This window comes from Lycorma delicatula, chromosome 8 (assembly GCF_047948215.1).
Source record: "Lycorma delicatula isolate Av1 chromosome 8, ASM4794821v1, whole genome shotgun sequence".
NCBI lineage: Eukaryota > Metazoa > Arthropoda > Insecta > Hemiptera > Fulgoridae > Lycorma > Lycorma delicatula.
Window position 1 is genome coordinate 51,999,045 of NC_134462.1, and position 138,149 is coordinate 52,137,193.

The following is a 138,149-nucleotide window of genomic DNA, read 5'->3' on the forward strand; positions in this document are numbered from 1 at the left end:
ATATCATAATTTAAATATGAATGAAATTTTCAAAATATTCCTAATAATTTTTGTACTGATAATATTTGACTAAAAATTACATGTTCATAAGCGGGCACCATAATGAAATTATTTCTGGTCAAGTACTGGATAAAAAGCTGCAAGAAAATGTAATTGTAAAAAAATATGTACAAGCTATCCAGCCAGACTCTTGAACATGGTACAAGATACAAATCCATCTAGACTATAACAGAACCATGAAAAATAAAGTCAAGTGCAACAACAGATAAATAATCACATTAACCAGCAAGTACATAACTTAATTATTTATTTGAACTAGATATCCTGAATAAAAGTAATATATAAGTAAATTATAGCCATCTTATGTAATTGAATATAAAAAAATATCATCTCCAATTCAATATAATTAATCAAAATATAGGACTAAAAATGTTTCACCTGAAATGACTACATAATATTAGTTAGGATGGTAATATTTAAATAATGGTACTCTGTTTGATAACAGGAAAATTACTATGACAGTGATGATGATAATAATAATAAAAATAATAATAATAATAATAACGGTTACGATATCAAATATGGAATAATAACAACAAAACATAATAAGGTACATTGGAAGTAGTTAGCTACCGATATCTTCAATTGAGAGCAAAAAAAGTCAGGAGACTCCCTAGTCTATTTATATTAGGATTCAGATTAACATCCAGAAAGATAACTTGGAAGTGATCAACAGAAACCAATGAAATCAACAATTACTAACATGAGACAATTGCAAAGAAAAAGCCCAAAAATAAATTTCCTTTTGCAGTAGAGTTATAAATAAAATAACGATGACTTAACGACTAATGGTCATCAAATCATGATTGTGATTTCATAGTAAAATTTAGATTAAAATTAAAAAAAATTAGCATATCAGAACACTTTTTAGGATGAGACAGAAGGCAATGAATATTAATCTCCAAGAAAACTGTAAGTATAACAACATTATTTTAATTTAACAGTGAACTAGAATTGCATTGAAACTGATAACTCTATAAATTAATAAAAAAAATAAATAAATAAAAATCTCAAATCATGTAAACATTCTAACAATAAAAGTACAAAATAAATAATGTTTTTTTTGTAGCTTTACTTTTAGAGATAACAATTTCAAAAATGAAGGTTTACCAAATTAAAAATTAAAAAATACCTAATTATTAATATAAATCTGAGCTATTAAGAAAGTAACAGTCTGCTTCACATTCAATTATAAAAAAATTACATAATACAAATTACTTTTATAATTTAAACATGTTGTCCCAAAATTGATTGCTTTTATGGTTAACCAGTGTAAATTGCAATTACTATATTCTACCCATACTAAGATAGCCTTCTTCTAATTACTGTAAACATTTGAAGTTTCCATTTACAGTTTTTTTAATTTTTTTTATTAACTTTATCATTAATGAATAAATTTATTAATTAATTAAATTAAATTATTTAATTAATTTAATTTGGATCCCTATTAAATATAAAAAAATAAACTACTTAATTACAAAATAAAGTAATTAATTGGGAAAAAGTTGAATCTTTTTAAATTTTTTCTTGAAGAATTAAACTTAGAAAATTACTTAAAAAATATATATATATATATTATATACATACATTCGCAATATACTTTCACATTACTATGTAAAATTACTTTTTTTTAATATACTAATATTATTTTATATATTATTTTTATATTACTTTATATTTTATTTTATATATACTATTATTAATACTATAATTTTTATTACTGACAGATAAATAGGTGGAATGAAGTATAAATAAATTTAAAAAAAACATTCATTATTTGATTTCAATTTTAAAAAAATGAATCAAATGTACAACATTTAAGAATTTCTCTCATATAGGAATAATTAATATTTATATTTTTACTTATTCATAAAAAAGTATAAGCATGTATACAAACATGCTTATTTACTCATGCACACATGCATCCATTCATTTTGTATTTATATTCTCCCACTTAAGTGCAGTAAAATCTACGCCTATTCATTTCTAAATGGATTAGTTTAATTCTGTGACCAAAAGAACTTTTACTAGGCCTTGTATTCCATTAAAACTATGCAAATTTACTAGGATTTATTTAAAATATGAATGTAGAATAAAAAATATAAAATCAGTGATGTTAACTGTGTTGCTTGTGAAAGAGCAGCTTTAGTTCTTAAGTAACTAAATCTTATTTTCTTAACACATTTTTACAATATGCAAAAAACTGATAAATCTTGACAAAAATATAATTTACACTTTTTTTTGGCAAGTTTTATATATTTTGATACCTACTGCAGTAATGCTTATGATAGTACTGTATTTTATGTTCATAATACTGTATTGTGAGATTTTGGTTGCTTATTACATAACTCTTTTTTGCTGTTCTGTACTAATCTCACGTAGAATTAATACAGTAATGTTTTATTATATCAGAATAATGTTCTGATACATGAAATAATTAAAAAAAATAGTAACAGAGTTATGCACTAATAAAGTTTTCAGTGAGATTAAGCATAATCAAATTTAAAGCAATTCACAAAAGTAAATTTCTTTTAGAATCTGACTCCTCACTGATAAAAAATTATTAACATTGTTTTTCCTACATATTTTTCCACAATTTATTGGAAATCGATCAGTTGCAAAAATGTGAACACACACACGCAAAACAGTTGCGGTTACTATAAGTTATTTCTAGCAGTCAACTGATGATTTAGGAGATCTAAAAGTAAGCAATACACTTTCAAGAAATAATAATTGTCAATTTTTAAGAATTTTCAGTTTTGAAAAATAAATTTTTCAGACATTTCTACAACTGGCAGGTTTTAATGCACCAACGTATTCATGTTACATTTACATATATCTTATATAATTAAACCGACAAAAGAACACAATCATCAACAAAGATATATGCGATCAAATAGTCAAAATATTTGCACAAAAATAAAAAATGAATAAATCCCTTTCAAATAAATAACAATATATTAATAATTTTATGTACAATACATATTATAAACAACAATATTACATTTTCAAATAATTGTACGTTATAATTCATCTGGATATTTAAGCCCGATACGACTTCTTGAAGTCATTCCGACTTGTACTAAATCATCTTTTTCCCTATTATTGCTATTATTATTATTACTATTATTACTATCATCATCTTCATCATCGTTATCACTTTCACTATAACTGTTATCTTTATTATTATCTTTTGCAATATCTTTCAACCATTTTTCTGATTGAGGTTTAGCAAGCATTTCTAATAATAATTTACGTAAATGTTCACGGTAAAACTGTGGTATGACAGCAGTGCCCTCACTACTGAAATAAGCATCACGTCTTGATATGCGTATCATGCCCTGTCCACCTGATGAATCTCCAACATCTCCTCCACCTCCTGTGACGGCTGCTACATCCACTAGAGGTAGATCTGAAGATCTTGATGACTGTGACTTACCGGAATGCTTCTTACCATTCTAGTAAAATAAAACATATTAAATCAAACAAAAATGATTTTTATATATATATATATATATTAGTGGTTCTGTAAACAACAAAAATATTGCAAATTTCATAAAACAACATTGCATATACAATTGGGAATAATTGTTAAATCGCTTAATACTTTATAAAAAGTGGAAAGATCATTTATGTAAAAAAATGTATTATTTCAAATACGTTTTATCACAAAATTTATACCAAAGAAAATATCTGAACCAAAAGAAGTAAATTATACTTTCCTCATAACTTAATAAGACTTAATAAATATAACATAACTTAATAAATAAAAAATCATTCTCCAAATCCACTAATTAAAATTAAAATTAACGTTTACTTCTTAAATGCTAGTCTTTGTGAATAAATATCCAAGAGTAAAGTCAATCACATTTTATTAAAAAGAGATAGTTAAATGAAACAAATATGGCACAGAAATATATTTTATTTGCTTTAAAAATTTAAACCTATTTTTTTACTACAGCTACACATTTCTCCCAGCAGCGAAAACTAACTTTCTCATCACACTAATGAAGAATGCTAGTGGTCTTTCCTTGATCCACCACCTCCTCACTGCATCTTTCAATTCATCTTACGGGAAAATGAAAATCCTCTTAAATCTGTCTTTAATTACAGGAAGAAGTGAAAATTGCAGGAAATGAGTATGAAGGGTGTAGAATAGGTTTAAATTTCAACTTCACAAGAGCCTTTGGTGGTTGCATGTGATTTGGGTGGCTGAATATTATCATGTTGCAGAATTATCGGCTCCATGGATTGTCAAACTTGACACACAGTTCTCCTAATATCTCTATGTATCTCATAGAATTTACAATCGACCCAGCTTTCAGGTAGTTAATAACATACTCATTTTTAGAATCCCAGAATACTGTCAAGAGAATCTTTTTTGTAGAGTGTTGTGTTCTGAAGTTTTTTGATTGTGGCAAATCATTGCTGACCATTGCCAAGACAGAGCATGGAATACTAAGCTCTTGTCATTTTTCTTCTGGGTTGTAATTATGTACCCAAGTTTTGTCTCCCTCAGAATACTGAAAAAAGGAATTCCCTCCTCATGATATTTTCCAGAAGGTCTTCACAACATTCCTTTCATTGTTGCTTGTTCTTTGTGCGAGTTTGTATGAGAGCCACCACGAATAGATTTTATGGTAGCCCAATTGTGGAATAATGTGTCCTATTTGTTCTTTTGATATGCTTATCTTTGTGGCAATGTGTTGTTGTGTGATAGGACAGTCATCTTGCATCAATTCACTCACTTAATTTTGGTACTTCTTATTAGCAACAGATTGGTCAACCACTGGAAGATTCATTCTCAATATTCACTTTACCAGTTCTAATGTACATAATTCTATTGCCTATCTATTAATAGTTTTTTGATCAAAGATTTCAACATCATGAAAGGCTTTTAGAAGACAATGAATTTCTCTAGCAATCATTTTTTCCATTGTTAAAAATTCAAACATTGTGTGTTCTTTTAGACAAGTTGACAAAGCAGGCATACAAAACTCTATAACAATAGCAACTGACAAAAGATGAGAGGATCGGTCAATCAGTTTTGGAATGCTACTAGTACGGAATGAAATTACAAGATGGCGAACTTGTCGCTTGTGTGACATTTTGTTCTCTCATTACTTTCCAGTATGCATTACATTTCAGCCACCTCTGTAATAACTACCTTCTAAGCGCCTCAGTTGTACCTTTTACATATTCCAATCTTTGTCTTTCTTTGCAGTTTTGGTTTTTATATATTGTGCCACTACCATTTGCTAAACCTAGGTGTCAGTAATTGACCAATTAACCTACAAAAATCTCTTCATATATTCTGCTTCAAATTTCTCTTTCCTATTTTTCTTAAGAATTCTTTACTTTGAATTTTATCAATCCAGCTTATTTTTAACATCCTACTAAACTACTTCAACGATCTGTGTATTTTCCTTTCTGTTTTTCTGACTGTCCATGTACGTTTACTACTAAAAAATGCCATATTCCACACAATATTCTCTTTCTAATTCTTAAATCTGTATCTTCTAGTAATAAATTTATGCCATTCAGAATTTTGTGTAACTTACTCTTTGCTTTCTGTCAAAAGAATTGGAATAAGCATTGGTTAAGCATTAACATTTTTATTTTTCATTCTTGTTCAAATTTTATGGAAGTTTTTTTCCCTTATATTTCAGTACCATTTGGCTTAAAACTTAAAAAATGTTATTCCTATAAACATTATAAAATACCTTCTTTAGATCTACAAATGCCATAGAGGTAATTATTTTTATGCCAGTGTATACGAAAATTAATGTGGGGCAGAATCACCTTTGTAGTACCCATGTTCTTCCTGAAACTGAACTGGCCTACATCTAGTACACCTTTTACCACAATCATTTTACTCACCTTTATCTAATTATACTAAAATCTTTGATGCATGAAGTATTGGACCAATACTGTGGTAGTTCCTACACTTATCTGCTTCTACTTTTTTCATGTTACCAATTAAACTTTTTGTAAAATCTACTTCTAATCTATGTACTTTATCAATTCTGATTTTTCTTAAACAAGACAATCATTTTTATCATATATTATTTCTCCATCTGATTTCTGTGTAAGTCTTTTAGGATTCTATCAAAACTCTGATCTCGTCTAATATCATCATCAATTTTTCCTTCCTTCATAAAAATCCAATCTTATAATATTTCCTCTTGGTATACTCCCTACATATATATTCCTGTTACCTAGCAGCTCTTCTTCTCTTCTTAACAATGTTTTTCCCACCCCTACTTCTAATGCTTACCCATTTGGCTTCATTATCCCAAAGTTTCCTGTTATTTTTCTATATGCTACCCATAGCAAATTAATAATGATATTTACTCCACCACACCTCTGCATTAACCAGTTTTTGTTTTTACTTTGCACCTTTTATTTATTATTATTTCTTAAGAGAGTGTACAGATAAACTTTTTCATCATTCTTAGAATTTTTTCTATACTCATCCGTAATTCCAACTATCTTTTTCATCTATGTTTTCTGCTGAACGTAACTTTTGAACAAAAGTTTCTAATCCCACCATTGTTATGCTCTATTTTAAATTGATTCATCCAATTTCAATAGAAACATACATAATAGAAGCATTGGATAAGATTAAAAGTTATAAATTTCAGCCCTATCCAATGATCTGTTCAAATTTTAACTTTACATTATTCTACATTAGTTATCTGTATTCTAAATCTTTGAAGAAATTTTATTCTTTTATACTATAAACTGAATAAAGTTCCTTTTTTACACTATTTAGACTCAAAATATAGGCTCAATTACATTCTGATAATACATCTTGTCTAGTCTCATATGGGCAATTACCAAAACAGTACCATTAATTAAATTTCATTATTTTTATAAATAGATAATCAATTCCAGTTTTATTGGAATTACTACTTCTCAAAGTTTAGAAAGCATGGTTGATATAACGGACAGGAATAGACGGCTGAACTGGCAATTGATTTCTTGTTACTTACTATGTTCTACCACAATATACTGTCTCTACATTGATAGGCCAACACTATTAATAGACTAACTATTAATAGGCCAACACTACTTCAGATACACCAGATAGAATTACTGCTCTTCTACATGTTTATTTGTTCTAATCTTTGACGAATAATACTTTTATAATTACTTTTAAACCATATAATTACTTTTTAGCCATACTTTTAAATGAATTTAAAATGAACTTCTTCTAGAAAAGCAAAGAATTATTACTGATGCTTGATGATTCATCCAGCCAAGGATTGATGATTTTATACAAACGAGGAAGCACTGATATGCATAAACCTACTTAAAAATAATTATTTAACGTTCATAAATGAGGTTGCTTTGATAAGCCTTCTTGATAGTTTAAATTCATTCATTGCTTTGCAAATTGTCAGTAGCTAAAGAGATGAAATTATGAATATTGAAAAAATTACAATACCCAGGTAGGAACTACACCAGAGACTTAGGTAAAAAAATGCTATTAATATATCTCGATCACCTTTTTCTGTTATAAAATAAATTATTGAACACTAATTTCTTACAAAAACATAAAATTTTTGTATAATAAAGATTACACATACCCACTAAGTCAATAAGTTTCTTCTATTACTCTCAAAAAACAGTGAACAATATACTTAAAAAGCAAAATAAAAAAGAGATTAATAACAAAAAATGAACAATTTTTACCAGTCTCAAAAAATTATTTTTATCAAATTACATTTTTAGTAATATTTGCTGATCAGAAATTATAGAAAATCTGAAGGTATTCTAATTAATCATTACAGAAATAAACTAACAAAATATATTATAAATCATTTCTTTCAAAATACAAAAAAACAAACAAAAAACAAGTAAAAGTGAATAGCAGATTAGAGTAGATAGCAAGTTAAATTGTAATAAATTATCAATTTATCAAATTCAGAATAAATATAGTGTCAGTATAACTTTTTATTATTTTTACAAAAAAAACAAAAAAAAAAACAAAAAAAACAACAGAACCAGTGAAATCATTGTCATAAGTCAGCATGAGATCATTTTTTAATTACAGATGGCATATGACCATCACCATACAAGATTAATAAAGAAGTCATGTTATAAATCATAATTATGTAATTTATCATTAACAGTAATTTCAGTTAACAGTTAATTATATTCATTTAAAATAATAAAATAAGCCAGACAGTCAAAGAAAAAAAATTCCTTTTAGCACACAGGAAAGCGGAGGTAGATCACCAGTGCTAAGTAGGAGATAAAAAAGATTTCCACCTTAAAGTTAAGAAAAATTTCAAATTTACTCAATATAATGTTGCATGTGAAAAACAGTTTCACATGTTTAGCATAAGACAATTTAAAAGCAAACGGAACTTTAAACAGAATTTGATATTTTACTTATCAAGAAAGTTATAGCGATATTTTGGTTTTTCAAAAAAGCTCCCCATTTCTACCCCATGGTTCGATTTTGCCCATTAACAAACTTGACCGAGATTTTGGGTCGTTATATCTTATGTATCAATTTGAAAGTGATTGGCACAAAATTACGGCAGTTACGTGTCCACAAGAAAGTGAAATATATAAATGTAAATATAAACGTTTGAACTGAGGTGGTTTTGGGGTCTGGGGGATGTGAAACACGAAGATATGTCAAAATTTTGCAGAAGTTGAATCATGGTACCCATTACAATAAGTAGCTTTCTTATGAAATCTACTAAAAACAGAATATACTTATCAATACTTAGCACCTCTTAAACTATTTTCTATGCCAACTGAACAAAGCTGATTTCTTATTCAATATAAAACCTTTTGCCTATAGTACAAGATTTATGTATGTATTTTATAAATTATACATAAATTAACTAAAATATCAAATCTGTTCAAAGTGTCATATTAAATTCATTTCAGATATACTTTCTGAAGAAGTTGGTTAAAAAATATAATTATTGATTACTAACAATTTTAATAAATTATTGCAACATTTAGTAATTACAAAATTTATTTTTGCTAACTGAGCACTTGAGCTGAGATATGTGCTGTTGTAGAGGCATCGATTCAACGATCATTGATGAAATCAACGTGCAAATGTTGATTATGTTGGGCTGGGATGACAGCTGAGCATCTCCTTGGCTTTTATTTTTTGAATAGACGACTCAATGAGATTTTTTTGAATCACTGGATTAGATGTGGGTCAGAAGAGTTACTGGCTCCATCGCCTTGGCCAGCAAGAAACTCTGACCTTACCACATTTGACAAAGCATCCCAGGGTTTTGTAAAAGAAGAGATCTGAAAACACAATATGTTGAAACGAGCAGCTCCAAGATGCTGTTCGGTCATCATTTGAAATGATCACCCCTGATATGCTGTTGCAGATGAACCAGACATGGAGGTGCATACAGCTGTGCTTTGAACATGGTGTAACCCACACAGATGTTTTAGATCCATAGAAGGTAAGCTGCACCTATCTTAAAAATTTCATAACTAGCATAGAGGAACTTCCAAACTTCTACTCTGTAGAACTTTTGGAAAAATTTGGCAGGAAAAAGATTGGAAAACTGCAATTATCCGTCCTCTTCACAAAACAAATGATAAAAAAGATGTGAATAATTACAGAGGGATCTCCCTCTTACAAGTAACATATAAAATTTTCTTTAAACTACTAATAAACAGATTACAAATTCAAACTGATCCAAAATTAGGTGAGTTTCAAGGAGGCTTCAGAAGGGGTAAATCATTTTCATAACAGATTTAAGTTTGAAACTAATCATTAAAATCCAAATGTTATGATCAAAACCGATGTTCATAATATTTGTTGATTTTCAAGATGCCTATAATTCTGTAGACAGGGAATCTTATTGACATGATGTAAGAATATAAAGTCAATTAGAAGGCTATAAATTTCATAAAACTAACTCTAACAAACACATTCTCAAAAATAACATTTTTAGGCGAAATCAGCGATCTTTTCAAAATTAAAACAGGTCTGAGACAGAGTGATGGCCTTTCCGCTATACTGTTTAACCTAATATTAGATAAAATAATGAAATAATTTTGGAATATTAAAAAAACTGCTTTTAGAATTGGAGCAGGGAAAGGAAATAAGAGTAAATTGTTTAGCTTTTGCATATGATTTAGCTTTATTGGTGAATTCAGAAAAAGAGGTAATTTCTCAAGTTGAGGCTTTGAAAATAACTGCTGAAAAAGCTGGTTTACAAATCTCCTTTTCTAAAACAAAAGTAATGACAAATTCTAAGCAAAACAAGAAATTTATACACACCAAATTTGGAAAAATTAAATACAGAGATAAATTTAAATACCAAGGCAAAATAATAACCTCAAATGGTTTGGATAAGAAGGCATTTGAAAGTTAAAAATAGTTTCTGATAGACTGAAACTTTTAACCAAGAAAAATGTATCCATGAATGCAAAACTGAGACACTACAATACAGCAATCTACGGGACAGTAACCTTCAATACAACAAATCTAGAATCACTTCTAAAAACAGAAAGGAAGATTTTAAGAATTATCCATGGCCTAAGAAAAATTAGATGGATACAGAATGAAGTCAAATAAAGAAATTTTATAAAATAAGAGAGAAAAAAATTCTGAAAATTTATAAACTGCAATCCGAAAGAGAAGAGAAGATTAAATTTTGTGGGACATATGATTGATTCGAATGGATTCAGATAGAGTGAACAAAAAACTTTTAGATATATTTTGAAAATATAAAACTCTGCCCCCATACATAAAACAAGTAAACGAAGACCTAAATAAAGCAAATATAGAAATAAAAGATTTTTAGGATAGGAAAAAATTTAGAGAAAAAATCCGCAGAATAAAGGTTCTTCTGAGTTCAAAAAAGAAAAATTAGTGCATGTGCTGGACAGAAGAATGAAAAACACAGCACAGTGAAAAATGAAAGAATTCTGGAGGAGAAAAGAGGAAAATCAGAACAGAAGGAATTAAAATGATATTTGCGTGGATCTCTGCAGGCCTAATTTGATAATTAATTTTGATATTATGAATTAAATTAATTTTTATAATTAATTCAAGCTTATAACATTTTTTGATAATTGTACTAACTACCTCAGTCTCGGAAGCAGTATCAGTCTCGCTGCTGAATAGGAACTTATGTACGGAACCCTTTATCTGCTGTAATGTACTAGACTGAATATTGTCAGTCTTTGCCTTAACTTGTTCTTTATCTGTAAAAATAAATTCAATAAAATATAAGTTATGTGTAATTTATACAAATATACATACATATACAGTGGCTACTTTTTAGAATTTGAGGTGTTGGAATGTAGCTGTACCCTCTAATAAATATGAAGTATTTTTCTGCAGATGATACAATGCAATATTAGAAACATTTTTAAATACCTCCTTCTTAAATAACCGATAAAAAGTTTTTTTTACATTACAAAATGTCTGTTCAGAACATTATCAATTTTTTTTCTCTGGTGCTTATAGAAATTTTGAGATATGCAGATGGCATCACTTCATAGTGTGGAACTAACAAAAACTCTCCCAACACCAATGTGATAGTTTTTTCATAGTGTTTGTAGTAGTGTTTAGAGCTTTTGACAATTTTTCTGTGAGTGATTTACACTAACAAAGAGCTGAAGAGAAATTTTAAAATTTTATTTATTTATTTTTTTTATGAAAGAAGTCTTACCAAAATGCACAAGATAATTCAACAGGCTTTCAAGGGGGACAATCAATGCTTGTCCAGGAAGGCAACTGACTCAGGAGAAACATCTCATATTACCCTTGTGAAAAATTTGGTAAGGTCAAATCAACATTTAACAATTTCTAAGATAGCTGAAGAGACTGAATTTTCAATGACATTTTATGCTATGAAATCTTAACTGAAAAATTAGGAATGTATCAAGTCACTGACAAATTTGTTCCGAAATTCTTGGCACAAGATCAAAAAGACAATTGTGTAATTATTTGTCAGAAACTTTTGAATTATGTAAATGTAAATAATGGAATCATCTTGTCAATGATAATAACCAGCAATGAGACAAGGGTGTATGTGTATGATGTAGAAACAAAGTTTCAATCATCACAATGGATCACAAGATTTTTCATTGAGATTAAAAAACACAAGCAAAAATTGTTCAATACAGAGATGTTGTGTTGTGACACATTTTTTACTGAGTTTCAACATGTTGAGCAGAAAATCAAATGCCATACTCAAGAAAAGTTTTCATGAAGATGAGAGAAAGAACTGACCTGAACTTTGGTATCACAATTCATGATTTCTTCACTATTACAATACACCAGTATATGCATTGTTGGCAATTTGCTAGTTTTGTACAAAAAAATTAACTCAGTGTTATCCCTCATCCTACTCACCTGACCTAGCCCCTGCTGAAATTTTATTTATTTGATGAAATTTGTTTATCTATCTGTTAAAATTTATTTATCTGCTGAAATTTTATTTTACACATATTGATATAGTTTTTATACATATACAAATAATACAGTTTTTAAAACTGATGATGAATCTATGGATTTGGAAAATGTTTATAGTATTAATGGCAACTTTTTATTAAGCTTTATATTTAACATGTTCATAATAGTATTCATAATATACACAGCAGTTTTCATTACTGAGTACTTTTCACCCTGAGCTTAATTTGCTAAAATTACAAAAGTGTGTGGTAAACAGTAAGTGTATTATTGTTAATAAAACATTAGAAAAATTAACATAGAATTTAACAAATAATCAAATTAATATGATTTTACTTTGTATAACCAAAATTCAATGTTAAGTTAAATAGATTCAACGTCTTACATCAAAGGAAAATGTGTGACCAGACAATACATATGAATTTGTAACTGAATATAATAAAATAATTAGACAAAAGTACAAACTTTAATACCAACCAGATACGTGATCAGCTATAGTAATAATAGTGGATGGATCATAAGCAAGTGCTTGCAGCAGTTTCCAAGCATCCTGGGAAAACAGAAATACCACTGGAATAGGTACATCATCTTTGCCATCCCCGGACATTGCAAACATAGGTGATGCACCAGATGATGACTCCGGTGTATTATCAACAACAATACCACCAACAGCACCAGCTAACACCAATCTGCGAGCCTGTAAGTCATAAAACCAAAGCATGATGTTTACAAATAACAATTACATAATTACAATATATAATGATGTATCACCCATAATTTAAACTGATTATTTTGAAATAATTAAAAAATTTAATACTTCAAATTATTTATTAAAAAAAAATTTTCCTAAATAATAAAATATAAATAATGTAAATTATTTTATTCTAGCGTTACCAAACCAAGCAAAAAATGATAAGACACTTAAGATATATTTTAATGATATCTTTTAAAATCATCAATAACTACATTAAAAAAAAAAAAATTGTACATTCATTCAAAAGCGACAAAAAGCAATTACATTATATTGCTTCCATCATAAAAAAAAGAAACAAATGATAAATGTATAGTATTATAATATACCTTTTCAACAAACATACAATCTCCACGTTCAACTATAGCTATACGTCCACGTAACCATTCAGGATTTGTGAGCGTGTCACATGCACGTAAAGGATTGGCAACACCCACTCTAGCACTAACCTGCAAATAAAATAGAAAACTATAAATAATTAAGTACACTATCATAAAAAAATAATATTTTTTTCATTACATGTAGTAACATTTTATAGAAATTTTATACTGTATGAAAAATGCCGACTGGGATTTTAAATTAGGACCTTCAGGATGAAAAACTGACACACTACCACCTTGCCATGGAGGTAAGTAGATTCAGAGAAATACAATTAAGTGAAAAGAAGAAAAGTAAAAACAATAAAAGATTTACTAAGCTAGAAAATATGGTAATGTATGTATAGCACATAATGCAGTAACAGAAATGTTAGAAAATCAATATGCATTAATCACAAAGGTAGTGACAGATGACTACAGTTAGGGAGAGGAGAAAAACGTAATAAGTAGCAAAAATTCATAGAAGTTCTTAGGGTAAAAGTTGTCTAATAGTTCTTCTGGAGGAGAAAAAAGAAACTGATGATAGTTTTACAATAAATTAAATATTACCTGAATTTGATAGAAATTTAAAATATTTAAATAACAGTACAGTTGTGTGCGTGTATGTGTATAAACTACATACTAAATAAGGAAAATACCAAAATAAGGCTTGCATAAGCAAGCAGCGCATACAAAAAGAAATATATTAAATATTGAATTAATTAAAAATTTTTTAAAATCCTCTTAAATACATTAAAATACTTATGTAGAATAAAGTACTTTACAATAGTACACCAAAAATAAAAGGATAGATTAAAAAAATAATGAGATTTTAAAATGTTGAAAATTCATTGAATAAATAATATTTGATAAAAGAGAATTAAGAAAGATTAAGACAGACATTTAAAAAGTACTCTGTGAATCATATCATAAGGCAAACCATTTTAGTTAATGTGATATGTGAAAAGAGAGAGCACTATACATAAAAACTGCAAGGAAGGCAAAGATTAGACTAGTGGCTGGAAATAAATCTTCAGATGGATAGTTACAAATTTATATACTGGGTGGAATTAAAGTACAGAAATAGCTTCAAATTTCAAAACTAAGGGATATAGGAGGTAGAAAAAAGTGCAGATCTACATATTTACAAAATTACTACTTTATGTGTTTCAAATTTTTGTACATAATCCTCGATCAACATATTGAATCAAACATTTTTTTTTAAATAGTAAGGTGGACATATGACACATGATTTTAATGTAAGATTTTATGAGAAAAACGATGGTGAAAATAGTTTCCTGATAAATTCCTTTGTTATAAGCAATCAAAGTTGTAAAAATTAAATAATTACAGTAGTAACAAAACACGGTAAAATGACTCCTAGTAACCTTTTTTATTTAGTATTACCTTCAGAACTACATTCAATAAGAAACTTTAAGAGTAAATGTTGGAATTAATGGCCTAAACACTAATAATAACAACCTTCACACTAACAAATAACACTAAACAGTAATAATAATACAGAATAACTAATAATTTTCAATACTACTATAAAATAAATGACTAGGTCAACTAATATTATTTACTTTAATTATCGCATTATTTAATTTTATAATTTAGTTAAATATTCTTTTTTTAATTAAAAATCTTGACATGTTGGAGCATTTTGCGTTCCCACGACTTGAGCATAGGCAATTAAATATCCTCTTCCAGCAAGATAGGATCCCATGCACTGGCTCCCTGAGATAAGGGAAAGGCTGGATGGGACATTTCCTGGTAGGTGGATTGGAAGAGGTGGTTCAATTCCCTGGCCACCCAGATCGCCAGACATAAACCCCTGGGATTATGTCAAAGAAAAGGTGTACACAACAAAACTAGCAAAAATCCAGGAACTGCATGCAACCTACGGAATGTCATTTCAACATCACACCAGAAATGCTTCAACAAATGTGGCGAGAAATCACCTATCAGTTGGATATTCTGTGTGACTGGTGGGGCACATGTGGAAGTGATGTGATGTAGGTGATTTTTTATTATAACTTGACAAGACAAACTTTAAATTTTTGTTTCATGTCAATATGTGTAATATTTTGCGATACAGCTAAAAAAAAAAAATAATAAAATAAAATAGAGCATTTCAAATGTGATATTCTGTATCTCTTTTTGTGAAAATTAATAAAAGTTTCAAGAACTTCTTATTTTTGGTGATCCCAAGATTATAAAGTACTACTAGCTACAAATAATCACTATGTCTGTAAACAGTCAATTTTAATAATTATAAAAACAAAAGGAAAAAACTTTTATCATTAGACAATACATGATTAACAGTTAATGACATGACAACAATTTTTTAACGATTGTTAAAGAATGTCTAGCTTGTTCAATAATCTAATTACTGTTTTATTATTGAATTTCAGTAAAGATAAGTGCTATTTTATACCAATAATATCTGAAATAATGTTATTTTATAATTTATTGCTGACACACATGTGTCAATTTCAAAGTGATACTTCAATAAGTTTTCAGTTATAACCTAATAAATTCTTACAAAAAAAAATCTGATGTGGAACACCTATTCAATTACATTTACACGTTTTTTTTTTTTTTTAAATAAAAAGTACATAAAATTTTATTTTATTAAAAATTTCTGATATTTTTTTATTTTTGTTTTTTTTGTTACTGAATTATTATTCATCGTAAAAAAACTTTTTACAATGAGAGGTTAATAATTATTAATAAATCAATATATATAAATTAAAAAAAAAAAAGTTAAAAAAAGAGGAGATGAAGTTTGATTCGAACCAATGTGCCTCCCCTAAGATCCATATACCTCATTAATTAAAATTTTATTTGGCTATAACTCTGGAACCAATGAAAATAAGTACCACTTATTATATATCATTGAAAAGCTCTCAATGAGGGCTTATTACTGCAGTTAAGAAAAAGTCTTTGGATACTTGGTTTCAGTCAACTGCAATCAAAAGGGAGGGAAGATGCACAACTAGATGTTACAACAGTCCTAAATCCAAAATTTCAACATCCTACGGCTAATCATTTTTGAGTTATGCAAGTTTATACATAGATACATACAGACGTCATGCTGAAACTAGTCAAAATGGATTCAGGGATGGTCAAAATGGATATTTCTGTTGAAATCTGGAAACCGAAATTTTTTGCGATCACAATTCTTCCTTTACTTCGTAAAGGAAGTAAAAATAATAATATGGAGGAAACCAGATGTTTCAAATTTATTGTAGTCATAATTCAATAACTTTCCATTATGTATTATAATCCAAAAAGTATAAGTCTATTTTAGCATAATATTTTTGAAATTCATAGTGGGTTAATCAAAATTTTCAAAAGGGTATGCTAATCAACAATATGCAAATCACATTCATCAGAAAAAAATTGAATTTGTATATCTATGTGTGTGTGTGTTTGATTTTTATGGACATATTTAACTTAATCACTATTTCACAAACTAAAATTGGTGTGTCAGAACAACAAGAATTCAAATTATTTTCAAAGACAACCATCATATTGATACGTTCCTAGATATAGTGTGGATATATGATGCTATAGCTTAAACGGGAAAGTTACCGGAGGCTAAACAGGAAAAAGAAAGAAAAAGCTTAAACAGGAAGGTATATAGGTTGATCAAAAAATAAACACTGAACTTTTTTAAGTTTTATGCCTTATGGCAGTGTTTCTCAACCTGTGGGGCGTGCCTTCCTAGAGGGACATGAGCAAATCGAAAAGAAAATATTGTTAAAAAAATTTATCAGTTAAAGGAAAGCAAAACAAAATACATTCCAACATAATAAACAATAAAATCACATTTACACTGACATAATACACTTATAAGTAGGATTGTATCAGTACTGCACAATGCATTTAATAATTAATTTATCAATACTAAATTAAAAACAAGTTTAATAATTATTAGTGACTCCCTTGGGCCTCTATAATATTAGAAATAGTAAACACTACTATTTTTACATTTAGCTGAGATCTATATTTTGTCTTCAAAGCAGAAAATCTGGTTTCACAAAGGTAAGATGTTGAAAATTGTAATAGTATACGAAATGCTCTGTTTTCAGTTAAGAAAACTCATCATCTATCCCAGCCCAAAATTCAAAGAGTGATATATTACTAAATTGTCTTTTGATTTTGCCACTTGCCATGAAGTCTATGAAGATTTCTTCTTCGGCAGTTCTTCTTTGACCAGAGCCCTTCAGGAGTATTTTGAAATGGATCCCTAACCCACTCATAACTTGCTACCAAATTGTCATCAGCAAGAAAATACTTTGCCAGCATGGCTAAAAGATTTTAAGCTGTAAAAATACAGCTTTCTCATGTTGTTCTTCAGCCTTGTAAGTTTTAACACATTAATCCAAAATTGCAAACATTTCTAAGTTTGCTTGCTTTAAATTTCTGCTCCATAATTCCAGTTTTCTACAAAAAGCATTAACTTTACAACTCGTATCTAACATATGTGCATTTGTTCCTTGGAGTTGCAAATTCAAGGTATTAACTTCTCTAATAATTTGACCAAGTAGTTCAATTCCATCACAAATAAATCTCGAAACTTCTCGGCCTCCAGTCGGTTTTCCTCTTCTAGAAAAATGGCTATTTCATCTCTTAATTCATAAACATGTTGCAAAAATTTCCCAAATAACCATCTTGCCTCGCAATAAAATCGTAACACTGAATGTACAGCACCCATGTCTTTATTAAGGGCAGAAAAAATTCTTGATTTTTAGGAGTCTCATTTTTATATAATTTACTATGGTTACAACCGTTGTTAGCACAATATTCAGATGAGGACTCATTTCTTTGGAAGAGAGAGCTTCTCTGTGGATCATGCAACATGTCCAGACAGTGTGGAGATTTTTGTTTCACAAGAGCTTGTATACTTTGGAATCTTCCAGACATTGAACGAGCATCATCAACACATATACTGATGCAATTTTTCCTCTCTGTGTTTGCCTCATTTATAAAATTATTTTAGATAGCAAATAATGCGAGTGCTATTGATTTAATTATTGGATTGTAGAAAAGTAGTTTTTCTACTGCTGACATACCATCACAAAATTGAACACAGGTAATGAAATGAGCATCTTTATTGTTATCTGCTGCTATTGTTGTTATTGCTATAATAGAATATGATGTAATCATTAAAAATTATATAGGGAATGAAAAAGTGAAGGCTGCAGATGAAACTGTAAAGTTCATGAAAGATTCATTTGAACTGCTAAAAACAAAAATTATAAAGTATATAGATGATGAGTTAAATGGTCGCATTACAGAAGATTTCTTGAAAACTACCCCCTCAACGCATGTAGAAAATAAAATGCAAGAGATTAAATCTATTGTTGCAGAAATGATTCGCGAAAATGATGACAATGTTAATTTGCGGGTGATTATGTTAAGAGTTTTTATGTGAATAAATTATATGTTTGTTTAATTTTTTTCTCCTAAAGATGAAAATGTTAATAATTATGAGAATAAATACTGATGGGTAGTTATGAGATTGAAATATTGCTGAATATATAAAGGAAAAAATGAAAAAAGCATTTCCTTGAAGATGAACAGCAATACACTACAGACTGAAAGTATAAGCACTGTATGAATAGATTTTTCAGATGAAGATTATAGTATTGGTAGTCTATTGGATTATGGATCAAAAATTCTCAAACCAAATGTAACACATGTATCAGATTGAATGATAAATATAGCTCCTATAAATGTAGTAAGTGTAAAATGTAATATTTCGGGTAGTTATAAAACTGAAAAATAAGATCCTATTTTGTATGATTTTCCATTAAGTGTAGATCCAGATGATATGATTGAAGAATATCCATTTTATAATGAATTTGTATCCGTAGATGTGTGATAAATTTATGATTTAGTTATAGTGTTGACTGATGAAAATGATAATTTATTAAATCTATGCAGTGAATGAGTGAGCATGTCATTAGTATTGAAACATGCAAATATTCAACATTTATTTCAATGTTTAGTTATTCAACATTTATTTACCTTGTCATGTATTTACATTGCTTATTTACACTGGATGTAAATAAATTATTGTAACCGACATTTTTGTTTATCTTGCTATAGATAGATAATGTCTCTTATGTATGAAAATGATGATTAGTTTTTTATTAAAAAAACGTTACAAATTGACTGAAGAAGGCTTTAAAAGATTAAAAATCACTAGGATTTGAAATTGTTGTTGGGGAAATTAAAAGCAATACATTATTGAAATGAAAAATTAAATTTTTTTACATAGCTTCTATAATGAATTATTTAAACATTCACAAAGTTACATATTCTGATGAAATATTAATATATAAACAATACCATAAACATTATGCATTTATAAATAACTTTAATGAGAAGCAGTTGATTAAAATACCGATAAATCAGTCAGATGTGTGTACTGTTCCAGGCAATAGATTTTGCTTGTTTGTGGAAAGCTTGTAGGTGTAGATGGGAAAAAATCAACAATTTCAGAATTAGTTAATTTTGCAGGTGCATTTTTATTTGACAAGATACAATATCTTATTAACGCACAAGAAGTAACTAGGACAAGAAATGTAGGCATGAATATGAAAATTGCTCTTTCAGTGACAAATTCTTTAATTTCATCATCTGAAAAAGCTGGATGGGTTAATAGTAAAAAAAAAAAATAGATATGGATGATGATGGTAATTTAACTTTACGTATACCATTATCAATGTTGATGTGTTTTGCTGAAGACTATACAAGAATAATCATAAACAATAGACAACAACTGGTGTTGAAATGTAGTGACGATGTGAATGCGCTACATGCTACAGTTGCAGACCATAAATCTAAACTAGAATTAACAGAAATCATCTGTGTTGTATCATATTTAAAGATCACGCCTGAATATAAATTGGAATTAGTTAAATTGAGAGATAAAAATAAAGAGGTGCGTATAATGTTTAGAAATTGGGAACTTTATGAAAACGCAACAGTTTCTCAAACAAATTCTTTGATATGGAATGTGACAATATCGTCACAATTAGATAAACTGGGATATGTTATTGTAGATTTTCAAACTGATAAGATAGGTAATGCTATGAATTTGATTCACGTAACATGAAAAATATTAAAGTAATGATAAATTCAACTCAATATTCATATGGAGATTTTTTCAGGGGAATCATATAATGATGTATAATATGTTTGTTGAGTTTCAAAAATTATATTATAAAAAAATAAAGTCACTGTACACATTTTAAGGTTATAAAAATAAATATCCTTTAAATGTGATTGATTGTTTACGACAAGATGAATCTATAAAAATGGGTGTTATTGATTTGGGAATTAAAATTGAAACTGAAAAGAATTTCAAGCCTAATACAATTGCATCTTGTTTATTAATATATGATAATATAGTTGCTTACTCGCCATTAACTGGAAATATAATAAAAACAAGAGTCATAGGTCAAACATAATAATATTATCTTATTTAATTTGTAAGAATGACCTACATACAGTTATCAAGCCTGCTATTAGATAATTTTAACATTGAAAATATTTTTTTTTTTTAAGTGCATATAATAAAATACATTAAATAATGAACTACGGAAATTGATGCAGAACCTAGACATACATTTTCAATGTGTTTGTTGTTAAATTTACTAATAAAAGCCTTTGACAACATCAAATAAATCCAATATCAGACCATTATATAGATTTTGAAAATCTGTCTGTTTATTTAATGTATACCACGAGAGATACGTCCAGGTTCAGTTGCCAAAAAAACAAATAACCAACAATCAAAATGGCAACTGAACCTGGACATTATATACTACTCAGTATATTTAATACTGTGAATTGCAATTAACACGCAAATTACAACATACACATTCAAGATAGATTCGATAGCAACAGAAGGATCGACTCAACTGGCTAGAATTGAATGAAGTGCAGCATTTATACAAGTTTGTGCAGATGTTCCAGAATATGTTTGAGACAAATTGGAACATCTCAGGGGACGCCACAAGAATGTCTGATATGGTGGATGTAAGGCAGAGAGCAATAGAGAGGCATCAATTCTGGTTTTGTCAATGCAGCAGATTGGTGTTGCCAAATATCAATAAATTTACTTATTCTTGGTAATTTGAAAGGTTTTTTTAATGAAGGTCATAGTGTAGTTTTAGCATCAAAATACATTATTATTATATGAGAGGTAGGACGCAATATAAATTGATTGAAAATTGGGTCGCAAATACTAAAAGGTTTAGAAACGCTGCCTTATGGAGATATTTTTAAAAAAATTTTAATGAAAGAAAATAATTTAAATAATCTGTGACAATTTTTTTCTATTCCAATACTACAAAGTTCAAAAAATCCATTTTTGTCAAGTGGATGTTTGTGCGTATTTAAGTTGGGCTGTATTTAGTAACTCTGGATTCCATATTTTCTTCAAACATGGTAAACAGGTAATATCTTTGATGGGAAAGACTAAATAAGTTTTGCAAAAGTTGTGTTCGAATGGAGTGTTTTGGCCGAAATAAAATTTCAAATTTTTACTGGACCACTTTAGCAAAATATTTTTCTTACAAAAGTTTAAGTTTTTTTTTTAATCAACATCACAAATTACCAAAACATTTTTAATGAATCTTCTCCATTATGTATCACCACTTTGGTGAGGGATTGATTGGCAAAGAGGTCCAATTAACTATACCCTACTTTATAGTAATTGTAATTAATTTATTATTTATTTATACAGTAAATAATAAAGATTGCTTTTTTTTTAGATTTTGAGGTCACAATGGACCACTTTAGTCAACTCTGGTTTGTCTTTACTTTTTATTTTTTCCTTGACCGCTTCCCAATACTTCTTGATTCTGTCAGATCTTGCTTTTCTGAGTTCTTGTTGTTTTCTTTTTTTTAATTTTAAATCTGGAATTTGCTTCTTTTAGTATTTATATACTGTCAGTTTTGTTTCCTAAATCTTCTGTTGTGATTTCTAGTTCTTGCATATCTTGTTTAACTTCGGTTATCCAAGTTGGTGTTTTGGACATTTTCCTGTATTTCTCAACCAGTTTCCTGACGAGCCTGTTCACTTCTGTTCTTATTATCTGTCCAAAGAAGGAGATTCTTTTCTTTATAAAGTAGTCTAGAGCTGGTTCTACATCTCTTGGTTTGGCATGAGTCTCCATTCTCCCCCATCAGTAAGTCGTCTTTTATTTATGCATGTTCTAAGAATTCTTTTTTCTAAGAGTGTTTCGCTTCCGTAAGGTATTATAGGTTTGATTACAGTTTTGTAATGTCTGAGTTTGGTATTTATTGAGATGCATCTTTTATTATATGTTGTTTTGGTGGTATTTTGTGCATAATTGAGCTTATAAAGATTACCTTTATAATAGAGGTCAATAAGTGGCTATATAAAAGTATTTAGTTGAAAAGATCACAACTGCTATATGCTGTCACCACTAAACTCTGCCAAATAGCTTTCCAACAGTGCTCTGCCTGTCCCACATTCTACCTTATTTCTATGTTTTGCAAGTCTCCATGTGCTTTCAATCATGTGGGTACTTGTTTATAATCTGTTTGCTGATATATGGGGGTCTTTGTTGGTCTACAAAATTATCTGTGATTTATAACTTTATCATTAAAATTTTCCAGTAAATTTTTTTGAATATCCTTATAAGTGCAACATTCATCCAAAATTATGATTGTACATGATCATATTTTTCCCTTATTACTGGAATTAAACTTTCAGCGCTCTTATAATGTGAAACAGTAACAAGAAATGATGTTATAGGTAATATACAAATGGCTTATTGTTAATTGCTATGATTGTTAAAATGATGAGAAGACACTTTTTATCTAATATTCTCTCCCCCCCCCCCCGCCCAAGAATTACTTAAAATATTTTTATTTTTTTAGCTATATATTGCTTCAGAAAATGAATTAACGGGAGTATCTTTCATATATTTTCTACGTTAGTAGGCCTTCAAACCATTATAAAAGTTTTTGCCTATCCCATTCCAATGGTCTGTGGTAGCAAAAAATATACTTTTTTTTTTTTAATTTTAAAAATTTAAATCCATTTCATAAATTACCTACTGGACTTAAAATGTAAAAATCTTAATTTTTTGATAGTCCTTACTCTTAATATTTTTTGAAAAAAAGCCAAAAATTTTCACCCCTTCCTAGAAAATTACAAATTTGTTTTTACACGACTGCCCAAAAAGATGTGTAATGTATTTAGGGTGGGTGTATGTATGTATGTTTGATTGTTCCATTATACCAGCTCAACGGCTGAACCAATTTAGATGTATGACCCCATATAGGAATCCTTACACTACTGGGAGTGTCATAGGCTATGTGTGTGTGTATATATATATATATATTTAATAAACTTAAAAAATTAGAAAAAAATCATCAGATGAACGAGTCATTTTTGAATAACTTGCATCTCAACGCTTCATTCTGAATGATTCGGAAGTCTCATCTCAAACATGTGAAGTTGTTGTCTTATTAGTATTTTTACATGACTGCCCAAGAAGAAGTGTAATGAATTTAGGGTGTATGTTTGTATGTATGGCTGAACCAATTTAGATGTATTACCCTGCATTGGAATCCTGACATTACTGGGAGTGTCATAAGCTCTATATATATATATGTTTAAAATTTTTTTTAAATTTGAAAAGAAATTATACTATATATAAAATTGTCACCTGCATGCTCCTTAATTATCCTGTATAAGTAATTATCATATACTAAAGAGCAATCTATTTTTTTGGCAGTTTTATTCTTCAATTTTTAATATTTATCTCGTGTTTAGAATTATTACTGTATCTTTGTATTTTTTAAACAATTTAAAAGTTATTTTTTTAAGTTTATTATGACCACTTATGGATTATTTTCTTCAAAATTAATTTTACCCAAATGTTCCCCATTCAGTATGGAGCCACCCAAAATGAATTTTTTTTTGGAATTTCAAATTTTTAATGCTCAAAATGTGTTTTGTTAAACAATAAAATCACTAAAATAACTTAATACCTATCCTGTGATGGGAAAACTTCCAAATTAAAAAAATAATAATAATAACAATTTTTTTTAATTCTGATTTTAATTAATCGAAAAACCAATTTTAGTGAATATTTTAATCATTATTTCCCCTGTTGAATGAGCTCGGAGTTTTCAAAATGTCAAAAATGTTTTTTTTTTTTTGAAATTGTGACTGATAATACTAAATTAAAAATGTTAGTTGTTGCTTTATTTTGTTGAGCAGCTTGGCTACAAAAGGTAAACATAAAGATACAAATAGAACTTAAAATGATTGGATTAAAAAATAAGAGCTTAAAAATGAATTTATGCAATTCATTGCTGGCTTTTTTTAAAGTTGTTATTGCTCATCTGTCTCAAACATTAAATTTTTTGTAACCATCATGATTTTTTTTAATATCAATAACCTCATTATATATATTAAAAACATTAAAAATTATGAAATTAAAATAATCATAATTTGTATATATAAAAATTATGAGATAAATATATAAGGATAAACATAAAGCTAGCATATGAGCTAATTTAGATTAGACAGTTTTTATTATAAAGTTAATGAGTCACAAAGTCTTATCAAATTAAAGTTATCAAAATGAAAATAATGATCTATTCGGATAAAAAAACTGTAAAAAAATAAGATACAACATTACTAACATTATCACTGCCTCGCAACTGCCGGCCAAAATGAGCAGGACCAGCACTTAAAGTAATCAATTCATCCTGACTCATAAAATAAATAGATTGAGGCTGAGTCTCAGCCGCCTGCGACTTTGATAACTCAACCATTTCTTGCATAAATAACAATCCCTCTTCTGCATCGCTCACAGATTTTGCCTAAAAAAAAATATATATATAATTAAATAAAAGAGAAATTATCAACAAAAGGTATACCATCAATTAAACATACATTTAATTAATTCAAAAGTAAATAATTTCAACACCTAATAAGTCATAAAAATTAAAATAAAAACTATCTGGAATTTATATTATAAAAAGAAACAAAAAACAATAAGGTAGAAATTAAATAAATATTTCTGGCTTCATTTATCACTATGAAATTTTAGTAATATATTTACACTTAATGGGAAGACAGAACTAACGTGGTCTATTTAACAAATGCTATATAGTCTATGATCTGAGTAAATTATGGTTCATTTTTGACATATATGGTTTACTAGCAGAAATGATTAGCAGTCTACTTCCAACTGTGTGAACATCACAGTTAGTTGTTCATAGCCTACTTCCCATCCCCTCTACAAGTTATACTCAATTACTTTATTAATAATGTTAGAAGTGCACAGTCAGACCCTGACCTTGAGAGTGAACTAATACATTGAACATTAAGTGGGTATAACATTTTATTTTATTTATTTTTATTGCAAAATCTATTTTTCAAGTTTGATTATTTCATTTTTGGTATATTTTTATAATTACTGTTTGTATAATACTGTTTTTTTTTTAATCTGTGGTAAAATAAGTAATAATGTAATTTCTTTCATCTGAACTTATTAAATTTTTGTTTTAACCTAACAGAAGATTCTATTCTATCACTTTGAACAAAAACTGGACACAAGTGAATTTTTTTTTTTTGTAAACATTAATTTAATTAAAGCAAATATATAAAAATAAGTAAAAATTAAAGCAGTGCATTGGATCAGATTTACAAAAAGTGTAGCCAGGGAAGTGTTACATAATCAAACTGTAATATACCTTTTTCATATTTTGAGTACTTTACAATATATTAATAATTTCAAAATTCTGCATGAATGATCAAAGAAGAAAGAATCATTAACCACATGGAAAACAAACAACAACTGTTTTTGAACAGTAGAACTACAATATGACAAACGAAAATGAAATAAAACAAACATGATAGTTACATAACTTCAAATATCATTTCATACTACCATTTATTCAAGAATGAAATCCATGTTAAAAATATCCAGTTATCTATATTTCATAATAATAAAGTAAATTAATATTTAATAATTCATTTTTTTATTATAAACACACATACAATAAAGTACTATCATTCTAAGAAATTGATAAAGTCAAAATGATATACTTACATTAGAAAATGTGTGCAAGAGTTGCACTCTTCCATCTGCTAATGTTGCAACTGTTATCCCCATGTCATTGACTAGTTTCATATGCTCTTCATTCCCAGACTGTAAATGTAAAAATAATATGAAAAATTAACTAATGGCATTACAAATAACAACTTATTATGTAAAAAGTGTTATTTCTAAATAAAAAAGTACACATTAAATTAAAGAGTTGGAATTTCAAGAAAACCTGAAGGTGGTAGCAAAGAAATTCTCTCTCTCTAAAAACATGTGAACACACACATACACACACACACATACACACAGCATGTCCTGTAAGTTCCTCCTAATTTCAAATAAAATTTATCTTGTGGATTTTTAAAAATTTAATGTAAAAAATAATTATTTCATTTAAAACCTAATATTTTATTTTAACTATAAGTTGTTTTATTTTTTTGCAAAAAAGAAAAATGAAAATGCAAATTCATAAAAAATTATCTACATAGTCTCAGACTTTCTACATAAACATAACAATGCAAAATTTTTCTTTAAATAAACAAATTCATTTCTTTTACTATCAGAATAAAATAAATGTAAAATTTTTATGAAAGAAAATTTATCAAAAAATTTTTAAAAGTTTTTTAACAAATCTTAAAAAAATTCAAATCTCCCTAATTCAAATTTCACTATTTTTTATTCCAAAAATACTAAAATAAGATATTTAATGTTTTACAGTGTCATTAAACAAATAATGAAATATGATAGTACGTCAGTGAATGATGCTGTTTAATAAGTGATCAATTCCATTAACATTATCAGAGCTATGTTTTTTAATAAAAATATTTTTGTCACATCAAGGCAATTAAATGAATGTAAGGCAGTTAAGCAGAATGTAGTCTCCATTTAAAATATACAAGTTAACCGTAGAATGTAGTCTCCATATAAAATATACAAGTTAACCTCCTTTGATAAAAATATATTAAATAAGCCCAAGCCTCCAAGGATTTTAATTATTTTGCTATGTTGCATGTTGAAATTTTTAATCTGTAAATCTAAAATTAAAATTTTATTTAGAATTATGGGACATACTATAAATATACATGCATATGATGTATGTGTGTGCATGCGCACAAATAAATCTGTAAATGCATACATCACATTTTTTTTTAATAAGAAATTAAATATTTATTATGTTTAACAATCTTTTTTTTCTCAATAAAGCGTAACACAAAAATAATTACTAATTACAAATGAATATAATATTGAAAGCAATTAAGATAACAAAATAGGAACAAAAGTTTATTCATATAATTAACTAAATAAGTCAGAAATATGTTTTTAACATTTTAAACCACTTCAAATTTATAACCTAATATAAAAAAAAAAAAAATGCGATTACAAGAAGCTTTTAATAGCACTCCAAATTTTTAACAATACATTTTATTAAAATATTATTTATTTTCAATTTCTTGAACTGCATTAACATTCAAGCACATGCATCTATTAAATCCAAGCCTTTAGAAAATAACAATCAGTATAAACAGAATAATTTTAAAAAGTAGCTGAAATATTCCTATACCTACAGTTTTAAAAGTCAATTGTCAACAATCTTTTCTTTCCACTTCAAGCAATGTACATTTAACCCATCCTGCTCCCAAAGGCAAACGTTTTACCAAATGAAGTCCCAGTTAAAGAAAAAGGTAATGAAAATTTGTTAAACTATTTAATCGGCTCCCATGACGTATAATACAAACCAAAATTGAGATGCATGTGGATGAAAAGTGAAAAACAACAAAAGATTTTAATGAAATTATCATTAAGGTAATCAGTGTAAATATTGAATATTGTTGAAAACAGATTGTAAAGCTTGAAACATAGAAAAATATTCCACAAGAAACAAGATAGAAGCGTTCAGCTTTACTTCTCTCCATAGAAATGCAAGCAGAGACCACACTGACATAATTAGTAACATTAAAATGTTTCACAGAACAGAAATGTAAAAAAAAATAGAGAAAAAACATAAGAGCTTAAAAATATTTCTGAAACTAATTAAATACTTTTTCTATATATATATATATATATATCATTACAACAATCTTGATGGAGGAGATCTAGCTTCAGTCTTTCATTCAGAAGATTATGAATAAAATTGAAGCTTGAAATTTTTCACATAACTGTAAATTTGATGTATGCTTCATATATGTAAAGTTACTTCATAAATAATACAGAATTACAAGAATAGATATTAAATAGAATTTTAATTGACATTTAATAGTTATTTTTCTTCTATTCTATTTATATTTTCCTTTGCCATTCTGGATAGTCAATGTTTCAAAGTAGTCCTGTTCCCAATCACATAAAACTAAATTACTGAGCTTCTAGTACACTAAATCATTTTTTATTAAAATACTTGTCAATAGAGTAATTAACTCACTTTCTATACATTTACATACAAGCAAATTTTGTTCTATAAAGACAATAAGTAGATACAGTAAGATGTTACTGTAAGGTATGAAACTAAATTAAAAGAAGAGTAGGTTGTAACTATGGGAGGCCACCATTCCAGTAAAGGTTGGAAATCTATACACAATATAGCAGCATATATTATGTGACATATTTAGGTAATTGAAGAATTAGGAAAAGTTTATTTACTGGTGCTAGGCAATACAGTAGTAAATATATTTCATACAAATAAGGATTGTAATTAAATTATACAGTAATATAATAAGAATGGTACTCTATTAACAGCAGAAGCAACTGTTTCAACATTTAACTGGAAGGATCAAGAGCTTTCTTGACAGCACCATTACAATAAACCAAAGTAATAAACAAAAAAGAAAAAATATTGAAGTTCATATAAGTAGTTAAAAATAATTATTAACTGAGATAATAATGGCAGAAATAATCAAGACCATAAAAATAATATATACATTTTGAAAAATTAACTGAAAAATATCCAAGCTCACATTTTTCATACATGTAGATGTAAAAATTCAGATTTAATTAATATTATTTAAAAATTACAATATTATAAAGTAATACTATTTAAAAAAAAAAATTGATCAGGTTTTAAACAGATTCATAAAAAAATATCAGATGTGCATTCACTTTATAAATACTTCTAAAAATTGCAAAGGAGCCATTTCTAAAATAAAGAAAAGAAGAAAAGTCAACAAAAAAAGCTTTTTTTTGTGGCAAAGTACTTTCATGTAAAAATAGTTCTGTTGTTTAGTTAAAGCGACTTTATTTTTAAACAAAGACTATACCCACCCATAAATGCATACAGAAGTTTCAATTTTTAATTTGCAAAATAATGATCTACACAATTCATATATTTATGGTTCTCAAACCAATTTTTAAATCCTGAAAACCCATTTTAACTTTTTAGAAGAGGCTCAAAATACGACTATAATATTCCAGGCAGAAATACGAGGGCAGTTCGGAACATAACCTCCATTTCACTATAAATAAAAAACCTGCATAGAAATATTTTATTATATACAACTTAAAACTGCAGCTTTATACTATTTTTCAACATAGTTGCCATTTAAATTCAAGCATTTGTTATAGCATTTCTTTACAGATACTGTTTTCATAAGATTCAGTCGCCTGGGTACCTAGCCAATCTTTCATGGTTTTTTGAAGTTTGTTGTTGTCATCCAAGTGCTGTAACACAGCAACTACTTTAACAGTCTAATGTGAAACTTTGAAGAAACAAAGGTGATTATTCAGAACAAACATCACGGTATGCTGTCATCCGGTGTTTATTTGCATGACAATGCTCGTCCTCACAGTGCTTTAAGAATTCAACAACTTCTAAATCAATTCCAATAGGACATTTCTGATCATCCCCCTTACAGCCCAAACTTGGAGCCAAGTGATTTTCTTATCTTCACTCACATGAAGAAGTGGCTTGTGTCGTAGCACTTCAACAACAACGATGAACTTCAAAATGCTGTGAAAGGTTGGCTAGGTACCCACGTGATTGAATCTTATGAAAGCAGTGTATTTGTAAATTAGTGAAATCCTACAACAAATGCTTGAATTTAAATGGGGACTATGTTGAAAAATAGTTAAAATCTGTAGTTTTAAGATGTATGTAATAAAATATTTTTATCTATACAGAGTTTTTTATTTATAGCCAAACAGAAGTTACTTTCCAAATCGCCCTCGTATATCTAATATTTAATAATAATGAAAAAAATCTTGTTTTTTAATTAAGATGTTTCAAAGCAAAACAGTATGAGTTGATCTTGCTGCAAATGAAATCAATTTGATCATTCGTATAAAAATTTTCATGCTAATGTAGAGTCTTTAATCCTATTAGTAATTATTTTCAGATACAGTTACAGTGATATCATTAGCAAAGAATAGTCAGAAGCTTTAAAGATGATCATTAATTAATATTAAGAGAAGCAAAGGAGCAATGGGCCAAGAACACATACCTGAGTTACACCCTGTGTTCAAATTCTTAGAGTGAGGACTTACTTTTGTAATGTTTTCCCATGTAAAAATGAAATATGTTTGCAAACAATATCAGAAGGGTACAACACCTCTGGTAACACAGTAAACTAAGGTTTTTCGTTAATAGAAAATGATTAAAAACATTGAATGTTTTACTAAAATCATGAAAAATAGAAAAAAGATTTTTTTTTTATGTAATCTGCCTAATTTAAAATATTCTCTAAATATTAGTAAACTACCCTGAACAGAGATAATCCCTTTATAGTTTCTTTTTGTGATTAATTCACCATTTAAATTCAAAGCTTGTGAATGAAATGAAATGGATTTTTTTTGGCTGATGAAAAATGCCAAGCCTTTATTAGGGCTCAAGCTGGGACTCCAGAGGAAAGGCTGAGAAACAGCACCCCCCCCCCCCCAACAAAGAAGTTAGGAGGTTCCCCTTTCTTTCTTTCCCTTATTCTTCCATCCCTTTTATTTAGAAAATAATGTTTGGCATTAATGTACTCCATCTGACATGTTGGATCTTCCAATATCCAATCTCTCAGCTATTCATCTATTGGGATTTGTACATTTAATTTAGGGGTGACAACTCTAAGGGTCTATCCAGAAACTGTTTTTTACCTAAGGGTTAAAAAAAAATTACCTAATGGCTGAAGTGACTTTAGGATAAGATTAGGTCTCTTACTCTTCTAAAATCTTAATTGAAATTTAAAAGTGAATTTATAAATTCCATATTGTCTTCCAATTTTTTAATTTATATTTTTTTAATAAAAATTTATAAAAAGTTTTTATATAATTTTTATGTTTATAAATACATTATTATCTAATCTAATTAAATTGTCAACAAAACTGGATGGAATGTTAGGTACAGTTACTGTAATTAAATTAAATATTCACTATACTGCATACAAATGAACTGCTTATTTAGCTAAAGCAAAAAAATGAGAAAATTTTTAAATGCTATCAACAAAGAGTTGAAAGGTTTTTTATTTTCTTTATCTTGTTTAGAGGTATTATAACAAATAAAACCTTAATCATTGAAACATATACCATTAACAGGAAATGAATCGACACAAAGGAATTCTATTCAACATGATGGATGTTTACATTAATGAAAAAAACCATAATGTAATACAGATATAAATGATACCTTTTTTATTGAACTATTTAAAAAATTGTTTTATAATGTAAAAGAAATTTATTAAACATGTATAATATAATTTTTAAATAGTCAGTTTTCCATTGATTTTTTTTATATTTTTTGGTAAAATACAGAACATTAGTCTAAGCACAGCACATAAGAAGACAATAATATTTTACTAATATTTCAGATTTTTCTTATTTTTCTTTATTTAGCATTTATTTCAGTGTAGTCACCTTGAACTATCTGCGACATGGATTAAAGGATCATGGATTAAAAAAAAAATGTTAATTCAAAATCTGCACAGCAATAATAATGCTATTTGCATAGCATCATAATATTGTACAATACAATTCATAGACAACTTGAAATATGTAATATAATAGTAGAAAAACACAATGGAAAAAGTAAATTCAGTACTAGCTTTTAAATAAATAAAAAATTGCTTGAAATATGGCAGTTAAGCAATAATGTAAATAAACCAATTATAAGTAACTGGGAGTAGGCTGCGTTTATATGGGTACAGTGACCATGTAAATTCTTAATTTCTCCCCCCTCTTTACTTTTATTTTTGTTATTCCGATTTCACTTATTTAAAAAAAAAGTTTCTATTTCTTTCTCTTAAGTTAAACAAACAATAATCAGTGTAATATGATGAATTAAAAAGGTTTAGCAAAAATGTAAACTCAATAAACTTATAAAAATAAATTATAACTTTGGTTAAAATATACAATATAAACACTTTTTTCTGATAAAATCTAAAATTAACACATTAAGAAATATAAAACAAAAGGTGTATATACTGTAGTAATATTTCATATAATAAACAATTACTCCATGTATTTATTTGAACATGGTTCAAGATAAGAACAATGATAAAGTGATTATGAAAGAACCTTCAACTTCTACATTATCTTCTTTTTAATAAATATATATAGTCATCACATAATTTTAAGAATATAAATGCATACAAATAACTTAACAAAAAAAGATTATATAAGAGTAATGAAAAGTCATTCTTTCATTCAGTTATGTAAAGGTTTTTAAAGCTGTAACTATACTTAGTAATAACATTAGAGTTATTTGTTTACATTTAGTAACTGCAAGATTAGATTTATAATTATACTTTTATTTTTAAAAATAATTATTTAACTTTACAGTATAGTGAAGATGCCTATAATAAGTGAAGTGTTTATTATTGACGTAATATTTATAATGCTACTAATATTATTACTAATATACTATTATGCAACAAAAACATTTGATCACTTTGATAAAATTGGTATAAAATACATAAAACCAGTTCCATTTTTTGGTAACATGACAGACTTCGTTATTGGTAGAAAAAACTTACAAATATGTCATAAAGATATATATGATAAATTAAAAGGTGAAAAATGTGGTGGAATGTTTATGAACAGATCACCATTTTTAATGATATGCGATCCTGAACTTATACAAAAGGTATTAATTAAAGATTTCAGTTATTTTTATGATAGAGGTACAACAACAGATGAAAAACTCGATCCGTTGCAAGCAAATTTAATTAACTTAGAAGGTCAAAGGTGGAAATCATTACGACAAAAATTAACACCAGCATTTAGTTCAGGTAAATTAAAAATGATGTTTCAACAATTTAATGAATGTACAGATGAATTGCTTAATCATTTACAAGAAATAGAAAAAAATAATCAGCCGGCTGATGCTAGAGAAACAATGGCAAAATTTTCAACAGATGTGATTGGATCATGTGCATTTGGATTACAATTCAATTCGTTAAAAGATCCAGATTCAAAATTTAGAAAAGTTGGTCGTGAAATACTTTCACCGACTCTTCAAGGAAGAGTACGATTATTACTCAGGATCATTCATGATAAATTACCAACACTGTTAGGCCTTAAAGCATTTAAAAAAGAAGCAGAGGAATTTTTTATTAATTTGGTTAAAGACACAATTAATTACAGAGAAACAAATAAAATTGAAAGAAATGATTTTATTCAAATAATGATGACCTTAAGAAAACAAGATTCAACATCAGTGGACAACAACACACATAAAATTCAATCAGCAAGCTCCAATCAGCATAATGAAGAAGAAAAACAAGGTAATAACTTAATTATTTCTTTAACATTTTTCTATAAAATTTACTGCAATAGATATTAACTTAACCTAATGCATTATGCAATATCAATAACACTAAAATAGCCACATATAGACTAAAATATTCACACCAAGTTCGTGTAGAAAAAAATTTTTTTATTATTCAACCCTATTAAAATGAGGAATCGAAACAATTTTGAACCAGCTGTATCATTATAGATTAGCTCCCCGTTTTTCTACATTCACAGTTATCCATCCAAAAACTGTATATAAAAAATTTAATTAATTATTTTTTAAACCGTAAAATATAAAGATCATAATTTCAAACGTGTATATTAATTTTTAGATTTTCTTTAAAAAATGTTTAATTTTAATTGTTTGTGAACTTTAAAGTTTACAAAGTATTGACTTTTAAATCATGCATTTATCTTTAGAGAACGTTAAAAAATATATTGCATAACAATCATTTTACACTAAAATATTACTTTCTAAAAAGCATGTTTGACGATTTTATTTGACTAGTTCTGAAATTTATAATAAACATTTTAATTTTAATAATTGCTTTATATTTTCAGTAGAATTTAAAATATTTCAGGATTGCATTTGGGTCCTTGCTTTCTATGCACCAATGATTGTAAGTAATATTTAAAAATAAAATTGAAATAAGAAGTTAGTATTAAAACTAAATTATTACAGACACCACAGATTAATTATCAGTAGATTTGTTAACCAGTTAATATAATAAAGTCTACAATTAAAAATCATCCAATTATTGAGTTTATTCCCAGTAAGCAAAGAAAAATAACTACTATTAATTTAGAATTTTGATATCTGTATAAAATAATTTTTGGTAATAATTGGAGAAAAAGTGCAAGAAACAAAAAAAAATGATGAACAGAGTTGATATTTGTACTGAATGCAGGAAAGATATTTGATCTATACATACACTTCATCAAAGTCTAATTTAAGTTTTTCATTTAATTTTTTCATCTTACACAATTGAAAAAAACTATTTTGCCCACTTGTTAAAAAGTGTGTGTAATAATACTTAGTATTATTAGAAATACAACCAGCTGCACAGAAATTAATCCATTTTATGTTGTTCCTTGATATTTATATAATGTTTTAATAAAAATAAAATAATCTACTTTTACAGTGTTCTGCTGATAAACAATATAAATATTGTTTATATATGATATATATATAAATATATATCATATTTTCAAATAGACGTGGAAAGTCATGTATGAACCTGAGAAATAAATATCTGCATGCAGGTAGATTATTTCAAAGATCTGGAAGTGTTCATACCAAGATTACAAAAGCACGTTAATGAAGTGATGAAATACAAGAGGCACATAACTATTAAGAAAGAGCTTCCCAATCAGCAAATGTTAGTGATGTAGCCATTCTACTGTTAATATTAGAATATTTGAAAACAAACTGCATAACATGTACCTAAGACAACTGGTATTTGATGACAAAGACAAGGGTATCATCATTATCAAGCTCAGAATAATGAATTTTTTACTTGAACTGAACATATAATGAACCTAGGGGGTTCATCATTTCAACACTGAATCAAAAAGGCAAAGTAAAATATTTAAATTAAAGGAACCAGCTTGTATTGTTTATACAATGTTTCAAGTATAGAAAATTGTGATTTTTAACACTACCTATGGTCTTTTCAAATTTTTACAGATTCTTTTATAATTTACTCTTACTCTTAAGAAGTAATAATATTTTTAGGCATATATAGAGGATCTAACAATTGCACGTATGATAAAATAAATTTAATAAACCAATTATATTAAATATTAGAATTTAAATATAAAATATTAAATATTTGAATTCTGTTTTATTTAAATAAAAAAAACTTGCGTAAGTAATAATTCATTTTCATGATCAATTTTTTTTGTTACGTTTTTTAAACAGTATTACAAGTAAAACAGACAGATATTTCTTAAGATGCTAATTTCTAATATTTCTTCTGACAACAATATGATATTATTCAAGATACTGCAGAGTATGTTGTATTACCTTAACAGAAAGTTGAAAAATAAAATGTGAAAATAAATAATTTCAGTAATTAATTAAGAATAAGAAAGAAATTCTTCTGATTATACTTATCTGCATACACAAAAATTGATAAGTAAATATAAAAATACTTGATTGAGATAATATACATGTCTTAATTCTTTATTTGTTAAAATTAAAATTTAAACTTAGATAATTTAAATAGTTATATATTACAGTTTACAACAATAAAACAATCTAACATTACTTTTTATTAGCTTATTTTTCTTGTGTAGCATATTTTCTTGTATTTTCATGACCATTTTAAGCAGAATAAATGGAGATCCATTACAATACTAATAGAATTTGATGTTCTATTATTTGTTTTTCAACTTTATATTCATTCTGTAACTGGTTAGTAAATTTCTCGTTCTTTAATTATCTTGTGTTTGTTACTGAACTATTATAAATATAATCATATAACGGTGTATCACGAAGTTCTCCCAGGACTTTCATAATCTATTCTACTCATGAAAATAATGGAAAAAGTTCATATAAACATACGTGCTAAAATGCTTCGTTTGCAAGTTACAGCTAATGAAAGATTTTGTTAGGATTTTATTTACCCTGGTGAAATGAGGTTGTACTGAAGTTTTCAGGAATTTTTAACAAAAGATGTGGGGGAGGTACACCATCGTGCTGCACTTTGCATCTCCACATTACAGGAACATCTTCAAGCAGCTGCAGCAATTCTTCTTGAAGCAAGTTCAAGTAAACCTCAGCATTCAAGCAGCCAGGTAATATCAAAGATTCAAACAGCTGATTGTGAAGAAAGCCACACTACCATACACTGCACTAAATCGATGCTGAAAACTGCCTTATACAGTTTCATGAGGATTTACTTCTGCCCATGTATGATCATTGTATAAGTTGTTGATGCCATCTCGAGTAAAATTTGTGTCATCAATAAACAAAACATACTTGTAGAGTTGTCACGTTGTATTCAACCAGTTGCAAAACTCCAAACAAAGTACCATAATCCATTGCCCAACAAATTATAATCTGATTTCTCACAAATGAAGGTATCAAATCCTCTGCAATTCTGACTCAACTCCAGGCACAGTTTGGAGACGCTACCCTATCAAAAACTCAAGTGTCTGATTGGGCCAAAAAATTTCCAAGTGGCAGTGGAGAATGAAAGTCACGAATGCTGTCCACAGATCAGCGTCAATGATAACATTCAGACTGTTTATGACCTTGTGGAAGTGACCGCCGCATAACCATTCCCTGAAATTGCATCAGAGGTGGGCATGTTGGGAGTATGCATACAATATTGTCAGACACTCTTGGATACAGCAAAGTCTCTGTGAGGTGGGTTCCACATCACCTCACTACAGGACAGAGAAATGTTCAGAGAGACATTTGTCAGCGGTTTCTATATCACTTTGAGGAAGCAGGAGAGGCATTTTTGGATCATATTGTGATCTACAATGATATGTGGATCCACCATTACACTCCAGAAAGCAAGAGAACAAGTATGAAGTTGGCAGAAAAGTGGGGAGGGGGCACCAATCAAGGCCAAGAAACACTTGTCAGCTGAAAAACGTCTGGCAACTGTGTTTTGAGATTCAATTGGTGTGCTGCTGATTTATTTCCTGCACGAACAAAGGATGGTAAATGTGGCATACTACTACCAGTTGTTGGATGATGTCAGGGTAACTATTGTAACAAACGATGCCAGCAACTGATTCGCAATAGCCTCCTTCTCCATGACAATGCACAGCTGCTTATAGCAGCTTGGACATGCAATAAACTCTCTAAAATTCACTGGACACCTCTTAAACATCTGCCATACATTCCAGACTTGTTACCGTGTAATTTCCACATTTTTTTGCTGAAAGAAGCTTTAGGAGGGGAAGATTAAAAGACACTGCTGCAGACAAGAATTATATGTCAAATTGGTTTTTGAGGCAGCCATCTTGTTTTATTGATAAGAGAATCAGGAAACTACCTATTTATTGGAGAAAATGTGTTTTTGTTGAAGAAACTAAGCAGAAAAATAAAGTAATTTATTTGTAATTTTATCTAATATCAATAAATCTATGTAAAAAAATTTTGGTTTATATTTGAATGACCTTATACTTTTTTTAATGTTCTTGAATGATAGAAAAACTTTAAAAACGAACTGAATTTATAAAAATGAACTGTTTTACCAGAACAGTAGGTTTAAGATTCTTTGATATATTACTTTTAAAAAATATATATCAACTTTCTAACAGGTCTTTTTTGTTACTGGTTAATTCACAATAAAATCACAGTTAAATTTATTCTCACTAGCAGTTTTGGCATTTTTCATCAGTCAATCAAATCATTAAATTGGCTATAAAATCAGCTGGTCCCTGGTTCAATTCCTGGCAAGTCTGATATTATATACTATTTCAGTTATCTCACCTTTCTTAATAAAATACAAATGTAAATGTGTAAGTTTTAAGTCATAAGAATAAATAAATTTTTAACATTATATAGAAAAAACAGATATAATCTAAAAAATTGATAAAAGAAAAAATAAATAAAAAGAAAAAATATACAAAAAAATTTATTGCTTTACTTAAAAATTTTACATTAAAATATAACAAATTTTTAATAAACATAAAGATAAATAAAACATTTTTTTTTTTTAATTTTAAACAGTTCTTACAACAAAATATGAAGATATATATAAACAGAAAAGACAAATAAAAATCAGTCCAATATTAATGACTAATATGTAATCACACCAACAATAATCAGGAAAATTAATTACTGAAAATAAAACAAAATTTAAATTATAAAAATAAAATAACTGATTCACTTTACAATATTACTTTAACATAATAAATAAAAATAATATTATATATGAAATATGATCACAACATTTGATTTTTAAATGTTCAGAAGTTAAATAAGAAAAGAACATCAGCTTAAATGATAATTAACCTAATCCAAAAAGAGGTATACAAAAGTTAAATCTTTCAATTCAAATTTATAATATATAGCAACATTTTATTTTAAGATTAAAACAGTCTCAGAACATTTGTAAGCCTAACAGCAGTCAGGCTTACTGAGTTTCAAAGGATGACCATCCTGATCAGGCAGTCCCATTAATTGATCTTATAAAAAAATATCCTGATAAAAATTATATGTATTAACAGTTTATTAACTACCCAACAATTAATACAGCAATCACTGCTGATACATGGTTTATGTACTTTCAAATGAAGTCAATTTTCTTACATGTTGTAACTGCTAGTCAGGAAAAATTATTAATTGGAGTAATGACTCCTTTGATATAATCAGGATGTGATTAAAGTAATATCTACCCATACTCAGTGACCAGATCAAATTTATCTTTAAAAAAACCTCATATTGTAAACATACATTTAAATCTAAACACAATCTTTTCCTTGAAATTTATATCTATTACTAACAAGAATTTACTGAATTATCTATTTTCCCATCATAAAAAAAAAAAAAACAGTTTAACCCATTTTCTCAAAAACCATTAGTATAAGACACAAATATATAGTAATATACCAATTCATTAAAAAGATTATAAATTAACTGTGTTTTTCTTTAAATGAATATTAACACAAAAATAAAGAAAAAAAATTAATATTTTAATGCAAATATGCCTGGGATGATGTGATTTATGAATTTGGTTTAAAACGTTTGATCAGAACAAATTTTTATAACCACTGACATTTCTACTAGTACTGAGGGCTGCTTACATCTTTTATAAAAAAATAAAGCACTAATGATATTTTTTAAATAAAGCCTTTTTTAATGTTTCGACATTACCATCCTGTTATCATTTTGCTTACAAAGTGATAATCATGAATAATGTATTACAATTTCATTTTAATAATTTTAACACTTATTTAATTGGTATTAATAACAGTTATAATTACTTGAAGTTCATTGTACTCATTCATTATATTTCTATCACACATTCAACATTACAAAAGATTTAAAAATGTAATAACACCAGATAGTTGAACTTTATTTTAAGCTTTTGTTGTAGTATCATTTATGGATGTCACTTAATATTTCTACCTATAAGATAAGAACTCATTATGAAGACATTCATAAAAAACTTAATCTTTATAGAATAACTTTTAAAACATTCATTTTAGCAAGATAATTTAACAAAATTAATTAAAATCAAATTTTTTTTAACTGTTAGTGACAATAACATCTTAATGAAATGTATACAATTTCAACTGCAAAAATTTACGTGGTATAGATTGTCTTGTAATGAAACACTAAAGAAAAAATGTGGGACTCTGCAATCATTGATAACCACATCTAAATGATTAAATATAAATAATTGACCATGATTTGAAATAATTACAATAAAAAGGTAGTAATTAACTACAATAAGTTTTTTAACAAAGTTAAAAAAATTATAGCATTTATCACAAAAGAAAAAGTTCATATTTGTTATATTTTATGAACCAATCACAGAAAAACTGAATTTTATATTGAAATGATTTTTTTTTCAATTATGTTGCAAATTGCAATTTACTTTAAAAAAACATATAAGAATTACAGAAAATTATGCATAACAATACCTTTTGTCACCTGTTTAACCAATAATGAAATTTTAAAGTTACATAACTTTGTTAAGAAATATGAATAATAAAAAAAACTGTTTCAATGTTTAGTTTCAACATGATAGCTTTTTTTAAATGACTTTTTCAGCTTTCACTAAAAATGGAGAATTTTTTCCTCAATTTAACCTTGTTTAAAAAATACTATTACAATATATAATGGGAATATGAAATTCCATGACTGGTGAAAAAACAGGTTTAAATTATGATTCTTTTTATGAGAAATTTATCTTTACCCAGATATTTTCTTAAAATTAATTCCATCTCAAATAAAACACAAATAAAAACAATTTTTACTATCATATAAAACTCATTTTTTCCATCAAATGATTCATAATATATAACTGTGTATAAATTTTTTTCAGATGCCTATTATACAGACATCAACATTTTTTATTTACTTATAGTATTTTCTTTATTTACAATGCTTATATTAATGAATTAAAATTATTAAAAAATTCAGAAAACCTTTTTTTATTATCATTTACTATATTCAAGGTTTTTATTTACACTTATAGTTCATTACTGAAGGCAAATAAGCTATCTTTTCAGTAACTAATGACAATATAAGATACAAATACTTTCTTTATATTTAAAATAGAACATTTCAAGGTAAAGAAAAAAAATTATATTAACACTAAATATAAGAAGTCATTTATTTGGAATAATGTTAATTAAATGAACACGTAATATAATTGTGTATGCATTAAAAAAAAATCACACATTTATGAAAAATGAAACATATAAGTGACAAAAAAATGTACCACAAAAAAATTTGAAGTTTATGCCAGGAATTGAATGTGAGACAATCTTATGTATAAAACAACACATTTGTAATTACGACAGGCATATGTAACCATATAATCTATTAAAAATATAACCATATATAAGTCTATTAATCTTTAAAAATATATTAAAACAAAATAATAATTATTTTATATTTCAAAAAATTATAAAATATAATCAAAATATTTAAAAAATAGATTCTATTTTGGCATAATTTTTTCAATGTTTTAAAAATTTTGGAATGCAAATTTAATAATTATAAAACAGGATGTTAAAAAGTGATTTGTATTATGAAAACAGGTAACTAGATGAAGAAAATCTGTGAAATAACAGATCTCTAAATAGAAAAATAAGGGAAATTAACTCATTCCTAAAACATTCCTGCTAAATTTTCATAATATATCTTCATATTAAAGTAAAATTCATAATAAAATTAACCTCACATGAGCAAAAAATCACAAAATAATTACTTGACAAAATTCACATTAAAATAAGATTAATAAAAATGAGCTTTCCTTTTTTTTAACATAAGACGAAACACAATGGTTATGTAACGGTAATGGCATGACCACCATTAAAACTTGACATGATTATCAATTTTCTTCTAAACAATACAAAATGAAGTGAAGAAGATATCACTGCTTATATGTCATCACATCACAATGCCATCACTAACAGCCTCCACAATTCATAAATATCTAGAATTTCCAAATTTTAAATCGAAATGTGGGAAATTTTTTATTTTATTTTATGTAGCTCACAACTGGTTTGTAATTCACAATAGTAATAAACATACTCAATAAAAAGCTGTCTTCAATTTATTCTCTTTGTAAATATTCTATTTTGTCAATCTGTAAAAGTTGCCCATATCTAAATGTCTCACATTTTCCTTCCCACAGAAGACTGAGCATCAAAATAGTAATAAATGTCAAATTTTTTTAAACTAATTTGCTTTTGTGTTGTAGTAAAAATAAAAATTAGTAAAACACTATTTAATCTCACTTTTGTTCTGTAGATAATGTATCATTTAATCGATCAACTAGGCTTTATTATTTTATAATTATATACATTTTAGGATAGTCCTATTTAAATACTGCGGTATACATAGTACAATTTCTTCTACGATGTAAATATTATGAATAACCTCTTAATAAAATAAGTGCAAAATAATAATACACGATTAGTCATCAACCTTATCAGTTTATTGTAGGTTACGCTCTTTTTTAATATATGAATACAGGATACAAACCAGAAACGTAAACATAAGTAGTCATTCATAACAAACTGATTTGTGTTGGTGTTTGATGGTTTTATAAATTTTTTGATATTACATTTTTTTCAGTTTCATGTACTACAACCACAAATTTTAAAACGAAAAAGGTTTATTTTCTCACAACCATAATTTTCCCATATCTTTAACATATCTCATCCAAATATTCCAAACATATAGTTTTATTTCTATTAGCTTAACATTAATTGATACATTGGATAGTTATAAACACAAAAAAATTATATCCAATGATGTGCATCAGCACCTAATTTGAGCTGTTCTCCAATTTTTGCATTAAATTCATCCACTCAATTAGCACTTAAGAGTGCGAATTATTTATAAATTTATTTCAACAAACACAATTACCCTACAATTTTTCTTTTCTTAGTAATTGTGACATAAAATGAAAAATGACAAACACTTAACGGAATTGAACCAAAATCCAAATGATAAGATTTTTAATATTTTTTTTTTAATCCTGATATGCAATTTTTATATTTACACATTACTATAATTTGAAATACTATTTGTAAAAAGTTAGAAATAATTAACAATGGTAGAGAGAATCAGTAAATCTTTCAGACGATTCAGAACCCAATAATCAGTCAATATTATACACAGACAAAATAACAGTGTAACAACAGAAAAATACACATCTATGATTTTACACATGTTCAAGGATAATACATGAATAATATAAAATATTTGTTTTACTTGAAAATGTATGAAATTTAATAAATGAAAAAAATTATTGGCAACAGAAATAGTGAAAATAGCCTGATAGTGAATTATAAATGAAGTAATAAGTTAAACTTTTATGCAAAATTATATTACAGTGTAATTTAAACATTACTAGCTGCGTTAAAGCAATGTAATTTACCAACTGTTTTACAACAGAAAGGAACACATTCATTTATTTTACATTAACTGTCCCAGCCTTTCTTATGACTAAGTACAGAATGAGTCAAAATAAATTTCTCTGAGAGTAATAATGAGTTCACTGTACAGCCAGTTTCTGTGGTGAAAACGGTCAAGATGTCACTAGTAAGGCTGAATATCACCTATATTTTGGATGGCTTCGCATACTGATATACAATCACATATTTGGCTTAGTAAAAATGACAAGATGAGACCTCATTATTCCTCTTGCCTTCCTATGGTATGCCCGCCTTGGGATGCTTATTTTGTTTAACCCTTTAGCATATTTTGCCATAATATTAAGCAGTCAAGAACTGCATCCCAATGCGTTTTGCCATAATATTATGCATTCCGACATGTCATCAAATTCCACACTCTAGCAACTGCAGTTTGTACTAAAAGGTCTTAGACTAAATGTAGTACAGGTTAAAGTGTTTTTTCTCTGTAATTACCGTTATACAATGAATAATAATAATAAAGTCTGAAAGGAACAAAATTTTTCTTACTAGTTTCATGTTTTCCCCTGATCAGCTGTTCCATAGTTTGACTTTCATACACATTTGGTTATATTTTCATATACGAGCACTTTAGTGATTTTCTATTGATCTGCGAAGTTTGTGTTGTATATTTTTATTTTACTTTTTTCTGAAGAAAAATGTGGTAATAGAGCTTAGTTGTTTTAGTTTATGGTTTAAAATTATAAAATAATTATTTATTATGAATTCTTTAACACGTTTTTCATGTAATATGCAATTTAGCTATGTAATTATATTGAAATTTTTCTACTGGTATCATGAATATAAAGTGAAATACATGCAGTTAAACTTCAAGAACACAATCAACTGTCAATAAAATTACCCACACAATTAGGGGGTATTAATCATAAACATAATTAACGGGTTAAAGTGGCTATGCCATTTTTAAGAATGACTTGTGATCAAGTGACTTGTGGTCACCTACAACGATTACAGTAAAACACTTAACATATATGTACATAATTAAATTAAAAATAATATTTAATAAAATAAGATAAACTAACAGGCAACTAAAAATTACACAAATACATTTGTTTCAGGAACACAAGTTATTCTGGACGATAAGCTGTTGGCAGCAAATACATTTATATTCTTTTTAGCAGGATTTGAAACTACTGCATCAACATTATCATTATGCTTATTTGAGCTAGCTTTAAATGGTGACATACAAACAAGATTACGAAATGAAATTATCACAGTCATTAACAACAGCAAAACAGAAGTAACACATGATGTAATTAAAAACATGACATACATGGATTGTGTAATCTCAGGTAAAACTACATAATACTTAAATATTTTTTAAAAGTATCAAACTATTACAATGTAACATTAATTAATATTAAAAAAAAATTTAATAACTAAATCATCAAGAATGACAACCAATATTGTAAAAAAATAAATTTCTAAAACTGCTGTATCTCTGCATCCAATCATGAATTATTCATAGATCTCAACAACTACAAGAATCATGGTGTAGTAAAAAATCCATAAGAATAAGCAAGTCGGGATAAAAACAGATTGTTGAAATTACATTGAAGAATTAACAATATATATTTTTTTTTTACCCTCCAGTCTGCCTTTAGGTATTGCTTCAGAGGATGAGATGAATGATTTGTAGTATGTGTGAAAATGCCATACCTGACCGAGATTCAAACCCAAGACCTCCGAATGAAAGGCTGAGATGCATGCTACTACTCGTGCCACAGAGGCCAGCCTTTTTTTAATAAAGTATTAAAAAAATTTTATTTACAACAGCTGTTAAAAGGAAGATGTTTATTTTATTTATCTTCTTTCACATTTAGTTAACTAAATATTTTCTTTTTAGATTTCTAAAAACTATCAGAATGAAAAACATGATGGCAATTTATAAAATCTTTACAAGTCACTTAAATTAATATTATGCTGCGAAAGATCTATTTGAAAGATTTATTCATCAATAAATGGAGTTAATGGAGTTCCAATAACTTCATTGATGAAAGAGATGTGCAATTAGCTTTTAAAAGATCTCCCAAAACTACAACTTTCATGTAATTGGAGGCAAGTTTTAATAAAAAATCTTTAAATATTAAAAAAGTTATTCAAATATTTTATATACAATAAAAGAAATAATTTTTTGGGAGAAAATCAAGATATTTTAACGTATTTTAAAATGAATCACTATAGACTAGTATTGAAAGGAAAAATACATAGAGTAAAAAACAACCACCTGCCAAATAACTATAACCTCTATTTTAAAATACTGTAATAACATGTAACAATGAAAGATTTATGAAATTAAGTTTAAATGTAAAAAAGTCTAGGACAATTCCATAAGATGATATCAGAATGCATTATTTCATAGCTAAATGGGTCATAAAGGAAAATGAGGAAATCATGGAAATGGATAATATTTAAGCCCAGTCTAATTAATCAATAATGTTTTTTGTCTTGTTTTTAATTGTTCCTAACAATGTGCTGAATGTATGTTTTTTCATGATGAATCATCCTGTTTCAAGTGAGTAGAAAAACATATGCATTAAAGCTGAAATTACTTCTGTTAAGCACAGATATATACAGAGATTCATCCACTAGTCCGAATTTGGGTGAATACTCTAGGGTTGTTCTGAAGAGCACAGCAGAAAACTAGAATTTAAGAAAAAAATAAAAAAATAATTATCCCAGAAAATCTCTTCCTAACTCATCCTCCTATAAGTGTATTAAACAATTTACAATCAACATAGATTTCAGACAAAGATTTGATTCTTAGGGATCCTTCACATTTAACACTGTTAAGATCAGAAAAAGATACAGTAATGATCAATTTTTAAAAATAAAATGAACTACTCACAACAAGCAATCAAATCTGAAGACAAATTTACCAAATGTATAAGATTTGAAATTTTAACAAAATGTATATCAAAATATGCTAAATGAATCAAAGAAACAGAACAAAAAAGTTCTATTTAAAAGAAAAACATAATTAAAAAAATATTGTTATGAGTGAAAACAATTTTCAGATTTTTTTTTTAAATTTATTTCAGAAACTCTAAGAAAATATCCAATAGCTGGTTCACTAATAAGAAAATGTACAAAACCATATAATTTACCAGGTACATCAATAATTATAAAAAAGAATCAAAGGATATTTATCCCCGTATACGGCATACACCATGATCCACAATATTATCCAGATCCAGAAAAATTTGATCCAGAAAGATTTAATGAAGAAAATAAAGAGAAACGACCATATGGAACTTATCTACCATTTGGTGATGGACCACGCATATGTATAGGTAACAGAAATTAAAGTATACATTTCTCATAATAAATGTGTTTGTGTATGTTTTTTTTATATGCCTGTATGTAAACCAGACATATAATTTGGTAAAACAGAGAATGTTAAACTTAATAAAAGTTGTGAACGAAAGATTAACTTTTTACTTTTATGACAATTGAAAGAAATTAAATTATCATTAAATATAACAGGTTGTCATTGTAATCTTATTGCAATAAAATTCATTAATTCAGTTGCAATAGTCCAGATTTTCAGTTAATCTGAACAATCAGCAAGTGGTTTAAATACTTAACAATAATTTTAAGAAAAATTAATCAGTGAAAATATTAAAACAAATTTCTGTCTGGGATTGACCAAGTTGTTGGCATTACAAATGCAATTTAAAAGTATGCCGAATTCACACCTATTTTAGATAAAACATCCTCTGCTAAGCTGATAAACGTTTTCATTCAAGTGAAGAAAACATTTATATTTTATTAAAATGGATTTATCTAAAACAAACTTTGTCATTACCTTTTCATACAAGTACGTAAATAAAATGAAATAAGTTTTTTTCATTGAAGTATACTAACATTTTAATAGATTTTTTCCAGAAATTACATTTCACTCTATAGGACAACTACAATTGTGAAGAATTAAAACCACAATATCACAACATGAACTAATCATTAATCTACTATGCTGAAAAATTCCCTCCAGTGTCTGGGTGAGTAATCCTGTTGTTCAGTTCGATGCTTCTGCACAACATATAATTCTGAGGATGGACAAAGGGATGTCCTCAAGAAAGCATCAGCTTGTTTGCTGATAACTCAAGCATCTGTACAAAAATTATTTTTTAACACATTCTATATGTTGCTAAAGGGAAAATCATTGATTAAATATGCTAATACTAAAGTGAGTAAAGGTAAGCTAAGTCAGAGCGGTTGTGAATGGGATGAAGAGCCACTACCTGGAGGCCTTGAGCTCCTTTGTGTGGTTTTCTCGTTTCACAATTCCTGTGAAGGTAAAACTATTTCTCACTATCTACTCTTTTTCCTCCATCTTTGCTTCCTTCCTTTCTAGGGACCTGTTGGTTTTGGTTAAATGCTCTCTGGATTCATATTAGGATGATGGGTTGTTTAGAGCTGATTTTTTAGTATTTTCACACTTAGATGAAGTAAATGTTAATGTACCTTATCAGGAACACTTTTTCCTAATTATACCTATACAAAAAGCCGAACCCAGGACTAAGATACTTATTAGGTAAAATGAGGTTTCCTAATCCCTCATGACACATGCAAACATGCTAAAACATTTTAACATGCACTGATTGAATTATGTATTGAAAAATTGCACTGGTTGAATTAAGAGGTGGACAAAGTCACAAGTAAAAACTGAATTTATATAAAATTAGATCACTAAGTCATTTAATTTAGGTCACTAAGATTATTAAAATGCTTCACTGTACACTGCAGAGAAGATTCGTATCTTTTTATAAAATAAATTTTCTTTAGTATAAATAAAATTTTTTAAGTTACAAATAATAAAACAAATCCAATGTATTTTCATTTTGATTTCAGGACTAAGGTTTGCAATTGCTGAAATAAAAGTTGCTCTAGCAAAAATTCTATCCAAGTATGAGTTAAAACTAAATAACAACATGGAAATGCCATTGAGATGGAAACCTAGAAGACTTTTACTTGTACCTGAACAAAAAATACTATTGGATCTTCAACCTATTGAAGAAAATATTTAAATAAAGCAAAATAGAAAACCAAAACAAAATTGAAAAATGAGCTTACTTATGATTAACTAAATATTTAACATAATACTTTAATTAATAATAACTTTTTTTATAACGGTAAAAAATATTGTTTAATTTGTATTTAATTATTTGTATTACTTGTATATTTAATTAATTTTACAAAATTACTTAAAGTAATTATTTTTAAATAAATTTTTTTAGTTGGATTTTACGTATATGATTTTTTGCATGGTAATAAAATATTTCTTAATTTCTTAACTTTTTGTAAACTTATGAAGATCACAACCTGATTAATAAGCAACTAAACATTAAATCCTGCTGATTTTGGCTTGTAAAATAACACATCAATAAAAATTTCACAAATTATGAAAATCTTGTAGCTTCTGAGAAATTCTGTGCCTGACCGGGATAATTAGCAAAAAAAAAACATCACCCATTAATTTGCCATAACTCTTTGAGAGAATATTAAAACAACAGATATATAATATTTTTTAAACATTTTTAGAAAAACTTAACCTCATAAAAATTTATATTAATTTTCTTTCACATTCAACAGAAAATTTAGTAAATAAACCATGTTTATAAATGAAAATTCATAAAAGCAACATCTGGCAAAAGCACTTTTAAGCCAATATCAACTTGCATACATAATCTTGATTATATTAACCAATGACAGCAGTTCTCAAATACTCCATCATACTGTTATTTCTTCCATGATTATGTGTATAAATTAGGTGTTATAATATTTCTATGTACTGGGCTTTAAAAAAAATATTCTGTTGACATATTATCATACACTGAAACTTAAAAGCAAGTTCAAAATTATAAACTGTATAATTCTAGAATTTAATATTTTTGGATCTTAACAGACTGTGGATAAGAAGTTCTACTGTACTTAAGAACAACTGTTAAAGTTAAAATAAAAAGGTAAACATGATTTTTATCATTTGATTGCTAACAACAATATTAGAAAAAAATTACAAAGGTGTAGTTCCAATTTAAATTTTAACAACCCTGTTAAATTTAAATTTGTTAATCAATGGCAACCAGTTTATTACTAAACTTGGCTTTTACAATTGGTCATTTATCTCTACTATACATCATATTAAGTCTATGACAGACTGTATTTCACACTGTTTCATACAGTATACAGAGAAACTACCTAGTAAGGGATTTGAGAGGTTATACTTTAAAAACAATCATCAAATTCTTACTGAATTATGTAAAGATTATTTATTATTTATAAAAATACAATTTTGTAATCAGATGTTAAGTCAAAATACATATATAAAAGTGATCTATTGTTTATCTTTGTTTCTTTTATCAAACTAATATTTACATTTTTTTTTAATTACTAAATAAAATGAAAAACTTTTACAAGCCTTTTATACTTTATTCTCTTTAAGAGCTATCTAGAAAATAAACCGCATGGCGTTGTAATAGACCGACTCAAAATAACCAAATAACAGTAAACAGTCTAAGAATGGTTTATTTTATTATTTGATGTTTCTATTTGGTGCCAAATGAATAGTTATTTAAAAATTAATTACATGGCAATTACATTTAAAGTTACATCATGTTGACAAAAACACAAGAGACTATAAAGTATTATAAATACTGGTGAGGACTAATAAATTAAGTCACCTGCTACATTATTGCACTAGCACAATTGCACACCCTACAGTAAAATCTCACTACTATAAACAACAGCTAGGATAGCTGTTACGTAGAACACAGTACAGTTGCATTACTTTACTTTTACTTATACTTGCCAACATTAAAATGTTAAAAATCTATAATAATGACTGTATATTAACTGAATGAACTTTTATAACAAAATTATAACATCAGCAAGGATAAAAAAAAATACAGATATACAAAATGACCAACTGGTAATTATTTCATCCTTCTTGAAGATAAGGGAGTTTTATTAGTGAAAAAAAAATTGTGATGCACTAAGCCCCAAAGAGATCCCTCACCCAAAAAAAATGAATGCACATCATGCTTTCTATAAAACTCAATGAAGTTAAAAATATATCTTACATTCTGACCTTATAATTAGGCTATAGTCCAAGTTCTAAAAACAAACAATGCTAGGTATTCTTGTTTTTTTTTAATTATTAACATAAAATATTTGTCTTTTGTTGATTCTGACAATTGACTTTTCTCCTTAACATACACTTAAAAATACAATTTTCCTACAATTAAATCAAATTTCAGGTATTTTACAAAAACTTGAGGAAAGATATGAACTTTAAAATTGATTTTGTATTCTTGATCAAATGCACATTTTATCAAATACAATTTGCTCTTCAATTAAAGTTTATGGTAATCTTTCAATTCCGATTCATCTGACTAACAATATATTGTTTCAAGAAGTAATATTTAAAAAATGCTACTGTATAAAAAAATAATAAAATTAATTAAAAATTTCATTTAAAAAACTCAACACTATATTACTATATAGTGTTGAATAATTCTACTGAATTAATAATACATAAACTTCTCATCAATAATAATACAAGTTTATACTGTTTTATATAAATTAGAACTGTTTACTACAATACAATTATACAATACAATTATCACTTAAAAATAATTATTTTAAAATTTAAAAAACTTAATACTGCAATAAACAATATTAGAGCAAAATAAATACTTAAGTTGTCAAAACTAAAAGTATGTTAAATATATTAAATAACTGGAAAAAAATAAGCTATTACTGCAAGTTAACTGAGTATTAAAATGTAAAAAACATAACTTATAAATGATGAACATAATGAAGAGAAATGTAAGACGTACTTGAAACTGAGATGCTAGAAGTTTACGATGTGATGTAGGACTAGAACGAGGGCAAACACCATCAACCATGTTATGAAGAGGACGACGCACTGATTCAGGAAATAACTTCAATGAACTCGGACACTGTCTGGAATATTCTCCATCTTCTAATCCACCAGCATCAGAAACCTTGTACAAAGATATTTTTTAATTAAATCCACTTGATTATCAATTAATCAAATTACATGTTAAATATACTTAAACAAATAAACAATAAATTATACTATTTGGTTTATAACAAAAGTGCAAAGATTAATTTTTTAATTCAAAAATTATTTACCATAAATCCCTGACATAAAAAATTATAACAACAATTTTTTTTTCACTAATAACTCCCTTATCTTCAACAAAGATGAAGTAATTACCAATTGGTCATTTTGTACATCTGTATTTTTTTTTTATGCTAGTGATATAATTTTGTTATAAAAGTTCATTCAGTTGCTATACAGTCATTATTATAGATTGATTTTTAACATTTTAATGTTGGCAAGAATAAGTAAAAATACAGTAATCCCTGACATAAGTTATATTTTGCACTGTTGATGGATGGTAGAATAATACTAAATAATTTATACTGCAAAATACACCTAAAAGTGAATCCATTAATCTCTATCCCCATCAAAAGGCAAAAATTTTGTATATCCGTCAACTAAGGCATCACTTTTGAACAGCTCATCAAATATTTAATGAAACACAATTTATTTGGTATTAGCCCTGACTCAAATTACATTGTGCTTCAAAAATAAGTCAAAGTGAACTGCCCCCTAAATGTTTAAGTGTATTCTTGAACATCATTTTAGTAAAGAAAATTTATTTTCATAAAATCCTGAACATTTTTTCTAGTGTTTTTATGATAATTCAATACAAAATGTTTTTGTTATCCTGCTATCCTGCTCAAAGTAAACACATAAAGCTAAATCTTAGCTGCCACCACAATTACCCTAGTTCTTAGTTACAGTACTGTTTTCATTGCAACTTCAACTGCAGTTCTGTTTAAAAAAAGAATGCATAATAATTTTAGAAGTAAAATTTCATTAATTAAAATGAGTGAGTTTAATTATTGTATAATCTATCTGTCTAGTACAAATTTAGCAAAATCAAAGAGGTCAATAACAAAATGTGTCAGATGACAGGTCATTGTGTCTAAACCAAATGTAATTTTATCAATATTTTTCATACATACATGGAAACAAAAATAATAATAGTATGTATAATTACAAGTTTCCATTTGTAAAAATAAAAAAATTATCCTGAGAGAAACATTATGATAAAAAGAACAAGTTAACTTATTCTGATAATTTTAATATATTTTACCACTACAATTATATTACTTCATATTCCATTAATTTAAACTAGTTACATTTAAAAAAAAGATTTTTCTAAATGAATTATAACCCTGCTATAATGCGCCCATCCAGAGATAACTGTTTCGCCCATGTTACTATGAAGATATAGTGATGAGTGGAAAAAAAAAGTCAACAGAGTTAAAACTATAACATAATTAAAATATTACAGTTAAAAATATGAGGGTAAATCAAATATAAATGGGATTTTTGTTCCTGAGCATCAAACAGTTGGTAGGACTGGGCCTGCACTTCTAGTATGCTTGGATGGGATCATTAGGAATAGGGATAGCTGGCCATTCCCAACCAATTTGTCAGTAACGCTGATGATATTGGAGCAACAGGTGGACCCCTCCACTGTGCAACACATAATTATAAAATTTCTTGCTCGTGAAGGAGTTCAAACAATGGGAATTTTTCAAAGATTGACTACACAGTTCAGGGACCAAACACTGTCTAGGACTCATGTGTTTGCCTGGCATAAAGAGTTCAAAAAAGGACAAGAACAAGTGGAAAATTAGGAAAACGATCACCGTCCTTGGACTAGTATTACAGACAAAAACATTCAAGCAGTTCGAGACATTCTTGAAGACGATCGATGAGTGAGAATATCCAGAATTGCAGAACAGGTTGGAAAAAGTTATAGGAGCTGTCAAGTGATCATCACAAATGACCTACAGTTCTGTAAAAAGTGCCAGATGGGTCCCTCACCTTTGGATCGCATATGAGAAGTTGAGTCGTTTGGAGGTCAAAAAATGAGACCAACCGATTCAAGAGGTCATCGTCCTCCATGACAACACCAGGCTTCATACTGCAGCTCTAACGGTCTCAAAACTAGAAGAAATACACTGGACTCAATTTGATCATCCTCCCTGCAGCCCAGACCTCTCCCTGAAATTTTCATTTTTTTTGGGCCGCTTAAAGAAGCTCTAGGAGGACAACAATTTGAAGATGACAAGGGTGTGGAGGGATTCATCCACAATTGGCTCCTGATGCAACCAGCTTCAGTCTACGATGCTGTGTTAAAAAAACCTTCCTTCTCACTGGGAAAAACATATTTCTAAAACAGGAAACTATATAGAAAAATAAATTATACTTGCCTTTAATTTTTCAATTTTTAAATTTAAAAAAAAAAATAAAATCCCGTTTATATCTGATTTACCCTCGTAAGAATATTATGAGTTAAAATAAAATTTAGAAAAATAAAAATTCTGTATTAACTATGTGTTGTGTAATATTTACATTTTTTTGCTGGGTTTCATTTTCACATTTTTTTTCCACCAATAAACTACGATAACTGTACTGTTTTTAAGCACTTTTCTTTATAACATAATTGAAAATACAGTAATGTAGTAACTGATTAGAATTCAAAATATGTAAAGTAATATAAAGTACTACAATTTATTAGAACACATTACTACATTAGCACATCTCTTCTTTCATTTCTATTTAGCCTCTGGAACCACTGTAAAGTACAACTTCAGAGGATGAATGAAGATGATATGCATAAACGTAAATGAAGTGTAGTCCTGCAGTTTCAGGTCGACCATTCTTGACAAAGAATACCAGTATCCATGATCTAGTATGCAAATCCATATACAGGGGACATTCAATAATTAAAGAAATAAATTGATGTAGAATTGAAACAGTTTGTAGGAGTTTTGTACTTTCATGACTTTAGGTTGGCATCAATGGGGTGAGATGAGAACAGCTGACGGATAAAAATTGTTTTTTTTTTTTTTATCAACTCAATATTGCATTTAACGATGGCGTGTCCAGTTGAAGTTTCCACATTAGTTGAACAATGTTCAGTGATCTGTTTTTTTGCTTTCTGAACGTGAAAAATCAGCTAAAATCTTTTCTCGAATGATTTTACAGTATGGTGAAAGTTGTATGAACTGCGGAAATTTTTATAAGTGGGTAGAACAGTCCAAAAACAGTTGAACCTCAGTGTCTGACGAGCAATGTCCTGGCCGGCCAATTGAACTGTCAACTCCTTCTCTTGAAACTCGCATTGACATTATTCATGAAGACCAACATATTACAATTGAACATATAACAAAAACAGTCGCAGTAAGTGTTAGCACAGTTCATAACATTATCAGTAATAAGCTCAAGTAAAGCAAAACAAGTTGAAGGTGGGTCCCAAAAGAGTTAACGCAAGGAAGCAAGACAAAGTGTGTACAGACTTGAAAGAACGCTATGAAAGGAAAGGTGACCCTTTTCTTAACAACATTTTAACATATAATGAAGCAACAAGATTTTAACATATAATGAAGCTTGGGTTCACCATTTTGAACCAGAGTCCAAAAGACAAAGCATGGAATGGAAGCACACTAGTTCACCTGTCCGAAAGAAATTCATACACAAGCATCAGCAGGAAAAGTTATATTGACTGTCTTTTGCGATTACTTGGAAAATCAGTGTACAATAAACAGTGTCTACTACTCAGACATGCTAATGAAAAATGTAAATCCAGCAATGAGAGAAAAACGTCGCAGATCTCAAAGAAAAGGTGCGATATTGTTAAATGGCAATGTTAGATGTTTTTTCTACATCAATTTGTCTCTAATTATTGAATGTCCCTCATAAAAGTAACTGCCTTTACTAGAATCTGAACCTTAGAATTCTTGACTTCGAAATCAGTTGATTTGCAGTGACAAGTTCACCAATAGACCAACCCAATGGGTTAACATATACAATACTGTATTGCATAAGACATCAAACATACGCACACACACATACACATTCTACATGTAAGTTCTACTGATATACACATGTGGTATGGTATACGGCAGTTGCAAAAATTTAATGTGAAAACAAAATTCTAAATTAGTTAATGTAGTTCAAAAAACCAGTTCATGTAGCCTTCTGTTAAAATACAAACTATTCGGTTTATTAGGTTGCATGTAGTAAAGAAACTAACTGAAAGGAAATGACCGATCATAGTTTATAATCCCTCCAGATCTCAAAATAAAATAAATATTTTTTGTGTTAACATTTAAATAGAATAGATAGCCACATATACACAACATAAAAGTCTTTCCTCCTTACATCTTTCAAAAATTCAAAATTCATCTAACCTGCACTGCCGTTTTCGTTTTAATGACATATAGTCAATGAAATTTGCCCAGATTTTTAACTCCAATTGACGACTGCCTTCACTTCCTTCCTGCATAAAAAAACCACTGAAGTCTGACAATAATTTTTTTTTGCATTTTGAATCGTTTCTTGTATTTCTGGTCTATCTTCATGATCACTGCCTTCATCCATTGTGCTACATATGGGCTGGAGTTTTTCTATAATAGCAGTCACATTCTTCATTTTGTACACATTCAATATTTTCATCAATCTGCACAAATTCTAGATAATTTTCAACTTGCTTCAATCATGCAGACACGTATTACCATTATGTTCCTACATATTTTCTAGTTCTTCTACTGGGTTAGAAAGACCCCCACCATTTTTTTATAGTTGTTTTATTTACTTCTCCCCCAGCTGCCAGCTACGGACAGAATTGCTTGCAAAAAGTTGACCCTTGCACTTATTTCTCTAGCTGTATAGCTCAAATGCAGTAAATCTCCTTCTATTTCTAGAAATGGTTCAACAACTTACATCAGTAAACAGAATTCATATTTTTTATAAATCCCACGTCCAATGGTTGGATGAGGCTTGTTGTACTGGACAGCAAAAATTCAATAGTAATGTTTTTTAAACGATTTGGTTGCGGATGAGCAGTACAACTGTCAATCAATAATATGATTTTTCTTAATTTTTTCTGAAAACTGACATCCAAATTGCTAAGCCATTCTGAAAAGTCTGCACTTATCCAAGCACTTTTATTAGAAATTTAATGTACTGGCAAACTGTCCATTCTAAGCCAATTAAAATAACTAGACTTGACAGCCTTCCCAATTACGAGTTATCATTTGTCACTTCCTTTCATATTACCACAACAAAGAATGGTAACACGGTCCTTAGAATTTTTGGATCCAGACAACAATTCATGTTTGTAGCACAAGGACTCATCCAGTAGAGCACAATAAATAATACAGTCCTGTTTAGTCGGCACTCTAAATGTCATAGGCAGAAATATTCTGGAAAATTTCAAGGAGTTGATAGACTTTCATGAAGCAGCATTTTCTACATCAGCATTCAATTGTTCACCATGCAAGAGGCTTCTTGTATTTTATCTGATTTTTCGTTTTCCAATGAGAAAACCAGCCATTCGTTGCTTTAAATTGATTATGATAAAACTTTTTTCCAAAATCTGTCTTGTCTATAAATACTGAACCACTGACACTAAAACCTTGTGAAGTTACACTGATGAACCATTCATTCAGAGCTTCCTCAACAATTGGGTTCTTTCCATCATATTTTCTTTTCTGAGATGTTCAATATCTTTTAAGCCCATTCTTGGCATATTTTATCTTCTTGGAGCATAATACAAGCTATCGTATTTTTTGGTACACCGGTTAGTTCCGATAGTTTACACTGACTTAAGTGGATGTTTTTATTTTGTTAAGAAGCTTTAATCATTCACCCAATGTCATATTGTTACATGACATTTTAACTCACAATTATAATTAACTGTTAACAGGTAGATTAAAAACAAAAATTGACACAGTTTAGGAAAATGCCTACACATAAAAATGTCAACAAAATGTGCGAAACAACTGGAAATAAAAAAATTAAAACTACGATTGCAGATAACAAAACAGTCAGACAGTTACAAAAAGGTGTGTTACAGTACACCCTTTGTTGGCAAAATTAATTTATTCACACTTGTGAAATAAAAAACTAAAGAGAAGCGTGGAAATACGAATGTTCAATATACATGATACAAATGTACAATATATGAAGACAAGTGACAACTAATTATAAATTGCATAGGAATGGGTATGACTCATTGAAATTTATAGAAACCATAATTTAGAATGGATTTGTTAAAGATTGATCACATCATGCAGGTGATGTCATGCGTAATGACAAACTCATTCTTTATTATGATAATTATGTTTGTTTAACATTTGATTGATTATGTTATAATTAATGAACTGAAGTTTATTACTGCAGTTCTTCTGTCGGAATGTTTACTGCCTCTATCTCTCACCATTATCTGGCCGCATAATACTCAGAACAACGAAGTTTGTTGTTAACTGCCAGCCTGTATTCATTTTTAATAAGAAATATACATCAGATATTGGTCTGAGTAAATGACATTACGAAACAAATAAACAAAGTACTTATCAATATAAAATCTAAATCTTATTTTGTTTTTGTTCTTTAAAGAACTGTCCCAAAAAACCAGTGAGCCAATAATTCAGAATCAACTGTACCTACTACTAAAATGTGGTGATTTTTTCTATGTCTGCTAACAGTTCTTTTTTGGGGGGAGATCTTTCTACCCACATTATAATCATATCCACGTTATTTTGAACCACGTTATAATGAGGCCATACACAGTACTTATATTTCCAAAAGATTTTACAGGAACAATATTACTCTGAAGTTTTAAACAATACCAAAAACAAAAAAAAAAGAATTTTTTCCATCCAGTTCAACATGTATATAAATAAGTGCTGAAATAATTTTTGTTAATGCAGTCAGAATTGTGAATTATTTTGTATTTACTAATTTCATGTATTAACCTGAAAATTATTTCATGAGTTTATATCTTAAATAATTAAGGGCTTTAATCAGATTATTACTTTATAATTAATTGTTTATTTTATGAAACTGCTCTATTAAGCTTCCCTTGAATCTTTATTCTTTAACTGAAGTTGCTATCCCAGTTTCCCTTGTTCTATGTCGGTAAATACCACAACTACGGTTAATACAGTAATCTGAAAGCCCACTCATCTGCTAGTTAGTTAAAAAAAAACACCTACCTGATAAACATAAATAACTTATCAAATTAGATATCTAGAATAGCAAATAATATATTTTGTAGGATTTTGTTCATTTAACTTTGGCATTAGACATACATTTGTAAACATATTTTACTTGGAAAGATGAAGTGATTTATATATAAACATAATTAATTACTAGTTTTAACTATTAAACTACTTCAAAATAACAATATTTATGTATACATAACATAGCATATACAACAATTTTCAATGGCAGTTGAATTGTTACAAAATAATTTGAAAAATCTGATGTGAATACCAACTACATGACTTCCTTGTACACCTATTAAATTACATATACACATTTTTTGTGGCACTTCATTTAAATTTATTTCATTTGAAAGTGAGATACAATCCTCCAATTCTTTAATAAAGTGGACAGTTGCACAACTGCATTGTGGTGGACACCACATTGCATGTGATGCAATGTGGTGTCCTTATCAGCATTTTATATTAGTTTATATATTAATTTTGTTTCATGTCACTCAAGTAGTTATGTGGTGCAAGTGAGAACATGTTGTATCCATAACCATGGACACATCAGTTCGAATCCAACTTCAAATAAATATTTTTTTTTAAACTTTTTTTTAATTTAAATATATTGATTTATTAATAATTGTTAACCTCTATAAAAATTTTTGAATTAAAATAAGTATATAAAATTTCATTTCACTATATTTCATTCTTGTGAAATTCACTAATAACTTCTGATTATTTCATTTTTTTTTTTTATTGTTATTTGTTGTAAAAATGTTTTTACAATCAGAAGTAAGACCCCCCTTGTAAGATCCAAATATTTCATTAATTAAAATTTAATTTGGCTATAAGTCTGAAACCAATGAAAATAAGTAACACTTATGATATATCATTGAAAAGCTCTAAATGAGGGCTATTACTGCAGTTAAGAAAAAGTCAAAAAAACAAATTTTTTATATTTTGGACTTTTTTGGACACTTTTGGTTCAGTCGATTGCAGTAAAAAGGGGAGGTGCACACTGGATGGATGATACAACAGTCCTAAATCCAAAATTTTAACATTCTACAGCTAATCGTTTTTGAGTTATGCGAGGTACATACAGAGGTTATATGTATGTACAGACATCACACCAAAGATAATTAAAATGGATTCAGAACAGTCAAAATGGATACTTCTGTTGAAATCTGAAAACCGAAATTTTTTGTGATCACAATATACTTCCTTTACTTCATACAAGGAAGTAAAAATGACCAAATACATAATAAAAGTCTAAAAAAAATTAAAAACCTCAGATCAGTAAGAAATACATTTGAGAAGGAAGCTCAAAACTACCAAATATTTACTGAAAACTTTACGGACAACTAATTATTTAGTTGTTTTAAAAACTTATTCACATGAATAGAAATAACTGTAAATAAGGTAGGTTTATATAGACTATTAAATCTTGAAAATTTTTTTTTATTATTAGCGCTGACAGCCAATTAAATATTGGAAATCTGCGTAACAAAGTACATTTTCAAATGAAAATGTTGTACGTTTTGGAACAATTTCTTTATGACAAACATACAAATAGGAGTTCAATATCGGTTTGAATTGGTGTATTTTTAAATATTTTTGAAAATATATAATGAGAATTATAAAATACGTGCATGATGACATAATCATGATTAATTCTTTAACACTTCCTCTACTTGATCCAAAGGCTTTTTTCTTCTGAATATTTTTCCACTCAAGATTATCACCATCAATTGAAATTGGAATAAACTAACCACCAAACTCAAAACCTTTCAACCCAATAGAAGTACCATTGCTCAACACTATTATTATAATCTCCTTCTTTTGCATTAATAATACTTTTTACTGTTGATTGTACTTACCCTTCTCTCTCTCTTGTTTCCTGTTTAGCCTCCGGTAACTACCGTTTAGATAATTCTTCAGAGGATGATATGTATGAGTGTAAATGAAGTGTAGTCTTGTACATTCTCAGTTCGACCATTCCTGAGATGTGTGGTTAATTGAAACCCAACCACCAAAGAACACCGGTATCCATGATCTAGTATTCAAATCCGTGTAAAAACAGCTGGCTTTACTAGGACTTGAACACTGTAACTCTTGGCTTACAAATCAGCTGATTTGGGAATACGCGTTAACCGCTAGACTAACCCGGTGGGTAGATTGTACTTACCCAAAATATTATATCATAACTTAGTAGTCAGCATAGGGATGATGATGATGTAGGTAGTTTGTTAAAAACAAAATGGAATATCAATAAGTAACTCTTTTGCCACTCTATTAATTTCCATTTTCATGTAACATTACAATTTGTAAAAGCCAAAACTAAGGTTTATCTGACAAAGACAGAAATTCAAAGCCACAAGGAGACATTATTAATCAATATTAATAATGATATTGACCGCTGTCAATATCATCAGTATATATATACTAGGTGGTTTACATATATTTCCTTCTTCTGCTGCAGTTAATTATGTTATCAGAATTTTCTTAAAAACTATAATTCTTAGAACCAGCCAAATTTGCTAGCAAAATATTTTTTGAAAATTTTAAATGTTATAAATGATCATAGCACATTTTTAGCTTTTTTTGGGATCATAATTTGACAGATTTGATACTATTCAGCACTGTTTTCTGATCATACTAATTTATTAATGTAACATAATTATGACACCCTACATTCTAAGCTAGTTGTTTTATAAATTTTAATTTTTGTCTTGTTTAATGGTTTTACAATTTTTATCATCTGCACACTCCACTATCTGCTATTACCTAAATATAGAGTCTTATAACCTTTTATAACCCTCTTTACAAGATTCTGCCACAAATTACTGTCTTCTCTTATCATTTTAAGACCTTTTGATTTCATATTTCATCAACCCATCTAACTTTCAAAATCCTCTTGCTACATCACTTTTAAAACAGTCTTGTTCTTTTCCATTCTACTTTGACCGTATCATGATAATAAACTACTAGAAAATTCATATATGTTTTTCACTCATTTTAACGGGTTAGACAATTTTTTACTTTATCAATTAAACGAGGGTTAAAACAATAAAAATATATCAGATGAAGAAGCGCTAATAATAATAACAATAAAAATGTTATTAATAAAGCATTGCAATAACACTTACAGTAAAAACAGTCATGTTGGAATGACTACGAGCCAACGAAAGAGGAAGAAGATGAGCTTCAGTAGTAAAAAGAAATTCATCTAAATTTATTAATAAATCACTGGGTTCAGCAAATAACAAAAATAAATATTTAAATGTTTCTGCTAGAACAAATGAATCCATCCTGCAACAAAATACATTAATCTTTATAAGGATGATCTATACACAACTACCAAAAATTTATTACACATCAAAAAACTGTTTTATTTACTAGAAATTTGGCATTCTAAAATAAATAAAATCTTCAGAACTCTAATATAATAACCAAACTGATTATAAATAAATTATTTATTCCTACTGAAAATTGTGACATGCCCACCAATAATGTTTTGGCAGTTTATCTCTTATCTCTATCAAGTCCTGAGTGTTATTATTTCAACTTAATACTTGAACTACCTTTATAATATAAGCATGAAGAAAGACTATCAGTAAAGTAGATTTTTCATTGTGTATAAACCTGAGTTCTACAGTATTAGACAACAATGAAAATCGTTCAGTAGTACCTGCAAAACATTCTTCAAACTAAAAGGTTGTAAGTAAACAATCACAAAAAGTAAACATTTTTACTTCAGGTCAGAACAAACTTCATATCCTGGAAAAATAAATCTTGAAAACCTTTTTTTTAATTAGTTTAACATGCAGTAACATCTCAATCCTAATTAAAAGCTTAGTAATTGTTCACTAAATGCTAACAATATTTTGTATTATATTCTAAAATTAGGAATATTCTTTCAAGAACAGAACTCCATAAAACAGTATTGATTAGTTTGGGAAACACATGTTCAATGACTGTATATTAATTTTAGGTTTAGTTCTTAATGAAAAAAAAAGATACCACTATGTCACTAAAAATGATTCATCAAGACAAAGAAAGAAGAACAAGTTGAAAGATATATATATATATATATATATCTGGGAAATGATCAAAGGGAATTGGAAGAGTAAAGTAGAGGACAGAGATCAAAATAAAAAATAGAAATAGAAAAGCAAACTTTTAATTAGAACAAATGGTTATTATACAGCATATAGAGATTAAGAAGGAAAGACTGGCAAAATGGATATGTAAGAACATTTTGTACATGGATATGGAACAAACTGTAAGGAAATAGAGTAAACAAGATAAAATGGAGAGAAAATTTGAAAGAACTAAAGGAGAGAGATGAGGTGCTTATTAGAAATGGTGAGGATAGAAAACTCTTACATATAGTTCTAAGGAAAAAAGAAATCAAACTGGATACACTGAAAGGGAAAGGAAAGGAATAAGAACAGCTTTTAACAGGAGAGAAGTAACAAAGAAAAAAATTGAAATTGATAGGCCAAATCGAAAATGGAGAATATAATAAGAAATACATGCACTGGACAGGAACAATTGAAAACAACAGCAGTGTAAGGGAACACCCACTGTCACTCAGCTGAACACCACATGGTAACGATTTCCTATTTCAAGCCAACTAAAAAAAAAACGTAACAATTACCTATATATAGATAGATAATTGTTACATTTTTAGTTGGCTTGAAATAGGAAGTCATTACTGTTATAATTATTTTTACATTATATATATAAAATAAATAATAAATAATTATAAATAAAAATGAATGTTTGTTTGTCCAGTATGTTTTCCTATACAATTCATACAATTGTGATAAAACTTTGGTGAGTTGTTGTGCGCACACCCGCAAAGGTTTCTGAATTAGTTTGAACCCACTACAGGGCACTGGGGTTGAGATATTTTGAAAAATTGTATATAAGGTCTGATTTGGCTCACATTCAGAATATGTGTTCTTACATGGAAAGAAATACCTCTAAAAAAAATGGACCTGCTAGATGGTGCTGGGGATCGAGATATTTTGAAAACTGCATTTATGGTCCGATTTGGCTCATATTCAGAATATATATTAGTTATGTGAAAATAAATATTTTTGCGAAAAATAGACTAGGTGCCACTAATGTCAAGATATTTACAAAACAAATATACAAACAGACTTTTTTCTTCTACATATTATACATAAAAGGCAATGTTCATCTATGTGTCCACTACAGACTAAAAAACTACTGGACCAATTTATGCATGGTGAAAAAGTGAAAAAGCAAATAGGGAAAAATCAGAAAAGGGAAATTGAGAAAAAGGGAGAGGGAAAAGGGAATTAGGGGAAAGGGAAAAATGGAAGTGGGAAAGGGAGAGGGTGAAAATGAAAATAAGGGAAAAGTGAAGAAGGGAAATAGGGAAAAAGGGAGAAAGGTAAACAGGGAAATAAGGAAAAAGGGATAAACTGAAAATTTCATTTTGCGAAGTTCCATAATGTTCATTTTTTTAAGTTTTATCAAACTTTCAATTGTGTTCATTTAATCTATATATATATATACTCAAATCTAGCAGTAGCGAAGCATTGCCAGGTCTGCTAGTATTACTTATAATTTTTTTAATTTTCAACCTCAGTACATGATAACTGAAGCATTACTTATATATAGTGCAAAAGTGTTATTGTATGAAACAACTAATCATGTTCTTTGAATTACAATTGATAATTCACTCCTCATTCTGCAAAACAATATGTAAATATTTTTAATGTTGAGATATCACATGAGTATTTTATTAATATTTTATTTTTTAAGGGGAGCACAATGGTTTTTTCTGGCTAATGTAAAAAACCTATCTACACTACCAGTGTTAATAAAATATGCTAACTTTTAAGTAATTCTTCAACAGTTCAACATAGAAAAATTAATTTAGCCACTGCTCCTACCCGTACCCGTGGCGGCTCATGTATAGGCACGGTAGAACTGCAGCACCCCCAACTTCCACTTGATATTATCAATAACATTTAATATAACGAGTCCTTTTTTCTTTAAATTTTCCTTTATACTTGTATAATATATAATCCTTAAGTTTAATGTCAGTAGCCATCCCCCAGTTTATGAAAAAGATACAAAAATCTTTGTATGAAACTGTGCACCCAGTGGCATGGTGTTTGGCTGTTGTGTGCATGCACACACAGAAAGCTGCATGCAAGACTGTGAGGGAGAGAAAGCACTGTTGCTCCCGCAGTGCTGACCCTGGCGTGTTGGTGGAAGGTAGTTTTTTTTTTACTTCGTGTGTATATGGAATGTTCCTTGTTCGTTCCCTTTTCTAGTTTAGTCGATGGAATGAATATGAAAGTGGTTTAGTTATTTTTTCAATAGTGATCAGAAGATGGCGGAAAGCAAGGGCTTTTTGATTGCCAAATCTGTCCAAAAACTCGCTGGAAGGACAAAAGAGAAGGTAATTAGTAAAAACTAATTATGTATTTGATTCTGTGAACAAAGAAATTTAAGTTAAGCACCACTGAATATAGTGTTTTTAAGCAGACATTTTATTAAATTATTCATAATACTAAAAAATACTATCTGTATTGACATTTTATTATTTATTCAGTTAAACCAAATATAATTTTTAAGCACAATGTGCTTAACAACCATGTACCATATTCTTGAATGTGATAACGTGTAGAATTAGATTATTACCCTGCTTCCAACTAGTCTATTTGATTAATTTTTTTGGTTCTTTTATTTTACAGAAAACTTTAATCATGGCCTTGAAAAAGCCCAGGAAAAAATTTTATGGAGCAGCACCGCTACTAATTTTAGCTACAAGCTGCCACTGGCTCCTACCTTAAAACTATCATTTTCAGTATGAGTCTACCACACCCAAAACCCTTAGGTAGCTAGCTCAAAAAGTTTAAATGCATAGGGTAAGGTTGTGACATCATTTTAAAGGAAATTAAAAACAAAAATGATTTATTTTTAGTATTATTTTAATTTATTATTAAAATTATTTATTAGTTATTTTTAGTTGTAGACAGCATGCAATTCACATTATGATCAATGACTTCACAACTTTTTAATACTCTCATTATAATGTGATTTGTTCAATTCTAAAAAATAAGTAGTTTTCTCAGCTTTGACCTCATCACTTTAAACAAAATTTCATCCAGTGAGCCAATTCTTTAGGTTTGAGAAGAGGATGTAATTACTGGGAACCAAATCTGATGAATACAGTTCTTGTGGGAGCACTTCAAAGCATAGGTCATGGACTTCAGCAATAACCTGAGACATGAGCAGGTTGTTGAAAGAGCACTCTTTTTTGGCCAAATGTGGATGTTTAGGCAGTGATGGTTCTTCTATGTAGTCTATGAACACTACCCATGAACAAGAATCCCAAATAACCTAAAGCCATGACTTTTCCTATAAATGGGACCATTTTAGACTTCTTTGGTGCACTTTCAGCTGCTCCCATCCACTGTTTGAACTGCTCTTTACTAATGCTGAATCCATGTTTCATCTACTGTTATAAACATCAAAGAAACTCAGTGGAATCGTGTTTAAATAACACCCTTGAGAAGATGAATGCTTTTTTGGCAGACTAAACGAACATGGCACAAAAATGTCGTGGACACAATCTAACAAGATGTTTGCAATTCAGTAAAAGCTTATGACCCTCAGTCATATGAGCATGTTATTGTGAAGATGAGATATTTAAGGGAAAAAGCCTTTAACATGTAGTTAACTCTTTTTGTACATTCATCAGGGTTAAAATTAAAAAAAAGTGCTTTATAACAACCTGAACTTCAATTTTATCTATTTTTCAAAAAATGCCTAAATTTGTTTCATGTACTTGATTGCAAACACAAACAACTAAATGTACATGTTTAAAACTTCATAGCACACCACCTTAAGGGATTATACTTGACCAACACCTTAATCATTTCATCATAATTGCATTATCAAGTCAATCTGAGAATTTTCTAAGCAATTCTGGTAATAGTAATAAAAGACTGATTGTAATCATCATTACCTGTCTTCATGCAAGCCAGTACGAACATCTTTCACAGCCGCATACCCACAAGGTACTCTAGCATATTTTTGTAAAGACTTAAGAACATTTTTTCCAACATGTAAATAATGAGGGTCTCCAGTTGCTCTATGTAAAAAATAAGTTGATTCCAGGAATTCTGGCCTTAAAGGATGTTGGCCCCAATGTACCTGAATGACAAAAATTTTAAATCATTAATAATCTAGATAATAATATATCATATCATTAAAAATTATTAATAAACAATGGCTAACAAAACATTTGTGAACAAACTTTATTACTTATAAGAATTTACTAACTTAAATTAAAAATACATTAAAGAACTCATTAAGAATTAACATAAATAATATAAGTGCAGAATAATGATAAGACTACATGATAATTACAAAATAGTAATAATAAAAGTAACAAAAAGGATAAAGAAAAAATAATTTTACAAATAAATTAGTGAAACTGAGTACATAAAAAAGCTATAAACCTGAAAATCTGTAGTAAAAGCTTCTGGAATGAAATTGTGTCGCTGCATCACTTGGTATAACATCTCATGAGTTTCAACAGCTGGTTTCAAATCACCCTTTAATACCTAATAAAAGAGAAACAAGATGAAAAATTTTATACACTGCATAATCCACCTACAATGCATCTGTAGTGCAAGTATTCTACAAATAAAATAATTGTAACAAATTTAAACACAGAACATCATTAAAAAAAATTATAAAAATGAGATAAACATAAAATAAAAAATAAATTCAACTTCATACACTACAATTAGTAACAGAAGGGAAAAAAAATAGTGCACTTTGAGCGCTGTTTTAGCAAGTTTTTCAAACTTTGTAAAAACTTTTTGACTGCAACTGCTACTTTCTGGATCTGTAGAAAGCTATTCTTTTTGTTGAAAAATTAAAATTTTACAGTACGAAGATACTGCTTAGAAACTGTTACAATCTTGCTTACAAATCATGAATGCAAAAGCTACTCTAATGTAATTTAAAACAATGAATAGAGTACCACAGCAGCCTATACCTGGACATCTGCTGTTTTTACTAAATTAATGATCTGCCACATAATAATCAAAATTAAAAAAATTATTCTGTCTATGCTGATGATACTTAATTAATAATTAAATTCTAATAAATACCAAATAAAATTCTAGTTTTTTTATCAATTTCTTAACCAATAGTTGTTGACAGGTTAGTACCATTATTTATAGATCTCTAGATCAAAAAACAGTCTAACGTAGAATCATAATGTTAACTATCTTCTTTCTAAATTTAACATGGAACGTATTATAATTCCTACATTATCTGAAACAATTAATAACACAAAACATTGGTAACAGTTTATTACACATTCTTATTTCAACAAGAGAGTTACTTTCTGAGGCAACTCTCACAAAAGTTCAAATTTTATATATGGTGTAGTATAGCATGGTATAGTGCACACACGCACATGAATATGTATGTTTGTCTGCACACACGCACTTGCATGTCATAACAAAGTAATACCTAACTGCACTAACCTGAAGACCAGGCCAAAATGCCAAAAGTGCATCCATAAAATTCCTTGAATTTGTATGAGGACGATGCATATGCACATCCAACAACATAGGACCTTGACTAATATACTTCATTACAGCTGAGTAATGCTGAAAAAAGAAAGAAAACAATATATGTATTACAATACAAAAGAAAAAACCAATACACACCTTTGCAGTGCTTTAAAAAATTAAATTATAAAACAAAGCAAATTAATTGGTAAAAGAAATAAGCAATCTTGACAATATTAGTCTTATATATTCTTATGTTGACTTGGCCAACACCTGAAATTTCCAGTTCCATTCATCAAATGTTGGCAAATAGCCAATATCAAATTCAGCTGCATAATACAATCCAAATACCTTGGAATTAAATAATTTGGTTGTTTATGTCACCTCCTTCTACAGAAATTATTAAGAATTTTTGTTCAATTTAATCTTTGATACCTTACCCACAATGACAACCAATGTTTAAAGGAGTTTGTCATATCAGTTAAATCAGCTTCCTATTCTGTTTTCACCTATGAATATCAGTAACCCAAGGTATTAGTAGATTTTTACACAACTTGTAACATTTTATTTATTTATTTAATGTAGCTAATTAATTAATTCAATTTAACAATTAATTCATATTTAATGTAACTAATTAATTCATGAAGCGATAATTAAAATGTGTTTAATGCTAAACTTAGTATTTTAAATGAAATAATGATATTTTGTAGTAAAATTTTTGTTACTTAAAAGCATTTAAGATTATCATTTAAAGTTTATGTTTTCCAAATATATAGTAAGAAAATATTGAATGTGAATAATTTAGAACAATGAACACAAAGATAAAATAGTAGATTTATGGAGACAAAAACAATTTCATACTGAGGTATTAGTAGAGTTTCATGAATCCAAATGGAAAAGGTTCATGGAACTTTTCCAAAGTCCAAAGATTTCATGGAACTGGATGTCAGTAATTAATTACCTAGGGAAATGTTTTAAAAAATCTCTACTGAAATATTTCTTCTCTCCCCATAAATGATGGCTACAACGAAGGATTCTGATCTTACTCAATCCAATTACGAATAGCTAATAAATTATCCATTTAATGCAAACCACTTGCATTATATTACAATAAAAAATTTAGTTTACATATGTTTCATATAATAAGAAAACAATGATAAATCTGTGCACATATGAGGGTGACCCAAACATACACCACAATTTTTTATTTAATTGATAAAAAATGTAAAATTTATATATTTTGTTTTAAATATCTCCTAACTTACAAACACACTTTTCTCATTGAACTGGCAATTTTTATTTTCCTTCCATGAAGAAGGAAAAGGACCCAAGTTTTATACAAGTGGGAATATGCTGCAAAAAAGTTCCGCCTTTTCTCCTCATAGGAATTAAGGAGGCGTGGAACCAACTAGCAGAAAATTTCCAACAGTTAAGGTCAGTGACAGTAGACTGAGCATTCCTCCTCTCAAGGTAATTTGGGAAAATCTTATGTATCAGTCTGAATGAACAGTATGAATGTTTTTTTCTATGAGGTTTATCCATAATTATTACTTGTAGGGTTCATTTTCCACGGATCCCTACCTGGCCAAATGTTTCTTTATGTCACTTAAACACTCAGGCATTTGAAAAAGTCAGTTCTCTGAAATATTCCTTATTGAGAAATCTGATGGTGATGATGCGTTGCACAATAAACAATAATACTGCTTGCTCACTCATAGTGATCCAATGTAAGAGTTGCAGAACGAGTGCAGGAAGGTAATCCATTTTATACATCTCCATCATTGCCACTCAAGATTATGCAGTGATCAGTTCACTGTGTTAGCTGCTATATGAAAATTCTGGTTTATATTTGAATCCACCCTGGCTTGCATTAAAACCTTAAATGTGATAAATTAATAATCTATAATACTTTCAATAACCAATAAATCTAAAATACAAAAACAGTAATAAATCAGAGCATTTACATATTTAGTTATGATAATAATTATGAATTCAACCATACTGCAAACAAACCTTATTAAAACGTCCTAAATATCGATTATCACCCAGCAATATGTATGCTTTCAAACAATACTCATAATAAGAATCAATGCCAGCACCAACCCCTGAGTCCCGCCGTACCCAAACACCAGAATGCACATTTAACACTGTACCCATAAGATCTGAACTACGATGCCTTAATCTCCATAATTCATCCATGGCTCTATGTGCCTTTTCCTGAAACAATATCAAACACCAATTTAATATTCAAGAATTATTAATAAAGAATCATATGATAAAAATCCATCACTGATGATGAGTAAAGCACTCATTTAAAAGTGAAAAATAAAAATTGTGTTTTAACTTTTTATATACTTTTTTTATACTTTTTAAATTTCTATAACATTCTGAACAACACATTTATGAGTACATCAATTTTTTTCTCAAATTGTTAAAAGTTCTACCTATTTTTTATATCTTTTGTAGCTTCTCAAGCTAAATTTTATACAAGATAACTTTTATCAACTACAAGCATTTTTTATCTGACAGAAAACTGAAGTAAAAAACCAAAATGGAAAATGAGGTTAAACAAAACTTAAAATACTCTGATTATATGATAAACAAAAATGCATTTTTATCAAAACAAAAAAGCCAAAAAACACTCAACTGTTTGTTCTTTTCATTTTAATGATTACAAGATGAGCGATAAAGATATCATAGCCTTAAGAATTAAATAAAAATAATTTCCTTTGCTGTTTTTTTTATTTTTTATGAGGACTTTTGTAGTCCACTAATATGCTATTTCTTCAGATGAGATTTAAACAGTTGAATATAAAGACAAAACCCATACAAATTTTATTTAGGGAACATACCTATATGTTTCTTGATCAATCTAATTAAAGCTTAATAAAAATAAGCTCTTGTTTTCTTACATTTGAGCAAAATAATAATAAACTAATTATGCATTTATAAATGATATTTAGAAGCTAAAAGAATGTAGGCTTGCAATTTGTGAGGCTGGGCTATATTGCACACTAATATAAGAATAGATGATAACTCAATTGATATATCTTTCAAATGCTTTATTATAAATTACTTTAATAAACAGTTACAAGTTTATTTTCACAAAATGTCCTTACTAAGACATAAAAACTTTGAATTTCATTGTGTAGCTAATATATTGAAGTATATTACTTCAATAACAGTATATATTTTTATAATATTTTTTAAAACATTAAGATCCTTTGTGATTAATCTATTAAATGAGCTTTTTTTGTAGTAAACTACTATATTTCTTAAATCTTATTAGCTATGTATTTTATCATTTTGTTGCAAAGTTTCCTATATTTAAAATACCATTTTCATAAATAAATCTGTAGGAAAAATGAAATTAATAATAATACAAATAAAAACAAAATTTATAAACAAGAATAAACAGCACAGGCCATCATCAACCAGCTGAAGAAGAATAGATACAGCTTTCAATCACAATGAGTCATTATTTACTATCAAAAAATAATTAGGTAGGCACTGGATATACAACAAAACAGTCCATAAAGCCCACAACACCTCAGTAAGTAGAATTCTGGAAGTAAAAGGATTTGAATTAAAGTAAAATGCATACAGCCAAAACTACATTTAATCAATTGCTTCCTCACAAAGATCACAAAGGTTAAATAATGCAGCCACGCTACTGGTATTAATTAATGACTACTGACAATGCTACTTATAGTGGCAGTTAATGTCTTAAAATTTGTTTTTATAAAATTAATTCATAAACAAGCAATAATAATAATAATAAAGTTATACCTCAAAAACTGGTTCTCCCGTTAAGCGTGATAAAGCAGCCATCTCTAGCACCATTGTACCAGCACAAGCAGTACATGTTTCCCTTGACCACTCTAATTTCTGAGACTTTAAACCATGCCGTAAGTTCACCTTAAAAAAAAAACTGACTACCAAAAGCACTCTAATTAAACAATAATAAAAGAATACTTTAAACTGTCCACTTATGAATATTAATTTACAGAATTATATTACAATAGATGTAACAGTTTTTAATAGCCTATTTCAATTTTAATATTTCTTATTATTATTATATTATACACAATTTTATTATTTATTCATTCATTCATTCATTATCCTCTCCTCTTTTTTACATAATTTCATACCTACTATATATTTTCATACAAAAAAAATAATCTTATACCAACTTAATCGTTAATTGTACTTAAAAACTAGTAACATTATTAAAGTTTCTAATATCTCTAGTTCTGACACAATTTGTTGTTACAGTTTCTTTTAAAGATGAAGAGAAATTAGGCACTCCCAAAAAAATCCTGCATGGGAGTTCCCATCACATTTAATTGCATTAAATGAACAAAAAAAATGTTAAAAATACATTTGAATTTTTACAAATGTCTACGTTGTAGGCACTTGTAAAAGTGCCTACATTTCATTTACAACAAAAGTAAATGAAATTATACTCATGCTGATTATTTGCAATAAGAATTAACATCCAGCCTATGCCAATACACCTAGATACCATCAGAATTGCATAACAATAAAAGAAGTTTCAAGTATTTTAACACTCTAAAATATTCTAAACATAAATTTCATTTATTTAATTTATTGAACTGTTTGTAGATAAAAATGAATGTATATCTGTATAAAGAAGACACATCATTTAAGCTTAAAGAAATAAACATTCGACATTGTTTCTTTTCTATAAGCCATCGTTTAATGCTAGATTTAAATTTTGTATAAGCAGAGTTCTTTATTTCAACGGGTACAGTGTTGTAAAGTCAAGGAGCTATGTAAAGATAAAAACCTACAAATTATCTCTTTATTTGATCTTAGTGGTATGAAGTTCCCAAGTGATCATAGGTTGTGTACTCACCAACAGTAACCTTGTTTTTTCTTTTTGTCCACTTTTGATAAAAAGGATTTTTACTGAAAGCTTTTTCATATCCTAGTTTTTTAAGTAAATTTTTAATAAATTACAATACTTTACTGCAAATTTAAACTGCGTTATTTTTATATTCTCATAAAATCTATAAACCTAACCCAATGAACATAAGAAAGTGCATATACAGTCACACAAAGATAACTATCAAAGACTTCTATGATTCCTTTGATACTTAAAGTAATAAAATCATGCTTGGTAAGTATTTTTATCTTTTTATATGACATTAATGATCACCATAACATAAAAATCACATTATATGCCGTTTACAATACTAACTTCTATTTTCTAAACAATAAGTTTTTCAATTTTAAATCATCATATAGCCCTGCAGCTTACACAACATTAAAGTACATATTACAATATTTAGTAATAGACCATTTGCAATTTAATGGTTTAATATTTATCCTGTAGTTTAATATATACTATTACTTCACCAACTGACAGAGTATATATTCAGATCAGAAGTACATTAGAGTACTTCAAACCAAATTCATTCTAAAACTTGCAAACTGGTAAGACGACTTGCAACTGGTAAGACGACTTTTTTTAAAAATTGTATTTAAATGATTATAAATAATTCTTCTAAATACAATCTTAAAATAAATTAATATACATGAAAATTGAACAGCAGCTTAAGTTATTTAATTTTAGGATAAAATATATATTAAAACATATATTTAACATAAAATATATTCATATAACAAAGGACTACTGCAAATATTCATGTTGAATGTTGAGATTTGCCATAATTATTTACTCAAACTGATATTTTCAAAAGACGTATAAAGAACACTTAAAGTATAAAGAACATTTTTCATACCTGCAGAAGTTTAAGCTCTTTGAGGCTATTGTACAGACTTCAGAAATTTCCAGTATTCTGACCAGGAAATTTCAAAAGAAAAGCAGACTACGGTACCTAAAACACATCTCTTTTCAAGGTAATGCAGGTTACAATGTACTAAAAAAAAGCCCACAGAGAACTGAAAATCTGGCACACTTTTAAAATTTAATATCACTTTTTTTTAGTGAAATAATTCGCTACTGAAAAGGTCCTCTCTCTCTAATTCATTCATAGGATCTTATATGTTTTCAATATGTTGTACACCTTAAAAAAGGTTTTTCTTCATCAGACTGATATTTTTACTAGTGTTCAAATTCATGATTAATCCATGTATAGGTAGGTTTTTTACAGATACATACACATAATGTGGAAAACATAAAAACTATTCCCAATACAAGCAATAAAATAAGCTTCCTTTACAAAGGTAAAGCATATATGGTAATCATATTACCATAATTATGCTACAGCTGATCAATTATAGCAAGGCTCTTATGGAGGGGAGTAGATGTATGGCTGTTAAGTAGAGGAAAAAGTGCTTTCCTAGAAGAGCTCTGCTGTATATAGTTTGTTCTCTAAAATAAATATTTACCCTATTGCTTACAAAAGCCAAAAAATAAGATATATTTATATTGATTTTTTGTACAAATACACAACATAATAAACACTATATCAGATAATATATTTTTATTAATCACTTACTCTTGCATGAGGTATACCAGTGCTTGTATTAAATGCTGGTAGTAAACGGTAACCAAGATCTTTAGCCATATTTAATAACTCACCAGAATACCAATTCAAAACACCATGTCTTTGTTGAAGGTATTCAGCCAGTATATGACCAGATAATAAGCCCCTGAAATGAACAAAAATGATTACAAAATTTATTCATAAATTATAGTAGTAGAATCAGATTAAGACAAAGAATGATAAATATATATTTAATATTAATATTAAATTATTTAATCTTAATATTAAATTATTTAATCTTAATATTTAATATTAAGAATGAAAAATAAGTATAAAATGTGAAGAGTACATGTTAACAAATATCAGTAGAAAATTGGTCTTGTGTCTGAAACTAATGTAAAATGTACCCACACTTATATATTCTGATACAAACTTCATTGATAGTTCACCATAAATTTGGCATCATCACATGTTTTTTTTTTTTTACAGATTTGAAATATAGTTTTTAATTAACTAATTACAGAAGATTAATAGATATGGAATTATACAAATTATGGTTTCTTCTTTTTTTTATTAAGGCTCGGATATTAAATAATCCTAATATACATAAATCCTTTCCTTTTCTATCCTTAAAGTTTCATGGCAATTAACAGTTTCAAAAAATAGGGTTCACAATATCAGCAGAAGATTGTTGTTAACTTTACTATCTTCACATGTAACATTTATAAACATAACATACAAAAGAATCTTAATGTACAGCAGTTTTATAATAAAAGAAATAATTTTACTCTATCTATTGAATCTATACGTTTAATCTATAAAACAAACAAATAAACCATTAATCAGAAACAACATTAATTTATATGTGGAAGGCTAGGCTAAGTAAATTGTTTTACAGAAAGAAAAACAATTGAGTTATACAACATTAGAGAAAAGAGCTATTAATATCTGGGTTAATGTCTCAGTGTCCTTCCAGCTGCTGCAAAATTAATCTGTGGAAGACACTGCAACCAACTGCCTGAAGGGATAAAAATGGTTGTTTTACTACAGTTAGCCAAGCACCACTTTACTACATATAAATAAATTTAACTTGGTGTGCACCTGTATAATGCCCAAAACAAATCTATTTAAGCAAAATAATGTATAAATACATGTAACAAAAAATGTTTTAATGACAGCATCTTTTAAAATTATTTTACTTTTAAACGTAGCAATGTATTTAATCTACAATAAACATTTTATGATATAACAATTACAGTGAAACAAGCATAAATTAATGGAACCCTAGTTATACTACATCATTATTCAATGAAAACTTGAATATTAAACATATATATTACGACTCTTTTGTTTATTAATCAACAGTATTTCAGACAATGTATCCAATCTAATCTAAAATTATATATTGTACCTTTATTTGATCTATCTTTTTTTAAGAGTGTCTTTTTTAAAAATAATTACTTCAGACAGCAAAATTTTACTTATATCATTGTACATTAAACAATTTTATCTGATATAAATTATACGATTTGCTTAATAAATGAGAATTTAATCAGATTATTTTTTAAATGTATAGCTTTTATATGCAAATCATTAAATAAATATATATATATATATATATATATATATATACACAGACACACATGCTCACATATAAGCAAGTGTATGCAAAATCCCCTATTTTAAAAATAATAACACAAATTTGACAAAATTAATTTCTAAATCATATAATGTGACCTTTTAAAATGTATAAATGTAAAAAGACAAGCTCGCATAAATCCACTCAAGCACATATGCAGGATGAAGTTATCAGGTCAGTTGTTAATAAAAGTTCATTATGTATACAAATACAAATTGAAACATTTTAATTGTCTAAAAATAACCTTAACACTAACTCACAATACTTAAAAATGTTTTTTTGCATATTTTATAATTTTAAAACGGTTAAATTATAATCAAAATAAAATACTAAATACTTCTAATAATTGTAAATATAATTTGAAAATAAGAATTAAATGGCCTTCAAATTTAACCTTCCATCAATTCCCAAAAATTAATATTTCATTATGAAATTTACTTTTTAGATGAAATAAATTAATAATTACATAATTTTTAGAGACATTAAAATACATTTAAATTTTATATAACAATTTTATTTTCAGATCTTCATCACATACAGTAATAAGCAAGAAAACTGGCAAGTACAACAAGGAAAAATTATATCATGGCTACATTCAGTCATTAGGGAAAGGTTACTCATTATACTACTCATTCAGGAATGAAATGCTGAATTGTGACAGAAATATTTCAGTCTATAATACAAAGACATAAGACTCACTTTCTTTAGTTTTTTTTACTATTTTTTTTTAATTATTTTTTTACTGCTATACAACAGTCTTGTCTGCTACATAACTACATAATATAACATTACTTAAACTGCAATAAAAATATAAATTTCTAGTACAATTTTTTAAAACCAGAAATAATGAATATTCCACCTGTTTCAATTAACAATTTTCATTTTCTTCTTTCTAAAAAAAGATGTACCAAAGAATAAAATAATTTTAATTAATAAAAAACACATCTTCAATACTTACCCCAACACTCTAATATTAGTTTCAAAAACAGACACTACAACATCACTGTCAAATGAAACAGTTGATATGACTAATTTTATGGCATGTTCAAACTCTGTGATATCACCCAATATAACTAGCGTATCCAAGGTATCCACTAATGTCAAGGAAAAACTATAAATAAAAAAACATACACAAACATTAATATATCAACATACAGAAAACACAATATATGAGATGTAATAATAGACTCAAGAAAAAAATGTTGAAATGAAAACCTGGCTAATAGCAGAAGTCAGCGTTAGAAATTTTAGTTATTAAACTTGTTTACAACAGACTCACACTCAATTATGCCAACTTTTTTCTAAGAACAAAAGATGAGATAAATAAATAAATGTTGTAATATGAAAAAGGTAAGTTGACCAATATTTCATCTGGTATGCTTCTATTTGTTACTTTACAAGTAAATAGAATGGTTTTGTAACTACTAAATAGTAAAAACAAATTCCAGTAAAGACAGATGACCCTAATTGTACTTTTTATAGGCACCTAACATGCTGGTCCTAATTTGATCTTTATAACCAACTTCATATAAAATGTAGTATACCAGTATATAATAATTTTACAGTATTGGTAATGAATGTATTATAAATACAATCAAAATCATTTACAATGCGCTTGAAAGAAGTAATGCGGCTGATATTAACCTCATTTTACTTAATATCAATCACATCAAGTGTAAACAAGCGGGTCTAGGCATCATTCATTTACGAATGACATTCCCACTCATCATCTTTGATTGAACCAAAATGATCACATAAAGTGTAAAACTGAATAAATAAAAATAAAAAATACTTGGCAATTTTAAGAGTTTTCTATAAATATTCAAAGCTTAATGTACAGAGTGAGCCAAAAAATATGCAACCCAATAATTAATATTCTAAAAAATCTTCTTTAACATAATATATATACTCTACTGTATTTTGTAGGTTAACAAAAAGTATTTATATTTAATTATTTTTTTCACAACAGATGCTGGAAATATCTTCCATTTGCTGCTACACATTTCTTCATATTAGCTTCACTTAAATGGGATATTTCGTGTTCGACATACTTCAGTTGATAGATTATGTGAGGGTTGTTTTTATAGAAATTATCCTTCAGATGTCTCCAAAGAAAATAGTCGGGGGAAGTTAAATCTGGTGATCTATGTGGCCACAATCCATGAGAAATAATGTCTTCCCCAAAGAACTTACATAACATTATCATTGTGCTACTCACTATGTGTGCTGTTGCACTGTCTTGCTGCAGCCAGCAATCTTGTTCATCAGCCTTTAATAGTGTCATGAATTTCATGATGATGTCATGGTAAAGTTCTGCTGTTATCGTATTCATAAAAAAGACTGGGCATACAATTCTTTTCTGCAAAATCCCACAGCAAACTCCAACCTTCTGTGAATGTAACAGGGTCTCATGGAAAACATGAGGGTTTTCTGAATTCCAGTAGCTGTCATTCTGGCTGCTTACATTACCACTTTGGCAAAACCAAGCTTCATCAGAGTAGAAAACATAATCCAATGTCAGAACACTACTGCAAATAAAATGCATTGACCTTAATGTAGTCTTTTTCCCTCATGTTTTTCAAAGTTCATGCACAACATGAATGCGATACAGTGAAGTTTCAGCTTCTTTGTGGCTCTGCGAACACTCCTGTAAGACATTCCGATTTGTGGACACAGTTTTCGTATCAAGTTTCTTGGTGAACATAGCAAGGATGCACGGATACTTTCCAAGGATGCAACACTTAAAACCATAGGTTGACCAGACCGTTTACATTCATCCATACTATCAGTTTCTCTAAAACAAGCAACTACATGTAAAAAATCATTGATTTATTAGGTAACCACAATTCAGGAAATGCTAAACTAAAGTCTTCCGGACATTTTAAGAATGACTGTGATTTAAAGTAATGAATGCTTTAAACAATGAATGCACGTTAACCGTGAGATAAACATATGTTTGTCCACTCACCGCTTACTCTTCACTGTCATCAAAAAGGAGGAAAATTTCTTGGCTATTGTGTGTTAATCTTCTACCACAGGGTCACCCATTACCAACACATTCCTGCTAATAAAAAACAGATTTCCCTCTGCAATATGTTTACAAATTTAAGATTGCGTATCTTTTGGATCACTCTGTATAAGCTTAACAAATTCATTGCGTAAAGTTTTCTCTGTAACTAACACTCCCTTCAATAAAGATTAAAATAAGAAAAATAAACTTTTCTGCATTTTGGATCCGGGATTTGTAATTTTAAAAGAAACCTTATTCTACTGTAGAATTAAGGTGACTATTTGTGTCTCAAGGGGGTCCGCCCCAATGCCACAGGGCACAGCTCTACGTGAAATGTGGTGGAGACCACGATACAACGACGTATCTGAAGCCGAGCGAGGAGCCTGCCTTGAGTGCATACTGTACAGGGCCGCACCCAGCCAATTACAGGGGCAGTCATTACAAGGAACAGCTAAACAAGCGAAAGGGCACCCTGAAAACATCCGCCGTTATTGATGGATGTAGATGGTCACAAGTTGCCAGAGGGGGAAAACTGAGCCCCCAGCTGCAGATAGTTTTACCAGCAGCAATGGTGATGGTAAAAAAAGAAAAATCACGTGCCTCCCACAATAACCAGGCCTAAACCAGCAATAGTTACAAAAAAGGTGGAGGCAAAAAAGCCGAACAATGGAGGAAAAAAGGCAGCCAAACAATTGACAAAATCAAAGAGGGCAGGTGCCAAATTCACGACGTCTGGCAGACCAAACTAGGTCCCAGAAGCCCCACGCCCCACCAAAAAGGCGTTAACAACCCCAGGCGGCCCCTCCAGCGGCAAAATAAATATAACCACACCCCTGAAGGAGAGTTCCGGTACGGATTTCTTGTCACAAGTGACAATTAAGGATGTCCTACCATTAATTCTAGCAATATTGCCCCATCTGCTCGAAGCAAAATTAACGGACTGTATTCAGTCCAACATAGAGTGCTTTGTCAACCTGCTATGTTGGTATGGTTAGGCAAACTGCTACAGTGGAACGCCAATTCAGTAGTAGGCAAGACAGTAGAACTTTGCCATCTGGCTGAGGATCTACTAATAGGCGTGATACTGTTGGCTGTTACTTGTCTGAACACGAACAACAACTGACCATTCGGAATTACTTTACGTATAGAACAGATAGGCCAGTACGACCCGGACGCCCTGCAAGCGGCGGAACCGCAATTTTAGTCCTCAGACGCCATTTACACAAGCGGGTCAATCTCCACACTAACGGAGCAGACTTGTGTACATGTGGTGCATCGGCTGGTTTCGGCTTATAATAAACCAAACTCAGGGGTACCCGGCGCAGATCTAGATGCCGTGCTAGAAAATTAGGATTGGCCCATGATACTCATAGGCGACCTCATCGTTAAGCACGAGTCTTGGAATAGCAATCTGACAAAGTGCAAATGGCAGGTTGCTATACGAAAGGGCACGAGCACACCAGTTAGTCGTCATAGGCCCCGAGGCCACCTTCGTTCATCGAACGGGCAGATCGAGACCTGATGTACTCAACATCGCAATCATGAAGGCAGTAATAACTCCAGTCATGATTGAAACAATAGAAGACCTCAGCTCGGACCACTCTCCTGTCTTATTGGAGTTGGGCCAAGCAGGGGGGGCCCGAGACCCTCACGACTACACCCCGAAGGTCAGTGAATTGGAAAAGATTCTATGGGATTACAGGCCAGCGCATCCTGAACTCCTGACCACACCGGAGGAAATCGACAACACGATCGAACACGTCACATCGTCAATGACCAAGGCTCTGTCAAACAGCTCCACAGAAAAGACCACGAGGCCTACTCCAATAATAATAATAATAATAATCTCCCACTTCACATCTCTGACGCTATAGCAGAGAAGCGCCAACTGAGGAGGAGATACCGAATCACCGTCCCCCGATGGTAAAAGGGCTTTTTATATTCAAACAAACAGAATGAAACAGCTGCTCGCACAACATCGAAAGGATTCGTGGAACGAATACCTCGTCTTGGTTTCAGACGACCATTCCTCGGTGTTCAGGCTAAACAAAAAACTACGAAAAGAGAAGGAGCCCCATTCGGTTGTGGGGCAATGAGGCCCTCTGGCATATTCGGAGGTGGACAGGGCAGAGGTTTTTGCCGACACCCTGGAGAACCAATTTACTCTAAACCCCCCTCCAACCACGAACGATGACCACACAACCGAGGTGGAATCCTTCCTCGTAGATTATTTAGCACGAGTGGAGGATGCCCCACTAGAAATAGACCAAGTCACTGAAGCGAAGGTTTCCACAGCAAAGTCACAAGCCCCGAGAAGGCTCCGGGTGTTGAAGGGATCGTGCCTGCGCATTTTGGAATGTTCCACCCGCTCTTATAGCGACCATAAACACAATATTAAATTTTATATCAATTTTGTACGTTGGATATTTTCCAAATTGCTGGAAAACTGCAAAGGTGGTATGTCTACCCAAACCTGGGAAAAGTCTGCTTTTTTCCCAGAATTGCAGGCCGATCTCCTTATTACCGGTGTTGTCAAGGCTATTCAAAAGGATTTTCCTGGAGAGACTTAGGCGATATTTGGGAAAATAAGTACAGCCTGAGCAATTTGAGTTCAGGGAGGGCAACTCGACAACCCAACTGGTTAAAATAATCTACAGCCTTGTTGGAGGCCTAAATAAAGCGGGTACTGCAACCATTTTTCTAGATGTGGCTAAAGCCTTTGACAAAGTGTGGCATAGCGGCTTCCTATATAAACTCGTGCATACGACGATTCCCTGTCGCTATGTCACATTGATGCGATCTTATTTACTACACCGACAATTTGTTGTACGCGTAGGGGGAACAATCTCCTCCACCAGAGACATAGCCGCTGGAGTCCCTCATGGAGCACTGCTTTCACCGTTCTTGTACATGGCCTACATCAACGATATGCCGCTGTTGGAAGGAGTCAAAACAGCTCTACACGCAGACGACACGGCATATTATGAATCCAGAAGTGTAGATTACGCGATTGAGAAACTCCAAAGGCAATTGAATCAGCCGTGGCTCGATATGTGGATGATCAAGGTCAACAGTGAAAAATCAGTGGCAGTGACGTTCACATACAAGGCACGTGCTCCACCCAGGCAGCTGGAAATTTCAGGGGAAAATCCCCTTTGGAAAAACAGTCAAGTACCTGGGAGTAGTCCTGGATAAACGGTTACCTTAGGAGAATATGTTAAATATGTAACCCAAAGGGCAAAGGCCGTCAGGGCCTCACTACTATACCCAGTACTGAACAGTCCAAGCCCATATCCACTGGCGACCAAACTGCTCATTTTTCGGCTATACGTCCTGCCGATTCTAACATATGCTTACCCGGCATGGAGAGCTTTGTTGAACTCCACGCTTCAAAAGAAATTAGAAGCCATCCAAAACATGGTGTTGCGGACAATATTTGGAGCACCGTGGTTCGTCAGAAACACCACTCTTCATCACGATGCGGGACTACACACCGTATTGTGTAGACCGTGGCGTGAAAATTCTGGCCGCGAAAGAGACCGTTTTCACAATTAAATTTTGTTGAAACTATAAAAACCTTGACAACACCCCACATCGTCCCAAGAAGAGAATACAATTTAATTCCGTCAGCATATGCGACTACCTCCAGAGAAGGGGGTCCCATTGCTTCCTCCAAATAACTAGGGCCCCAGTAGGCATATTCCTGCTAGCCCATAAGGTGCTAGTACCAAAAGGACTTCAGCGGATGGACTGAAGGGAAATCACGTCGGGAGTACTAGGCTCAAAGGCTTAGTCTGCCATGGTCAGACCCAGTAAATAAATTTCACACTGGTCCATATGGATAGGAATGCAAATTACCAAATCCGTCCATAAATAAAACTTAAAATTTATAACTGCCACTAAATAATCCATGAAACCCGCCTGAAAATGGAAAGATACAGCAGCAAGGGACATTGTCCAGGCTCTGCGATCTGTAGGGAGAAATATTGACACTCCCGCCATTCTTGCGTTCTGTTTCCTAATACTTCTTCCAATCTCCTCTCAATTCTTCTGTACAGAATTCTAGTTAAGATTTTTGATGCATGAGTAGTTAAGCTAATTGTTCTGTATTCTTCATATTTATCTGCCCCTCCTTTCTTCGATATCATGACAATAACACTCTTTTTGAAGTCTGATGGAACTTCTCCTTTTTGATAGATATTACACACCACTTTGTATAATCTATCTATCGCTTCCTCAGCTGTACTCCGCAGTAATTATGCAAGTATCCCATCTATCCCAGGAGTCTTTCTGCCATTCAAATCTTTTAATACTCTCTTAAATTCAGATCTCAGTATTGAATGTCCCTTTTCATCCTCTTCAACCTCTGTAACACCAGTTTCTAATTCATTTTCTCCGTGTAACTGTTTAATATATTCCACCCCGTTATTGACCTTTTTTTTCGTATTATAAATCGGTGTACCTTCTTTGTTTTACAGATTATTAGATTTTAATTTACGTACCACAAAATTCTCCTTAACTTTCCTGAATTCCCTGTCTTATACCAATGATCATTTCTCTTTCTACTTCTGAACAGTTTTCTTTAATCCACTCTTCTTTCGCTTTCCATTTGCACTTCCTGTTTGTAGTATTTCTTAATTGTCGATAGTTTCATTTACCTTCATCACTAGCATTCCTATACTCTCTACGTTCATCCATCAGCTGCAATATATCCTTTGATATTCAAGGTTTTCTACCAGTTCTCTTTGTTCCACCTAAGTTCATTTTTCTGAGAATTTTCTTTTTAACATTCTCTTCTTCTTCTATATTTTCTACCTTACCTTTTTTACTCAGACCTCTTGCAATGTCCTCCTCAAAAATTTTCTTTACTCCTCTTCCTCAAGCTTCTCTAAACTCCATCGATTCATCTGACACCTTTTCTTCAGGTTTTTAAACCCCCAATCTAGATTTCATTATCACTAAATTATGGTTCCTATCAATGTCTGCTCCAGGATATGCTTTGCAGTCGAGGAGTTGATTGCTAAATCTTTGTTTAACAATGATATAATCTATGTGATACATTGCAGTATCACCAGGCTTTTTCTACATGTACATTCTTTTATTATGATTTTTAAACTAGGTTTAGGCAATTACTAAATTATACTTAATGTAAAACTCAGTAAGTCGGTCCCCTCTTTCATTCTTTTTACCCAGCCCATATTCACCCACAATATTTCCTTCCTTGCCTTTTCTGATGCTTGTATACCAATCTTCAACTATTATAGAATTTTCACCTCAAATTAAGGCCAGAATGTCGGTGATTGTTTTTAAAATAAATCAACTTCAAAAGTTCAAAATTTAAGGAACAATTAAAAAATTTTTTTATTCTTTTTTGTTTACTTTTAGATATTAGGTTTCTTTTATAAGTTATTTTCTTTTTATCCATTTACATTATTTACAATATCCGTTTTTTACTGTATAACTGATCTACGTACGGAATGATTTAAGAAAATTTTTTTACAACCATTCTAAAGTTTCCATTACATCCTGAAGTTCAGACACCTACATTCTTTTGGTCCTTGTATTTTTGAATCAATTTTTCTACTATCCTAATTTCTAAACAGAATATTAATAAAAAAAGCAATTAGTAATCAAATTATCAGTTTTCACTTCTAGTATTTGTTACTAATTCTTTCCATTTTTCAACACCAAGCACTGTAGGATATACTTAGTGAAATTAATTCTTTTATTGGTTATCTTTCTCTTTAGAAAAATTACATTTTATATTTAAATTTTGTAGCCATGTAAGATTGCATACATTTAATTTAAAAAAAGAATTTTGATGTTAACATATTTTATACAGTGAAAATTTTATCTGTATTACATAAATAATTAGTACATTATTTACTATATATATTATAATTTTAATTTTAACCAAGAGATAAAAAATAAGCAAATTACAATATTAAAAAATATTTACTTCCCAAGGGTGTCATCTATATCCCCTCTACTAGGGTGGCTTCCTCTCCATCTCCCAGAGCAACTTAAAGGCATCAACTCATCAGCTGGAAACGCATTCTCCTGTAAATACATATAAAACATTATATCAATTCATCAAATAGGTTTGAATGTATAAAAATCCATCCCTAAAAAGAATGATCTATTACCTCAGTAGCACTCAAACGCCTACAGAACTGTTTCCAACAATCACACAGATCAATTTTCAGTTAGAGTCTAGCATTTTTTCACCTGTTATTTGATCAGTCTGTTCTTCCTTATTAAAATATAGTAGCAGAATATTATAATAAAAAAATTGCAAGAAATTCAGCTCCCTTTAATTGGCCAAAACGGTATGTAAAATTCAATTTTTTTGAAAACTGCAAATTCAACTACTGCTGTAGTTACAGTTAACATGAACACATAAATAAACACCAAAAAAGAAAACTCTGTAGCTTATTCTGGAACTTTAACAATTTTAATCAAAGGTTTATAAATAATAGAATAAATACAAATTCCGAATCCATAAGTCTCTTAAAATTCATGCCGTTTGGACAAGTGGATCAAAATGGAATCAAAGGGAGAGTTAGGCTAGAACAGAGTAAATTTAACAGTTACTCTGTTATTTTTTTTAGAAACATTTAATTCTGTTAGTTATAACAACAGCAGCCTTCCTTATTTAGTATGATTATGATCAAGCTTCTCATGAAGCTTGATCATAATACTTCATAGTATAATCTATTGGGGATACCAGCTTCTGCAGACAGGGTAACTTCTGCAAACTACAAAACAAGGTAATCTATTTTGGTGAGAGCATATAGAAAACATTGCTAAAATTTCTTCATTTTATTGAATGTTAACTCATTCATCAAAAATTTTAACTAGAATTCTGTACAGAAGAATTGAGAGGAGAATGGAAGAAGTGTTAGAACCAGACCAATTTGGTTTAAAGAAAAGTATAGGGACAAGGGAGACAATTTTAGCACTCAGATTAATAGTAGAAGGAAGATTAAAGAAAAACAAACTGACATACATAGCATTTATAGACTTAGATAAGGCATTTGATAATGTACTGGAATAAAATGTTCAGCATTTTAAAAAATTCAGGGTTCAAGTTAGAGATAGAAGAACAATTGCAAACATTTACAGGAACCAAACTGCAACAATAATAATCAAAGAGCACAAGAAAGAAGCAATAATAAAAAAGGGAGTCAGACAAGGATGTTCGCTATCTCGGTTACTTTTTAATCTTTATGTAGAACTAGCAGTTAATGATGTTAAAGAACAACTTAGATCCAAAGTAACAGTGCAAGGTGGAAAGATAAAGATGCTAGGATTTGCTGATGATACAGAAATTCTAGCTGAGAATAACGATTGAGAAGAAACAATGAATGGCATGGATGAAGTCCTATGCAAGAACTACTGCATGAAAATAAACAAGAACAAAACCAAAGAAATGAAATGTAGTAGAAATAAAGTAGATGGACCACAGAATATAAAAACAGGAAGAGAAAAGACTATGGAGGTAGAAGAATTTTGTTATTTGGGAAGTAGAATTGCTAAAGATGGTCGAAGCAGGAGTGATATAAAATGCCAAATAGCAAGGTAAAATGAGCTTTCAGTCAGAAATATAATTACATACATCAAAAATTAATTTAAACGTCAGGAAAACATTTTTGAAAGTATACATTTGGAGTGTAGCTTTACATGGAAGTGAAACTTGGACAATCGAAGTACCTGAGAAGAAAAAATTACAAGCTTTTGAAATGTGGTGCCGCAGGAGAATTTAAAAAATCAAATGGGTGAATAAAGTAACAAATGAAGAGGTGTTGTGGCAAACTGATGAAAAAAGAAGCATTTGGAAAAATAGAGCTAAAAGAAGAAACAGACTTATAAGCCACATCTTAAGGCATCCTGGAATAGTTACGTTGATATTTGAGGGACAGGTAGATGGGAAAAATTGTGCAGGCAGGCAAAGTTTGAAATATGTAAAACAAATTGATAGGGATGTAAGGTGTAGGCAGTATACCAAAATAAAACGATTGGCACTAGACAGGAAATCTTTGAGAGCTGCATCAAAACCAGTCACAAATAACTGAAGACAAAACAAAATTGAATATTTAAATAAATTAAGTTTAATGTTTAGATTACATTTACAAATTGATGTGCTTCAAAAGAGACAGATTTATTTGACGACTGACATACACAATAATCAGTATAATGCTTGGCTAAGTTGAAGTATATATTTCCAGTAAACAAAATGATACTAATACTTCAGCACAATCCTTGCTATATGGTAATTCACGCACTTAATGCACCCCTCCCATTATCATTGTGGAAAGCAGAATATTTATTTAATAACACAACTACCAAAAAGAAAATTTTCTGGAAAATCTCTTTTATAGTGAGAGTAAATTTACTTTGGTGAATTCTTTAGAGAAATGAGATCTCACTTCCCTCATAGGGAAATTAATTATTCTGTCAAATGATATGAAATGACTAAAAAAAATTACAAATGATATAAATAACTATGAAAATACATTACCCAAAACCTAAGTACTGGTATAATTCATTCTATAGTTACAAATTTGAATTATTGAAAAACAAACACAAGATGGATGAATACAAAGTTGTTAGATCCTAAATCTGAAAAACTCACCAAAGGGTAATGAATTTTAACTTAAATTGTAACCAGAAATGAAACTTGGGTACACCAATTTGATCTTGAACCAAGAAAAAATTTAGAACCAATCAGAGTAACCAAGGGGAAGAAAATCAAATCATGTCTATCATAAAAAATAATGGCATTTCTTTTGGCTTAGCCCAGTAAATTTAACTTTAACATCACTTCTTCGTAAATATTACAATTTTTTTAACTATCTGTATACTTGGCCCAGCCAATGTACAAGCTTGAGACATCACGGAGCAGACTGCATATTACTACTCGGACTGAAAACATCAACTCCACATATCAAACTGAAGTATTACTTATTATCATATTGTACGCGGTAATAAATATCATATTTACATTTACTAATTAAAACAATACGTAATTAATTCTTTTATCACCTTTATTTGTACTAAATTTTAATTTTTAATAATAAACAAAAGTTTACTTGAATTTTATTTATGCATCTGATTCAAACTTCTGGCAAGTTCATCATCCTCGCTAAATAAATCACTATCACTGTCACTTTCATTTTCACTTTCACTATCAGAGTCTACACGCATAATATAATGTTCTGTCATTTCATCTACCAGTGGTTCAGTTTTTCATACTCTTTTTCTTTTTACTTTTTAGTAATAAGTAACCAGTTATCTTCATTCGTGGAATTAATTTTCTCCATAGTTAATTTTTCAACATCTGTGAAAGAAAGTGTTGTGTTATGACTTGCCACATGTCTTTTTATGGCTGACCGTACCATCTCGATCGGGTTTAAATCAGGATGCTTCAGTGGGAGTCTAAGAACATGTTTTCTCCAAAAGTTCATCCAAGTGATATTTTTGTACTTTAGTTTTTACTAATTCATTTAACTGTGGTTTCAGCATTTTTGAACTATATGGAATATGTGTTTTCTCCAGCCGAATCTTTTCTTCTGGAGTTAGAATTTTGCGCTTTATCAATATCTGTATTTGAAAAGGGGCATTATCAAAAACTACTACTGACATTGATGGAAAATTTAGAATCAATTTTTCACACGCCCATTTTATGAAACTGACTGTATTCATGTTGTCATGGTAGTCACCAGTTTTCGAACTGGCTTTCCAAGTTAGTAATGTGTTCGGAATAAAACAGATCTTTCCTCCAACATGAGTTACTATTAAACAGTCCCTTTATTAATCAGCACATGAAGTCCCTCAATAATACACCATCAGACCACGACTTTGTCGAACAATGCAAACTTAAAACATACGTTTCATCCAAATAAACAATTGTATCATTGCTTTGTCTGTACTTAGCCATTGCCTGCAATATTCAATTCTCTTCCACCTGATATCAAATTTCTCAATTAAAAGTTTTCTGTTAATTTCAGTTTTACCCCATTTGAAACCTAACTCTTTCAAAATAACAGCTAAAGTTGAATCACTGCCATTAAAATTAATAGACGACTGAAGTTCTTACCTTATTTTTTTTAAAGCAGGGAATTCATTCACCTTTGAATGAAATTCATTAACTGTTCTCTTTTAATTACACCTAAATTAAAACTGTCCAATCCACTGACAGATCTCAAATGTTGTTTATACTTTTTCGGCGGGCTGAAAGATATTGATTGAAATATTGATTGAAGAATCATGTCTTCTGTTCCTCTTCTGAGTTTCTAAACCTCTGTTCTTGATATACCACAAGCACCAGCAGTTTTCTTTGCAGTTTTGAATGCCAATTATACGTTTGTCATCAGTTAATTCACCTACTTTTAGAGCTTCTTTTTTCATAAAATCATACACATTATTGATAACTTCACATGCTTGACTCCTATATCTTTTTTCTTAACTACAGATTTACATTCTGCTATAACAAACCGCACTAACACATGAACAAAAATATAACAAAAAATAATATATTATAAAAAAAAACAATGAGTAATTATAAAATAATATAACCACACAAAAACACTATCCAAGTACCTTCACTGAACACGATATAAACTGGACTAAGGCTTATTTCTTTATACACACACAGTGTACTACGAATGACAGATCAAAATATAATCATGACATCAGATGTCATTTCTAACTGCATGTATAAATTTTTATAGGCCTGTCCATAATACCAATCAGAGCATTAATCATTGGTTAAGGAATTGTCATTGTTTACAATATTGGGTCATTAATACTTTTTATACATATAATCAACTAAATGGAAAGAATGGAACAAACAAAACATAAATGTATTGTTTAAGTCGAAAAATGAAATAAAAATAATAAATATACGCAAAAATAATGTTTTGTAAAACAATAATGAGATGTCATCACATGATGTCACAAGCTCTTAGACTCGCTGGGGGCAATTATATAAATATACATCACATCAAAAGATATACAATCCCATTACTCACCATATATGCTCTGTAAGCATGATAAAACATGTCACGTGCCTCCTCCCTGAAAAAATTTTAAAAAACCCATTAAACATATGTTATAAACAAAAATAAACAGAAAAGACAGGACCTTAAAATATTAATTTTTAAGTTTTAAAGTATGTACCCATCCCTATTCATCAATCGGAACCAAGCCTCAGGTATAGGGCAGGTCACAGTTGGCAATTTCATTTGAGAGTGAGATACGATCTTCCAATTCTTTAATAAGATGGGCAGTTACACAATTCCTAAAATATTAGTTATTAACATCAAATATTTATACAATTATTAATTCAGCAATCTTACCTGAAATTTAGGATAGAGTAAAAGTTCCTTTATTACTATTTAAATAAATCAATGTATGTCTTATATCTATCTAATACTGTTTTTTAAATTATTATGATGTAACCATCCACAAAATTAAAACAAAAACGAATAATCAGATGTTTTGCCAAATCCGATGTAAACACCACATTACTTACTTGTATGTCTATTAAATTGCATATACACATTTTTTTAAAAATGAAACGTATATAAAATTTTATTTCATTAATAAATACTTCTGATATTTTTTCATATCTTTTTTTATTGTTGTTATTGAATTATTGTTTAATATAAAACTTTTTTTTACAATCAGAGCTTAATAATTAATATATCAATATATTTAAATTAAAACAAAAAAAAGTTAAAAAAAAGGTGAAGTCTGATTTGAACCAATGTGTCTTCCCCTTTATAACATCCAAATATTTAATTTGGCTATAACTTTGGAACCAATGAAACTAAGTACCACTTATGATACATCATTAAAAAACTCGCAATGAGGATTTATTACTGCACTTAATGAAGGTCCAAAATCCAGATTTTTTTGGATTTTGGGATTTTTTAGACACTTTTGGTTCAGTCGATTGCAATCAAAAAGGAGGTGCACAACTAGATGTTACAACAGTCCTAAATCCAAAATTTCAACATCCTACGGCAAATCATTTTTGAATAATGTAAGATACGTATGTACGTATATACATACCGATGTATGTTCGTAAAGACATCATGCCAAAACTAGTCAAAATGGATACTTCTGTTGAAATCTGAAATTATCCATGATCGCAATACTTCCTTTACTTCGTACAAGGAAGTAAAAATTACTTACAAAATGAACTGGTAGCAAAAATCATCCATAGAATTCCACACTTATTATAAAAAAGAAGTAATTCCATAAAACTGCTTAATTAAATACTAAATTACATAAATTGAAATTTATTAAATGATTATAGTATTGTAAAATACATATATAACAATTTAAAAGTAACTAGGTTTGAATAAAATTCCTACAGGATTACCAAACAAATTTATTTTTTCAGATTACCAATGTATACAAAGTAATAATAAAATGTGAATAATCCTTGCACACTGGTTAAGGAATATAGCTTGCAATTCAACATTCATCCATACTTCCTGGTCAACTGTCCATAAAAATATGCTGTTTCAAGCATAATAAAGCATAAGCTAGTAAAGAATAATATCGCATTAAAACCCAAAATTTCCTATTTTAAAGAATGTTATATATTATTATCATCTGTGTGTTAAGATCAACATCTATAGTTTATTCATGAAAACCTTTATTTGAAGAGAATAACAGAAGGTGAATAGGGCTCATGTATTTTGCTGCCTAAATACAGAGGCAATTATGTTAAAAAAACCACCACACTTCCCACAATTACTCAAACACCTAATAATTCAGAAGCTAACAATGCTGACCAATGAAATGCAGGAGAATTTAAACAGTCATATCAACATCACTCAATCTGAGTACTGCGCAGCTGAAAGCAATGGAAAACTACAGCTGCTTTTTATCCAAGAAAATGAAACTCTCTGCAGTAACAAAGATGGAGGCGCCTTCCTTGATAAATATTCCAGAGGTAAACTAGTCCCCCATTCAGATCTCCGGGTGTGGACTACTAAGGAAGGGGTCACCAGAAAATTAAAAAAAAACATTCTACGAGTCAGAGTGTGGAATGTTAGAAGTCTAAAAATAGTTGGTGGGTTAGAAAATTTAAAGAGGAAAATGGATAGATTAAATGTAGATGTAGAAGGAATTAGCAAGGTTTGGTGGGAAGAGGAAGACAACTTTTGATCAGGTGATTTTAGAATAATTAACACAGCTTATTTGATAAAATCAAAACTTAAGCCAGCAACGATTGTTAACGTCCATATGCCTACAAGTGCCCATGATGATGAGGTAGAATGTGTATACGAAGAAATTGATGAAGCAATTACACAAAAAAAGGGTAATGAAAATTTAATAATAGTTGGAGATTGGAATGCAAGCATTGGTAAAGGCAAGGACGGAAATACTGTAGGTGAATATGGGCTGGGCAAAAGGAATGAAAGAGGGGACCGACTTATAGAGTTTTGCATGAAGTATAATTTAGTAATTGCCAACACCCAGTTCAAAAATTATAATAGTACAATATACACATGAAAACAACCACATGATACTGCAAGGTATCAGATAGTTTATATCATGGTTAAACAAAGATTTAGAAATCAACTCAACTGAAAAGCTTACACTGGAGCAGACATTGATTGCAACCATAATTTAGTGATGAGATTGGGGTTTAAAAACCTGAAGAAAAGATGTCAGATGAATTGGTGGAATTTAGAGAAGCTTGAAGAAGAGGAGACAGAAGATTTTTGAGAAGGACATCGCAAGAGGTCTGAGTAAAAAAGATAAGGTAGAAAAATATAGAAGAAGAATGGGAGAATATTAAAAAGGAAATTCTTAAATCAGCAGAAGCAAACTTAGGCGGAACAAAGAGAACTAGTAGAAAACCTTGGATATCAGATGATATATTGCAGCTGATGGATGAAAGTAGAAAATTTAAGAATGCTAATGATGAAGAAAGTAAAAGGAACTATCGACAGTTAAGAAATATTATAAACAGGAAGTGCAAACTAACAAAAGAAGAGTGGATTAAAGAAAAGTGTTCAGAAATGGAATGAGAAATGATCATTGGCAAAATAGAGAGGGCTACAGGAAAGTTAAGGAAAATACCTAATAATGTGTTAAACAAAGATCATACACCGATTTATAATACAAAAGAAAAGGTTGACAGGTGGGTGAAATATATTGAAGAGTTATACGGAGGAAATTAATTAGAAAATGGTGTTATAAAGGAAGCGAAGAGGATGAAAGGGAGGGAAACAATACAGAGATATGAATTTAAGAGAGCATTAAAAGATTTGAATGGCAAAAAGGCTCCTGGAATAGATGGAATACCTGCAGAATTACTGCGCAGTGCAGGTGAGGAAGTGATAGATAAAAATTATATAAACTAGTATGTAATATATATGAAAAAGGGGAAGTTCTGTCAGACTTCAAAAAGAGTGTTATAGTCATGATACCAAAGAAAGTGGGAGCAGATAAATGTGAAGAACACAAAACAATTAGCTTAACTAGTTATGTATCAAAAATTTTAACTAGAATTCTGTACAAAAGAATTGAGAGGGGAGTGAAAGAAGTGCTAGGAGAAGACAAACTGGTTTCAGGAAAAGTATAGGGACAAGGGAAGATTATAGCAATTAGATTATTGCTATAAGGGAAGATTATCATTTATAGCAATATAGCTTATTTATTAGGATTAGGATTAGGATTTTGGCATTTATAGACCTAGAAAAGGTATTCCATAATGTAGACTGGAATAAAACGTTCAGCATTTTAAAAAAGTTAGGGTTCAAGTACAGAGATAGAAGAATAATTGCTAACATTTACAAGAACCAAACAGCAACAGTAATAATTGAAGAACATAAGAAAGAAGCTGTAATAAAAAAGAGAGTCTGACAAGGATGTTTCCTATCCCCATTACTTTTTAATCTTTACATAGAACTAGCTGTTAATGATATTAAAGAACAATTTAGATCTGGAGTAACAGTACAAGGTGAAAAGATAAAGATGCTACAATTTGCTGATGATATAGTAATTCTAGCTGAGAGTAAAAGAGATTTGGAAGAAACAATGAACGGCATGGATGAAGTCCTACGCAAGAACTATCGCATAAAGATGAACAAAAGCAAAACGAAAGTGATGAAATGTAGTAAAAATAATGTAGATGAACCACTAAGTATAAAAATAGGAAGAGAAAAGAAAACAGAGGTAGAAGAAATTTTGTTACTTGGGAAGTAAAATTACTAAAGATGGACGAGGCAGGAGCGATATAAAATGGCAAGTAGCACAGACGAAACAAGCCTTCATTCAAAAATATAATTTGTTTACATCAAAAATTAATTTAAATGTCAGAAAAACATTTCTGAAAGTATATGTTTGGAGTGTAGCTTTATATGGAAGTGAAACTTGGACGATCGGAGTACCTGAGAAGAAAAGATTAGAAGCTTTTGAAATGTGGTGCTATAGGAGAATGTTAAAAATCAGATGGGTGGATAAAGTGATAAATGAAGAGGTGTTGTGGCAAATTGATGAAGAAAGAAGCATTTGGAAAAATATAGTTAAAAGAAGAGTGACTTATAGGGCACATATTACGACATCCTAGAATAATCACTTTAATATTGGAGGGACATGTAGAAGGGAAAAATTGTGCAGGCAGGCAACGTTTGGAATATGTACAACAAATTGTTAAAGCTGTAGGATGTCAGGGGTATACCGAAATGAAATGACTGGCACTAGATAGGGAATCTTGGAAAGCTGCATCAAACCAGTAAAATGACTGAAGACAAAAATTTTTTAAATTTAATTTATCAGATAATAAGAATAGAATTATCAAGAATATAGCTACTGATTCTGAAATGAATATTAATAGAATTTACCATACTGATAGAGATAAAGAAAGACTACACAATATTATTGGTAATAACATCTGTAAAATTAGAAACATATATAAATAAGAAACCACTTTTTAATAAGAAAGTAATATATAATTTTAAAGATAAGTTAAAAGAAAATAAATGTATTGTACTAAAATCAGAAAAAACAAATACACAAGTTATATTAATTGATGAATATAATAAATTTAATGGAAAAATATATAATTGATAATAGTTTTAGACAAATAAAAGACCCAACTAATAAAATTATAAAGATTACAAAAAATATAATCACAAATTATATGGGAATTTTTAATTATAACAAAATGAGGTATCACACTAGATTACATCCATTTAGACCATTTACTCTGGAACTTACTGGTCTTCCTAAAATACATAAACAAGGTAACCCAATACACCCAATAATTAACTTTAAATCTACACCTTGTTATTTCATTACAAAAATAATTTATAAAATACTCTGATCTAAAAAAAATTTTTTTTTTTTTAAAGTAGTAATTTTTTTTTTTTTTTTTTGAAGAAAGTAGCATTTGGAAAAATATAGTTAAAAGAAGAGACAGACTTATAGGGCACATACTAAGGCATCCTGGAATAGTCGCTTAAATATTGGAAGGACAGGTAGAAGGGAAAAATTGTGTAGGCAGGCCACGTTTGGAGTATGTAAAACAAATTGTTGGGGATGTAGGATGTAGAGGGTATACTGAAATGAAACGACTAGCACTAGATAGGGAATCTTGGAGAGCTGCATCAAACCAGTCAAATGACTGAAGACAAAAAAAAAAAAAAAAAAAAAATTTTACCGTACAAGTAATCATACCCATAAAAAATGGGTATGATTTGATTAACAAATTAAATAATTTAACAATAAATGAAAACACTAGCCAATATATAATAAGGTAAGAAATATAATTAGATTCTGTCCTGTGGATTGCTGAGTTTAACTTTTAGTCTTAAAGATAATTAGTACAGAGGAAGATATGGACAACAATAAAGAAAGAATTGATTTAATTAATTTAAAAAACCCCAATTTTTTTTTATTTATATATTTATACATTTAACTTAGCAAAATCAATTCTTTTTTTGTCATTTTATCTGTCCATATTCACCTCTGTACTAATTATGTCCAAGACAAAAGTATAATACAGTTTTCCACCAACAGTACAGAATTCAACGACAATTACCTTATGCTTATAGTTTTTTCATTTAACAGCACTTTCGAGAATTTCCTTCATCGTCAGTACTCTAAACATAAAATTGTCAACATATAAAAATATGTAATCAAAAATAAAATATTCTAGTTTGACTACATATTTTTATATTATGTTGACAATTTTATGTTTTGAGTTTGATGTGTAATTTAAAAAAAAAAAATGTATTAACTGACGACGAGGGAAACTCTCAAAAGTGCTATTAAATGAAAAAACAATAAGCATAAGGTAAGAGGCATTGTTGAATTCTGTTCTATTGGTGGAAAATTGTGTTATACTTTTATCTTGGATAAATATATATATATAATGGTTTATGTTATATAACTTAAGCAAGACAATACAGACATACAGATTAATACAAGACATGCAAGACATACAGAATAATATTCATTAAGAAAATTGTTTTTAATTAGTTTAATTTTTTTAAATAATATAAAATAAACCAAGATGATGGACTCTCACCACTACTATTCAACTGTACTCTGAAAATGGTAATGAGGGAATAGCTTAAAAATAAGAATAGGCCAAAATATCAAAACAAACTGCCTTGGTTAAGCTGATGACTTGGCTTGCTAAAACATAGATATTAGAACTTCAAAATACTGCGAATAAAATTGGCCTCAAAATATAATTTGAAAAGACAGAAATTATACCCCAAAAACCAACACAATTAAAAGAACTAAACACAAACAGTAATAAAGTCAAAATAGTAACCCAATTTAAATACCTCTGAGAAATAATACCACACAACCACATCAAAAAATCCTCAATCCAAACAAGAACAAACAAACAAACTAAACCACACAAATTAACATAGTATACCAACAGTTAAAACGTTTATATCCATAAATGCAATAATAAGACACTACAACACAGTTATAAAACTGGAAGCCACAAATGCAGTAGAAACACTCTTCCACCTGAACAAACAATCAAAGACCAACAAACTCCAGACAATTGAAAAAAAAAATTGGAAGAACCTGCATCAACAAAAAGTAACAGAAAGATGGGTGGATCCTGCCCAACAAAGTTATGTACAAAAAGTTAGAACCTATCACTGATATCATGTGTAAGAGGAGACTAGGATTCTATAGACACACCATGAGAATGAAAGACTTTTGAAACAGTTGGTACAGACAATCTCAAATCTAAAAATACCAAGACAGAATACAGATGGATCAGAGAAATAGGAAAGGATCTGAAGGAAATTGGTATTACACCAGAAAACACCACAGACAAGATAAAATTAAAAGAAAAAATCAAGGACAAAAACAATTACAACAAAGAAATTCATAACACAAACATTTTCAATACCAGAAAGAGCACAAAGGTCGGAATGTATGAAAAAGTACTGGGAGGATTGCAAGGCTCAAAAAGTCCTTACAAAGAGATTTGAATAATGGACTAAGTGATCCCATAAAAGATGGAATATATAAACTGAACTAATTTTATTATTTTAACAGTTTAAAAAAGTTATTATCCTCTCTACTTAAGGCTTGCATATACATAATACGTGTATAATAGAATGTATAATTATTTATTACCTCAAATCCTAGCAAAAGTTAGTTGCTTTTAAATGGATTTGATTACTAGAAAGTGGATATCAGTGTACTTTGGTGGTTGAGGTTCAATTAACCACAAGTCTCAGGTATTTGTCGGACTGAGTCTGAACAAGACTATACCTCATTTACATGTCATACATATCATCCTCATCTCATTGGGCCTTGGGAGTGGGGGGGCTGCTTATTCACATGTTGAACAATTGCAGCATACACATTAGGGGTATTAATAAAAGTTACTTTTATTAAGTAAAAAAATATTCCTATATTCCAAACAGCCTTAGTTCAAGTTCAAAAGTTGACGACAGTTTATTTACATAGTTTCTCTACATGTTTTTATTTTTATCAAGATGCAAGTTTTTAAAACACTTTTTTTAAAGGCTTTTTTTGTCAATTAAACAATATTTTAAATAGAAATTTACATAAAAAAGCTTCTCTATAAAGTAAACCATAATACTTTTTCAGTTCTTTATACTCTAATTGTTAAAATTCATGCCAAATTAAAGGTTAATAATTACTTGTGGCTAGTTGTTCTTAATTTCGTACTAACTTAAAAATTAATTTTTTACTTTTAAGGGAAAGTTATTTGGAAGTCAGCTTTATAATTTATTTAAAGAAATTTATTTACTCAGGACTAAATTTATTTTTTTTATGATTAATTTACATCACAACAGGAGTCAAAACACCATGAGTTGTATTTACAGATCGACTATGCAACAGCAATTTTTATATCTTAATATTCCAACTTTGAAAGAATCCTACACTTTTAACATAAGACAAGTTCAGTATTATCATTCTTAATCTGTGAAAAAAAAGGCTAACAGATTGATATTTTTGTTATTAATTTTTTTTTTTTTCTTTTATTGCACACAGAGTATAATAATGCAATTACTGAACCATATTTTCTAAGTTTAACTTTTTTATATGCATCCTAATCATGGATTTTGCAACTTATGTTCATTAAAAGCTCAGAGTTTTACATATAACTTTTTTGTTTTATTAAAAAAAAATTTCATTTTAAGAAAAGATCCATAAAAATTTATGCATTATTCTATGTAAACTCTCCTCCAATAAAGGATGTCCAGTTCCTTTCTCCTGGGTCCTTAATTACGGGGATAAACTTAACTTGATTTTTTTTTTTTTTTTCACTACTACGATTGTAGCAGAGCAGTCCTAGTTAAAAAAAAAAAAATTAGTAATTCTGAGCAATTTCTTGATCAACTTCAGTTTTGTTCATACTTTCATATACCATGGTAGATATGCTTAGGATCGAAAAGATAAGATCTAAATGTTGGAAAGCAAATTTGGACAGAAGGTGAACCATGCGAGGTCAAATTTCACATCACATTATTAGTACTCAAATCAATTAGCTATCAGTTTTGCTAGTTACCTGTTCAGATGCAAATCTGTTCTGTAGAGAGAGAGGTTAGGGTTGAAGTCAGAGTTAAGGTTAGACTTTTGTAGAGAGAGATTTGGGATAAATTACCAAGGTATTGCAATACTCAACACTATCTCATAGGACACTTAACTGAATTTATGTTTAAACAAAAATATAGTCACTACAGGGAGATTACTTGCACTACATGTTCCATTTAATAGTCATGTGTAGATGAATAATCACTTTACAAAGAGCATACATAGTCAGTCATCTTCAATGGCTGACTCAGAATTAACTCTGATGACTAGTAAGGTTGGTTTATGGTTTACTCCTCTCTCTCAAAACTCTAATGCTACCCTCTTTTCACAGAAGAAATTAGCATCTGAACAAGTTTGCCATAACTCACAAAACTGATTGTTAATTGACTAGAGTACTGATAACCCAGTACAGACTTTGACCTTCCACAGGTCACCTGCTGTTCAAACCTGCTTTTGGATATTTAAATTTTGTGTTTTCCTCATCCTGATCATATCTACTACGGTATATTAAACTATGAAAAAAATTTAAGTTGATCAAGTAACTTCTCGGCATTACCAAGAATTGTTTAGTTAAATTAAACAAATCAGAGTACATTTATCAATAATTAATATATCATAGGGCCAAACGAACTAATATAAAATTTATGAAATAAAACCATATACATCTCAGGGGTAATCATCAAAGAATACTTTTACTCATAAGACTAAGAATAAAATAAATTACCACATTCAATAGTATATAAATATCCATAAACTGGAAAAGCAATGGTTATAATACATGGTTAGTGAAAGATATGTTTGTAATAACTTAACAATAACAGAGAAAGTTAATTAAACAAATATGCAATAACAAAGTACATGTAAAATAATAAGATTTCACTTACTTGAGATTTTCTCGTTCTTCTTTAGACATAGGTAGTGAAGTATCGACATTATCTGTTTTCTGTACAGAGACAACCAGTGTAATAATTAAATTAAATATAAAAACTTCTGCCCACATATTTGATAACAAAACAAATTACGTCTTTCTAGTGGCTAGGTAAACAATCGTTGATTTTCAATAAAAATAAAATTCTTAGCACGCATATAATTTTTTTGTCCATAAGTTACTATATAGGCTAAGTAGCACATAGATTAATAAATACAAATATCACCTATAAGTTCTGTTTAAAATAAAAAAATATATTGTCAAGAATGACAATTATTTTTATGATAGAACTTAAATTTAAATATTATGAAAGTATTGCTTCCTAACAAATTTATTATGCCCATCTTTTGCACAATTTAACAATATTATTACTTCATTTACAATTTATTAACATACTCTAATTATTTCATTTCACATTCAGTACTATTTTACAACATACTGAATTTAAAAATACTTTAATTTAATACGTTCACTAAGATAATAAACAAAAAAGATATTTCTTCCACTGCTAGAGATCAACTTTTTCATAATATAGGGCGATAGCAGCAGATTTACATCACTCTTCATATTTTTATTTTTGTATCTATAAACACATTTTACAAAAAATCTGAAACAAAAACAAAAAAATAAATTACTACAAAATTTGTTTGGCAACAAAATCACAAACATAAATCAAGTAATTTATTTGGGGCAATTTAAATATTTCTAAAGTTCAAGGATAAACTGCAACAAGTTGTGTTGCCTGAGCTACATTAACGAGCGATTTCAGAATTTTTATTATTTTGTGATCTGTGATAACTTATTTTATTTTATCTTAAGATAACTCCATAACTAACAATTATTTGATATAAAAACATTTAAAAAATTGATATTTAGTTATTATACTTCAACTAACGGGTGCAGTTAAAAAAACCCAGCAACTTTCATGAAAGCAAATCTTATGTTTTAAAAATGTTTCATTAACAATGTACTGAAACAATACGGAGGAACATTCTGCAGACCAATATTAAATTAATAAATATAACATCAAATAAAATTTGTTCAACTAGTCAAAACACCACAACTGCTACATGCGACAGAAGCCTAAAATAAATTGTGTACTTCAATAAAACAATGATTTAAATTAACAATTGCTTCAAAATACATTTTTAAAGGCTAGAGAAATTGAAAAAATTTACTAATTTTATAAAATGCAACAATTTTTCGATATAAAACTTAAATTTAAACTAAAACTTTGATGAAATTACTTAAATAATAAAAAAATGTAAAATAATGTTCCATATCACAACACCCATATAAATGAAAACATAAATAATAATTACATACTAATAAACAACCTAAGGCCATTTTGCAACATAATAAATCATTAAAAATAAAAAATATTCAATTATTTATACCTGTATAAATTGTTCGTGCACAAATAACAACCTTGGTCGGAGGATTTTTTTAATTAACAATATATTATCAGTACTGCTTAGTGAGCCCAGATTAGGACCTTGATAAAAGACCCACTTCCAAACATCGAATTTTTATCAAATCTTGTAAAATTAATAAACATACAGTAACGATCTTAAGTACATAACTTTTAACATTTAAAAAAGAGCTAAGGGGTAAACATAAATAAAAACATAATTTTTATTTCACGGAACAAGAAATACCGGAAAACCTTAGCGAAACGTCAACTCCAGCTGTGCATTCTTGATTCAACTATACCACAGTCTTACCAACCAAAAAGAGATAGAACTTTAATTTTTGTAAGGTTAAGAAGCACATCCCACGACTACGTAACTTTCTATGCAGTTTAAATAAAATATTAAAATTACTGACCAAAACATATTACTGTGTGTTTGTTTATTTATTTATTTTTATAACATATCATCCATAATTGTGCCATATGTAATATATTTTGACTAGTTTTAAACACATTTGGATAAAATTGGATTGAGTATCATTGCAGTTCGCGTTATTCAGAAAGTAGGAAGAGCGCAACATTATAATTAACCTATTCTTTTATATTATAAATTTGCGAAATCATATTTTTATTTCTATTAATTTAATTAATTATTTTTAAAAATGCGCGATCGGTAACTAAACTGATTGAAGAAGTTCACCTGTCTGATTTGAAAAAAAGCTTTATTGTTCTTTACAGTAGTTAATCCTTTAAACAATTTAATTAGTAATTTTGACAATTTAGATATAAATCAGCCCTTGGAGACGTTATCTTCAGTAATCGCAGAAGAGATTGCTCTCATTGCACACTTATAACCAGTCAGGAGGTTGAAACTTTACTGTAAGATCTAAACTATATAAATTTTTACAACATGAAAAAGAAAATTACCCTTTTATAAAAAATATTTTTGATTTTACTTCACCATTATTCTCTGTTTATTTTAGTTGTTGAAAATTGAAGTATGCAAATGGTTTATTCAGTAATCAAGTAATATGTGTAATTAAATTTTTAAATTTAGGGACTGTTCAGAACCTATGAGTCACTGTAGTAAAGAAATTTAATTCAATAACTTTACATCAACTATGTTACAAAATTTAATGTTGATTTCAAAATATGTATATCCATTTCTGAAACTAATGATTTTCAGTGTTGATGTTAATTCAGTGTTAATTAAAAAAGTGTTAATTCAGTATCAACAAGCTAACAATAGATTCATTCAGGCTAACTAAACATTGTAACCAGTTGCTTGTTGTTTGGCTGTTCTTTTAAAATCTCTTTGCTGATTACAGTAAATTCCAGTTATAACAGTAAAACTAATATTTTTTATTGGGTCATTTTATGAGAAATTAAAAATTATTACCAATTAAAAATTTGCACCATCATATTAATGATTTTAAACTTCACTGATACTGACCACCAAGATGTTATCATACTATATGAAATTCACCACACAATTAAATAATTTAAACAAAAATATTAATCATACAGTATAATACATCCTGCTTGTTTCTTAATGATTAAAAGCAAACATTGGTTAAAGTTTAAGTGTACATCAAATGGGAGGGATGTATTAATTTTTTTAAATAAATAACTTTACAAGTTTGTTTTTCATTGATTATATTCACTTCAAAATATTCATATGGACTACAGATTATTGACCAGTATTCTAACATGCTTCTAAACAGGTAACAGTACAAATCAACAATTAGTTACAAGTTATTAAAAACTTTACAACTTCTAATAACAAAATTAAGTGATTTGCTGGCTATTCACTATTTTGTTGCTGTGTCCATTGCATATAAAAGTAGAATCGATTGATATATCAAAATCTTTCATTTCACATACCCTTCAAGGAGTGCTCGCTCCATAAAGCGAATAACCATATATGTCAAAACAAACCTTACTGTCTACTAAAAATTATAAATTTAAATTTTTCACATTCAACTCTAAACGTTTGTATGTACTGGCAGCAAAAAACATCATCAATGTAAAAATAAATTTTACATAATTGATAACGACCAAATTAAAAAATCTGTGACAGATTTTTAATCGCATTATTTTTTTCTTTGCTGCTATATTCCATTGCCACCTTCATAATAAATAAATGGCAACACCTGGTTAACAATAGTCTCAGATTGATTGATTCGTCTGTTATTCTGGAAATCTGCAGTTATCTAGTGAAAATTCTAGACCCATAGGAAGTTACATCCTCTGTTCATATAAGTGTACCAGGAGCTTGTTACATCCATGGAATCACCAGATTAGGATACGTTTTTATTTAACAAAAAGTGATAAGTGTAACTGGTCTACCAGTGAAAGATACTAAATAAAAATATATTAAGATAGACACAACATTCTAACCACCTTTTCTAAAAATAAGTTATCAATTCTTAGCCATTACTACCTGAGTAATGCCTTTTTATTTATTTCACATTGGCTGTTCTTTTATATCAAATCTTGAGATCAATTTCTCACATATTTAGCATTAACAAGTAGACTAAAAATGTTGTATATAGATTCATTCCCAGTGACAAGAATCAATCATTACTGGCATCATTGGATTGATAATTAGTAAAATAACAAAATAAATTTTAATATGTAGTACACAGTAAAAAAACAAATGTATATTACTACACTGGAAGTAGGGGGTATAGGGGTATTTTAATAAACTTATTGGATAAAACTTGTTATAGTTTGTGCAGTGAAGCTTAAGTGTGCCTGGTAAATCAGATTTGTTGGATTTTTTAAGTTAATTTTTATCTGGTGATGTGCATTTCATTTCTATCATTTTATTTGGGGTTCTGTGTGGAGTGTTGTGAATTTGGATCTGCTTTTTGAATTCAGGAGCATTTTTTCAATGTTTTTTTTTGTTAACGTAAATAAGTTTCAGTTTTAAAACGTCTTATAGGTTTTTTTGTCCAATTCTCGTAGAATACAAACAATTCAATAAACTTCACATTTTTTTTAAGTATCAGTCAACTAGGTGGTCTAAATTCATCTATTGGCAAAAATACAACAAAAAAAAAGTGCAGGTAAGAAGTGATGTAAGACACTTATAAATAAAATTTTTTTAATTTATTCTTTATTAACTTACATTATAAGTATTATTAAATTGTGATCATCAGAAACTGAAATGGATTAAATGAAATCATTTTTTTTAAATCACATTAAGTAAGAGTACAGTTAAGTTATAACACCATTTCAAATGGCTAATTTAAACAATAAAGATTGCATTACTCAATTATTTGGCTATCATTAATCTGTAGAACAATAAATTGTATTATTATTATTAATATCCTTCAATAAAGTTTAATGACATAAAAAACAATAAATTATATTTACTAATTATTAAATAAAAATAGCAAAGAAAATACTAATTAATTAATGTTGGTTAATATAAATAATATTATGTGATAAACTCACAATTATTTGTTATAGGTAAAGGATATTTATAAATAAACTGATGATTATCCAGGTAAATGCATACATTACTCAAAATATTAACAAAAAAGAAAAGGAGAACTTTCATATTTATACTTGACTATGCATTGCCTGTGATCTACAAAAAAACTGAATAATGAATTTACATAAATTATGAGACAACATAAAGAAGACTCACTTCAAAAAACCTTAAACTTTACTTTAGTGTTCAGTATTTAAATAATTTCTATTAACAAAATTATTTAAAAAGTAAAGTGAGATTACAAATTTGTTAAAAAAAATGTAAAATTTATCAATTTCCTTAAAAATTAAAAATTGTTACATATATAAAAATGAACTAAATATACCAACATTCAGAGTTCAATAAATGCAAAAAAACATAAATGTTTAAAAATAATCAAACTTTAAACAAATTCTAAACCCATCTTTACCAATTTTTTTTCTCAAATTAGGTAATAGCGTTTTGGAAGGAATTTTATGGCTGGATTTTCTTTAGTGACAGATGAAAATAAATTTATCATTAAAGCAAAAAAAAAAAGGATTGATGAAATTTATATAAATTTGAAGATATTTGTTTAAAGAATACTAATTTGATTAAAAATTCCAATTATATAAAATACCAATGCGTCTACAAAAATATTTTTTATTTTATATCTTAATTACTTATACTTTTCTTACTTATTACTTATCTTAATCTTACTCATTTTGAGTAAAGCATACATTCCTGGGTAACACCACTTAATTTTTTTCATTTTCTTAATTTTTACAGTTGTATATCTGCATATAAAAACTTATATTTGACCGTCAAACATATATGAAAAGACTATTCCAAAAATAAACTTCTAGTTGGTTACTGAAGCCAATAACAGTTTACAATCTTATTACATTCCTGTTTGCCACCCATTCTGTTCAGCGTCTGTAAACCAGCAGTCAGCTAAACATGAAGCTGTCAGTCATTATGATTCCTGCCAATTGTGAGATGGGTGGTGTGATTAGATTTTTGCAATGGGAAAACACAGTACTACTGAAATTCATCTACAGTATTGTGTTTTTCTACACTTTGAGCAACAGCGCATGGAGATACAGATGTTGGAAAGATGTGAATGGCAAGAAGGAGAAAGGACATCACTCAGTAATGTTGACTGATGTATTTAATCAAAACGTGAAGCAAATTGTGCATGATATACTCTCTATAAACCTGTCACCTTATCAGGGAGCTGTTCAGGAAGAATAGTTTTAAGGAGGGGGCAGTGTAACAAGCCAAGTATAATGGACCTGAGTAACGGATCCCTGCCAATTAAGAAGGAAGTAGTAGAAAATAACAATGTTAGGAATGAAGAAGGGTTCTAAAAGGAATCTTTTTCAAAGGCTAACAGGTCCTTCTAATAACCTTTCTTTATAATACTGCCCATGGCTCACCTCCAACAGATGTTGTTCAATGAGAAGGATTACCGAACCACGGTAGGAATTTACAGGAAAATGTAAGGCACAGACAATAATTTGTAGGTTCAGAACTTTCGAATGAAGTTCCAGAAATTTAGGAATACTCAGAGGTTAATATTTGAAGCAAATAATGTGGGATGCTCATGAATGATATTGTTCTTTTGCTTAATAAAGAACGACCCCATCTGCAAGTTGCTTGAATAGTTCAACTGGAAGGGTTTTGGCCAACCCCCTATCAATTTAACTAAGTTGATAGCTTGGACTAACCAAGTGACTACTATCTCTTCACTTAAATGAATGTTTGTTCAGAATGTTTGACCCAAGTCTTTGAAGTTTTCAGACCCATGGTTTAATAATTAGCTGGGTACACTGGCAGTGGTATAACACCACCAGGTTATGTTGTCATGGTTCTGCAAAAATTGGTGTCATAGTATAGTTAATTGCCTGCATGTAGCTGGCACGTAAAGACTTATTGTAGATACTTGCGTAACTTATAAATATAAGATCTTCTTTTTTATTTAATAATTTTTTTCACTAGTCTTCTTATAAATAGCCCAGATTTGGAATAGCCCTTTTATAAATCAAATTTATTGAATAGATATATGACAAAAGATACTATTAAATGTAATACATCGGTTTTATTTTACATTTAAAAAATATTTTATTACAAAACAAATCTAAAATGCAATAAGTAGGTTGTACTCCAAAACATCTGAAAAATTACTAAATAAAATGCTTTACTAAAAATAGGCATTTTACTAAGACTTATTGTGTATACAGAACCATATTTATAGATTTTCCATTGTATTAATCCCAATCTTTTTTAAATATCTAGACAAATATTTATTACAAATAAAAACAAATAGTGCAGTATTAATTTTTCGTCATTCCTGAAATATATTACACTGATGTTATAGTATGTATTACAGATATTCTGATAAAAATAACAAAAGAAAAAACAAATTGCTTTATACAATCATCGATTTGTGACAATCATACCTTTCAGAAGTACAAGTTGATAAAACAGATCATTCAGATTCTCATTGTGTTAAACATGTGTGTATTTCATAACTGTATTATCCATAAAAAATAAACATAATAAAATTAACAAAAAAGTTCTTACTTTCTTTCAAAATAAAGAAGGAAATACCCACTAAAATACTAATATTGATGAGTGTATAATGAAAAAATAAAATATAAAAACTCCCCTTTCAAGAATTAAATGGCTAAAAAAATTTTAAAAAAGATTCGAATAGCCAGTTGCCAGGAAGCAAAAGATTAAGAAATCTCAACATAGAGAATAAAAGTCATCTAATAACATTGAGTTATTTCCAGTGAAGTTCAATGAATGCCGATGAATAAGAATTAAGCAGGTTAATAACTTAATATTATCTTGTTATTTATACATCAATATTTACTGATATTTTAAAATATTACTCAAAATTTCCAGATTGTAAGTTCCATTCAGTTACTAAAAAAAAATTATTTAATTACTCCCTTTCAAAATACTAGACTTTTATTCAACAGAAAAGAAACTCCACTGAAGGTGCTGCTAATTAGTTTTACTAGGCTCTTTAAAAGGAAATTTTCAGTATTTTGAACGTGAATTATTTATTAATTTTAAAGAATTAAATGTAATGTCACACTTTCAACTATTACAAAAGACAACACATTAATTTTTATAAAAGTCCGACCACCAAAATTCAGTCATTAGTGTCTTCATCATTTTGTAACTTCAGTTTGTAATTCTTCACTACCATCGAAATACTGATTAACAACAAACTTCAAAAGGCATAGGAAAAGAAATTTTTTGAAAACTAAAGAAAGCTCAGAATCTACGAATCATTGAAAATACAGATTTTGTGAATTTTTTTGATGACTAAATGCCAAGTTGTTATTTGGTAATGATGTTCATCCATTAAATCTTCTTCATGCATGTTTTATCAGCATTCTTTAAACAACTGAATCTACCTACTAGCCATGCTATCATTCATCACAATTTTATAACTAACTTAAAAGCTGTTGATGGATTTTCCCACAGCACATATTCCTAGCATCAAAACACAAATGATGAACCTGATTCTATAAGTCTATGCCTTGGGAATAATCGAGGAAAATAATTTGCATGTGCAAAATGACAAGTGAATAATAAAGGGGTGCAAGACATATACTAAAAAAAATTTACTTTTTGCAGAATCTTTCTGCATTCATCTTAGATTAACGGATATTATATACTTATAATATCCATTAATAAAAAAATTATGAACAGATATTTAATATAATAGTTTCAAATTAAAAGTAATTTTAATTATTCTTTTTAAATAATCATTAATCAATAAACAAGTATATTATGATTTATATTCATAATATATAGCACTACTGTAACTATTTATATAACATATAATTCATGTTTCTTTCATCCCTGTTTATTCCAGATAAATGCAATTTTATTATATTTAAAGAACAGATTCATACGTCCAACAAGATTTGTTTGAACATGAAGTATTTTTTGATAATTTATTTTTAATAACAGAAACAATGTCACAAATTTACTTAAAATTTCATTTCTACAGGTGTATAATACATCTGATAACTTTGCAACTAACAAAAAAACAAGAGTTTTTAAGGGGGTATTCATATCTTCTTGTACATAAATTGTATTATTTTACACTTTTGAACTCTTGAACATTATATATATAAATTTACCCCAGTTCTCACCAAATTTCTATTTACTAAGAATAACCATATTGTAATCATGGAATCCTATTTGGTATTTTGAAGTTATTTGGGAAATTGAGGGAAAAAGTTATTTTTTTTTGTTTACACTGAAATACAATATTTTTAATTACATGTGAAAATATTACATCTCAAGATAAAAATGACATTTCTTAATGATAATAATAATAGCTTTATTTTATTTCAATAATCAAGTTGATAAACTAAACTAATTATCCAAAAATGAGGCTGATAGGTTTTTATGATATCTAGTGCATCTTTATTACTAAGAATAAACATTACTGTAATGTAATGTATGCAGGGGCCCACTTGTAAATTTTCCAGTACCGGAAATTTTGGGTCATAGTAGATCATAACTGATCATCATAGCAGATTGCAGGAATATGGATTACAGCCACAGGTAGCTAGCTGGCTACATGAAAATGTTATGAAAAATGCACATTTATTTCAATGATTTATTATTATCTTTTATGACTGCAAAGGATCACTTTAGTCAGTCCATTATCCAAGTCTCTTCGATGGGATTTTTTGGGCCTTGCAGTCCTACCAGTACTTTTTCATACATTTCGACTTTGTGCCCTTTATAGTGTTGAAAATGTCCATGTTGTGATTGTGTAATGAGTGTTTTTGTTCTTGATTTTCTTGTTTAATTTTATTTTATCTGTGGTGTCTTCTGATATAAGGCCAATTTCCTTCAATAGTTTATACTAATAAGAAACAAAACTTATCTTTTTCATCTCAAATGTTTAATTTTTTTTTCAAGAATTAGATTTTTAGTTAGCCATTTTGTTGCCATTTGCCTACAGATATCCAAAAGCAAGGACCATTTTTGTGAAGTCTGATTTTCATAATTTACTGCTGTGTACTTTGTCACACACACCTTTTAAGGAAGTGATATTTTCCATTAAGAAATATGATGCCAATGAATACCTAATGTTACAATAAAACATGGGCCATACTACGTTAAAACAGATTTTGTGTGAAAGGACAATTTTTTATTTCTCCCAAAGACCAGTACTGACATGGTGTTTCAGTATCAGTGCACTCCTAACTGTGTGCATGAATAACAAAACATCATGAATTGCTTTGGAATGCATCTGTAATATACACATATATACTTTTGGCACTATTTAATACTAACTTGTAGTGAAATAAAAAAAAAAACCTTTAAAAAAATCTCTATTTCTCTTAGACATGATTGTAGAACTGAAATATAACAGCAACAAAAATATTATGAAAAAACATAATACGAGGGACATCTTTAAAGTAAAGATCGCTGGGAAGTTTCTCTCCTTAAGGTTGGCCGAACCTGTGCCGTTCATAACTATACTAGTAACATATACACTGCATTGTTGTCTGTAAGTTGTCGCGTTGTAGTTTCTTTGATTACGTTATGTTAGATTATTACGTTACAGAATAGGAAAATCGGTGTTGCCGTCGGTTGTGAAATACATGGAGTCATACGTTTTTAAACCATCAAAACGTTAAGCCGGCTGAAATTTATAGGCAGTTGGTTGCTGTGTACGGCGATAATGTAAGGAATGAAAGAAAGGTCCGAAAATGATGTGAAAGGTTTAGAAATAACAGAATTAATGTGCATTATGAAGAACGTTCGGGAAGGCCCTCGATAATCACCTAGGACTTGTTGGAACGCGTCGATGATGAAATCAGAAAAGATCGTCTCTTACCGATTTCCGACCTGGCCCTTCTTTTTTCTGATGTTTCAAGAGCTGTTATTGATCGCATTGTTCATGAACATTTAGGGTTCAGAAAGGTTCGTGCACATTGGGTGCCGCACGTCATAAAAAAATCCGAATGGGATCTGCTTTGGAATTTTTGAGGCGCTACACAGAAAAAGGTGATGAGTTCCTTAATTCAGTTGTTGCTGGCGATGAAATATTGATTTCGTATTACAAGCCAGAGAGAAAACATCAGTCAAGTGAATGGCATCATCCTCAATCACCAACAAAGGTCAAGTCACAGACATTTGGACTCAAACTGATGGCCACAGTCTTTAGGGTTCGGTTTGGCATAATGCTGATTGATTTCATGCCACGTGTAACGACTACAAATGCAGAAGCCTACTGCAAAACTCTACCTACTGTAAGTTATGTCGCGCCTTCAAAATCGGCGACGTGGGCGGCTGACCGACAGCGTCGCCCTGCTGCACGATAATGTTGCAGGTCCGACAAGTGTATTTACTGAGAATATTTGAATGGGAAATTTACTATCACCCACCTTATAGTCCGGATTTAGCTCCTTTTGATTAAATTTGTTTGGGAAATTGAAAGAATTTTTGAGCGGTAAGCAATTCGCAATCAGTTAGCTGGTGTATCGCTACGATAAACGTCTTAATTTATGTGACAATTATGTAAGGAATGTAGTTTAAGAGAAATGAAAAATATTTATAAGTTTACAGAATACATTTTTTTATAATGAAACGGTCTTTACTTTACAGATAACCTCTCATAAAAATAACATTGTGCACTATGTCCATGATAAAATCATAAAGACACTATAATCACGATCCGTGATAAACATGACAAAAATAATTGCTTGGTTTACAATTTATTATACAGTAAAGTAATAGTTGTACTTAAAAAAAGCAATGTAATATATCAAAGATTAAATCACACAAAATAAAACTAATTAATTATTACATATATAAAAAAATATCAGGTAGCTCTTTCTTTACCATTTAATAAAGATACAGATTAAAAAAATAACACAGGGCACATCACTTAACTTTTATTCAATAATTTAATAATAGTAGATTTTTTCTTCATTAACCAAATTATATTTAAATCAAAGTAAAACATTATTTTAACATTTTATGGATTCATAATTGTTTGTTTTATACATTATCTTTAGGACAGAAAATTATATTAGATCTAAGGTAACATATTGGATTAAATTTTCATGCAGCCTTTCACTAATATATTCTAATAAAATACAATATTATTTTTACTGTAATATTAATTAAACACTCTCTTTTTTCTAAAACATCAAGGAAATCAGTTATAGAAAAAATATTTTAGGTATAGAATAAAAAAGGTTGCAATTTTTGGTTTAATATTTATTATATTATTTGAAATTCCATCTATAAAAGGAAATTTGACTGAATTTATTACAAATACAAAAAATTATATAAATATTTTTGTTTGTCATTTAAAAAAAACAAATTAATATTTCAATTACTAATTAATCGTTAGTATTATAATTTATTATAGTATTTAGTAAAATAATTTTAGCCATTATTTAACACTGTTTTTATTGGCTTAATTAAATTCAACAATACTAACATCTGTATCTTATCATCTGTACTTTAACTGTAAACATAACCTAAAAACAGGTTTGGTTTATAAAAAGTAATTAACATTTATATTCTATCAAATAGACTTTTTTGGGTATTGATTTGTGGAACTTATACACCATTTTCTTATCTTTTATTCAAGAAATTTGGGTCAAATTTAATGAACTTCATATTAGATTGATTACTGTAAGAGAAAATTAATATTTGAATTACTCATCTTGTTTTACAAAATCATGAAAAATGGGATCATAATTTTTCTGTAAAAGTTTGTGTCAAAAATGAATTTTTTCTCACATTCTAAAATACTTATTTTTTTATTAACTAAAAATCTTAGTATGCCAAAAAAAACTGAATTTTAATTCTGTACTCACCTTAGGTAACTTACACTTAGTTCATAAAGATCTGCAACTGATGTTACAATTTTATTTTATGTTATGATTTTAACAGGGTCATAATTTTATTTACCCATACATAAGGGTAAAGGAATATTTTTCTAAGCTACACAAATGAGGTTTGAATCATTACAGAAAGTTTACATAGCATATGGAAAAAAGTGAACTTGTTTTCTCTAACAAGTTTTCCAGTTACTGCCTGGAGTAGATGGAAGTTTAACCCATTGGGTGTGTGTGTATATAGGCAAATGCATTTACCGACTTGACAGGTCTAAAGTAGCTGCATTGTAAGTGTAAGTGTACTGGTAAACATGTAGTCTCGGATCGACCACTCCTGAGACGTGTAGATAATTGAAACCCACCCACCAAAGAACAATGGTATCCACAGAGTGGCATTCCTTAGAACTCTTGACATTGAAAATCAGTTGATTTTGCAATAATGAGTTTAACCACTAGACTAACCTGGCGGATTTTGTATTTAGTAGATATTAGTATTTAATTTTACATTGTTTATTTACAGAATTGATTAGTCCACTAGTTCTTTTGTTATTTTGTCATCACTTTTTTAGTAATGGTCTTTTATTTTTCATTGGTTAAGACCACAAAAAATGACAACAGTATGTTTATAACAAGATATATTTTTAACAATGTTTTTAAATACTTTGATGAAAAGACAGGCAGATTACATCAACTATTCAATTGCAAGCTGCTTGTTTATATTTTTTCCATACATGAATTTAAGTCAGTTGCATTATATTTTCGTGTTGATTACAGCACTATGCCAATCAAGCCCAGATGTAATGTTAACTAGTCATACAGTAGTTAATTTTTATGTCACCAAGGGCTATTGTATTAAATTACATAACCTTTCAATTTCACAAGATTAGAATATTCTACTGAACCATCCTATTTAAAATTCCAGGATAATTTTAATCAGTAAAAGGATTTTATTGATTATCATCAAATTATTAACAATCATAATTTAAACACTGATATTTGTTAAACAAGCAACTAGTAGATCTGTAATTATTCTAGAAGCCTGCTTGTTCCAGATGAAGTTTGGTTAAACTCTTAAGAGTCCTTGCCAGAGGGTAATGAAAGAGGATGCAAGATGCAAGGATGAAAGAGTGATGAAACTATAACTAGTTAAAATTTAAAATTAATATTCTGATGAAATTTACAAACCACTTATTTATTATAAACAGAGATTTTCACAATTCCAAGACCATTTATCATCAGATTTTATTGGTGATATTTAAAAAAAGAAGAAAAAAAAGCACTAGAAACTATATGAAGCTCCTCCAAAAAGAAAGAGTGAGTTAAGATTTTTGGCTATTAAAGAAAACATTTTAAATATATATTTTAAGATAGTAAAAATAAATTAACTTTATAGAAGTTAATAATGAATATTATTAACTTATTTAACATAATGAATATGATTCAATAAATGTTTCTTTTACTATTAATTTTTTAAGTAATTTAATTTTTTTAATAACATATTACAAAATACTTGTGTGTGCAATGTTATTTTGTGCTTTCTACAGAATTATTTTATCAGAATGAAAAACTATCTATTGGATGCAATCTAACCATTACATGACAAACAGAAAGGATTTCTAAAACTGATCTGATTTAAAAATGGCCAAAATACACCATAAACCAGTGGAGAATAGAAAACTATTACACACATTTTTTTATGAAATATGCATAATAAGGATATATATATATAAACTAATATTCTTTGACTACAGGTTTACATAAAAAAATTTTTATAAAATTCAAAACTTCAAAAAACCCTATTTGTTTTTTTCAGTTTAAAATATTAGATAATTTACTATTTCAACAACAAATATTGCACATGGAAATAAGTCAAAATTTAAATAAAAACATCTTGATCATTGTTATTGAAAAAAATCACATATGGTTAACTTCTAAGAAAAAATATCTATTTTCTAACATAGATAGCATCTATATACAATTCATTAAATCTATTTTTAAAACACATTTTTTTCTATCCACAACTTCTAAATATTTATAAGTAAGAACACTAAACAAATGAATAAAAACAATTCATTTAAGTGGAATAATAACTGTTCTTTTCTGTAATGTTACCTTGGTTCAGTATTTATTAAAAGATGATAAACAGTTCAACTTACACTATCTTAAAAATAAGTAATCTTTATTTAAGAAATAAATACTATTTATTAATTAAAAAAACATAATGTGCAAAAAATGCTAGCAAATCTCCAATCTGTCAAAGTTAGCATAATAATTAATATGAATAAAATATTTCATTTGTATATATTTCACACTAATAAAAAATAATAAAACCACAACATTGTAATTTATTGATAATAATGTACTCTTTCTTTCTTTTGTGCTATTTCTCTTACGAAAGTTAGCAACCATCATGATAGTAGTAAAGGCTGCTCTGAAGAGTTCATTTACAATTTAACCATTTTTTTAAATTTTGTAGCTTTGACTTTCTTCTTCCTGGATTACATTTGTCCTGAATCTTCATACTTTTAAAGCATAACTACTTTACAGTAACACTCATTTGAGAATGATTATAAGACATTTTAAAATAAAAACTTTTATAAGATAGATACATAAACGTAATTAAGCCTGAATAGAAGATGGAACAGAAATATGAATCGACCCATAAATAAACAATTATACTAATGCAATCCTTGGAGAAATGAATGAGTAATATTGTCATTGTCACAGATGAATAGGGTTCATTAAGATCATTATAACAACTACTGCCGTTTTTTAGCAACTTTATTATTTTTTATTATGAAACAGTTGGTGAAATAAATTAAAACAAAAATCAATGTTAATTGAACAATTATATAGTTTTAATGCCTGTAAATCAGAAAAGGATTAAACCTATCTTGACAAAGAAGTAATAATCAGTTGAGCTAAAGCAAATGATACATCATGATTACTGTTGTTTGTTAACATTCTGGTCTGTTTTAACATCCAACAAAAATTAGTTCAGGAACTTTTTTTATGTATGGTGTGTTTTCACACAATACAGCATAAACGTTCATTAATTTTTATAAAATGAAAAAAATTCATGTAATTTCTTTTATTTATTTATTTTTTTTAATTTTCCTAATTGTTAGCTTTGCAAAAAGATTTAAAGAATTATTTTCTCATTGAAATTGTAATCGTATTTTTCAATCTACTTTCATTTTATTTGTTTCGGTACTGTCATAATGACATTAAAAAAACTTGTTAAAATTCAAATGACTCATATTATACAATGGAATATGTTGCTGGGACATACAATGATGAGATAAATCATAAGAACAGAGGCCAATAGGTGGATAATATTGTCATCAAAAACAACCAAAATATAATTTAAAAATAAATAAAAAATCACTAACATATTTGGAGGAAGAATCTGCAAAATAATATGCTACTGAACATTGGCTGAGAGTTACTGCTGACAAAAAGGATAGACTTTTTTGTCATAAGCAAAATTTTGAGATAAATCAAACAAAAGGTTCATTTTTTTAAATTAATGATATTATTTTTTTATACATATTCAGTGGTTATAATTATGTATAAATAGTGCAATCTATTAACATACTAAATAGTATGTTAACATAGTAAACATACTAAATATTAAAACATAGTTAACATACTAAATAGTATATTAACATATTAAATAGTACAATCTATTAACATACTATTCTTTCATACAGACAACTGAATTTTTGTTTATTTATCCTAAAAAAATACAATCCTGCATTAATAATCTAATACAACTCATTAAGAAGTAATAAATATTTGGAAAAATCCAACATTATGAGATAAGTGAGAGAAAGAGAGCCCCATTGGTGTTTCGTCTGGTGATTTGATAAGATTACTGGTTGCCAGTGTTTACAAGAAAAACATTTTCCTACATAATTACTGACATACTTTGCTCTGAGTTTGGTATTCTTTAAAAAAAATTGAAGATCTACTCAAAATGTAGTATATTTCCCCCTTTGGTTGATTTATTCAAATGTTCTACTAATTAAAATTGCACAGTTCACATATAAAATTTTAATGTTACCCATAAATGGCATAGTATTTAAGTTTGGTTCAGTTTAAATAGCCTACATATTTTTTAAATAGTTAATAAATTTAAATATTGCATTATAATTTTCTTATTTTAAAAATATTTAATGTGTGCTTAAAGTAATACTAGATAGATGTAGATAGTAACGTTTCATTTCATCTAAAATAAGACAGACTTCAAAAATATGAAAAAATGACTGAGCTACAAATTGCTGGAACAGCAAAGCTGCATCAAAATAACCTACTCTTCAGAAGATAAGTATAAATTTTTGAATGATGGGCATGAAATTTCAAAATTAAAATTGTTAGAATGCATAAAAATACATAAGATACAAAAAGTTTATTTTAGAATACAGAGCAATTTACATCAGTTTCAGCCATAAAATGAAGAACTTTTTATATCTGTTCAAATTAAAAAAAAAGAAAAAAAATACCATAGTTACATTAAGATTATTTCTATCAAACCTGAATTATCTATTTTTTTCTCTACAGAAAAAAGATCATCTCCAATAGAAACCATTTCCTTACAGATTGCATGCAGCAAATGCAATAAATGAATTACAAAAAAAGATTACTAGCAAAATAACAATTCAAGGAAGATAAACAATGCTTTGTTTAGCTTTATGATGTGAGCATTAAGAAATTGTGAGCAATATTACTAGACAAGAACACATTACTACACAGTTCAATTTAAAAATAAAGAATAATAATAATAATAAATATATAAATATATATATATATATATATATATATATATATATATATATATATATATATATATATATATACACACACACACACACACACACACACAATGCAATGTGAAAGATAAAATTACTGTGTCAGTAAAAAGAATATAATTTAAGGCATTAAGGCATTTTTTTATTCATGCAGTAAAGTTATAAAGAATGGATAAAGTATGAAAGATATAAAAATCAAATTAGGAAAATTTTCATACAGAAAAAAGATACAAGTTTTAAAAATTAAATGAATTATGTATTAATTTGTTCTCTCTCCAGCAACTAGCAGGCCTATACCCACTTATAGCTATCCTAGTTCTTTTTTTTGATAAGATATGAGTTTAGTAACATAATAAAAAATACAAATCCTAACTAGGATTCACTTTCCAGATAAAATGCAGAGACGCTACCATTAAACCATATAGGTTGATAACATTTAAAAAGTTAATATGAATTTTAGTCCTTTAAGAAAGCAAAACATAGACAGTGGAGAAAGAGAGTAGTTTTGGTATATGGAATTACATATTTACTGCGAGTGTTTAAAATTAGACATGTTGATAAATTCTGACATGAAAAATATTTAATATGAGTTTAAGAGGAAAGAAGTTTGTGAGAAAATCTTGTAAAAAGAAAAACAAAATCAATGAGATACATCTTTACGCATCATAAGTTACAATATAGAATACATTATAAAAGCTGTTACAGATTAAATGTATAAAACAATATTATTGAGGATGTTGGATGTAGTAAATATTTTGAGATTAAAAGTTTAACGTAAAGCTAAAAGTAATTGAAAATGACATAATATGTCATAATAGTAATGATTATAAAAAGTATATCAAATATAAGTATGGACCTAGGTACATTTAACTTACTATTTCAGCTAAAAATGTATAAGTTAGTTTTGAACTTAAATTGAAACATATACAAATCAATAGTAATGAATTTTAATTTTAGATTAAAAACAAAGCCAGATATTTTCCTAGTAAAGCCAGATATTTTTACATGGATTTGAATACTAGATTGTGGATACCGGTGTTCTTTGGTGGTTGGGTTTCAATTAACCACACATCTCAGGAATGGTCGAACTGGGAATGTACAAGACTAACACTTCATTTACACTCATACATATCATCCTCATTCATCCTCTGAAGAATTATCTAAACGGTAGTTACCGGAGGCTAAACAGGAAAAGAAGAAGATTAAAAACAAAAAACTAATTTATATAATAAGGAACTAAATTTAAAAATAATTATAATTGTACAGTATATACTAAGGATTAGAGATAAATTTTAAACTCAAGTGGATTGTTCATAATTTATAAAAAATTTGTGAAAATATTTTTTCTTAGACGTATGAAAATCTAGATCTGTATATACATCTACTAACTTACCCCGTTGCGACTTCACCCACAATATAGATGTAGCTTCACTCGCAATGCTTTTTTAATAGCAAACTTATTGTTTTATAAATAAAAAATATTTAATCAACAATATTATATTTAGATTTTCATTAAATACTGATAAAACTGTAAATAAAAATTTTTATGAAAAATACTGAAGGAATGTACAATAAACAATGAATTGTAGCCCAAAACTTAAATAAAGAAAAACAAAAAAATAAAGATAAAAAAATTGAACAAATTTGTTAGACCAATCCATTTTATGAATGAATTAAAATATTTCAATATAAAAGTCCAATTAAAAGATAAACAAAAAATTTATTACAATCCCAAATCTACCATCCCTATCGTGGCTTCGCCTGTGCTCTATGGTTACTTGCGCTTCCCGTCACGATCAGAGGGTCATGGCTCGCTTCGCTCTCCCTTCCTCTTTCCCTTTTTCCTTCCTCTTCCCCCATTTACCTTTCCTCTTTTATTTTTTCCCTTTCCATTTCCTTTTCCCCGTTTTCTTTTTTACATTTTCCCCTTCTTCCCTTTTTCAATTTTTCCCTTTCTCCCTTCTTCTCCACATGTAAATCCATCTGGTAATTTTTTAGTCTATAGCAGACACACATAGGAAACATTGCAATGGAATCGTAAAATTCATTTAGTATAGCTTATTTCGCTTTTACGTCCATCAGATAGCACTGTTAACACGAAATTGAGTTTTTTATCGATTTGAACCCATTAAAATCAAAATTTTGCAAAATCCTTTGTTAGTGCATGTCTACTTAAAGATTTGAAGGTAATCTGAAAATTTCAAGTCTCTACCTATAATAGTTTTGGTTGTACGTTGATTATGAGTCAGTGAATCAGTCAGGACATTTTCTTTTATATAAGAGATTGTTAAATGTTTATTAGGTCCAGTGGGGCTGATAATTTTAATATTTATTATTTTTGCTTATTAGTTTAATTCTAAAAGTTGTTCAATTGTAAAATTAGTAAACAGGTATTTATTTGATTTAATTTTCTTTCTTGTGTGCTGTATATAGTGTTGTTTGGAGCATGTTTAGAGAACATGTATATTTTATAAAGATTTGTGATATAAAAGTAATGTATTTTGTTTTCATATCATATTTTATTTATTTTCAATAAAGGTACTTTTTTTAATACTATTTTTATGATGGTATTTTTCTCTTAACAGTACATGATTAATGATCTGATATGAAGTACATCTAACAAAACATATTCAAAGTGAATATTAGCATTAAAAAAAGAAATGATGTAAATAATTTTTAAATTAAAAAGAAAAACTTATATTGAAAATACCTCATTGGTAACAAAATACTAACATTTAATTGCTTGTTTTTATTCAGTGCTAGTCTTTCCTATTGCAGAGCACACTAAATCCAATATTAAAAATAACAAAATATATGATTACAGCACTACATACTTATAACTTTTTACATAACAGAAATTTTTTTCTGACTAATATAATACCCCATTTAATACTGGTATGTATATAACAAATTCATAAAATATAAAAAAAAATTAAAACTATAAAATAGAAAACAACGTTTAATTGATAAATGTACTTTGCCAATACACACAAGACAGCAGAATCATCAACTGAATGAGAAAAAAATTTACCAAAATATAGTGGAAAAATTATAAAATCTTTTGTCATTAAAACATTTTGAGAATTTTACAACCTTTTCTTTATTATAAGTTTATTATTTTTTTGCTTCTTTCTTTCCACACCTTTCATCCCTTCTTCCTTTAACAGGTATAATGAGAACTGTACCCTGGCTACATTTGCAACTTCACATTGACAAAAATAAATAACATGTGAAATGTAGAAGTGTAATCAAATAGAAAATAACAATTTTTAGTTAATTTTTGAATGATATGTATTATTAAATTATAGATTCATTTTTTGTTACATATTTGTTCATAACAGATGGTGATAAAAACTATTTAAAATTATAATTCTTTGAATCTGATTAGAATAACAACTGAAATGTTTATAAGTAATTTATTAAAAATATTTTAGTTATAAAATTCAGTTTATGTTTGTCATTTCAAAAGCTTACAATATTTTTTAATAATATATTAATTTAAACTTGTAATGAAAGTTGATGAAGGAATCGGGTATTGTTGCTGTAAATATAAACGTAATTAAGAGATTGTATAAAAGCACAAAAAGTAGTGTAAAAACAGGTCAAATTTTTTAGAAGATTTTAGAGTAAATAAAGGTCTGATAAAGGAAGCATTGCTTGTTCCCAACTCTTTTTAAAATTTATTTAAATAGTTTTTAAAGATTTGAGATAAGACAAGGTGGATGATAGAGGTATATGGTTTGTTATTCACTGACAATCGAGTAACTTTTGTGGAAGATGAGGATGATATAACCTATATGTTTAGGAGGAATACAAAAAAATATGATTAACAAATAATTATAGATAAGATGAAGTATTTGGTGGTCGGAAGACAGGGAAGAATAGGGAAAAATGTGACTCAGTATGTAAATGAATTTAAGTGTCTGTGGGTTACACTAACATCAGAGGGAAGAGATGAGATTGATTTTTAAATACAGTTGTAAAAAGAAAATCTACTATTCAGCAACTAAAATCTGTTTTCTCTAACTCCGTATCTGTAAATAGCATATCTGTAAATATAAAAAAAAGCAAAAAGAAAAATGGTTTTTTGTTTCATTTATAGAGTGGAATTACACATAATGTGGAGATCTGGATACTGAACAAAAACCTGAAAAGAAGAATTATATGATATTTTAGAGATGTTATGAAAGGACTCCGATGGATTGTGTAATTAACCAAAAGAATAGAGAAGAAATGGGATTAGATTCACTATTAGACCATACCAATGAAATGAAATGAAATGACATTTATGGCATGAACACATGTGCAAAACGCATGATGATTTGACTGCTACAAAGTATTTGGGGGTGGACCCTGCATTGCAAAAGGAAAAGGTATGGCCAAGAAGTAGATGGCAAAGGATAGTGGATGAAGCAAAGGTGAAAATGATTTTATAAACAAAATTGGAAATCAGGTTACAGTAAATGGCTGGAGTAGTTGTATATCACTGATGGATAATTTAGTAAGGTATAGAAATATTTTACGCAATTTTAGATGCATTGTGAATAAATGTTTGTACAGAATAAAAAAATATAATCTTAAAAGAATAACACATTTAGTGCACACATCATTTCACTAATAACAATCTACACAAATATAATAGGTTGAATCATAATAACGCTAGAAACCAAAGTTTTTCAACTTTTACAAGATCCTTAAATTTGAATAATTGGAAAAGTATTATTATTCTTTTATTTTACTTTTTATTATTATGCGAGACCCTTTTTCTTTCTCAAGCTCATACCATTTAATTCTTTTAATAATACCTTTGTATAAAATATGGGTAGCCTATAAAAAATTGCTTCCCACATGAAAAAAGATTGTTTAAAAGAAATGAAAATATGAGAAAATTATGTCTAAATAAAATTAGAATAATCCTAAATAAATAAGGAATGGAACGGAGAGAAAAATCAAAAGGATTTGCTATTGAGCATAAAGTAAGTCTTTCTGGAATGTAAGTATATATATATATATATATATATATATATATATATATATATATATATTACTTTAAACCTTAAGTTTATAAAAGGAAATATGTTCATATAAAATACACAATGAAATGAGTTTATTAAAAAATTATTTTTGAATCTCTAATTATTATTTTACTTGAAGTTTAACATTAAAATACTTTGAATATAAAGATAAGTCAAAATATGTGTTTAATTAAATCACTCTTCAATGATGATGATAAATTAAAAACTTCTTTAATTATGAAATTACAAATTTAGACTGCATAATTTAAAAAAAAAATTCTTCCACTGTATGGAAGAAAAAACAGTAAAGGACCACTAAAATATGTTTCACAATAAAATAAAAAATGAATAGTTGAAATCAGTGAATGTTTAAAGATTCAAATTTTTAAAATACATTATGCGTACGAGTCAAAATAAGAAGAAATCCATCCTTTTTTGAAGTCTGTTAAAAAGATTAGTGCAATATTTTTTTACGGTAAAGAAAAGCTTCCATATTTACACTCTCAAATAAATACAATAAATAAATAATAAAGGCTAACTCTATATTATGCTATAATTATTTTAGAATACAATAAAAAGTATTTAATATATAATAAATTCTTCTAATGCATTTATATATTTAGCTCTAGCATAGATAATATAATTTTAACTAATATATATTTATATATTTGTATTTATATGTATAAGACACAAAAATATCAAAAAATAGAATTATTTATTAAATAAAGATAATATTTATTTATAATAATACAATATTTATATAATATATAATAATGTTAATTAAACGGTACAATTTTGCCCGAATGAAGGCACATTAAAATAATAGAAATAAATAATTATATGCCAACTATAATAATTAAAAATAATAATAAAAACAAAAACACAATAAAATTCTCACTTCAATAATATTTTACTAATTTTGTAATGTCACTATTAATCATCTTATACTCTACAAATTATTAATAATAGTAACACGTAAAATAAAACTAATAATATTTAATGATGATCCCCTTTTAATTGAAAATACACACACAGATATACAATCTATCAGCAATTTTTTTATATGAAACAAGAAACAATGAGTATAATTCACAGTTTTACATAATATCTTATAAAACTACCATAATAAATATGCATATGCGAGTAACATTATTTTTTCTTTTCACTTATAAATTTCATTTGAGCATATTTAGAAAATTTAAGCTGCAATGAAATATGCACCTTTATTAATAATTCTTATAATGGTGATAACACTGTTTTAATTCCATTTTTATCGAATTACACCATTAATTCACTTAAATCTTTTCATCATATTTATGATTGTTTTAATGTATTTATTTGTACTGCATTAAACAGTCTGTTAAATTACATAAATATATAGGTACATTATTATCAACTATTAGACATTAACTACACATAATAAAATTAATTATTTGTATAATAATACATTCTTTTCAAATTAAACCTTTTAAATTTTTATATATTATGTATGTATTGCAATATAATAGTAAAATTTGACATTTTATAAAAAAGAGTAAATAACCAAAGAAGCATACTTAGGCTACATCTACAGCCTGCATAAAACTACATTTGAGTGGTTCCTAATAAGGAGAATAAACTTATAACTTTTATACTGCAAAAATTAATGACCAGAATACCTCCTGAGGGAGTACTGTAGCAACATTCTGGAATCCCAATATTTTAACTACAGCAGGCCTTCAAATATTTCAGATCATTGTTTTCCAATAATACCAAAGGTCTTTTCCGTAGAACTAACTTCCATCATTCTCACTTGACAGGGGGTAGAAATTAGTTAAGATTCTTAAAAATATTTACATGTCTGTTTAAACAGTGTCACAGGCCCTAAAATCTTTAATGTTGCGTTCAGCTATAAAAAGGCCTAAAACTGCCAGCTTATTTAAAGAAGTTTAAAATAAAATGATTTCTTAATTAATAAAGCATATACATTATTATCTAAAAAATTTTTTTTAATACGGTTAAATGTAAAATTTAAGTAATTAACACGTTACCCATGTGACATGTATAATCTAAATCAATTTTGTGTTTTCATCTGCCTTTTTTTCTTTGCTTATATTGTTAATATCATTACTACAGTATCTTTCTTTGTAATATTTACACATAGCTTTCATTTCTATGAACAGGAAAAGTAAACACAAATTAATTTTTCTCAGTATATTTTAATGTACAAAAAACTCTCACTTTAAAATATCATATTATTCCAACAGAAATATTATATTCTTTAGTAGTGATTCTGATTAACAGATTATTTTTAAAAAAAATTGAGTTCCTCTTATAGCATAAGTACAGAGAGTAACATTTTTACAAAGTCCAGCCTCTATGAAAAAAATTTAAGATATATCTGGAAGAATACTGAAAGAAAAACTTGTATTCATTAAAAATAGTCCCCAAAAATGTTGAACAATTACTTTTATTATAATAAATTGTTTTCCTTAAGATGTAATTTAATTTTCAGGATAACAATTTTTTGAAAATCTTCCTATATGGCTAATAAATGATCTGAGTAATAACCTCAATCAAAGACAGTCCCTTTATTGATTGAGATCATCCCTTCTTTTTACTTTTCTCCTTTCAATACTTTCATTCTTTCTTCTCCAGACATATACTAGGATCTCTTAATAGCCAGCACGTCAGCTGCTTTATTATCAGGTGGTAACTGCAAATAATACTATTTTTTAATTTTGGGATGCATAAAAAGCCAAACTGAAGTGCTTATCAGGTAAATCCGGAATTCTTATTAACTATAAATTTAAATCTAAGCCTAATAAATGTTACAACAATAACAGAACAGTCTACATCTAGAAGCCATTAGAAATTTACCAGCAAAGACATAGGTTATACAGGCAGAGAAAGATCCCATACGGATAGGAAATGAATATAACTTTAAATGTGATTCCAGCTTGAAGTGTGTTCATAAACAGCTTGTTTCATATGTTGAGTACATCAAATAAACAATAAATATTTTTATTCAAAAATCACAGATGAAATGGAAATGGAAAATCACCAATCACCATGAAAGCAAACACCTAAATAAAATATTTATCAGTACTATAGTGATTACTATGATTTATATAATAATAGTTCTAGGTTGTTTATAAAAAAAAGCTGTTTTTACAATTTAGTTCATGGATGTAAAATATATTTATTGTTTGTGGCAATACATATAATTATATTAAATATATATATATATTTTTTCATTGTATATCAGTACGTTAAAACACAGAAAGCACAGATTGCTAATTTTATAAGTAAGATTGATGATAAAATAAGAAAGTCTCCAGGATATCTGGTGCTGTAGCTTTGTTCAGTCAGAACCTGTAGCTAGCTGTATCTTGTTTATGAAGTAACAACAAATATACAACTAACTGCCTGCACTACTTCAAGGTTTGCTAGCATGTCTGTTTTTAATTAGAATTCAACAATAAATGGTGGATAGGAGGTAAAGCTAAACAACTAATAATTTAAAATGTGATATATATATATATAGGCCTTGATTTATTGATCATAAGTATTAAAAGCAAAGACTCAACTAATATATTACGTTACACACTATTTTATGATAAAGATTAGGTTAATGTAAAATCTTGATAACAATTATCAGCAAAACGTGCTAAGAGTAATAAAAACAGAATATGTAAACAAGGAATTGTAATTAGTTAACATCATAATGTAGGCCTACGTATAGTATAATTATAATTAATAGACATTTATAACTAACACAAATTTAGAAACTACAGTTCAATACATTTAATTAGATGTATTCTAAGGGATAAACAATTACTTTTAATTACTCAAAAATATGCATTAATTATTTGAGATATAAGCTATCACAAGCAAATTTTTAAATATATTTCATTACAATTTTAAGTAAAACAATAAAGCTACATCCAATATCCTTGAAGATTTTCCTGTAAGTTCCCATTTTCAAAAAATATATATATATATATATTGTTATACAAGCTTTTGATATATAATTTTAAACAGCAGCTGTTTATGTACGACAATTTTTCAAAATAATTCATATATTTTAACCGAAAAACTATTTCTTTGAAAGGCAATAAGATTTAATTTATTTTAATAACAGTAAGTCCTAATGTCTTAATATAATTTCTTTAATAATTTGTATTTAAACTATGATAACACTGTAATTAAACTTCGTAATTTCATTTCATCATTTAACAAGACAAGCCTTGAAACAAAATAATGATAAATCATCTTATCTATGAGATTTCTTTTATAAAGTTCTTCCATTCATTTCTCAATCCAGAAATATGTGTATTTTTGTGTTATAATTTTATAACATTTTTTAAAGTTATTTGATGATGTATTCTAACTGCTTTAACTTAAAATATATTTAACAATTTGCAATACAGTTGAATTACCATGTCCTCCTCTTCCAGTATTTAAGGTTTGGTTTTCTTCAATTAGTAGAGAGAAAAATATGACAACATCTATCAAATATGGTGTTAAAAATACACAATAATATGCTTTAAATTAGGTAAGTAAGTCATAAATATGGCAGTATCATCATTTATAATTTTATATTTACACTCTATTTTTTTAGACAAATCTATTAACAAAACTATTGTATTTCATAAAAGTACCCTTAAAGAAAAAGTAAAATTATCATCAATGATACTGCAGTTGCTTATACTACCCTAGTCAGAGGCATCTCCAATCATGCTCCCTCTGATTGGTAATTGACATGACCAATATGAATCCATAACCAATGCCATGGATTGACATGGCTAAACTACAGAAGGCCATGGGTACATCCCTTGTTCTTCTTCTTTCCTTATCCATATTCTTTCTTCCTTGGGTAAGTAATATGAAGAATGGAATCATCTGCAGAGCTATACTCACACTGATGTTTATTGGAGTTTAGTGGGGATAGCAATCAAATATATCTGTGGATGGTTGTTCAAGGACTTTTTCCATCCAAACAATAGTATAAAAACTAGTGATTCAGGTACCTATTGGTTAAAACTAGGACTCCTGCTATCTATATTCCCGCTACTAATTGATCAGTTATTCAATACTACAATTTTTTCATTAAATTTTATTAAATGATTACGTTTTATTTTCAATAGACTGGATGTTATATTTCCATTACAATTTTGAAAGAAAAAAGGTACAGTAATAAAAACAACATGAATAATTTTAATGAAATTTTACTGTGATGTAAAGGAAATTATAATAATTTAATTGAATTTCACTTTGAAATCCCAACCAAAAAATATCCAGCTTTTTATAGCAAGTAAGTGGTTTGTTTAATCTTTTCCAAAAAACCATAAATATAAATTCAAGTTAGGACTTACTGTGTTTTATTAAATGAATAATAGGAAAAATTTGTAAACGACTGAAAATGTTTTATTTGAAATAAATTTAATACAGTTAATTTTTTAAGACAGACAAAATTAACACTGAAAAAAACATTTAAAAAATATAACATTAAGCATAACTATGAAGTAATCTCAGAAAGAAAAGAACACAAGTATAATGGCCAGTAGTTATTCATCCTTTGATGAAGATGAATCAGGCTGTATTCTATCAGCAAATCATCTACACTCAATTTTTATAACATTCTACACATTCTCAAATGTATAAAAAAAAACCATTGCGGCTTCTTTTTAGATATAAATTAACATATTAATAATAGATATAATATATTTATATTTAAATTTATGAATTATTACAATATTAATAATCATAATGTTAATATTATAATAATTTTAATCTCCTTATATTTAAAAAAAATTCAATATCTTTAATTCATTTAAACTACTGTTTAATGCAATATAATTGAGATCAGTTCACTAAAGTAATATACTAAAAAAAATATTGTACATTACTCTTAAGATTTTATACAATATATACATAACTGCTACTTATTTCCATAATAATAAATAACTTTTTGACTAAAACAATTTGACTAAGAAATAAACTATTTAATAATTTATTAATTACATTAACATTGTATTTATCCTATTTGTGTTCTATAAATGTACTTGCACAAGTAGCATACAACATACACCATTAATGCTTTCCCAGCTGTTTTCTGCTTTAACAAGCTATAAATTTGTATTATCTACTCCAATAAGAATTTATGAAAATTAAACTATTATAGTCAACAAAATTTAAATACATTTATATTTTAAATATTTAAAAATCATGTATTAAATTTTTAAACAAGTAGCATTTCACTAGTCTAAATCTAATTAAAATAGATGAACTCAAACCTGTGCTTCCTTTAAATCATGGCACATAATAATTTTCAATTTAACTGTTACTTCAGTGGTGGCCAAAGAAAGCGGAACAATATGCATTGTGCTATTCTTAAGAATGATGACAATTAAAAAATTTGTTTCACTCCATAAATGTTTTATCGACTTTAAGTTTCTTGAAACTATGAATTTTAAATTGGATGAAATGTAGTTTCTAGTATACCTCTGCCATTAATACACAAACAAACAATTTCAAATGAACAAGGGGCATTCAATAATTAAAGACACAAATTGGATAATCAAGAAAATATTTTAAAAATTTACTTTTTAAGTTGGCAGCACTGTTAAATTTACTTTTTTCAACAGTTGACTAAAAAAAACTAAGCTACTTCATTATTTTTTAATGACCTATATGGGTTATTTTTTAACATGAGTATCATCTAATTATGCTTTTCCAGGAGTGATCAGTTGTTATAAGAAAAAAAAAATATATATATATATATACAGTTAGATTCTTGTTAACAGAAAAGAATTACACCACCAAGATATATAACTACGCTGAAAGTATGTGAATGCAAGAGACTTTAAAAAGCGGGTAGAATATTTTTAAGATTCTGCAGAATATAAACTATTTTGAGGACTTCAAGCTAGTAGTTAGTTGATGTAACAATGAAGCAACACAGGTAACTATTGATAACCCACCGGGTTGGTCTAGTGGTTAACGCGTCTTCCCAAATCAGCTGATTTGGAAGTCGAGAGTTACAGCGTTCAAGTCCTAGTAAAGCCAGTTATTTTTACACGGATTTGAATACTAGATCGTGGATACTGGTGTTCTTTGGTGGTTGGGTTTCAATTAACCACACATCTCAGGAATGGTCGAACTGAGAATGTGCAAGACAATTCATTTACACTCATGCATATCATCCTCATCCTCTGAAGAATTATCTAAACGGTAGTTACCGGAGGCTAAACAGGAAAAAGAAAGAGGTAACTATTGATGGTATAATTCTGTTGTATGAAACTGACAGCTAAAATAGTATGCAACTGAAATAGTAAACAATAACATAAGTGTGACTATGAATTTATCATTGGTTTAGTCAGAGAAGCTGTGGATGAAACAGTACAGAAGTGAAAACTTAGAAACAGGACTGGCTTTGAGATGAAGACAAAACATTCAATACTGTTGGAGTAAAGCAAAAAGAGGGCATTTTCATTATTTTCAATGAGAAATTGAGCAATTGAAGTTTAATGTGTAAAAAATAATGGCCATGATATTTTTATTATTAATTATTACTTATATTTTTAATTACTTTATGAATTGAATACATTATACAAACATCATAAATGTAAATAAAATCGTCAAGTGTCCCCTTCATAAGAACTTTCTGCCACCACTGTTTATCAAGAATACCAACAGCCTTTAACTTTTTTATCTAACAAATATATTAATTGTGATGTTTTACTTAAATATATATATACTAATACAAATAATAGTTTAAAAAAAAACAATTATAATTTAAAATACTAGATTATGAAAATATGTTTTCAAAATTACATAATATAAATAAAAGTGTACAACAGTGCATTGTGCACCAAAGAATATTACTTCTTATTATTTAATCATTCAAGTGATGTAAACATATAATAGGCCAGAAATATTATTATTATCATTCAGGTATTATTATTTATTACCGGCCATTTGCAAATAACTACACATATTAAGCTTATTGTGAAACACTATTATTTTTTAAGAACTGTAATTTCCCTGAAAACAATTTTTTCTTTTAATACTGACAAACTTAGTTATTAGAATTTTATGTTTTAGTAAAGCAAAATAATCTAGTAAATGATTTATCCATTATGATAAATTAAAAATCTAGAATCATTTTTAAGATTGTTATTGACATATTGAGACAAAACAAAAATTTATATATTCTCAAACATAAAATAACATTTTGTTGAAACTACATTATAATAAAATTTATAGAATTGATAACTCAAAATTAATTTTTAATATATATATATGTAATGTATAACAGCTACATCTTACGAAATACATTTATAAAAATAATGCATAAAATAAATTATTTTAACAAAATTATGGTACAGGGTAAATATTCTGACATTTAAGTACAACATAGGTACAAATTATATAAAAATTATTTTACCATATATATGACATCCTTTGTAAGTAGCAATGAATTGTCTCTTTTAAGAATCTCTATCATTTTTAAACCATTACTATAATGTATAACACAATAATAAACATCCATACATAAACACACACAAAGAAAAACACCTCAATAAAACTAACTTATAAGACTTTATTCTTTTTACCTAAGTAAAAAAAAAAAAAACAAAATTAAAGATTAAAATGTACCCTTAACAAAATATCTTACAATAATTTGTTATTGTGTGGCATCAATACATTTTACTTTCTACTCATCACCAACCATTAGAAAATAAATAAAATTAGTTTCAGTAGGGAAAAGGGAAAAGAAAAAAAGTTGCTTTTTTATTAAAATTATTTAAATTACAAAAAGGAAACTTTTTAATAACTTTTTTACATTTGTAAAAATGAAAACTATAAAAAGAGCAAATCCAACATATATTTTTTCAAATAAATACTAACTGAATCAAGATGAAAAGCCACGAGAGTATTTTTTAAAATGGAAAAAAGATTTCATTAAACTTTGTAATAATGATATAAATTTTACAGATCATTTAACTCCACCATTCAGTTATTAGAGTCAGAAGTTAAGTACAGCAGTTAACTTTTGAATTACACAGATTCTACTGCAGTGCAACTATTCTAATTCATGACCTATAATTTGTCACCCAACTGAATGTGTGTGTGAGAGAGAGAAAGAGAAAGTGAGTGTGTGTGTATGTGTATGAGTGAGCGCATGTGTGTATGTTTCATTTACCATTCATAATTTTTGTTTTTGCTTTGGTGTTTTTTATGTACCATCAGTGAACCAATCCAAAGTAAAGTTACACGATACAAGAATCTTTTTTGTTAAATCCAATATTTTGTGAAACAAAATTTAAGTACAAAAATTTTGGATTACATATAATGTTTGACAGACAATAATATGACAATCCACAAAAGATTGCGGAGAGCCTGCTGAATTTCAACAAATTGTGGCCCATGTTCCAGAAATTGGAATAGCAACATGACTATTTATGAAAAGAAAACAACTATTTAACATCAAATTAAAAGAAATTTCTCAGAATACATGAGTCTGAAACATATATCAGACTGATATAATAAAATGGACAAGAGAAAATACTATTTATACTGAAAAAAATAATTGTTTTTATTTATACTCAAAGTAAAAATATATTTTCTGAAGAAACTACAAAGGAAGGGTAGATCATTAAAATACATCCTTATAGTCATTCATTTTCCAGTGAAAATTGTAAAATGATTCAAGAAAATAGATGAAACAAATATTCAGGAAGGTGCTGATGAGCTACATCAACAGTAATGTAGACAAAAAGAAGCCAAATGACAAAGTTGCTAACATTATGGTAAATTTGCCAGAATTTTTTTAATGTAAATGCAAATAATGGACAATTTCTTTTAAAAAAAACTGGCAATGAATTGCATAACTTTCCCGGCTATGCCAGTCAAGTTATGCAATTCAATCATTATAAGCTCTATTTGTATCTTTATAATAAAATAATTCATTTTTATTGAAAAACAATAACCAAAATTATGAATACTTTTTTCATATTGTGTAAAAATATTTATTTCTAATTTTATGATACATAAATACAAAAATATATATATAAAATTACTTGTTTGATTATATCTAAATCTTTAATTTTAATTTTTGAAGCCAAGATGTACACACAACATATAAAGCAATAACCAAAACTTTTAATACTAATATATCAGCATCACAAGTTTTAAAAATATGTTTTTGACTTTTTGAAAATTGCTTTTAATGATTGTTTTTAAATTTTTTTTTAAGATAAGATTAAAGATTAACTAAAATTGATTTTAGATATATTAAAATCAGAATTTCAAAAAACTGTTTTTATTTTTTTTTTATATCTGGGAGTTTCCCCGTCAGGGGAGGGGTATTGTTATTTTAGCGATTTAATTGTTTCACAAGAAATTGTGAAATTATTTTTTTTTCATTTTGAGGGCACCTTTTATTCAAGGGGAAGGATTCAGGTAAAATTAATTTTTAAGAAAATAATCTATAAGTGGTGATAATAAATTTAAAAAAGAACTCTTTAAAAGTGTTAAAAAGAAATACAAAAATATAGCCATAATTTAAATAAATAAAATTGTAATTTTCTAGGAAGGAAATTTTTGGCTAATTTTTTTTTATCAAGAAATACTGAAGGGTAAGGGCTAACAAAATTAAGATTTTTACATTTTAAATGCGATGGATAGGTTGGTAGGTGGATTTAAATTTAAAATTATTAGTTTTTGTTTAAATTTAAAAAAAAAAACATTTTTGTTATCATGAATCACTGGAATGGGGTGGACGCAAAAACCTTTATAATAGTTTGAAGGCTTATTGATGTAGAAGGTACAGATGCAAAAAAATCTCATTACCTCCTTTTCTGGGGCAAGATATGACTAAAAAAGAAAAAAAAATTTGGGGGAGGGATGAATATTAAATTGAAATTTTTGGTAATTTGTGATTGTAAAAAAAACGTCAACTTTAGTAAGGAAATGTTTTTCCTAAAGTGCCCTAGTAAAAATTTGAAATTTTAATTTCAACCAAAGCACCTTCACCCCTTTTTCCAATTTGAAAATAAATAGTACCAAAGGTAGCACCTGTCTACCAAGTTTGAAAAAAATTGGTAGACAGGGTCTAGAGTTAAAAGACCAAATGCAGACCAATATTCATACTTTCTTTCTTTTTCGCTTTAGCCTCCGGAACCACTGTAAGGCATTACATCAGAGGATGAATGAGGATGGTATGTATGAATGTAAATGAAGTGTTGTAGTCTTGTAAAGTCTCAGGTCAACCATTCTGTCCAACTAACAAAAATAAATTTTTGGACTTGGAAGCGGTGAGATAAAAAACCTTTTTCACAGATTATTTGCAATCTACTTTTTTTTTTGTTAAAGGTTCTTTTTTAAAATATCTTCTTCTTAAGACCCAAAACTAAAAAAAAGCAATTTTTTAGATTTTTTTTTACCATTCTATATGCTTTCTCAATGTAGCTATAGTAACATATCGCTATAGTTGGAAAAGTAATATATACTGATGAAAAGTAAAAAAGTACATCTTTAAAAATATGAACTTTTCTTTATGTTTCGGTTATTGTATTCATTTTCTTATATGTAACACATTTTAGGTGTTAGTAAATTTAAATAGTGGATCTCTATGTTCTTCAATTTGAATAAAAAAAACACATGTAACAGCTTTTAAAATTAATGTAAAAATAGTTAACTGAAATTTTAAGTACACTATTAACATTTTAGCTACATTACTAACATTTGCTTAATTTTTTTAAATGTACTTACATGTTATTTTCATGAATTATTATATAATTCACTATTTTCTCCATTTCATTAGCCCCCAAAGATAATAAATGATGGATATTCAACTGTATTAAAATTATAAGGATTAGTAAACAAATGATAAGTTGGTCAGTTAGTCAACCAACAAAAAAAAAAGAGTGACTGACTATCAATTTTTAACACTACTACTAACATTCTATGGAAGTATTAATAAAAGGCAACCAACGTCCTCTAAAAAATCATTTTTAAATTAAAACAAAGGCATAAAAAAATTAATGATTTTTATTCCCTTTTTCTCCTTCCTTGGACAAGGTTTTGCAAACAAGTAGTTTACTGAAAAAAGCGAAAGAAGAAACAAGTAAGAAAAACTACTAATTGTAAAGAAGTGAGAATACACATCAGTTAATAAAACTGTCCAATTTTTTATTTTTTTTTAATGTTGCTGTATACTATTTTACAATATGTGTGTGTAGTTTTTATTTTTATTTGACTTTTATATAAATGTCTACTTGTTAGGAAGTAGTTGCGAAATGTTTACTTCTCATTTCAGCAACTAAAACTAATGAATCACTTGTGTGACAAACTTGAAAGTAATTTTCAAACTGGTTTTAAACAAACAAGGAAGGGCCATGATTTTAATATGGGATATTCATTTGAATAGGATGTCTTATAATAAGATAAGAATCTTAAAACAGGATATTATAATTGATATTTAGTCAAGTTAATGGAAATCTAACAGAATTGCAAACTACAAAAAATAAAAACCATCACCTCAAAAATTTATATTATATACTTTATTTATATACAGTACATTTACATACTGTAAACAAAATTATAAGGATATTACTTCTATCCATCCACTTGAAACTATTTTCCAATAATAAAAATATTTAAATGAATTTAAATAATTAGAATTTTGGAGGAATTACAATAAATGAGCACTGGATGAGTACAACAATATTTATATTTCCTGAATTCATCTGGTAAAAACTACAAAAGTATCAACATCTTGTTGTGATATTCCTTCAAAATGTAAATAACTACTGGGTGCCAAAAATTACAACATAGTTAATTTTATAAAATAAGTCTATTTCAATTTCATATATATTTAACGTATAAATGTATGACAGAAAAATCAACTGGCATTGATAGTACAAAAAAATCACAAGTTTTGAAAATTCTCTATTAAAAAAAGGAGGTAAATTATGAATCATAAATCATAACTGTCATAAAAGTAACTTGTATAACTTGTATTGATTAAGTGTAAAAATTTTAAAAGGCACTCTGTTGCAACATGTCTACATGTATAATAGTTGTAATTTATTATTACTGTTAAAAGTGAAAAAATGATTTAACATAAATAAATCGTATTACATTTAAGGTGCAAAAATGTTAATATAATAAATTAAACAATGCCTTGAACAAATAAATTAAACAATTGTAATATGTTAAAGAAAAATTCTACTATAATTTTGTCTTTTTGCCAGCTGCAAAAATGAATTCTATTATTTAGTAAGGTGTGGTATTCATAATAAAATTGATGAAACAAAGAATTTAACAGCAGATATAAACGTATAATATGAAAGTAATATATCATGGAGACACAATCATCATTTTATATATGGATTCATTGTTTGATCATGTTATTCATACTGTAATAATAAAATAATAATGGCTGAACATTAAACAATGACAACAAATCATATAGAATATAATATGTTGCACACACTAATTAAAATCTCATTTAATTGTCTGGTTGATGGAAATTACAGCAATGAAGTTACATGTTATAATATCATTATGCATGATAATGACATCTGTACATTACTATAATGATGGAATACTGTAAGATAATTGTACGCTGAGGAAAAAACTAATCCTAAATGAAAAGTATAATCAAAACAATAAGTATATATATATATATATATATATATATAAAAGCTTCACCAAATTAGCAATATTATAATACAGCAAAAACTGAAGAAAATGACTCTAAATGGGAAACTTCTAGTATATTGGCATAATAAAAAGAAAAAAGTAAAATATTTTATTGAAATCCATAAATAAGATATATTCATTCAGGAATAACAGATGCAATATAAAACAAACATTTTTTATTGCAAATTTAAGAACATGCTGTGAACTAGATAAATCCCAACAGTACAAGTATGTCACAAATACCTCACTGTTCTAGGTAGTAGATTATTAACTCAAAACCAAAGCAAGACAAAGCTGTTTGTCTTGCTGATTATATAAAACATCTGTAACGAATGGATTTAACTACCTAAGTTAACTCTAATTAGAGAGAAGAAGGTATTCAATTAAAAAAGAGATAACCTTCATTATTAACTTCAGCCCAACAAAAAGTGATTTACTTTCAATTTCATTTTAGAGTTCCAACACCCTATTTGTTTCATTTCATATTTTAAAATAATTATGACAGCTTATTATAATAAGAACCGTATTTGTAATATAAGGCAATTAGAGTAAAATAATTTATTAATGGAATCTAAAAATTACAAATAAAAATTAAGGTTAGGATATAAAAAATAAAAAAAATTCATAATGTATAATATGATAAACGACAAAATACAGAGTATTGCAAAAGACAATGCAGTGAAATTCATCAAGCAAGATACTGATCATCAAAAAAAATATTATTTTAGTAACTTAAGGTAAACCACTCTATTATATTTGTATAAAAAAATAGAATTTTATAGCACATGAAAAATGCCCAGTCTGATCGCAATTTAAATCCAGAACCTTCTTGATGAATAGCAGGGACATTACTAATTCTCCATAGAGTATTTATTAATAATATGATGTACTAATAATTATGCTGGATTAAACTTATTTTGAAGTTAATCTACTATAACTAATTACAGGAAGTAATTAACCATCAATAATAAATGCTATAACTT

The 138,149-nt window shown here is 28.3% G+C and overlaps 2 protein-coding genes across 3 annotated transcripts; one reads left to right on the forward strand and one right to left on the reverse strand.

Moving 5' to 3' along the window:
* Window positions 1–1,790: 1,790 nt before the first annotated feature.
* On the reverse strand, window positions 1,791–102,572 carry Edem2 (ER degradation enhancer, mannosidase alpha-like 2). 2 transcript variants are annotated; one of them, XM_075372720.1, is made up of 19 exons: window positions 102,268–102,572; window positions 100,827–101,477; window positions 90,903–90,948; window positions 85,829–85,929; window positions 77,818–77,970; window positions 75,233–75,386; window positions 72,534–72,662; window positions 70,758–70,961; window positions 68,718–68,843; window positions 67,677–67,781; window positions 67,181–67,368; window positions 62,310–62,472; window positions 51,894–52,061; window positions 26,716–26,814; window positions 25,301–25,480; window positions 13,562–13,681; window positions 12,959–13,178; window positions 11,150–11,268; window positions 1,791–3,518 (listed from the first exon to the last, which is right to left on the reverse strand). In XM_075372720.1, exons 2-19 carry the CDS (start codon window positions 100,940–100,942, stop codon window positions 3,084–3,086), a joined length of 2,826 nt encoding a protein of 941 aa, XP_075228835.1. In that variant the 5' UTR covers window positions 100,943–101,477; window positions 102,268–102,572; the 3' UTR covers window positions 1,791–3,083. The 2 variants fall into 2 exon arrangements, with proteins under 2 accessions (XP_075228835.1, XP_075228834.1); XM_075372719.1 differs by having other exon boundaries at window positions 11,147–11,268.
* LOC142328738 (putative cytochrome P450 6a14) lies at window positions 25,856–49,297 on the forward strand. The gene is made up of 5 exons (XM_075372721.1): window positions 25,856–25,990; window positions 33,457–34,400; window positions 45,111–45,344; window positions 47,094–47,345; window positions 48,907–49,297. Exons 2-5 carry the CDS (start codon window positions 33,467–33,469, stop codon window positions 49,080–49,082), a joined length of 1,596 nt encoding a protein of 531 aa, XP_075228836.1. The 5' UTR covers window positions 25,856–25,990; window positions 33,457–33,466; the 3' UTR covers window positions 49,083–49,297.
* Window positions 102,573–138,149: the final 35,577 nt, after the last annotated feature.

What these genes read in the sequence shown, in the direction of transcription:
- Edem2 (XM_075372719.1), bottom strand. Translation starts at nt 100,942, where the DNA reads ATGTGGGCAGAAGTTTTTATATTTAATTTAATTATTACACTGGTTGTC. An exon ending in CTGGTATACCTCATGCAAGA is followed by an intron (nt 72,663 to 75,232) that starts GTAAGTGATTAA and finishes TTTTTTTTTAAG; the next exon opens with GTGAACTTACGGCATGGTTT. An exon ending in TATAGCTGATCACGTATCTG is followed by an intron (nt 11,269 to 12,958) that starts GTTGGTATTAAA and finishes TTATTTTTACAG; the next exon opens with ATAAAGAACAAGTTAAGGCA.
- LOC142328738 (XM_075372721.1), top strand. Translation starts at nt 33,467, where the DNA reads ATGCCTATAATAAGTGAAGTGTTTATTATTGACGTAATATTTATAATG. An exon ending in TAATGAAGAAGAAAAACAAG is followed by an intron (nt 34,401 to 45,110) that starts GTAATAACTTAA and finishes CATTTGTTTCAG; the next exon opens with GAACACAAGTTATTCTGGAC. An exon ending in TGGACCACGCATATGTATAG is followed by an intron (nt 47,346 to 48,906) that starts GTAACAGAAATT and finishes TTTTGATTTCAG; the next exon opens with GACTAAGGTTTGCAATTGCT.